This window comes from Battus philenor, unplaced genomic scaffold, assembly GCF_028537555.1.
Source record: "Battus philenor isolate CCGP_79_NKW_IND1 unplaced genomic scaffold, ilBatPhil1.0.hap1 SCAF_12, whole genome shotgun sequence".
In the NCBI taxonomy this organism is placed as follows: domain Eukaryota; kingdom Metazoa; phylum Arthropoda; class Insecta; order Lepidoptera; family Papilionidae; genus Battus; species Battus philenor.
This window is the reverse complement of record NW_027181674.1, coordinates 9927095-10041504: the sequence shown is the minus strand read 5'-3', so window position 1 is coordinate 10041504 and position 114410 is coordinate 9927095. Positions and strand designations below refer to the sequence as shown.

Here is a 114410-nt window from a genome sequence, read left to right as displayed (position 1 = left end):
CCGAGCTGCGGTGCAAAATCAGACCAGGCATTCTGCCCACTACCCTGTGATTTAAATACATTTTTCTTCTGTTGCCGAGTTGCTGTTTTCTTTTCATCAACTATCTACAGTCTTGATACGTCACACGAATATAACTCTTCAAATTTCATCAATTATCCTGTACGGAAGTGGGTCTCAGAATATAATTGACAGTATAATTATCATCATTTTAGCCGTAGGATTTGCTCTGCTGGATAAAGGTATCCCCTATAGATTTATAAGAAATGTTGGTAGTGGTCTGCATCAAGCATCTTCCAAATGCATTGATAAAGTTGTCGATTATGTGTAAGAATCTTTCTGCATATCTTTGAAAGGTCTATATTCAAAGGTACTTTTTCACAGCCAACGCGATACTCAATAACTTGATTATAATACTTCCAAAATACCACATCACTGTCGAGACAAATATATTCTTATTTCGTCGCTGTGAAGGATTAAAGTTGAATTGTGCAATACTTGCAGAAATACCAAATATTTCTATTTCTATCTATTTTTCTATCTATCTATTTTTTATACCAATGGTTAATTACAAATAATAAATATTCATTGTTATGTGGATAACAGTAACAGGGAATCTATATATACTTCACATGCAAATGTTATGGAAAGCATCAACAAGATCTAGAATGTACTTGCATGTGGTGGCGAAAATTATTAGATATACATTGAGAGGAGTCGAGTAAATCTGTCTATTGCGAGCCTAAACACGTTCACTGCGGCTTGAGGTCGATTCAGCCTCATGGTAAACTTTGCACTGGTGCGGCGTGTAAAACTCGTGTTTTCTCTCTAGTGCGGCGGCTGTTTACACTCAACCGTATGAGGTATGACAAAGACAAATATAGCTTTCTTTATGTCTGCGAAGCATTGACTCAATATTGTAAAAAAATATTGATGAACATGAGGCAGAAAAGGTCTCAACCGCACTACTAGGAAGTTCAGCTTGAGGCTGATTCGACCTCAGCCGCACCAGCTGAAAGTTCTTCAAAATTGGGCCCGCAGTGAACGTGTTAAAAGAAACACTTTAGCATGAGTATCATTGTATTTCAGTTGTATAAAGTAGTGCATTTGCTAATAACATTCCAGGAAGATACTAACTACTACTAATACTGTCTCATGTGCCACAGCGATGAATTAATATTTAGTTGTTTAAAAGATATGAAAAGTAAAAACTATAAATGTAAAAAATATACGCCATATTAAAAACTGTAACGGATAAATATATTTATAGTCTTCAGTAAAGTTTCCTTAAGTTTGTTGATTAACATAGTAGTATTATGTTTGCATATCTAAATGTTTCTCACACTCAGTGAATTCAGTTAAATATCGTACAACAGTCTACATACCACACAAATGTAAAATTTTATGCAAATGTAACTGAATACGTTGGGAGCTACGGAGGCTAATCACGGCTGAAACACAGTGGTTAGTCGGTAAATTCTCGACAAGAGCTACGAAAATTATTCTTTAAGCTTAAAATCATCATAATTAGTTCAAACGTTTATGTTAAATACTATAATGAAAACTATTCAAACTTTCTGGTACTGTTCGCCTAACATTTAAGTAGTTTCGGTGAGCAATAAAATAATTAATCATCATAATTTGATGACACATATCTTCTTATGTTTGTTACGCTGTTACTGTAATAACGTAGTTCATAAATAATCATACAACTGATGTTTGCACTGTCACGGAACAAACTTATCGAATTATATTACGACGAGATTTTGCTTTGTAATTCTAGAATGTCATTTATGGTACCGATGCTTTTGTTACAAAACGGTTAAAACTAATTTGCTCTGTTCTTTTGATATCAAATTTGTGACCTTTAACTTGTTTTTGTCCGAAAATAAATCAAAAAAATATCTATTTACTCTATTCAAATTTACTTTAGAAAACAAAAATTGTCTTTTTAAATTTCATTTTTATATAATAAACAAATATAATAATGTAGTACTTTATGGTATATGTACTTTAATTATTGATTTAATTTCTTAATGCAATGTCTACTTGCAATAAATAAATTTGCGATTTAGTGCACGAAAAAGCTTTTAGGATAATCGTGTCATCACTGCCATTTTTTACTGGAAAATTTAATATAATTTCCTTATTTTCAAAATAATTTATTTATTAAATTTCACTAAGCCGTTCACGTCTTATGAACATATTTGGTGATTCATTTTTATTTATAACAAATGTCTGCTTATTTATTTTTGTAAGTTCGGGTGTATTTAGTATACTAATAAAGCAAATATGTCGAATATAAAAAAAAAAACAATTTTGAATAATATTTTGTAACAAAGAACATGGTACAGGGTGTTTGAATATACTATAATACGTATATTAAATGTTTAGACTAGAAGGACGGGGTTATCGAGCTACATGACAAGACACCTAAAGACGTTGAAATACGAGCGCCAAGGATAATGGACTGACAACCGATCGTTTATTAAAAGTTGAAGCTGTTAGTCGATGTAATTTTCGTTAATTACATAAGCATTTGCTCGTGTGTTCGTGTTGGGTATTGTAATCAAGCTCTATACATAAAAGAAATTTATTATTTGCACTAAAAAAAACTATAGTATTGGTTTAAAAATAATAAAACCTATTTTTAAACACTGCAGATGGATTAGGTGTATTAAAAACTCAATCTATGCTGAAATATCCTATATTTTTAAAATATGAATGGTAGAAAACACTACGACTTATCAAATATATTAACCGTGAATTAATCCTTTCGGTGATTCCTTTATTACGATGATAATATTCCTGTCTACAAACCTCAATATTTTATATTTTCGTATCCTATGTGAACAACGTCTTTAGGTGCTTTGTCATGTAGCTCGATAACCTGAAAAATGTGAACAACGTTTTTTCCAAAATTTTTGACGAATGGTTAAATTAGGCGCGCAACAATCCACATCGTATGTCTCATACTAATTTGATTTTATGGTATGCCCGCAAACTGGCCATAGAAAAGACATATTGATTACAGTGCCGGCCAAACTAGCATTCATTATTAACCGGAAAATAAATTTGTGTAACTAATATTTATTTGGCGGGCTTGTTAAATTGCGTGGAACGGAATAGAGATTTACAATCTCACCACTTTGATTTAAAATGTCCCGAAATAAGAATTTCCTTGGATTCGCTGGTTTAGAAAACCCAGGTGAAAGATGAACATATAATTTAGATTTTATTTATTAATAAGGATTGGAATTTAATTTTATTTACAAATTTAAAACAACTTAAAATTTGTTCGTTTTTATTTTCTTTTTAATTTTTAAAACTATGATATAGCAAATCGAAGACTTTTCGTCAAAGATAAGTTACATCTTATAAGAGTGAGAAACTCAGTATTGTAATAAAGTTATTTTGTAATGGACAAGTTTTTTGCCTTTATTACATGTTGTATGTAGTAATGAAAATCATATGATTTTAGTTACAAATGAATTAAAATGTATAAAATCTTTTTTTTATACACCATCCTAATTAAAAAATAGATTTTTGGCCAGATACTTACTATGGTTACATTGTCTTAGATATCGCAACACTTTAAATTTTTGATAATTATCACAAAATGAGCACAGTGTCGCTTCGTTGCGGAAACCAGCTTGTTGAGACAAGACAAGGCATTATATAGGCAAATATAGCAGCTTAAATAAAAGGCAGAAGAACTGCTAGAAAAAGAAAGTTATTGTCGTAAAATATACGGAATTGCAGCCGCAACACATACTCTGATTTTTTTTCTTTTTTTTTCAGTCACGCAGATGATGTACTACATTTTTGAAGAATTCAGGTTAATATTTACGTTCCCTCATGAAGGCGCCTCTCAAAACGTGTCTCTTTTAGTAAAGGCCAAGTACATGTGTTGTCGTAGTAAACAAGGTTCACGTTTTAAAAATCGTCGGCGCAAATGAAATTATTGTGATAATCAATAATACCCTTAAGCATCTCAAGGACTGCAAAAATAGAATAACTAATAATTTACGTTTGTACTGAATCTTCAATCTCCAATTTAAGAAGTAAGGAACCTTGAACTGCTTAAGTATTAGGCCTTATAAATAATAACAATAAAACTCTTCGAGAAGCTGTTGACTATGTTTTATTATCCGTAAAATCAATTTAGCTCCTTCACATGAAAACTACGAGGTAGAAATTAATATCAGAAAGTTCTGATTGGTCTGGAACGTAAACAATGTACATTAACTGCTTCTAAGTAATGACATGAAAAAATGGAGGTCATTGTATGTACAAGCTGCTTGCTTATATAAGCAGACAAACAAAATGATAGATTGATAAGTCATATGTGTCTATTACAAAATTATATACAAGAGTATAATATTAATATATACGTAGGTGTATTAAATGGAACCTTCTTACATTACACTTCGAGCACAATCTCTTACACAAGAAGGCTAGTTTAACAGTAAGATATATATATAATATAGGTCCCCTGCTTTGCTATGAGGTAGGGACGTTCCTGTTAAAGTTAATTAGGGTTAAAATATATTTTTGTAATTTATATACATATATTTAATTATTCTCCTTTCTTTATCACAATTTCTTTTTCAGTCCTTTCTAATCTGCAATCTTGGTAACATTTGGTTTACAATTTTTAATACATCGTAATGGTAGTCTTTCTATGTTTTATTCATCTAGTCACCTTTAAATTGGTAAGATCATACGTGGAGCCAATTTCAAATTTATGTATTACATTATATTAAATTAAAATACACATTAAAATTTATTTTACCGCAAATAACTCTCAAAGCAGCTTACATGGAAATGAAAATGAATGTGGCGTGAAATGCTTGTGTCGGAGCCAAAATACGTCTCATGAATGTAGGCTACTTGAATTATTTTATATGAAATCAACACAATTTTAACACGTTCACTGTCTTTGATAGAAGTGGAAATATAAATGAAATATCTTAAAGAATTTTATATCTCACAACGTGATACCTTTGTCTGTTATTATAAAAGACTTACAAATATTTTCGGTACAGTTAACTTTCCCCGAGTATCAATTTTTCTTGATTAGTAAATAAAACACATTTTTCACGACCTCTATGTGCTCTATGTGCGTATATATATTTACTACAATGTTTTCGGTTACTTTGTTTGTTACAATCTTTTCTATTACGACCCCTCAAGTGCTTCACATTATATATTTGTTTGAGAAATAGATTTCTTGCCAGTTTCGTAGATATTCGATCAAGGCCATCTTCACCAACCCTCGGAATTACTACAAAAATTTCTGATTTTGTTAATGTCATTTAAACATCATAGTTTGACATAGAAATGTTTCTACTAACTCTAACTCTTGCTACAATTATGCTCATTTTCCATATGAATTATTTTTTAGGTTTACTAAGTTTTACCAAAGAAATTTATATTAATGCAAAGTTATTAATAATCGGATTGAACTATTATTTAGTGAATAATGCACAAAATGATTTTAATATAGTTTCGTAGCACTTGAAATTTATACACTGTACTTTTTTTAACGGTACATTTTTGTGCAGCCGCTGCTATAGCGCCTTTTATTGAATTTTCTTAGTTGGCTCCGTTCCAAGCTATCTCTTTTTTTTCAATAAATAACGCAACTTATCCATAGGAAACAAATGTGTATTAAATTAGTTCCAATGTTTTTGTTTTAAATTCTTGTACGTGATTTAATGTTTATTTTAAACATTAATCAATACACACGTTCGAATGAATTTTATGTTACAGAATGTTTAAACGAATTTTTGAAATAAATACAACCTAAAAAAATTATTTACTTTAGTTTCATTTCGTTTAGTGTACTGCATTTGTAATGATGTGTTCATATTTTTATTGTAATACTTTTGATATTTTTTTTGTTTCCCGTCAACAATAAAATATACTTTGTTGTTTGTACGAAAAAAGGAAAATGGTATTGGTAGGATTGGTAGATGAGGGCAATATGGGGAGACTATTGTTTAGGGAAGGGAACAGATGTGGGTGTCGTTAGGGACGTAAAGCAGGACAGCCCCGTACACCGTGAGAATACCTTACCTTTACTATGTTTTTATAATTTTTCTTGCGTTGTTTTTAGTCATGAAAAAATAGCCATTTGGTTGGGCAGATTTCAAGATTTGCGCTTAGCAACTTATATTTCAATTTTGTTATAACAGAAAACTTAAACGTTTGCAATAATTTGGGGCTATGTATATATAAATACATATCTTTACGTAAAAATTTTACAAATATTCACCGGAATTTTTAGATATAATAACAGATGTTATATTAGATTCACGGAAATTACACGTAAATTAAGAAGACGAGTGGTATTTGCAAGGAAATGAAAGAATATATAAATAAAAGAATATATAATTTAAGTAAAAAGCTTAAAATGATTAATCGGTTCTACTGCGGATTATACATTTAATTAGCTTAAGTTTCTCATTTTTATCTTATTAACTACTCTACATCATGAATTTTAAATACTATAATGACTTTAAAATTATAAAAAATTGTGACAATAAGGCCTTATCTGGTGTTAGCGTGCATTTTGCTATTGTACATAAAACCATTCGCTTTTATTGCCTGTATGGAAAGCTAAAACATTTCCAAAACTATTTGCATACACATACAAGATAATGTAAATAATGTTATTATGTTAATTTATAGGAAGTAGATGTTTTAGTACATGCAGCAATATGGTAATGTTTCCTACTTATTTTGTTACAAAGCAGATAACACTGTGTTCTTTTTACTGATGAGGATACTTATACCTATTTTTTATTTTTAAAAAAATTGCCATTAATTAAATTGCTTAATTTATCAAAAAGTTTACAGCTATTCAATTATTGGGTAAACAATCAGGAGTGACAAAACATTTAATATAAATTTCAAAATGTGGTCGTTATTAGAAATATAATCTCAAATCAGTATAAATAGAGCAAAACGTACTTACTCAAAGGGATTTTGTTATATATGTTTTCATTCCATTTTATGCATAAAATTGCAGAATATTTCTTGCAACTAAAAATATTTTAGATTAACTAAAGGTTTTCTATGTGATCATAATCATAACGACAGTTTTATTTACCCGCGTATGGCTACACGCATTGGTTATTATCTAACCCCTGAGCGTTATGGAACTGATTGTAATGATAGTTGGACATAAACAATGATGACCATAACGAACTTGCTCTGTGTGCAACTGTTCGCACTAAATATGAACGAATTGCTAGTTACTTTGTAATTATTCCGAAACGCTACACAAAGTAATAATAAATTGAAAACGTGTCTAAAACAAGCGAATCGTTTGTTACAAAAGATGTATACTTTACACACTGAATTCGCAAAATAAATTTTGTTTCAAAAAGCTTTATAGAATTTTACTAAGTATTTCTATTTAATTCTTGTTATAATATTTTAAGCATTTTGGCTGGCATTTCCTCTAATAAATCTCTTAAAAAGTTCTTTATATCCCAGCAGTGGATGGATTATAAATAAATATTCCATTTATATACATATTTTACAAAGGAAAGAAGGTTTAGATATCCCTTTTACTTTGGTACGTTTTGCTACAACTGAAGATCTCGTAAGAACTAAACGTGTGTTCACTGATCACTGGCATAAAAACAGTATTCTTGTACATCATTCATTAACTTTGTGATAATCAAATTTTGATTTGTATGTCTTATATAGTCACATATACAACAAGGTTACGAACCAAGCCAAAACAAACTATTTTCGATTATACGAAACTAAATTTTTTTATTAATGCTAATACAAATAATTAAATTTTAGTTTTTTAACCAATGTCACTGTTTTATATACAGGATATAGTGACAAAGTTTTAAAAGTCGAGGAATGTCTGAAATCTGCTTGCAAGCGAACTTATTTTAATACAACCGATCTGAAAATAGAAGGGCCTATATGGCAGGCGCTCGTAGTTGTAGATTTACGTTTTCAAACAAAAGTAAAAATGTATGTAATATTTGCCACAAAGTTTGAATAAAATTACTAAAAGATTAAATAGAAATGCAGATACATAAAAGAGTTTGTCATCCAAATATCTTCCGTGGTGTTGCACGCTCTCTTCAAAACGAGGCCCTGTAGTGAAGCCTCTCTGCGCTCCACGATTGTGTACACGTGGTCCAATTAGGCTGATTTTTCGACTTATAATATATTTTCTATTAAATTGACAAAAGTTCGGAAATTGTTATTGTAAACTATCATTTTAAGGTAGCCCTATAAAAAATTCATTGGAGATAAATCCGCTGACTTTGATCTCCACGGCATGTCCCGACAGTGATTAATCAGTTTCTAGGGGAAAGCTTCCCGATGCAAATTTATCGAATTAGTCGTGTATGCAGTCGCATAATATTGTTGGAACTACATGTGGGATGCGTATGATGAATGAATCATGCGCCGATAATTCTCACTATAGAGTCCTCTGGAGTAGAAAAAAATCAAATAAAAAAAAATGGCCTATTCGTGGAGGAGGGACATCAATAGTTACTTATCCAGGGCCAATGCTCTCTAGTTTTTAATGTTTCAATCGACGATTGTGTGTTCTTGGAAACGAGTAACGGTGGTTGTGCTTGTTGAATTGGCCGTTTGAAAAAAATGAACCACGTTTTACTAAAAAAAATAGTTTTACAGTACCAAAACGCTCCAATATAGTTTTACAACATTTTTTGCGTAAAAGTAAGTATTTTGTTTTACTTCTTGAACAATTTGAATTTCAAAAAGATGGATATTTAGATCATTTTTGAAAATTTATGAATAATCGCTCTCGGAATTCCCTGTTCTGCTGCTCCTTGCCGTATTGAAAGGCGTAGATTTCTAATTCAATGTTTTCGGAATTTTCATAGCGAAACAACAACGACTCCACGCAATAGTCTCTGGACCCAGGAACGAGTCATGCTCGGTCTATCACTTGTCCATCGAATAACGAAGTGTTAACAAAATTCTTGATAAGCAGTTACGTAAGAATCATTATTCTTAAAAAAGTTTTCGATGACGAACGCGCAATGTTCCCACGACCACGCAATGCCGCGACTAAGAAATCCGCACGGTTAGTGATTCCACCACCCTCCCCCACACCGTTTATTTAAAACATAAATCTGCCACCCGTTACTTTATCACTCATTAATTATGAAAGTTTAAACGTACAATATGTCACAGTGATTTAATCAGTGTATTAAATTCTTGAATATTCCCTTGATTTGCAAAACCATTTATATAACAAAAAAAAAGAACATTAAAGAAGAATTTACAACGCCAGATGATATTAACAGCATTTAAGATATAAGGTAAACTAATTATATTTGTTATTGTTATGAACTGAATATTTCCTAACAGGCGAATTTTACGCGTAGCGTGTACTGTTTGCCATAATCAGAATATACGGACTTTGTCAAGAAATAACTTTAAGTTTGCTGTCAACTCTAAAAGAAACCTTGATAATAAAATAGACTTTATTTATTTACGATTCTCGTTCATATATTTAAAATAGTTTTTTTTTTTATTAGGGTCATAGTTATCTGAATGGGATAAGGTTAGATACAGGAGATGTAGGTAACATTATAGTTAATCCTGGGATACATGCAGCGGTCTTTATGGACTAATTGGTGAGACGAAGTCGTATTTCCTTCGCTCCGTCCCTGAGCAGGCTGGGCAGATATGATTGCTACCTGCTATCATCGCAGATGTACACTCTTAGCTGTTTCGTGAATCGTTTGAGAGAATGCTTGCCTGATGGGTGATTAAGTGTCAAGGGATTTCCCTTGTTAGGATACCTGTTGCCCTCCTATTACGTTTAGGCTTTATTTGAGTAGGCCCTGTCCGGATACTCAGTTATTTATTTCCATTCGATCATTGCTTGTTGTTGTGTAATGTTCCTACAAGAGTAATAAATAAACATATCTATTATAACCGATACCTAGTCCGATATCAGTGGAATAACTATTGAGTAGCTGCCCGTCTTGTCACAGTATTGGTGGCATATATTCTTGATGCTGGGCCTGCATATGCGACCTTGTAAAGGTAGCGTTAAGTCAATAGCTCGTAATGGCGTGCTAACTAATTCTGTTCTATTAATGTGTGAGTGACTCCGACTGTACTATAAATTGTTTAGGCCAAAGAAGTTAAAACAATGATAGGATGTGAAAGCGTAGATTCAACAAAAGACATCAAAGAAGATGGTTTAAGTCGGGAGGAGTCCGGCAATCTTTCCGTTGTCAGGGTAGCGGAAGGGTATTCGATGAAGGATTTCTGGACGAATTAATAAGGATATTACAAAATGTTATCAAAATATGACAAATATACATGGAGCTGAACTCCAGCAAGCGTGATTAAAACGGCGCTCGTATTACTGTAACAATGATATTGATTATAGATAACAGTTATAGAGTTGTTTTACCTTTGTCCTCGAGCATAATAACTAAATGATTAATACTAAATGTAAGTATCGGGCCGTGCTTGCGTGGCTGTACTTACAATTATTCGGCTTAAATATTTATCGAATGATAGAACGTGAGCTTTGAGCTAGAATCAATTACGCACCATCAGACATAAGCTGGCAAGCCGATAATTTAAACAACTATGACGTTTCGTTTACTATACACAAGTAAAAACTTTTCTTTTGTATTGATTAAAATAAAACTGTTTCATAACCTATTTGTAGACGAGAAATATATTCGATAGCTAGAATACAAATGTTATCGCTTAAAGTTAACTTAAATTATAACATTATGAGAGATGATGATTGACCATTGACCTTTATGGTGGTTTTAAATAATCGAAGATTACTGGATGCTCTAAGTCAAGATCTAACTCGTTTGTGCGTGCCGAGGTTCCAAACAACAGGTTCAACAGCAAACAACCAGCGGCCGAGGTCTAGTCGAAAGGCAAGCACTAATGAAACTCGACAGCTTCAACGATAATCTACGCCAGTGAGTGCGTAAGATAATGAAGAATAAAAATTTCTGTTAGACAATGATTTCGTACATTAAACATTATCATTTGGAGTGACTAAGCCCATTTTATTTTAAAAGGAAGCATCAATAAACAAAATTGCCGTTATTGGTCTGGCCTCAAAGGACAAAATCCACCTTTGAAGCATTAGCAGACGCTTCGCAATACCAAAGTGATGGTCTGGTACGCTTTATCCAGCAGTATAATCATTGGGACATATTTTTTAGAAAACTGACTAGGGTTGACTATAAAACACCGGTCACTGTAATAACTGTGTTCGGTGTTTTTTATCGGCAAATGTTAAAAGATTATTTCATGTCATTATTAAAAAAACGTCCTGCCTTGAGTTCGCATTCGGAGTTTCAGCAACACAGTGCCACCCCCCACAGGGCTAGAGAAACCATGAGACACCGTATTTATAAAAAGAGTAAACCTGTACAATTCAGCACTTTTTAATTACTACGAGTATAATAGTTACACACAGGATTCGCAATTATGCATGACTGTTACCACCTAAACGAAAAGTATGAACTTGCCTATAATGCATGCTGTGCAGTCCAATTGCAAGACTTAACGAGAATTCGTGCCTACCAATGCTATGTACAATACCCTAGTCTGCCATGAATGTAGTGATAAATTCGAGTATATTGTATCTTGTAATTGCTTTGGGTAGTCTTCACTGCTATTTGCAACTTGTATTTGGAAATTTGGCGCACCACAGAGTTTCATTTCAAGTCGCAACCAGTTATACTTAACAGATATTTTGCTTCGGGTTGCACCAAGAAGATTTAAATATTACAATCTTGTTTGGACAAATTTGTATTTGTCTATATTACTATTTATTTCGTGTGATACATAATGGAAACTATAGATTTAATCAATGTCTAAGTTGTAAACACCCCCTCCCGATGCTTTATTCTTGGATGAAAGCGTTATGAAATAACAACACTACAACGAAGTGGTTGTTTTCGCTTTTCTTGACCTCAACACATTGTCTAATGGTTCTGATACACAAATACTACCTTAACGATGAGCTTGTTGTTTATAGTTTACAATTGCGATTAAAAATAATTACCAACAAAGAATATATTATCCGCCATAAATGTATAGCAATGCTTAGCTACACATTTTCGAAAATAATCAATTTGGAAAGGCTTAAAATATTAACAATAGACTGACAAGGATTTAAATAATATTAATACAGGTCACAAAGCAATCATAAAAATGTTCTCGCATAAATTTGAAAATTATGGTAAAAACTTTAACATAGCCACATAGAGAGATTAGAACTCTATTTTCCGCAAACTTATTTCTAACAATGCATTAAATGCCTGATATAGTATTATTTGTTGTATGAACAAAATTATTTTTTAGTAACGCCTTGTCAAATCTTGCAGAATAGTTTGTTGAAAGCACCTGGGATTATAATAAAATCTTTCCACGTTTCATTACATTAGCGGACAAGAAGGTACAGAAAACTTTTTGTTATCTTTTGTTATACTTAGTCTTTCTTTCTAACTCAAACAACATTATCAAAAATTTTCTCATTGCCATACGTTTTGCATAACTACAAGTTGCAACTTGAGGTCGTTTTAATGCAAAATTTTTAATTTAACTTGAGTAATATTTTTTAATATTCGTTTTATTAAAATGAAAGTTAATGTCACACGTGCACAAACATTTATTAGTGTATAAATGAATGTTAATGAATATATTTACGCCTGGTCTGGACGTATCGCAACGAGTGAATAAAACGTGGCCCAAGGAGCAAGAAGCTATAACATCTCAGGAAATCAAATAATTCAATTCCCTACTTCCACAGGTAGTGTCAAAGCAAACGTTTTTCTTAATCCACGTGGGCCAAGAGTTTTATGTACTGTCCGCTTTCATCAGACCAGGCACTGACGACTTAGGAACAGTATACCGCTCAAACTACTTTCTCGGCAGTAACGCAGAATCTCGCTGCGCCATTAGGGGTGACTGTGATGGATGGCATTCCTTATGAGGACCTTTGGTCCCGAAAAAATACAAATCATTACAATTGCCAAGAAATGCTCAATAACGATGGGCTAAACGTCTGCCATTTGTCCACGAGTTTAAATTCCTTGAAATCCCCATTGACGAAGAATTACTCTTCAACAAACGTGTACAGCATATCATGAAGGTAGTCTCGTGCATATCCAGACTTTGCCTTTTCTGTAGACCAACATGAGAGGCACATCGGACGATTTACATCAGTCTCATTAAGTCAATTGTGACATGCTGCTGATACATTGGGGCAAGTGGCGGCTATTGAGTATGCAACAAGTAAATCCATCAGGATCACACCGACGTTTAAGACCGTGTCCACCACAGCCGCTCTAGCACCCCTCTCTTTTTCGAATTCTGGGAGGTGCAACTTTGGAACTCGCAAGGCTCACTGGCGTGTTTTACCTTCTACCACGTGACATCGCTCTAAAATGCCCTACACCCCCCCAAAAATTATTGCAACCGCGAGTAGAGTACCTTTTCCAATCACGATTCCTCTGAAGATAGTAATAACACTCCGTCGTCTTCCCATAATGTAAACATTTACAGGCCGCTTACTCTTGCTCAGTCTTTCCAGCCGAGCTCCTCGCTATTTTAAAAGTTTGCTCTGGGATCTGTTCAACACATCCAAACGCATACACTCATTTACACTGACTCGCACTGAGGAGAAGAAATATTCGTACCAAATAGCGGCAATCCCTCTCTCCCAGCTGCCTGCGCTCAGTTAATGCAAGGATAAAAAACATTGTAAGCAAAAGACTCTAACAATGCAAACCAGAATTATAATACTATATTCATAAAATATCATCTTCTGAACCTTCGGGAGGATTAGTGTTATAACACATTCCGAATGAACGCCCCGATGCTCTATTTCTTTGCTCTTCAGCATTAACAACAACTCTTTCATTTAAAAGCGTAATAATGTATTCGTTTAAATAATGTTGTTATTAAAACAAATTGTCAAAGAACATACTATAAGCTTTCATTACAATATGGAATGTATTGGACTTCAGGCTATTTCAATATTAATTACATATGTGATTTTTTCAAAATAAATATGTGTATCTTCAAAGAATATGTTATGTGTATAATGTGTCACTTGTTATTTGAATAAAAAAAGGATATTGACTTACAACCGTATACCATTTTTATATATACTACCCAAAAGTTTCTAATTATGTTTCTATTCAATTTGTATTTTTATTATTATAGTTCTATTTGCTATTGTGTTCCTTCACTCTATTAAAGTTTATGTCAAATGCTGCAAAGTTTTATTAAAAGCTTACTGTTCCCGACTTTATTTGGAATTGTGAATGCACTATTAAATAAATTCAACTCCTTCATAGGGGAGTTATTTTTATTTCTACTTATTTCGTTCCATTTTCAGTTATCATGTTGTACGAAAAAGACTATTATATTATCATTGCCATTTATTAACATACTCAGTTAGTATTGCTGACAAAAGGTGACGTAAATGACATGATGTTAATTATTTAAAGTTGTGGAGATTGTGGAGTGCTCCAATTAATAATAATAACATTCGCAGAACACAATTAATTCGACCGATGCTTATTATGTCATTGTCGCACTGACGTTCTTATGTCATTCCTATGACTCATAAATTAAAATGACATTTGTGGGGTTGCCCACAAAGTAAATCCCGTGTTTGTTAAAAGCCATCAAGCCTTAACTTGTAAAAGAAACTTAATTAGTAAACTGAAACCTAATGTAATAAGTTACCCAATCCTTGTCGCTGATTAACTTGAAAATATTGACATAACAATTTTTTTGTAAACGTATTTAAGTGTATTTGGTAAAAAAAATATGCATTTCGAAATTTAAAGCTTGCACGAAACGATAGTGACCAATCTCTTTATGTTATAGACACTGATAGCATTTGAAACAAGACAGTTTAAAATAAATATTAAGACATTAATCGAAAATTTAAAAACGAACCTGGATAATGTTTTGAAGTACATTATTTTGAAGTACCTGTTATTTAAAACTTGAACGACAGTTAAAAAGTTACGTTTCAGCGTATTGTAGATTTACAATGTGTATGTTTTCGAACTACGTTTTTTTAAGGATTTATGGCATAAATCAGCAGTTAGTCAGACTTGAGTTATCTTTCGGTGATGAAGATTCGTCTCATTCTACTGTCTAATATCCGTTAAACGAGTTTCAGCAAGATGAACTACAATTACCAATCGCGTAAAGAAAGTCTTTAAACACCGCCCATAGCGTAGCTATAAAGAGTATTGGGAGTATTGAGGTTTTATATACTGGATTAAAAAATCGTAGAAATATTTGTATAACTTTTTTATTCACGAAAACGGAACGCTATTACGAAGTACTTCTATTAACAGAGTTACGTAACTAGTTATAACTAGCAGAAATAATATCATGAAGGATTCCTTCAGTCGCGCGGCGTATGAGTGGTTCGTTGTGGCGTAGTTCCTCTTTAGACATTAAAATCAGCCATAGTATGCCAATGTAGAATTTTTACATATTTCTCAGTCTTGACCTGCCGGTACGCGGTTCTATTTAATACCAAAAACAAAGAAAAATTCGATGCACTGTGGTTTCAAGATGCCAAATAATAAAATAATAATTTCTTATTTTCGTGTCCGTTTTGCTGTTGTGTCTGATGTCCAAGTTGAACAGGTTTTCAGTACTGTTATTTTAATAAAATTTTATTTAGATTTTACAATTCCGTGAATATAAAATTTCGTAATATTAGCGCAAGAGGCAATAACTAAATTATTGTTTACAAAAACAATATAATAAAGCTGACTTGTACATTTTAAGTAGTTATTGGAAATCTAACTATTTAAAACAATAACAATATAGTTTTTTTAACCAAAAGTTGAGGAACCCTAATTTGTTTTAGGAATTAGATTAAACTTTTGATAACAACTATGACATAATTTTAAATACAACATTTTTAACATGAAAAGCGATTAATTAATATAGTTTGTAACATTAAGTATTAGTAACATTTACCTTATGATTGTATAATTACATACAATTACATAAATCAATAAGTTTCAGCAATTAACTCCGGTATGGCCTTTTACGCAATCTTCTTTAGAATGAAAATGAAACCAGTGAGAAGTGTTCGAGTAATATGAATACTATTGAAAATTTTGTAAATATGACTGTTTGTGGCAGGAAACGATCGTATTTACAAAATATAAGCTGTCGTAACTGAGAAGAGCAGTGAGTTTATGCGGTGGGTAAAGTAGACGTTGAAATGGGGGTGTGAAGATTATATTGCATATTATAATTTTGATACGCTTCGTTATTTATTGTACAGCTACGATAGGTTTGATTTTTTAGCAGATATATAGGCCTGAATATTTTACTGTAATAAATAAGTTAGGTGAAATTGTCATTTGAAACTCCCGGGCATTAGGAATAAATTTTTTTCCTCGGTTGGTAGATCTGCCTATAACATGTGTCAGTTTTATTCGTCAAAAGGTTTAATTATACATGAGTTATACGTGTTTTTATTTTGATTGGTGTCAAAATCGCTAATTTTTTTTTAAAAAAAGCGACAAAACCCGACTTACATCGTTACGCAACCACCGAATTCGCCTGACTAGGCTGCTTACGACTTCTGGTTATTCAGCAAACTCATAAGGTCGATGTGAAGACGCCGTTTTGAAACGATTGAGGATATAAAAACTGAATCGAAGAAGACCTTGAAGGTTACACCGGGAAAAGACTATTACGATAATTTTGAGGACAATTTTGGACAATAAGCGTTGCCCAAAGTGCGTTTTATTTGACGGGTATTACTTTAAAGGGAATGAAATTGATTTGGAAGAATAAATAAAAATTTACATTATGTATACAAATGCTGTTCATTTTTTTGATCACAGTTTTATAAATTTTTAGAAAATTATACCACTTCTGTCACGGTCTTCAATTGGTCTTCTATGTGCTTTTTTAATTTTGCAGTAGTAAAATTTTTCAATTAGTAATTGGAACGATACATCACAATAATGGCGACCAGAGGCCTCTCTTTCAGTCGGGTGTAGCCGTAACGTCTGTTTCTGCTCTTAAAAAATAGAGAATAATTACAACTATTTTTGGTTTGGCGGGTATCGGAGTTAAATCATAATTAAGACGCTAATGAGAAGAATCGTTATATGCCGCAGGTTTTATACTTTAAAAGCCTGCGCATTATATAGTAAGGGTATCTTTGTTGATTTTAAAGGTAATGTGGCTTATGTTTCAAATAAATTTTTATAATTTTCTTTTTTCAATTCTCAAATAACGATTGCTGAAGAAAATAATATTATTCACAGAAGGAAACGGAGACGCTAACGTGTCTTATTACTCGTTCTCGTCGGTGCTTATTGCCTATTACAAGTCTCCTGGGAGAATTTATGGTTCAGCGTGTGTCAATATCGACACAAATTGTATTTTTCACGAAGTAGGTCTACTAAATCTGCTATATAAATATTATTCGGAAAAATGTTGAACAAGCTGCATAAGTAAACATAAAAACATAATTTACCTCAAGGTAAACATCTACAATAACTTTTATGATTTACTAAGTCTTCTCTGTTCTGCAGAAATCGCACAGGCTTCGAGTTGTTTTAACTACGGCTGTATATTAATGGGCCAGTATATAGGCCGGATATTGGCTCAACACCAGTATATTACAAGTTCAGTACAGCTTTTTCTTGCTAGTCATCTAGGTGAGCAACATCTCGGCATCTTTTCGCCGCCAAATAACAGCGCCTGCTTATTTAACAAAACTTATGTTTCAACAACGTATACAAATCTTTAGTATTTCTGGACTTAATATTTTGTTATATTCATATGTATTATCTATAAAACGTACCAATTTCGAGAAACTTATAAAATATTGTATAAATTTCTGGTATATAGGTAATTAACCAGAACTATTTAAAACTCATTAACTCAGTATTATTATTTGTCAGTCATTCAGAAGTTCATTTTTGAAGTTACTTCACTGTTTCTCGTCCCTTGTATTTTAAAGTAAAACATTTTTTAACATTTTATATTCAAAATTTTCACTTTTTACGGGTACCTCCCCGAGAATATATGTATATTTTAAGACGATTCAAATTTTTGTTTATTTTGCCTCAAGATAAATCATGCAGTTCTGTTAACTGAATATTTTTTATGACGTATCACAGTTCTCACAGTCTCTGCTTAGAGTTTTGTCAAAATGCAGAGTTATTGCAAACTTTGCATTCTGCGTGATAGTACTAAGTTGTAAATTATGAATTTGGTTACGTTGATAATTATATACTGTTTTCTATCAAAACACATATACTTCAAAAAATGTTTCTGCCCGGGATCGAACCGGGGACCTTGTGCGTGTGAAGCACACGTGATAACCGCTACACTACAGAAACTTCATGAACGACGTTAAAAAAACATAAAAAATTGAAGTGTGTGTCTACGTTAATGTTATGAAACATTATATTACAAGGCAATGTTTATGAAACAATAAAAGAATTGTATTACTATTTACGCTACTGCAAGACATCACACGCCATTGACACGTGAATAATAAGATAACAAAATAACTTTTAAATACGTGAATTCACTGAACTGGCTTGACTTCTAGTAAATATTTATCTGTTTCGATTCGCGATGTTTGTGGGATACCTGTACCTTGCAAAGGATTTCTATTTTCTGACATGCTTATGGTTATAATGATGGTTTTAAAATATATAATATTACATTGAAAAACGATCATGTTTAATTGTCCCAATTACTACAAAATCCTTATCTTAAGTTTTTAGTAGTAATGAACTAGTAAAAAAACTTCAGTTGATTTGTATGTGATACAAATTACCCTTAATCGGAACGATCAAATTTGGCTTTTGAATTATAAATTTTATATATGCGCTTTCCATTTGCACTCGTCATCATGGAAAGTTTTAAGCAATAGTGTCGAGATAGCAGCCGCGCATGCGCCGTCGAGGTTTACGTATTCCATGTTTGTCAATTAGTTAGTTGATGATATCTAATAATATAACGTCAGCAAAGGTCATCTACGTGATTTATTAGGCCATTAATATTTTCCGTGTTACACTGTTAAAATAAATAAACATTAACTTTATCATAGATACAATAATCTCTTATGAACTAACAATATTTCAACAATGTAATGAAACTTGAATAATGTGACGATCTGCTACAAGAAGCTGTATAAAAATTATTGTAACTAATACTAATTTATATTTTACATATCAATCTTACATTTTTGGTTTTACTTAAGAGCGTTTATAAGTTACGCAAGCCAATATAATTGTTTAAGGTTTATTAACATATAATAATTACATAGCCATTTTCTTGACTTTAGGTTGTAGTTAAGTAACTAGCTTTAAAAACCATGCTGTTGTCGTAAATTCCTTAACTTAATTCCGCTATTAACATTTATCTGCAACTCAGAAATGTGATTCACTCTCTTTAGCGATAATGATTTTCGTCCACGTAGCAAATTCTGAAATATATCAACAAATTAAGACAATTAGGCATAACAATCAATTAAACGTAGACTTTCCCTGCATACTAAAATTAAAAAAGTTAGCTCGACCTCACCGGCTACAAAATAGTACAAACATTTGTATTATCTTCATATTTGATTTTTCAAAATTTGAGTAAAGATGATCATGACGTTTACATGATAGAAATTGAACAATTCGCACATAAAAGTGCACTGCTACACAGTTTTGTAAGAAAATTCTACATGACATCAAGTTTGCGTTCGTCACCTTTGGACTATTAATGGTTCGTCTTACGAACTCTATTAGTAAATTTGCCATGACGTCACTTAACAGGTATGCAGTAAAGTAAGCATTACTGCATACCTGTTAAGTATTAGTATTATTGTTTGTAGGCCGATATTAATACCACGCTAGTACGCACGTATCTACGTAATTAGCAAGATTTGCCTGCTGTCGAAATGTCGAACGTTAAAAGCGCAGCTAAAATAAAAAAAAATCAAACAGCAACATGTAAATATATGGCGGTAAAGCCTTTATCCGTAGTAAGTATTCATTGAAACACGCTATCTCCTTGGCTCTATGAATTGAACTAATGAAACGTCATAAAATGATATTTAAGTCTCATTAAGAAAAAATGTAAAAAATTTAGGAAGTAAATTATTCCTTTCTTTTATAAATTACATAAATGGTATTTGGTTTTGACATATATTGATTATGCGTATTTGGTATTAATTTTCATCTGCTGGTAAATAACTTGCTAAATCAAATTTACCACATTTTACCTTCAATGTTTAATTGATACTTTAACATTAGATACCATATCATTGACCAAATAAGTTAACAGACTGAACTGGCAGCATTTCGCATAAGATTTACCTATATTAATAATTCTACTATATACATATATTTATAATTGTACGTTCAACTACAGTATACCTAAGCTTAAAAGATATTATTATTTATTATTTAAACTTACTTTAAAGGCTTGCCGAAACTTCCTTGACATGAGACTGTACAGAATGGGGTTGACAGAAGTTGACAAATAGCTGTTTACCAAGTTCATATACCCTAAAACTTGCCATACCTAAAATGCAAACAAACAATTATTTTCGTTACTACCAGTAAACGTATGAGTTAAAAATCCTCGAATGACTTACACTCGTACACACACACGTGTATATTCGTTTAAATAAATACAACAAAAACAAATGTTTTCAAAGCTATAAACTAAGACATCAGCCTCATTACATTTCAGCCGAAAAGCGTCTACTGCTGGACATAGATATCTCCCATATATTTCCAATAAGCTAGTATGGAAGCGGCCTGCATCCGGTGTCTTCTCATAACCATTACTAGTCCTCTGTTTATGTGAATGGACGTCCGATGCTACACTTGCTTGGCTGTGGTCTCCATTACAGAACTATGTGGATTTCTCACTACCTCCATCAACTCCATCGAATTTGCTACAACTACGACGTCGTCATCAAATCGCCGTTAACGTTGATGCAAAATCGTTTCGACACTTCAATTCCAAAACCAATTGTCCTGTAGGTAAGAAATCATCAACCTATATTCTAGGCCAATCACGATGATCCTTGAAAACAGTTTGTAAACGTAGCTCAGAAGCGTGATGATTTGATGAATTTGTGAATATTTGTCAATAATGTGTTCTTGGTGCTTTTGCAGCACCATTTAACCTCTGTCTTGTTTTGATCCCGTGCATAACATCATTGAAGACCATTTAAAGGACATTCAGTCAGGAAAGCAGGTAGTGTTCTACCTGCTTTCGGACGCTTTGTGTTATTTTTATCATCAGACATCATGATGTTTTTGAGCTGGTCAAGGCTATCCTAATCTGTAAGAGCAAAACACTAAAAGAAGCATTCCACTACTTTAAACAAAAAAAAAAAACAGACAAATGACTTAACAACACTTTCGAACTGTTTGTAACATAGTTCTTTCTTTATGTTAACCTGACACTGTCTAAAGAATTCTGGAGAGTCCAAAACAGGTGGTAATCCGAGTAATTCCGGCCTTTTTCTTACAAGCTCTTGAAATAATTTCATTAGCTGTTGGCTGAAATGGTCTAAATTGATAATTCTGCCCCGCGGTAAAAGCTAGTCTCACACCATCACCTGATAGCCCGTTATCCCGGATTTCGCCCATCTCTGAAACCTCGACCTTTTACGAACATTTTTGACGTAGGTGATCCACTTTTTATCACCAGTTATCAGTCTTTTCAATAGCATTTCTTTATCTACACCTTTCAATAAAGAAGTTTAGTCATATTACAATTCTTTAACTACTTTGTAACTACTGATACGCGAATCTTGATTCATATTTCAGAAATGGCGTCCATTTTAGCAGTAACTGGCCATGGAGTTACATCTTTGATAAGAAAATTCAGTGCTACACCATTATTCATTACAATTTCCTTATCACATTCGTGATGCAGTAATTTTAATAGAAAGAAAACAAATGAAAAATAGGTTGATGCTCACTTTTAACAACTGTTTTTTTTAACCAGCCAAAAACAAAGAGTATAGCTAATAAGTTTTTATTACAGTAGGTGTAAGATACTTTGTGCAAAAAGATATTTCCCCGGCCTAGTTTTTATTTCTTTTTTTTGAAAAAGGCACGCCAACAGTAATACATGGTATAAGTTTAAATAAGTTTGATTTAACACAAAATTAAGTATTGTATTGTCGCTATTGTGCACAGGCCATAATTATGCTATCTGATATCTTATCTTATACAACATTATTTAATGGTTTTTTCTGTTGTTTGGAATTAAATGAACACATTATTTTTAATTACAATATGATACGAGTTTGGGCAAAAAAAATTATTAATTAACTACGTATGTAAAAATTAATACAATTATATATAAGAATATATACAACAATTACTGCAGATACTTACTTTGTAATAATCAACTTGTCTGAGCCGAGGTATGATCATTAATAAACGTAAAACTGAGTAGGGAAACCAACAGAAAAAGAACGAACCGGCAACCGCAGCTGAAAAGATCACCAGAACATTAGAACGATTAAAATAATACTAACTATATAAGTATGGGAACATGATAAGTTTTACAATTTTAAAAGCAAAGGTTTACCATACAAATAAGAGAAGTGAAATTATAAAATCTTTACTTTTTCGGGATAATATCCTGCATTAATAAAACTATATCTTGAAACTCAGTGTATTCATTAATAAAAAGGTAACAGCTAATTAAATTATTTTAAAATAAACACAAAATTTCTGAATGTTACTAACCCAGCATCGTGATAGCTTTATCCCGGTTTTTCCTCCCATTAGCAGGACTGTTTTTCAAATTTTTATTCGTATACTTTAAATTAAAAGCTATCAATATATAAATTACGAAAATAACCGTCATGGGAAAACCAAAAAATATGAGAAGGTCAATAGTCATAATAATTAACATTCTATCAGTAATTTGAAGGAAACAGTAGAAACCTTTTTTATGTTCGAATAAGAAGACGTTAAAAACTTGCAACATGCAGAATAGACATGATAGCATCCAATTGAATGTGACAATTTTTATTACTCTTGAAGTTAGAGCAAGAGTCTGTCGGAGAAAAGGTTTTGTAATAACGATATATCTTTCTATGGTAAAAGCAAAGATAGTTAAAACACTGCAGTTGCTAAGACAATCCCAGATAACAAAGTGAATTCGACACCCCATTTCCCCGATCGGGAAGTAATCAGGCATCCAAATGATATAAATCTCAATAGGAATACATAGCGCAGTCAAGAGATCCGCAATAGCCAGATTGAACAAGTAACAGTTGGTGGGGGTTCTCATGGAGCGATTGCGAATTATAACTGCACACGTGCAGATATTACCCACCAAACTTAATATCAGTAACATTGTTAAAAATCCACTTAACAGAATCTTGGAACCGATGTCTTCTACGATGTTCAGATCGTCAATTTGCTTCATATTCGGGTAAAAGAAAAACGTATCGTTATATTTGCTACTATTTAAGAACACCATTTTATTAAGCAATGTCCAAACTGTGAAAAATAAATTATTCAGTCTTAATGACGTCCTATCCACACGCTCCGCGGAATGACGTTGGGGGAAGACTAACGTTGTACGTTTTTTTTTTACTTTCATATTACTACGTTGTATACAGGACGTTCAGTAATAATTTTTAGTAAAAAAATACAATTTATTTGTAATAAAATTTATTTTGTCGTTAGAAAACAATCGCTATCAGGAACAGTGCACTTTTTCAACTCCTGAAAAAACTATGTGCTACAAAAAATTGTTAAAAAATCAAAACCTAACAATTTACAATTTGGTTTTAATAAGTAAATCAAAAATGTATATGTCTCAATCTGTACTGAGTACGATAAACGTCAAGTAAAGAAATACCTTCGTAATGAATTAAAATGATTGAGTAATTTATTGGAGAAAATTTCAGTCTTATGATTAAGCTTTTTTAATTAAAATATTTTGTTATTTACAAGTTGGTTGGCTTTTAGCTTTTTTACTTCATTAAGAGTTTATTGCAGTTTTGGCGGCAGAAACTTATACGTAATAATCGTTTTCCGGATTCCATCTGATATTCTTCTTTAATGACATTATAATACATAACACTGCATTGTCTTGTTTTATAATTTTAGATACTAAATTTCATTATATACATACTTTTTTATTTATAATAATTTCTTTGAATTTGATTGTCGAAACTATAATTTCAGGTTTATAGGGTCTTTTCCTTTTATTTACTGAAATATAAATTCGAAATTCGATGAAAAATCGAAGTTTACCATTTAATTTTCTTGAAAAGATTTTTAGAATATGTAAATAAAATATCTTTTAGAAATATTTACTAGTGTAGGTAATGCCAGGTTTTAAATATGTCCCGCTAATAGTTTGTTGGTTTTGTCAATAGCCTCACGAATAGAAATTTTACAGATAAATATTCTTGATGCAAGAGCAATTGCTCTTGCTGTTGGCCTTGTCACTTTTAACAGTCGATCTATAGATGTAAAAAAGCCGATTTAAAACGTATAAAACCAAAAGTGGCGGTTTAAAACCCCAAATAAATCTTTTTAAACGGTTTAAAACTCGCCTACTAAAATATAAGAACAGTGTTTTTACACATCATTATCGACAATACTTGGTCTTGTGTTAGTTACCTATGCAGTTTATACCTATGTAGGTAAGTATATTACATATAAAGTACTATAATTATAAAGAAACAATATTACATACAATAGATTAAAATATGTACCTAAATCATAAAGAAATTGTGGATAGGAGTTTTGACCTTTATTTCCAAGTAGTTAAGGTCTACTCAAAGGTCCACACCTCAATTTCTGTTCAAAGAGTTTGCCGACAGAGAGCCACCGCCGACTGCTATGCACACACACACATACACACACACAATGAATGCCCTCTGTTTTACTTGCACATCAAAGAGACAACGTTAGGTATGGTATGTATGTATGTGCAAGTGTGTGAGTTTGGTTTTAAAGCGAATGAAACTGATTAATAAATCTTTTCAAAATAACCAATATAGTTAACTAGGTAATAGTTTTTCAACTTAGCTAGGTAATGTCTACGCTTGGAATAGATAATATGTTTATATTTAAGAAAAACATAGTCGTCAACACTAAACGTTTAAAATCGAAAAAAATGGTTTTTTTCGGTTTTAAACGGTTTTTTTCGTTTTAAACCGATTAGTTTAATTCGTTTTAAACCGGCCTTACATCTATAAGTCGATCTATCGACTGGCGTTTGGTGGTCATCATAAATAAATTTCAGTATTAAAGTGGGCTTGTGAAGGTTGACATGATTTTTCTATAATATTTGTGTATTAGTATTACAAAAGTATTTTTACATAAAATTTATATGTCATCGTTATTTTTAAAATATACATTAAAATAATGAAAGAAAATATGCCGTATTTAAGTTTTACGAACACCATTGATGTAAAAGTAATTGAGTGTAACCAAACAAGTGCTCAAATTGACAGCATCCATTGAGCGAGCAGGCTGGTAGCCCCTAATTGAAATTATGATCAAGTATAACCATGCCTGTAGGTTGTATTTCTTTTACATAAAAGGCTTCATAAATGACAAGCCTCTTTTTTATTGAAAAAATAATGACCATACTTACTACGAAATGGACTGTTGGCTACTGATGACGATATTTTTATTATTTCGTAGAAACATTTTTAATTTTTTAGTTCCAACTCGTGTTCAATAATTAGGTATTCTTATCCCGAACGAAAAAAAAAAAACAAATTATACACGCAAATAATTTCTCAATTACTTGACGTGGGAAGGAGAGAGGGGTACCGCTCAACCCTGGCGTGATAGCTGATGGATTCTTCGCTAATTCCTTGAGGCATAAAATGATACGTCTCGTTATCATATTACATTTCCGCGGCCACCTTTTAATCAAAATTGGTTTTTAATTTTGAATCGAATGAAAATATTCCTTATTCAAATAAGCTGTTACAAGCACTTTCGAATCTTTAGTCAGCATAAAATGTCGGTATTGTCAGCCCTACAAGAAGCTACCATCAGCTTGGAAGGCCGTTTCGCAAAGAAGAACCAACGACAAACTCAACAGTTGCTCTTCACTATATCTTTATAGTTTTACAAAGAATGCATGACAATAATTAGCTTCATGAGTAAGCTACAACATTTAGTTCCATATAATAACATCAGTATAGTATTCTTGGATAGAATAATATACTCTTTTCAATAATATACTTTTTATATTCATTTTAAATTTCAACAGTGGTGGATCGGAAATTGTTTGTGGAATTTTATTGTAAATGCGTAAACCTTGTGCCATAAATGATTTATTTATGTAAATGATTTTTAAAACCAAAACTAGGAAAAATCAGCTTATTTTTAATCCTTGTATTAACACCATATATTTTAAATTATATTATTTTAAAAATAATTTTGAATGTTTTTGAGGACAAACAAAACATTATTATAAATATATTAAGACGTAATCGTAAGAATACCAGTTTTATTAAATACTTCTTGCAAAGTATCCCGTGCTCCCATATAGTAAATAGCCAACACTGCATCTTTTTTAATTACAAATATTGATTCAATATTTGCAGCGTTGCCCTAGGATAAAACGCTATAAAAATCGCCAAAATAAACAAGTTTGGTTGTATTAGCGTTTGTGAGCTGTGTAAATTTTCGAATAGCATAAACAGCGGAGCTCAATCGACAGGCAAGAGAAGATAGATGGGTGACCCACTGAAGTTTCGAGCCTAAGGTTATTTCTGAATATACCGCGGAATCGGTAAATTTAATAGTTTCATTATTGAGAATAAGTGCAGTGTCTGTCTCTTTATATTTGGCATTGTAAATTCTACACATTTAGTTTTCTTTGCGTTTAAAACTAACATCTACTTCGTCGTAATTATACACTTAAATTATACAAATTTAAGAGAAGTATTATCAGCAAACTATACAATATCGCATAATATGTGTATGTAAATAGAAAGATCGTTTATATGTAATAGAAATAGGAAAGGCCCCAAAATCGATCCTTGCGGCACGGCACTTTCATCCGTAAATAGCATAGCAATAGTATGAATCCTTTCACTAAGGTACGAAGCAATGAAATTACAAACGATGCCGTGGACTCCGCAGTGAATAAATTTATGCAATAACGTATTACATCCTACGCATTCAAATGCCTTAGAAAATTCACAAAGTCCTAAGATTGCATTTTGCATATGTATTTATGGAGCGTTACTACTATTGTAGATCAGCCTCGAGTAAAACCATACTACATGCATTATAAAAAACTTAATTATCAGAAGACTTTGCTCAGTGATGGCAAACCAATACAGGAATGTAGTCTTTACTATTTTTCATAAGGTCGGAAATATCTTCATCAACACATCTATTGAATATAAATGCTCTAGTGCAATATTTAATATACTAGACTTCAGTACCTTTAAGATGTACCCCACAATTCACCAGTTTTTTTTACTTCAAGGTTATTAAAAATTTTGACAAATTCGTCGGGTGTCAAATAAGCAAAAGTGAAATTATTAATACCACGACTAGTATTGCTTTGCAAAAACTGAAATTCAACCGATAAAGATGTTTTTATTGCAGAAGTTATTTCAACCGGTATTAATGAAACGTAATTTTCAACTTCTAAATCTTAATATATTATCTTGTTACAAACTTTAGATCCCCCATTTTTACTAGTTACAATGTTCCAGTACAAGTAGTACTTAACTTTTTAACACAATTAAAAATTTACATATCTTGAAGAAAATACTGACTCGCTTCAGGAAGTTTGAATAACGATACCTCTGCCTCATATCATACAATTCATAAAATTTAAATTAATTTAAATAATAATAAACTAGGCAATTGTGGTAATATACGTCAGTAGAAATCTACTACCGTATATTCCCACAATTTCCTATTCGTTATTTTTAATCTTTTATATCAAATCTATGATTTAAATATTGCAATAAATCCTTTTCAAAGTAAATTAAATACATTTTCATATAACTTGATTTGTATTTATATACGAGTCTCTGTTTTAATTAATTACTTAATGTCATCACTAAATCTATTTAATCTAGCGACGACCGGCCTACACGTAAATTTATCCGCAATGATCCGAAATTAAATTGTTAATTATTTGTTAATCCTATATCTCAGTGATAGAAAACGATATTTACACAGGTTGTCGAGTTAATTGCTCCACCTAAACCTATTCGGTTTGCGAGAAATATTTATAACACTAAATAATTTATAAAGATTTGTAATGCAAATAAATAAATGAATTTATTGTCGTAATTATTAATCTAATGAAAAAGGTCGATACATTTTACTTAATACAATGTCGTGGTTTAAGCATTTTCAATCAAGGAATTTTGATATAAAAATGCACCTTGTTCTGGTCTGGTAAAAAAGACGCTGTTTTAGAAAATCTCAATTAATATCGGCACAATAATAGTTACTACATAGTTTAACAATTGAAAATTAAGAAAATTATTTTTATCCACTTGTCAATTGCAAAGTTAAAAGCAGCAGTTAGCATATAGGGGCATATTTAAAACATAAGATTGCCACAGCTCATAAACAAGTGTCTTAAGGTTGGACAATAGCGTCCTCTGCATAACATAAATTGCTGCGTTCGCCATCCTGCCTGCCAAGCGCGGCGATTATATTTGACCTCCCATAGATATCTTTGGGGGAGGCTTCTATGCCTTGCTGTTGGAGTCTATGAGCTGACAACGGCACCTTAAAAAACGCTGAGTAAACAAAAAACTCGATTTTTAAGTTTGGTATTCAAATAAAGAGCTCACTGAAAGGATTATGAACCGTCGGGCTTCATAGACTGATAAGACAGGAGTTAACTCGTCACAATATGATGATGATAGTATGGTGGGACTTAAACAAGCGTTAAAAGCGTTTTTTTCATTATGGGGTTTTAGCGTCGAGCAGAAACTAAAATTGGGATATTTACTGTCAACAACTGATATAATTAATGCAAGAATTTAGAAGAAAACGGCCGAAATTAATGAATAGAAGAGATTTGATCTTTCATTATGATAACGCTAGATCACAAAAATTTTTAGAAATAAAAAAATTTAGAAAGTTTAGCTAGTGGATATAATGCATCTGTTATACAGCTATGACCTTGCCTTGCTTTAAATTTAATTCTGTGGGCAGTGTTAAGTGAACATCAAGATCAATAATCCCAAAATGTCTATAGCAACGGTATCATGTCACTACCTCCAACATGCCAAAAGTTCATTTAATGAAATGGTATCTACATGCAATAGATAAACAGAAATATTATTTGAAAAAAGTATCTAGAATTTTCATAAAAAATGCGAATGAAATTTTTCCCAAAAATAATTTACTGGTAATGTGACATAACTTCAATCAAGTATGTCAAATGTTTCTTTTTCCTATTTTAGTATATTATTACCACAGAAACGCGAAAACACTGAAATCTTAGTCTAAGAATTCTTAAGAAAATTGCGGCATGACAAGTAGGTGAACTTTTCATGCGATTAATTGTTTTCTGTACTAATCACAAGCACATACTTGTGTTTACTTCAAATACTCATAAACAGATTTCATAAAAATGTTAATAATATTAATATTTATATTTTGATTAAATTTGATAATAAGGTTTGTTTAAATAAAAAGAAAATTACGGTACACCATTTATTGACGTAAACGTCTTCATAAATAACAAACAGAAAATAAAAATAATTTATACCTTAATCAACTACACGTTGGAAAACTTCCTACCGTCTACTACGATGGTTTATAATTATACAATATTTGGTAATTCAAATAAATAAATAATTACCTATTTATTATCTACGCTACTATATTTGTAAATAATTTATTTATGATCAATTGACTACCGACATTTATGATTAAATAAGACGTTTTTATTTAATTATCAAGTTTCGATGACAGATTTTCTTTTGACAATCAATTTTATCAACAGCGCATAAAAGTTTAAGGAACTAAAAAACGTTATATGAAATTAAACTCGTCCATGCTGTAAAATTAAAGCCCTTTATCGTATTTGTACAAAACTACATTATTCTATTTCTTATACAGAACATCATGGAATCCAAGTAAACTGATTCAGACATAAAATTTGACTTAATTGACTGTTATCACAAATTTGTAAGGAATATTCGTTAGAGGTAGTCTTACATAATTAGAAATAATTAAAACGACTACTGCCATTTACTGTTATACTGTGGCCAACCAAAACAGATCATGTAGTTTCATTCATCTTTTGGGTTTAAAATCTTTGCAACCTCCTTTTCTTCTGCTTGCACATCTTTATCGTCCCAACCCCAAACACTATGACTGCCATCGCCAGTTCTTTTCACTCTTTTCTCAATTACATCTTGTGATACAGTTTTTAAGTCATAAGCCCATCCAATTTTGGCCATAGTATCAATGAATAATTTAGTTAAATTAAGGGAATAGTCTCCCAGTTCAGCGGTTTTATAGTCCCACGGGAAGGTATGGTGATAATTATGAAAACCTTCTCCCAGCACAACCAGAGAAACAGGCTTAGTTTCAACAGGATTTATGTGCCTGTCATAAGGCTTTGATCCCCATAAGTGAGCGACAGAATTAACAAACCAAGTAACGTTCAAAACGTAGACATATCGAAATAGCGCACACACGTAAAATGAATTCCATAATGTCTCACCCCATAGTGTCGGAATATATGTTGGTAATATAAAACAACATAAAGGCATGAGATATAGATAGTACCTGAAAAAATAGTAAATTTTATTTTACATTTTATACAAATTTAGTACATTTAGTTTAAATTTAAAAATCGACTGCTTCTGGTAATAAACTTGTAGAATTAACTTGTGTTGTAAATGTGAAAAAACATTTCAATTTTTATCTGACTAAGAATAACGAAAGTAAAATCATCATCATTATTCAGACAATCTTGGTGTCATCGTGGAACTTAACAGGTAAATATTGTAAGAATTTATGTTAAGTATTTTAAATAAAATAAATAAATATTGCTGCAGTTGGTTATCTAAACTAAACCTGTGTTATTCTATCCGCACATCGGCACTTAATTTTTCTCGTAAAAAAGTTGATGGTGTTGCGATATACAAAATACATTAAATCTATTTCAAGCAATAAGTTTTAGTTTCTGTGACCGATCAGAGTAGAAATTGTTGAAATGATTATAGTAATTCACATATTGACAATAACATATTGCATAACACAAGCGATACGTATTTATAATCTTACTACTCGTACTCAAATCGACGATTGCCAGTAATGTATTCAACCTTGAGTTAATGTTACATTTTATATATTTGTTTTAATTTTTCACGTACACAAAAATAATTTATGTCAAATTTTAAAAATACACTTACTTTTTCTGGAAACGCAAGACAGGGTCTGCCCAAAGATCGCTCATGTCCAATGTCTTTCCCTTCGTCTTAATCTGAGGATGCTTCTTGACAAGTAGCCATCCTACGTGAGAGAAGAAAAAGCCACGAGTTGCATTGTGAGGATCGGCATCCGTTTCGGAGTATTTATGATGCATACGATGGTCTCGAGCCCAATCTATCACCGAGTCCTAAAAAGTTATTTCGTACAAAAGTATTGCTTCGATTGTTTATCTTAAATAAAAGGCGGAAAGTCGAAAATTTATTAAATTAAAAAAAAACAAAGTAAGTAAAATATTATATAAATAATTTCTGATGTAAATATAGATTATCTAAGATCCATCATCATAACTTCCCCTATACATAAGCCCCAAACATAAGACAACTTCTATTTCCTTACTCTTAAAGCGGTCTCAGTCTTATATTATGGGGCCTGCCCACTGGCACTTCAACTTGCCAATCAGCAAAATATATTTTGCCAGTTTAGATTATTCTGAGTGAAAATTCTTTCACGGCGAATATCTATAATTTATGTAAATTTTTAAAAATATACGCAGCTGCAATAATTAAACTTTTTTTTAAATTGTTTATAGCACTGTTATGAGAACATTTCTCACACAAATAAAGCTCTGGAACTTTCTATTAAGGACGCCATCTCTTACCAGTTAATAACGTGCTCTTATGTCATACAATGATAACCTGATCTGACCGTAATGTCGTTTGAAGGTCGTGGAAATTTCCTAATGCTTGGTAAAAATATTAAAGTTTACATTTATGACTATACATTGTGTTAAGATACAATGTGTTTATTATTGATAAATATACGTTTTTATTGGTAGTGTACCCCAAAAATCGCAAAAGGCAAAAGAGTTAACATGACAGGGTTTTTGTAAAAATATATGTTGAGTCAGTTAAAACTTGTTTTTGCCTAAAGTTTAAATAAAAAGTGACCTCGGTTAAATTCAATTCTTTATCTTCGTCAGAATTGCATATAGTTGCTGATGAAAATATAAATACAAATAAATATTTTATTAGTATGATTATCTTTATCGCGAGGGCAAGGTTAATAATTTTATGATAATAATGTCACAGGCCAGCGAAAAGCGCATGCTTCCCTCATGTTACATTAAAAAATAGTCAACAATATTTATTAACATTTCACGCTACATGTCACGCTTCAAAATATAGGCAATAAAATTGTAAAAGTGAGTTGTTTATGTATGGAAAGTTTTTCCTAGTTATTATAACCATTTATATATAGATAGGTATATATATATATATATCAAGTCGCGTGATATGGAACAGCGGTAGTGAATCATTAAATTTTTAGTCAACGCGTGATAGCACTCGGAAGGTTTTCATATTAAATTATTACATTTGATCTCTACATGTGATAGTTACTCTTATACATAACAATTTTTGTTATTTTTGGTGATCTTGACTTCTGTTAAGAGATTTAATCATAAACGAGGTCATGTTTTCTAAAAAGGAATTAATATTACTCATAGACACAAACTAATTAACCAAAAGTCTTCTCGGGTAGTAACCGCTTTCTTTATACTATCTATCGCCATTACGATTGCATTTTAAAACTCTAAATATAACTTACCTGAAATGCTATAGTATTGAAAAACGCTAGCATCATCCTCAGTGGAAGGCGAGCCTTGTAGGACTTGTGTGCCCACAGCCTGTGTGCGCCCGCCGTAACGCCGAATCCTGAGCACAGGTACAGTGCTATCGCTGAAAGATAGACGTATTCATAAACTGAATGTTATTAATAAGCGACAAAAGTCTAGCTGCGTTATTATCTTCACAAATAAAATTTAATCATTATTTGGATTTTTAGTGTCATCTCCAATTAAATAATATAATATTTATTCTGTTTATTATAAACATTAACGTAACATTGTTTTTGAAATTATAATATTTAAAAAAATTGATTGTCATCATTATCTTGCAGCACATTATAACCCCATAAATTATATTTGTTTAAAAAATGCATTAGATTTAAAAACACGGATATGCAAATTTAGCGGTTGCATGGATTACTTCGCCAGGAAATTTACATATGTAAAATTTTAGATCGAACCATATACCAATCATTCGTTATACGGCGATGGTGACCAATGACCCAAGTGCGTAGTCCAATATTTACGCGTACGTAAGTAAAATACATTAATTTTATCGTCGTACCGTAAATTAAACTGCGGGTGGCGTGTTATTTATAGAAGTAATTAAAATTAATTTATTATAATTTCTCAAAGACGAATACCTTTTTAATGATCATTTAGGTCATTTACTGGGAAAATTGTGCTGCGGGATTGGAGGTTATGTAATCCTGAACTGCAGTGTCCGTTTCTACAGCAAAGCAAACCAGCGGTTTCTCTGTGTTGTGCTTTAGTCAGAAATTACTATGATAACACGTAGATCTGGTACATTAAGTTCTTTATGTCAAAATTCTACCGGTTTCCGTATTTGAAATTCCAGGATTTTTTAAGTCTATGTTATGAGAAGGTATACTTTTCGCTTTTAATTAAGTGATTATTTTGGCGCTCAATGTAGCAATTAATTTAAATCCAACATTTGGAGGTTTACAGAAGACATTTGCTGTGTAGTATATACATGTATAAAGCATGAAAGTGAAATAGTTGCCCGCGTCAGGTTTTGATCAAATATAACATGACGACAGATTAAAGACCTACTAAGCTAGTGCGACTTACTGGGCTAATGAGTTTAACTAACAAAATGAGATGACAATCAAATTCCGTTCCCTTAACTTTTTATTTCCAAACTGGGCGTTGTTTTTTTTTCAAAAGAGTTATTAGTTAGCTTACCAAATAGATTTGTAGTCCACATAGACTTGAAGAAAAAGAGATATCCTCCGTAAACACCTGTTAAGTGTAAAACTGCAAACAATATAACATTTCTCCAGACTATCTCCCATTTCCTTTTCTCCGCGGATGGTGGGACTTGTGCATCATCGGTTTTGTTTGCATCAGCCTCAAATAACGCCCACGATTCTGCAGCCTGCTGTCCCTGTGGTGGCATCTTCGACTAGCTAAAACTAAATTAAAATAATTTGTGTAAGTGTTAGTACACACTCTAGTACAGTTTTTTTTAAAATATGGAAAGCTTAAGTTTTTTTTTTAACTGTGTTATAAAACTTCTTCAAAATATTTACATTTTAGATAAGAAAAAAAAAGATTCGTTACATTTGTATGTGTCATTTGCACACACGTATCACAGTAATGACTACATATCGTGCTCTGAACTTGTTAATAAATCTCGTAGACCTCAAAGATTTTTGAAGAAATTGAGTACTTCAGCGCATTGTGACTCATGTTTTTAGTTCTTATGTGTGGATAATCCACAATCTATTTATTTATGTGTAATTGCTGATGCTACCCATTAGGTATGCAAATGTCAAGATAGATGAGAAGAAATATAATTATCTACCCTTCAACTTCACTACAGCAATCAATTAATTATAAATAAAATTATTAGACTTCTGTACCGAATGCGAAACAGTGCGCTCAATAAACGATTTCAGATTATGTTTATCAAATTATTACGATTATTATTATTACGATACCAAATAAAGCCTAAATAGATGACCAGAAACACGGTATCTATAAGCAACTTTCGGAGCAAATGTGCCATTCATACAGTTTGAAAACTTATATTTGTCTAAAACGTAACGAACTCTTCTGGTCTCCATAAGAACGCTCTCGCAGTTTTAACATAAATTTTTATATATTATATACGTGTTCCTTCAACTATACATAAAAAAATGTTTTGGTACTCCAAGCTACGAAATACTTAACAATCCAGTGAATTTGCATTGCGGTCACACTGACAATTACATTTTATTTTATTATATCAAATTTTCATAATGCCAACAACCGATTGATTCCAAATAAAAGTGGGTTGTCTGGACACTTATATAACTTAACTTTTATAAGGACAACCATTGTTAACTTTTTGATTTTAGTTTTCGTTTACTTCCCGGTACCCGTTTTCGCTGGCCATCATTGATTTAAATTCTAAAACAACTTATACAATTTTTACTGCACAAATTGTTTTTGTTAAACAGTTTAAATGAAAATGAAATCATTTCAGACATTGTATGTAAAAAAAAGAACATGTATCATACTACTCGACATTTTAGTGACAACGTAATGAGGTTATAAAGAACTTACATTTAGGTAGATTGCAGCTTTTTCCCAAATTACAATCAATGAACGACTTATAATAACAACTTTCACATGAAATACTGCAGTGTGGTTTGCCCACTTTCTGTGTCAAGACACTATTTAAACACGAGTATTTTAGGAAGCAGTTTTTTTCATTAGGTAATGAATTTTACTTATAATATAATTTTAAGTTCTATTTAAAAAATGGTAATCACATTAATCATCAGTACTACATTAACATTAAAGGCATTTAGTTAGTTTTGCGTAACGGTCATTAAAGTGTATTTTGTCTATCTATCTATTTATATATATATATATATATATATATATAATATCATAAACATAGATATGTGTGTATGTGTGTTATTGCAGTCCACAAATATATTAAATAAAACTAATTGTATTCATAGTAATAAATTGATCGGACTCTTTTTGCTCGCGCAACTAAACGCGTCAATTGTGGTAATGACTAAACCTTTAATCTAAGAAAATTTTATCCTAAGTTGACAATGTATACGAAACAAAGTTAAAAAAGGAGCTGTTTGGAGCAACCGATGTTTTGTCAACGACAGACGTCAGAAATAGTTGATAAAAAAACATTTTTCTCTCTTTGTCACTTCAAATAAATGAAGGAAACTTTTTATTGTAATAAAAAATACGAACAATACATATTCAAATAAAAACACTAAAACATAAATATGTATGTCCCTTTATGTAGATAAAAAAGTAGAAGGTCGTATAGGTAAAAACAAGCCAATAATAATGAAGTTTTATGCGGATGAAACAAGTAATTGTGAGATGCTAAATGGAAAAACACACGAATTTACTTGTAAAAATTTAATTAATACAACTGCTTAACAAGTCTCTCTCCTATTCACAACAACAACCGTCATCTGTCTAAATTTACCAGAGGTCACAAGATTTTTTTTAAATGTCGCTGCTAAAACTAAACACTCCTACATACATTCCTTTTCCAAACACAAACTAAGTAAAATTATCTTAAGATTAAATTTAATACACGATGTTAATTTAACTTGTACAGCAAAGATATGGAAAACTTCACTATTTGGCGTGTCATCCTTGTGCAAGTGGCGTACTACTGAAGCAACTGGTGTTATCGTTACGATATTTTTCCAAATTAAATATTAACATACAATTGTTATGCCGATATTAATATATTACCAAAGTATTCAAAAGTTTACACGTACGTATTCACAGTACCGAATTCAATCAATACAAACGTATTAACTATCTTATATCAATTGCTTTCCTGGTTGATTCATGCTTTTAGTTCTACAATTGTTGCTAGAATAATTATTAAAAGAATCCTTTAAAAATTATAAAACCGTAATCATTGTAAGCCAGCGAAAATTGAAATTCGATCAAGTACACGCCACGTTCCTTAAGTCTTACAAGCTAATACACACAAGTAAAAATGAACAATATTTATTATTGCATTATTTTAATTGTGCTCCGTCTAATATTAAGAATGGTTCATGAGTTTTCTTAATTAAAATATCTTTAAACTATTTTAAACTATTTTATTTTTGATAATTAGTGCTTGTGTACGGTAATGTTTGCCTTTATAAAGGCGCTTCGTACTCGGGTGACAAAATTTAAATCACCATTATTTCCAATTTAGATTGTATTGCCTTCAAGTCTTGCATTTTTTTAAAATTCCAGGTACACAACATCACATTATATATGATCATTACTACATGTGTACCGCTGCCGGAAGGCACACAATTTTTTTATTTACTCACGTGTTCCTATATAAGTTAGAGAGGCACAATTACAGCGTTAATTGTACAGAATATATTCATAATAAACATTTTAACCGGGGATATATATAAAGCTGTACATCGCCAAAATTCCTAGTATTGGAACCCTAAGGAGACCTTTGGATGTTTAACGCTCAATGTTATAATAATATAACATAATTAACTGAAACATTTTATGAAATAAGTCTTGATTTTTTTTCATGCAAAACACGTAAATGAAACCATCATAGATAAAGATTTTTAGTGTCCCTACATTTACGCAAATGTACATTAATAACATACTAAAGAAATAGGTACACTATTAAAAAATACATTAAAATGTGCAAACATAATAAACGCGTGAAACATGTAATTACGGATATGTAGATAGTTGTTAATAGTTGTTTTGCATTGCTTAAATTGTGTGTGTAAAAGTGCTATAACGATAAAGCTGATTCATAAGTTTTTGATTATCAAATTTCCAAAAGGCAGGCTTTTTTATAAATAACTAGCTAGAGATAAAAAGACTATGACTTTTGAGTGTATAAATGTTTTCACACGGTCAGAGGAATTACCAATAGTTTTATATTAACTGAAATCACTAAGTAATAATTATTATAGCATTGTAAAGCTAATTGCTGTTTATTGCCCATCTAATTTGCTAATTAAATTAATTCTATACAATGAGAAAACAAATTTTATTAAGTTAAATTTTGTTTTTCCCGTTTTAGTTGTATATAACAATAGTTATGAATCTATGACGCCTGTGTAATTGGCAAAATAAACAAAAATGTTATTATAATTTTGTTGACACTGGCGTTGATAAGAAGTACTGTGGTTTTTGGAGAAAACTTTAAATAATATAACTGTATATTTAGGGATGTAATCAATAAAGTGAACCGATCAAATAAATTAGCTACAGAATCGTTTTGTAAACAATTTACGTTGTAGCGCAATCAGTGTTACGACCCAATGCACATTTAGTTATTTTCGCGGACAGATATCCGCTTGTTGACGCAACTTTGTTATATGTATATGCTTACTAGAGTAACACAAACTCGAGTTTGGTCTATACAAATAAATTACCACGGACCTCATTAAGAAACCGTGAACCATGACTGATCAACAAAAAATGTGTACGCGTGTTCTTATTTTCATATTCTTAATATTTCTAATTTAGTTAACTCATTATTCGAATGGTTACTTTATGACGCCTTATTATACTAAGACAAGATAGATCGATCAAAGGTTTAATTTATGTATTCATATAACTAAATTACGTACTAATGTCTTGTAATTGCATTCTCTGCAATAAGCGATGGATAATTAAATATATATTTTTTATTCACGTGTCTATATTTTGCTCTATGTTATATATTACTACGGTTGAAGTAAGTACCTTTACGTCGTGGCTGTTACAGCTCCAGATTACTCTATAACTCACGTTGTACTTATGTAATGTGAGTTATGAAATAATCTTTATGGTATTCGAAGTAATCTGAATCTAAAAGCAAGATTTTGAAGTAATTTTATCATAATTATCAGTTATGGTTTCAGCATGGTCTAGCAGAATTATCTTATAGGCAGAAAAAGTATTGTCTGTTGCAAATATAAGGACATTAGATAAACTAAATTTGTTTTCATAGCATTTTTTTAAATTGATATAATGTTCAAAAACTTCAACTCTATCCTTTTTTCTTGCCTTTTTGAGTGTGTTGCTAATTTTACAGAATTTTATTACAAGTAACTAATTGGAATAAGTGATGCATTTCATTACTATTTTAATCAATTTTTGAGGAGTGTTTGCTGTTTTAAATACAAGAGATGTACGCTAAAATTATTTCTTATTTGTTGTTTTTAAGCTTCTTTGCGGTTGACGGGCAGCTTCGTTACACACCCGTCTCTCTTTTAATTAGTAACTTAACATCATCCCTCTTTATCTAGTTGTCGATTGGATCAATTCTCTACGGAAATCAATTATCGGAAAGCACTAAAATAGAACTGCCGCATTTTGGTAATATTCTTTATAGACAATGTTACAAAGCGTTACTGAGCGTTTTTACCTAATCTTCGCTAGTAAGACGTTAGTAAGACTTATGATTGTACATCTCATGTCAAATAATTACGGACAATAATAATGGACATTCTACGCTGTGCGTGTCGATGTGTGTTGTCCACCACAGACCCTAAAAGCCTCCGTACCATCTGTTCTGCGCACTACGTGACTTATCGGGTAACACTTCAACTTGCTAATTCGTTGCGCTATATTGATAACTGTTGTTTGTCTACAGATTTCCTCTAAGCTGATTCGATCTCGTAGAGAAATTAAAAACATCGTCTTCTCCGGGGCCTCCCGTTGCCAATGAGGCACGGGTGAGAGATCAAATTTCTGTACTGCGAGGCATCACTAATCAGTTAAACATAAAGAATATCTCTAAAAAAACGGCTATTGAAAGAAGGAGACCGAACACCTCTATCAATACTCTCGCGCGGTGATAATTTAATGATAACTTTTGGCGGGAACAATTGACAATTGTGTCACTTGGAATTCACTAAGCGGCGCAAGTGGCGTGACACTGTTACGTCGCGGGACACAATCGAACGACGATCGCGATAAGTGAGGACGGGAGAACGAGTTCAAAGTTCTCTTTTATACGTTAATTTGTTTTCTGTATTATTATCTAATTGTTGTAAAGAATTGCGTTTTCATACATGCAATACATATTCAAATAATAGTTTTCGTTGAGAGGAGCTTATTTAAAATTTAAACAGTTTTAATTATAATTTACGTCAGATTAAATTAAATCCTAAATTTTGAATAGTACAATGTAACTTTATCCTTCAAAATTATTATCCGAATTACGATATGATGAGAAAAATTATTTGACAGAAAAAAATTGTTATTATGGTATAATAACCATGTATTAAAAATAATATTATAATATTTGAATGCTATAAAAATTGGCTGACAAATTTTTAATAAAAAATGCAGTAGTTTCATCAAAAACCATAACGATACAAAATTAAAACCAAAAACGGGCTACAAATTAAACCTATGTTATTGAAAAATTAGAACTGTACCTTATAATTATTTAAAACTGAACCATTAACTCTTGGCACTGAACTTGGAATTCAAAACGAAAATGATCACTACAAGTTGTAACCAGATTTAGATGTCGCGAAAGACTGCGAATGAAAATTCGTTTAAAGCGATTTTATACATTGCCATTATGCTATTACGGCTGTGTAGATGACCGGCGTAGACGTGTCGTCTCTCACGGTCCATTCGGAAAATAGGTGGCTCTGTGTCATGTGAATGATATAGGGAATAAATTTTCCTTATGTCATTCATATGATTATAATGTTAGTTTCTTTTCTTTACGGATATCTTTACGGATAAATGTAATATGACCTTTTATTGAGGTTTTGTCAACATTAACACTTCGAAATCGATCGAAAGAAATTTAAAAACAAAAACTGCTTGAACGAAAAAACTAATAGCCCTTCAATTGGTCTGAATCAAGCAAAATAATGAATAACTCAAACGAAGAAACAAGTCTCCAAGCTCTGCCATTAAAATTTTGCACAAGTTTTACTAGCGTCTGAAAAAAATTAAGATAGATGGGATAGTTGGGAGATACTAAAAAAAAACGCAATTCTATTTTCAAAAAATGACATTCATATTAATGTAAGTTACAACAAACAAAATATAAAAATCAATCATGTGTTCTAGTAACAATGAAAGGCGAGCAGACAGCTGCTATTCGAGCAGGCGAATTCCGGGAACCAAGTGCGTGCCTTATCGTTCATAAATCATGGTTTTACCTCAGGATTAACAGAATTGTTTTTCTTTCAATTTTTCTAACTAAATTCAGTGCCAGCTCAGTGGGCATAAACGATTAAAAGTCTTCTTTTGGCACTAAATCTATTAACTAGCTGTTATAAAACAAAATATGCCAGTATTTGAATGTCAAGGCTTGAGCTGTACCTCACAAGAATTGCCTGTTGCAATTGTTTCGCTACGGGGTGGTCAACCGTCATCCTGTTTTATAACAGAACAAGGTTATATTACAGAAATTTAATCACTTATACGTCTGTTATGTTAAAAAAAATCGCATGGCTGTTTCATATAAAAAGCTTTTACGAAATGTTTGTACTGAAAAAACCTTTTTATAAACCTTTGGGAATTGTACCATAAAGGGGGTTTTGATAGTTGCGCGCCATATCTAGTGGTACGCCGTATGCTGTAGTGTCGTTAGGCAACGTCGTGTCCTATTGCGGCGGCGTTACTCGTAATGCGTTGTCTGTCGCGGTGGCGTTTTTGAAGGCAGTTCGCATGTTAAAATGGTAGTTGTCTCTTTGCTCTAAGCGTGCTGTTGGTTGAGGCCAACAGGCTAACAGCAATGCGATTGTGTGTAACTTCTACGGTGCCAACTACAGTATTATTAAATTAAATTAGCCGACCTAAGAACGTTTGAATTACTTGTAATATTTTTTTAAACATTATAGTAAATTACCAATGGGAGGTCACTTGCCGACTCGTGCGTCGTTACGCAGAGTCATCAAGTACTCATGCAATATGTAATATATACTTTAAGTCATGTTTAATTTTTTTATATTTACATAATATAACCTTCTTTTCTATTCAGAAACAACATTCTGAGCGTCGTGCGAGTGAGAGCTTGACGTTTTAAGAAATAATTTTATGTGATATAACGAGTGTGTATAATGTTAATGGAAGGCATTTAATTTTGTAAAGTCTTCACCTCTTCGACCCACTCTCAGTTCTAAGTACGTTTTTTAGACGGATATATTACAAAGATTATAAACAAATGCGACATTATATATACTTCGGTAGCAATCATAAATTTTATATGTCGTTTAGAGAATAAAAGTATATTATTCATTATTCATTATTCAAGTGATTCAAGGTTTTTAACCATAGAACGATTTTTTATGATGAAACTTATTTATCTCTGGACTATTCAGAATTCAAATGTCATATAATTAATTTTTAAAGTTATATGGAATAAACAGTTTCACACAGGGATTAAACAAAATTATTGAAGTAACATCCGTTTATCTTAATCTATCTAAGATTTTAATGTGATTAGATGATTTTATTCTAGACAACTTTATTTTTTCCCCTTTTACACCAGATATGTTTACTATATTTACTGTAACTCTACTTTTTTCGACTTTTGTTTATCCCTCCATAGTCTTGTTTTAATATAACATAGGAGCGCCGTTCGTTAATATTGGTTATTATTTTCTATTTTATTATGAAACATTAAGTTTCCTTACAGCCTTTTCCATAGTCTTCAAAATCCATAGTTATAATTTTATAGCATGTAGGGGTGTCTATTTATTTATTTAGAATTTTATTAAGAAAAAGACGAGTAAATAACCTAACCAAACCTTATATATATATTATATATATATACATATATATAGAAACTATCCCTCTATTTCTTCACTGATTTTTCTACTTCTGTTCTTGTAGGACATAATAATAGCAGTTGTTTGGTGTCGATACTTGATTACTATCTTTAATCATATTATCATCGTTCCGAATTAATTTGTTTGCACGCATTGCATTTCCACTACAGAATCTCAGTGGTTCGAAGTGCAGTAAGTTTCTTGATTATAAAACCCATACAGAGAATGTTACAATTTCTCTAAGTAGATATACGCCAGGTCCTGGATATTTCTTAATAATTGACTTATTTTTCTAATATTTTAAGGTCATGAAGGTAGGAATACGATAAATACATGTAGTTGACGTAGACGTGTGCAACGAATGAACGACTGATGACTGGTGTAACAATTCTGTAAATAATAAATCTGGCTAATGTACTCACTTTTTTTTTTGACAAGCAAGTGTCATAAGTCAAAAATGTTTACAAGTGGTATATAATAAATATACACATTGAAAACCTTTGTTTATACAAGACAATAAGTTTATATTAATAAATCATGCAGGTGGAGTTAACCTCCGAATGGTTCATCTTGACTTCTAGGCTTATTTTGACGGCAACTTATCAAATCAGATAAAAAGGCAAATAATTCATATCCTAAAGCGAAGAAGACGAATATATTGTTTAAGCAAATGCAAAGAAGGTTCCACAAATTCTCACGAATTCTCTGTTATAATACTTATTTTATATCTGTGTAAGATTTAGAAAGAAAGAGTAAAAAAGATTTATCGCCGTGATCTCAGGTGCGTTTACTCAAAATCGGTTACGGCAGTACATAATAGATTCAATAACAGGTGTAGCGGTAATTAGATACTTTAGTAAAAGAAATTACTTGAAACCGCGTACTAATATTACACAAACGAATAAATACGATGATGTTTTACTAACAACGACTGCCCCGATACTTAAAACAAAGTGGGATTGCCGCCAAGAAATATATCAGTTGTGGGACGAGTAAAATATTTCACAGATGATAGATTATACGACTTTTCGATTACTGCAGCTACAGTATATAATATAAACATTGTGGCCAAAAAGTTCTTAAATGGCGAGCGAGCCAGTAGACGCGGCGTGGTTAGGCCCCCAGTAGGTGGACCGACGAACATAGTCAAGGTCGCGAGAAGTGGATGGATGCGGGCATTACACATGAACAATCTGGTGGCTCAAGCGGTCAACTATATACCAGAAAAGAACCCGACCATAAAAAAGCATAAGACACGCCACGCCTTTCCGCAATAAGGCGCAAAAAAATCAGTGAGGACATTCAAACAAGTGACTTACAAAGTGACTCGACGCCTAAGTAAGAAGGCCCACCGAAAAGAAGATACCAAGAAGAAGAACACCAGAACAAGTAACGGCGTACATAACTGGCGGTGAGGACGGCGGCAACGCACCGAGCACTAGGCAGCACGCCGTCGCGCCAGGAGGCGCACTTAGTTTTTAAGTAGCAATTTAAGGTTAATTGTAATAGCCTTGCATGGCTATCAATAGATTCAACGATTTTGAATAAATACGATGAAATCTTTGGCGAGATGATTATTATTAACAACACCACAAAGGTGCTCATTCCCTTACGATGTGACATTACTGTATCATAAGCCTATTAATTTGGCCAGAACACATGATTGCTCATGCGCTATTATTCGGCATCAGATATAGACGCCGCCAGTAAAACAGATTGTTGTAACTAATTTATCTATACAAATGTTTAATACTATTATGCATTATTGAACTTCCGGTATAGATATTTGTTTGTTGCCGACCTTGCAAAGCGATATGCTTTTTAAATATTAACTTATGGTACGAGTACGTAACTTAATATATCGCGTCTTTTTAACATTAGTTATTTGAACATGCGCGCAGAACATGATCGCCATCAGTTTACTAGTTGAAAATTCAAGCATCACTATTGCACACCATAGCGGTGGATTCAAAATATAAGCATATACTATGTTATTACCGTTGCCTCTTTTCTTTCAACTTGAATGTGTTTATATAAACACTAGCGTTAGCAAATCAGTAACAAGAACAAACATAGCTATATCGGGCGTCCAATGCTTATAATTATAAATTGTTATCACCAGTTTTTGTTTAACTGACGAAATTTACTTCTTTCTTTTATTAATAATTTTATATAGTGTTTAACTTTAAGTTAATAAAAATTAAAAACGATTTGCAAATTAGACAAGATATTAAGTTGGACCCGAATCAAATTTTTCGAAACATAAATTTTAATTACTGAAGTTTATGTTATTAATGATATCTCCCAGGTATATTATTCTGCAACATGGTCGCTGAAAAAACATTTATATTCAGTATTCTTTTCAGATCTTTTGAATATATCTATTGTGCAGGCTGGTTTTTTTATGTATAAATATTTTTAATTATAGTCAACTTATCTAATCGCAAAGAAAATATCTGTATGCCCAAAAGTTTTATTTAAAAAATTAATAAATAATTAAAAAATTACATTTAAAAACCGATTTTACAGAAGAGCCACGAAATATTAAGGGGCGGTAGAACCCTCAGGAAATTGTACGTAAATACTACTTATAGGTTGCCTACTTGTACGTTGTAATTTGTACTAATATCTTTCCATATTGGACATCGTTGTCCAGAAAACGAGAATATTCTTTCTTTCGCGTTAATATAATTTTAATTAAATTATTTTATGAATGGGTGTACGTACATCGAGGCTATTGTTTTTCTTATGATAAACAGCCACTCAAAACCCGAACACAGTCGTGGTGTGTTTGACCCGTAGATACAAAGGACCTTTTGAAAACAATGGATAACTGTTAAACGTCATTTATTTCTGAGTAAAAATAAATAAGAAAAATATGGAAAAAAAAAATAAGAAAATAGACCCCGATATCAAACCATTTACACACGATTATCGCACTTATGTGATTCCCAGTGAGTGACAGTTAAATTACCTATTTCGTCTTTGGTGCGTTTTTTATTAGCGGGTGGATGTATTTATAACAGGAATCTTTTTGCAGTTTAACACCGACGCATTTGTTTGTATCATCAAAGTGCAAAGGTACTAACTGGCTGAGTATTTATCTGTGTTGATATTTAGTTCGCTAATAAGTAATAACTTATGAGTTATATGCTTATACCTTATACCGTGTATATGCTTTTACCTTATCACACTTTTAATTGAAAGTAATTGGCATGGGAAAAGATATCCGTCATGATTTATAATAACAGCGTGCAGTTCCAATACAAAACTTATAAATTTCTTATTAAGTAGCAACTGGAGATCGGTTTCATTTTCAAATTAATTTATCGACTACTTTTATCTTGTATGTGGAATTAACCCTTTCACGACCACGGGGACGCCGGTGTCCCAAGCAAAAATCATGGATTAATTAAATATTTACGTAACCATTGTAAATTATTTTTTTGTTTTAATATTTCGGAAAGTACCTTTTTATTATTTTTTACTAGCAATATAGGATAACTAACACCGTTTGTTGTTTATCGTCATCGGAACGTTAGAGTTCTTTTGACGCGAATGATCTGCTGTTTGGAATAAATAATTGATATTGTAAAAGTGCTTTTCAAGTTTTTACAGTGACAAATTATCATTAACTGGTAAGTAAATCGTTATTTTAAATATTCAGTAGTAATGTATTTATGTTGTATTCTGTGATAAATCGTTATAAAGATTATGGGACACGGATGTCCCTGTCGGCGTAAAGGGATACTTTTTATACGGAATTTCTTAACTTTTGGCCGGGTGATATACCAAAATGCTATCATTCTCTTACTCATATTTTTCTCAGAATATGTTTCGTAAGGGACGTGGAGTTTTTGAACTTCGAAAAAATAAAATTCCTCAAATTTTTGTGGGCGACAATAGCGATGAGGAAGATGACTTAGTGCTTGATGACGAAGACCAAAGACTTCTAGTACAGGATGATGACCAAGGGGTATTTGATGACGAGGTTGAAGAGACGACGACTCTTCAACGGCAAGAATCACCTGAACCTTCAACGTCTCAAAAAAACAATCCATCTAATCACTAACCAATCATCTAACAACAGGAATTATTTCGCCATTTCGCCGTTTAATATAATAGGGCAAGTTATTTGTGGTACACAAATAACTTGCCCTATTATATTTATATTATTCATAAACAAGTAAAAAAAAGTACACTAAGTAACAAATGTACATTATTTACAACAAAACAGACTTACCAACAAGTAAACCAAAATTTAGAGTTTAAGTAGAAAGTAACCCTTCGCGACCATAGGGACATATTTGTCCCATAAATTTCCAAAAAAAATGTAAAACTTTTTTGAATTTTTAGTATAAATTATGTTTTTAGGATGCCTATTAATTCATTACATCTAGCTAAATTAATTAAATAAGGTACCGTAACCTTATGGTCCTGAAAGGGTTAAAAATCAAATCATTGGTCCAGAGATTAGTGACTAAAATATTTTGAAAAGACTTCACTGGTTCGCATTGCAGTGGTTTTTAATTTGTTTTTTCTATCAATAGTGTTTTTATTAGCACATTTAAATAATAATAGAGTTAATTATTAAAAATACTCTCACATCCTGCACACTGTGCAAGGGATTTCTCTTTATAAGCTTTAGTCGTTTTCGCAATTTACAAATTTAATATTTTCAAAATCTGTAAGACTACAGAAACCAGATGTTTTCGAACATAACCTGAGTTTAAGGACATAATATTAATCTCGAAATAAAGTGTGACGATCGCAATCTCGTCATATGGGTCCTGGAAAACATCGTTAAAAGAGGAGCCAAATTTTTTATTTTACCATGGTAATTGGCCCTTGCTGCAGCATTCACTTGGCCTACTTTAAAAAAAATATATTTTATTGTAACTATTGCATATTCGCTTAACGATAAAGCGTGAACATGAAAAATTTAACTCGTCACTACTATAAATTTTTATCATAATTTTATGATAACGAATAATATCATAGTGTTCAATTTATTAAATCCAAAAAACGTTATTTCTTTCTAAGGAAGTGTAAGAAAGTGATCGTAATTCTACCCACTTAAGCATGATAAATCCAGTTTTTGTTGTCATGAAGCCATTGACATTTATAGCGCCGCCGTTTTTGACGCGGTATAGCGCTAAAAAATTAACCAGAACCAAAAACTACTTGCAGTAAGTATGCTCGAAGGCTTCCTCGTGAACCTCAACTAGAGCTGTTACATTATTTATTACTCCGTATTGGAAGGCCGCCAAGCTCTTAGATCACTTAGGCAGACAAATTTATTAACTTAAACAAAAAGTAAAGCAAGATGTTAGCTTCATATAAAAAACAATTAAGGCCTCGTTAAACAGCACGTGTTAATTAAAATGCAACCATGTGACAGATATCTATCACGCGTAGATCACGTCGGGCGAGTTAGTATCGTGAGAACTGTTTACATCATGACTTACCCACTGACTTATCATCCGCTGTTCAAAGGTGGCTAAGTGTTACTCGGTACTTTCACGGTATTAAGTAATTGATATCATTAGTAATTACCTCGACATTTCCCGTTAATTTACAATAACAATAAAAAAATCCTTAACTATGATCTCCAACCAGTCGCAACTATAACTTAATATAAGATCCAATTAAATCGTTTGATTGCTAATGTAGAATTCATTACGTAAATAATAAATAAATAATTTGAATTCGATGCTTAAATTTGAATAATGCAAAATAAAATTTAGAAATACACATTGTTTTTCATGCTCATGCTAAAAACTACATAGCTAAAGACATGTTGCTTCAAAGGAGGAGTATTAAAATCTGCAATTATTTCATATTGTTATATGATATAATTGCAGATTTTAATACTGAAAAAAATGGACTTTGGAGTGAAATTAAATAAGAGGTACTTTAATTATACCAATGTACCAACTATTTACTATTATTAGTATCGTCTTCTGCGAATATGTCAAAGGATATAAAACAAACATTTTAATCGTAACACGATTAAAATTTTAAAGTGAAAATTGTGAACAAACGTACCAATGTAGAAGTGTAAAACATGGTTTTGCTTTTTTGTTCTCAAGAAAAATAGTTAAAGAGTACAAACACAAATATATACCTTCTTACTTCTACGCCGCACCCTCTTAAAGTGATTTAACAACACTGATCCGGGATCGGGAAATAAAAACTCACATGAAAGTTACGAAATTTTATATCGATTAGATATGTCTGCTTAATTTCCATCATTAAATGTTATCATATGTGTTATTATCTATGTGGTTTAACTAAATAGAAAAACTACAGAAGAAAGAACAAAATATCAAAGTCTCATTGGGGATATATATACCAGCTGTAGCCAAAATCCTTAATAATCCGAGACAATTTTCAACTTTTTTCTAGCGTTAACGGGTTACACGGGGTTTAAAAACGTATTTAAATGATATTAATAATTACTGAAATTTCATTATATATTTAATAAACGTACAAAATATATGCATTAACTTTAAATATCAACAATTAAATACATTAATTTCGCTTCTGTAGTTTTAATTAAAATTTAGCTAATAATTGGTGGCAGTATTAATTCTTTCAGATGCTGGTTAGTTAATACTGATCGGTCTTTTAAATTCAGATCAAAAGTTTTTTTTTTTTTTTTGAGTAGAATAACAAAAATGAAAAGGGAACTTGGGTACATTTAAGGTGAAACATATATAATCCTTTAAAGCGTCGCATGTGACTTGCGAGCCGCAGGATGCTCTCCTCTGGTACGAGTATATACAATAAAGCAGCAGTTTGACGCAAATTCTTGTAAGTACATTTTACATTTCATACCTCAATACACTTACTTTATCACTTCACTTAAAACACCTATATGTTATATAAAAATATTATTGAACTAGTTTTCGGCTTCGAAGCACGTGTGCATAAACATTTGGCAAAACAGGTACTCACCTGTCAGTCGATTAAAGTAAAAGAAAATAGTTAAACAACAATCAAGAGGCTGCGAGTGCAATGCTATCGGTAATATCAATTATATAACCGAGCTATTAAAAAAACTATAGAAGAAATAACCAACGCGAAGCGACCCTGCAATGATTCCTGAATATGATTCAAAATCACAAGTCCCGGCGGCTATCTAATTTCTTTTAACCCTATAATCTCGACGTAGTGATCGTCTCTAATATAACCAACCAATTTTTTTTTTTAGTACATAATAAAAAAACAAACCCCGGCTGTCACTTTCTAATTTCTGTATTTCAGATTTCTGATAGATGCGGAAAACTCCGCATACGGCATACGTTCGAAGTTAGTTAAGCTCACAAAGTTTTCGTGTTTGCGTTGATATACAGTTGATATACATTTTAGCCTTGAAACGAATAAGGTTCTACAATAAAAATACCTTTAACTCTGTTGTATTAAATCGACTTGGTACTTATTTTTGACTAGGTTTTGTAATCATATAGAGCTAATAAAATGTTATATAAAGAGATAAACTAATTGCTTATATAAAAAAATCTCATCTAAGCGTTTCCTTTTTTTATTACAGTAGTAAATAAGTTCATTAATTTTGTTATTCTCTTTCTTTCACTCCTTAAAAATTTCAATTAATTAGTTTAGTATAATTCATAGTCATTTCAGGCAATTTGTAAAAAGATTGACTTTAATTGTAGCCAAAAATAGCAATGCAGCGCATTAGATCCATAAACGTCACAAATTTTACAGCAGAGTGTACAGGACAAATGTATGATACATTGCGAAACTCCATCTCGACTCCTTGTAGGATAACATAGTAATACAAAAAAAAACTTTTTAACTATTTCTGGTCCCCCTTATTAGCCAATAGACAAGCAAGTGTTGACGCAAATGAATTTATAGAGATTTTTCGGAGGAACTACATCAACACGCCAGGAGTAATATTTTTTTTTTTCAAAAAACTAGCTATTGTTTAAAGTTCCCACGAAGGTAATTAACTCAATTTAATGATCTTATTTTTATTATGTTCAATGCTAATAATGGAGGCTAGTTTTAATGATTTAAATACTTTTTGTGTCTAAAAACTTTGATAAGTGATCAAAGAAAAAAATCTTCTTTTCTTCTTGGTATGAACAGAAGGGTTATTTTTTATCTTCTTATTCAAATGGAAATACGCACATGCAATGTAAGAACATCGAACAGTATTGGATTCTTTAATTTTTGTATTGATTTCTTTGCAACTAATTAGTAAGATCCATTCGTTCATGATCCTTGGAATATATTTTAAGCAACGACCAACAATTATTAAATAGCTCTTCTTGCACTTTCTTCAAACAGGTTTCACAGTAAAGACAAGGTTATTAAATATATTTGATAATTCTGATGAGGAAGACTGTAATATATTCTGTTTATGTTAATTAATTTAAATTTTACACTGCGCGATGGCCGTGGCGCCTTCGTATCTTAAAAAGAGATCGCTTTGAATTCGGCGCAGATATTTTGATATGAAATCAATTCAGTGAATCTGTTTCATTACCTTTAAAAGTTAAGTGTTAAAATTAATAACACTTTTGTATTTTATCACAAAAACATCTGTATGAATAACATTATATTAATGTCTTAGTGATTTGACCGTCATTCTATTTATTTGAATAGGAAGATTAAAATATCGCTTTTTATTGTTTCTTAAATTTACATAAGTTTTATTTAATTCGGTTGTTTTTTCATGGAAAAAGATTCCGCGGGTGCATAAGGTAGAAAACCATGAGCAATATACTACGCATAAAAACTCCACGAAGAAGATCGCAAATAGAATACTATTAAAAACGACTTAGATTTAGATCTAGATTTCAAGTAATACAGTCGACCCGAGCTCAAAACGCACGTGTCTTTTCTTTTGTGGTGAGCCGTACGTGTTCTACTTTACTGATACCTTAGCCAAAATACGACTTATAATGGACGCTCTAAATTTGAATACTTTATTTTCAGTCAACACTTCTGTCTACAAAAGATGAAAATATATTATTACCATTTAGACCTGTTCGTCACTATACTTTCTAATCTAATTAAATATATATCAGTTAATGAACATTACGCAGAGCATCTTCTACCTTAAGTTTAGTGTAAAAAATATTTTTTGAAAAAGATAGTAAATCAAAAGTTGAGAGGATTAAGATTTGGATGGCAAAAATTACCGGAGTCTCATAATTTTATCTTAGGCTTATTACAGTACATATTCAAATCACATTAAAATTAAAAAGTTATCTCTTTTTTTGTGATAATTAAATTACAAATGTAGACAATTTCAGCAGTTTGCCTGAACAGACATCAAAAGCTCAACCTACCAAGGTGTCAAAAAAATATCTTATCGAAATTATTTCCAACAGAAAAATAACGTAAGTGTAAAATAACCCGCCAAAACCAAACCACTAACGACACCTTAACAATCAGTACAACAGAGAGCAACAAAAACAAACGAATTATATAGTTTATAGCGAGGCATTCCTAAACTCGAACGCCCTGGAAGAAACGAATAAAAATCTAACAATTTTTTTTGAAACAAGTCGACCGGGAGAGAATTTAATTATTGTAAATTTTGAAAATGGGGGCAAGAAAATGGGAAAATAATGATCAAACTAGTATATGAACATAACCTCCTTCTTAAACAGTATCTATGAGAAAAAAGTCAACAATAAATGAACTTGGAGGTCACCTGCTGACCCTTTCAGTTGCGCTGTATAAAACTACTACTATCAAAACTCTGCGATGTGAAAATAATAAAAAAATAAAGTCAAGACTACAATTGTTGATAGGAATGACTAATCATTCCTGATTTTTAATTTTGTTACGAGCAACATGTCAAAATTAGTTTTTTTTTCTCTTTAATATTTTCTGAGAATTAGAGTTAAATGTATAAAAGATTTTTTGCCATGAAATAAAAACAAAAAAAAAAATACAAATCGTAATAAATAATTTTCCTATATCTTGTTTTCGTCGGCATTATTTTTATTATGTGTATTATAATAATAAGTTAAATTATTACATCTGAAAAACGTTATGATAATGATAATATTGTTATTATTTTAGAAAAATTGTACACATTTAAATAAAATTATTAAATATTAACAGAATTCTTAGAAAAAGTAATAATGACAGTTATGTTTTTTATAAATCACGAGTATTTGCATACGGCCTAATTTTAATATGTAATTAATTTCGACTCAAACTTATTTTTAACCGCTTACGATTGGTTTTGAAGGTAACATTGTAAGTTTAAAATTAAAGATTAATTCGTCAGTTATAAGTACTTCTTATAACATTGTGGATGCAATAACAGGCATCACAAGTACGTTACCCACTCAGAGGAAGCTTCTTGGTCACGGAAATCTCGATAGCGTAGTTCATCGAGATCTTAAACCCTCCCAACTAGATGGGCTGACGATATAGTCAAGATCGGGAAAACTTCCTTGTGTGCGGATAATGCAAACGCGGCAATTGTGGCGCTCTATAGCGGGGGCCTATGTCTTATAGTGGACCTCTATCAGCTGATGATGATGGGTTCACCGATGTGACTAGCCACAGTATTTATTTATTTGTAAAGATAAAAAAAAATAAACTTATTACCGTAACCTTTTCTCGATACTTACTAATCACCGTAAGAAAACTGGATGATTATAAGTAAAAGTGAATTTTACTATACACGTTGCTTCTATAAAATGTGACGAAAAAAAAATATGGAATCACATATAAACAAACTTCAGACGTTATAATTAAGGCGCCAATTTTTTTCTTGTTGTTACAATGTTTGTTGTCTTTACTACACGGAAAAGGTTGGCTGGGAACAATGCAAGCTGCATCTGTTGCAGATAGTTTCATGTAGCCATATTAGCTGATTTTTTTTATTTTTCCTTCTTTTAAAATTACATTAAGTGTAAATATTGATTACTACTGATAATTAAGCTCATTAATAAATTCGCAATAAATCTAGCAATTAGTTAATAATGTGGCCTCTTGGTTTTACGCTGTACGGCGTTTTTGACGTTGCTTCACGGCTCAAAGTACAAAATTAATTGTTAAAAACAAACTAAACATTAAGCACGTTTCATGTGTTATTGCGTTCGCATCTAAGTTCTTATTTTATGTCAAAAGATGGCTCCAGTAGTGTCGATAAATTTTGACATGACTAAAACGTCTTAAACCTAGCTAAATTAATATGGCAATGTTAGGAGTTTTTCGCCTAGCCATTTCTAAGTAGTTGCTCGCGTTGAGAATAATTCAAAAGCAAGTAATTTGGGTTCCTAATAAATTGATGGTAAGAGGCAATTCGATTTTCGCTTGTGAACATCTCCTCCGGCTACCAAAATTTTAGAATTTTCTTGAAAAAAAATATTTTAAAATTTTATTTGTGAATAGAGTGAAAGAGATATGTTAACGTATTAAACTATTAATTCAAATTTTCTACCTTTAGCTTTAACGCACGCTTTTAAACGGTCGGGCCATGCGTCGATGGATTTACAAACGGTTTTCATAAGAAACTTGGTCACTGCTGGCTCCAAAGATTTCTCGAGTGACTCAATATTTGGGTAACGCTTAGAGCAGACCATTTCCTCTAGCACAGACACAATTTATAGTCCAAAGGGTTTAAGTCTGAACTAGCCGAAGGCCAATCAACCGCCTTTATGAAGTCTGGAACATTGTGCACAAACCAAATTTGGGTGGTGCGCGCCCGGGGCTAAATCCTGCTGGAATGTTCACACTTAGTTATTGAATAAGGTGTTGTTGAGAAGTTTAAGTATCGCTTCTCACACGATATCTTGATACACTTTGGCTGCAGTTTTCACTCCTTTTTCGCAAAAATGGAGTTTTATATCCGCTTGGTAGGAGACACCAAACCATGACGTATGCTGGATAACTTTGCTGAACTTTGGTCACTACCTCGGAAGCTTCTTTAGAGCTGTGTGCATACACTCATTCATTTTATTTATTGTGGTGCTTCTCGATTGTAAAATTTTTTTCATCGGCTAACAGAGTCTTTCGTCCGCGTATCGAAGTAACAGCTGTTTTGATCTTTCAGGTCTTATGATTTTAGTACGTATCTATTACAATAATTATTATAAAGTATAGCCTATATTTTTAATATATGATACGAGTAGTGTATGGTAGTGTAAAGTATGGACTGTATTTTAGACGCAATGGAGTTATGTAATTTTTGTGATTATTTTTGGCGGTACGGCCAATGTTCTGCACACTATAATAATTCACATGTACACAAATTGACAATTACTGAGTTTATTATATATATGCATATGTTAAATCATCAGGATTACAATCTCAAACTCAAATTAACACATTCGAAACTTATTTGCGTTTGTGTTTTTCATCAATGTCCTCTATTGCAACTATATAAATATATTCATTTTGATACCCTGCACGCGACCTAAAATTCATTAGAACTAAAACTTTATTTTAGGTCTTTAAGCCAATTTACATAGGTCGTCTCATAAAAAAATACTTATCGTAACTATTTTCAAAAACGACAACAACTAAATATAACATATCAAAATGTGAGTATTTAACGAAACGCCAGAAAAAATACCGACAAATTTTAATCTTAATCCAGACTTTGACATATTTTTTAATATCCTTGCTCTTGGTGTTTTTATTACTTTTTAATATGCTTGGAAAACTTAAATTAAATGGTACTTATAACATTAAACTACTTAATCAAATTAAAACTAAAAATTGCATAAAAAAAATTATTGCATTTTTTTAATTGTACAAATCGTATCACTGGAAAGCCCCATGTCCAGCAGTGGCGTCCCACGGTTAAAATTAAATAATAACGATAATGACGTGTCTCTTAAACTTAAATATTAAATTACTATTAGTGGCAATGATGTCGCAATACATTAATAATCATTACGCAAAAAAACGATTAACAAATTACTGAAATAATATAGTGTCTGCGACATGAAAAACATTTAATTGCGCAGTACTCGGTACTTAATGATTAGAAAAAAATGAAGTGTACAACTCTCTTCATTTTCAATCAACTCCTAAACTTGTAACTACAGGACTAATGTATCTAAACTTCAAAATGAACCAAATTCATAAAGTACGTAGAGAAGGCATAAGGTTAAAGTATATGTACATATTTGAGATAAAGATGATTTAAATCACGAAATGTCAAAAATGCCAGTTTAGAATTATTATACAGTGTCTAATATTGTCTAACACGTTTACTTGTATCTAAAAAATAAAAAAATAAAAAATAAATCAGAAAGTAATGTATGGTTCTGGCTGTTTTCTGTTGGTGTTCATGTTGTTAGCCTTGCGGGCTTTCACAACTTCGCCGTTTACAGGGCTCGCGGGTCTTCGACCCGCGAGCTATTGTATGGTTCACAGACAAAAAACGCATTTTATCATTTATTATGTCACTGATGAGCAGATGGGTCATATACAAAGAATCTTCTTTATTAAAAAGATTAGGGCTTTCATGAAACTACAATTTTAAGTTTGCTACTCTGCTGCACTCACGAGATTCCTGAAACTCTAAATGACGAACCAAATAAGCCTTTATTTTTTTACGTAATTATTACATAAGTAAAAATTTAACTATATTATTTTATTAAGCGAATGATGACTTCTCATGATCCTATGTAATGATTTTTTTTCCAATAGGCAATAAAAAGAAGGCAACTTTTAGATCCGAACCGAATTAAAATCCAAAAGGACAATTTGGCAACTTTAGTATGCCACGGACTCAGAAAAGCCGGTCTAGTTATGGATTTAAATACGGGAGGAAAACACCAAGCAGCTAATATATTGACTGCAATTGTTGTAGTAGCTTATTTGATGCAACTGATAGAATTATTTGTTGCTAATGACGATCCACGACGTTTTCTTGAATGCTACAGCTTAATATGCTTTTTTAGCATGGCGCTGTGGAAACTGTTTTCCTTTCATTGTTATGGTAACCAGTGGCGAATATTACTGAATAAAACAATAGAAACAGAAATGGAAGAATTCGAAGAAGAAAATATCCAATACGATTTCAACTACGAATCAAAGCAATGCACCGTAAACGTATCTAAGCATATTGAAAAATACACAAATGCGTTCCAGTCAACATTTACGTTTATAGTAAGGATTTACAGCATACCGGCAATGATATTTATAATGTCTCCTTTTATTAAATACGCCTTAAAGAAGTATTATGATCAAGAGATGACCTCTGATTACCCTCATTTTTTACCGATATGGACACCGTTAGACGAGTCAGGGATGTTTGGATATTTGTTAACAGTTATGCTGGAGACTATAGCATCCATGTATACTGTAGGTGCACATATAGTTTTTGATTTAACTATAATTGGTGTTATGATGTTTTTACAAGGTCAATTCTATTTACTTCGTGATAAATGTGAACAAATTGCCGGAAGCAGGGAGATAAGCAAATTATCTACGGTTAGAGATAGCCAAGCACGAATAAATATCAAAAATTGTCATCGTATTCACGTTTCTCTAATACGGTTAGTTCATTTTTAAAGTGTAAACAAGTATAATACGAGTTCACAAACTGAATAAATACGAAAATTTGGGGTTAAACACTACAACGATTTGAATCATGTATATACAAATGTTTAAACTCATTTTTAAAACGTTATAAACAATTATTAAAATTCTAAAAATCTTCACACAAAGGATGTACAAAAATATTAACTAATTAATTTTTATATTTGTTTATTAACGAGTTTATGTCTGGCCTTCCAGCGTTTATAATTTAGATTTAAAGCTAAACATGATTTATTCACAGCATAGTCAAGCTACTCAATCATCTGACAAAAAATATTTTTGGCTTTTACTTCGCGATGGCTACAACAGCGTTGTGTTCTATTGCGGTTCAACTAAAATCGGTAAATAATCTAAAAATAATTTTCGAATACTGTAATACTGAGTAACATTGTCGAGAAAAAAATCGGACATAAACAAAGTAGCTCATAGATTTTCAAGATTTTTCGTAATTTTTTTCTAAATTTACAATCATAATTGTTTTTGAGTTATCATAGTAGTGACATTGAATTGGAAATTGTGAATAAAATGACGGATAATAAAGCAAGGTAGTTCAACGCCACTGAAGATTTTTTTACAGCAAATTATATACAGAAATTTCAGTCTTTCAATTACAATAGAGTTGTTTCAATCAATCGCAGAAATAAATAGGCTATTTTACTTAAGATCCCATTATTAGCTTTTGTTTTAAACCAAAATAACACATATCGCTATGACCTGCAATTACGGTGTAAAATGGTAGGAGTATTTCTGTCTTTGATGATGTCTAAAAACAAGCATGAACATTAAAACGCTAGCAAAATTAATGATTACGGGGTAAATTTTCAGAGGCCAGAGAATTACCTACATTAAATTGATAGGTACATTTTTTTATTGTCACGGATAGAGAAAAATTATTTCTGAACACATTAGCACATTCCAAATCGTAAATACCGTTGCATGAAGTACATGTTAAGTAATCCATAATTTAGACATTTTTTCTATACACCCTATGCATAAAGACGCCATGATCAGTCATTTTTTTGTTTAATTTTGTTTTAAGCCTGGTAGAGGTACGTTGCGAATTTTTTTTTATCGAATGGTTCGGAATAGGTAAAGTTGTGTCCCTATCGACAGCGCTAATAAATACTTTTTACAGACAAATCTAAAGCGCTTTTAAGTTTTTAAGTCTTACGTTGGCGATAGTCGTTCGGGCAAGTACGCATACTTATAGCTCGTCGACATAATTCGCCTATTGGTCACATGAAGTACGCATAATTTAAAATCGAGCCGCAAGTTCGTCAACCCGTCTCAACTCGCACGTTTGACTCTTGCTTTATCACCATATTATTTAAGTCTATGTAGCAGCTGCACATGTGACACGTTATGGATTATTTTAATTTGTCAACTTCTAAATATTATTAGAAATTTGCGTCAATCCCTTACTTTGTAATGGTTTTTAGTTTAAGTAAATCAATCCCTTTATCTTTCATGTAGATTTGTATCGCTGTTTCCTGTTTGCTTGTAGATTTCTTTACACTTCTTATTGAAAATTTTGAAATTGAAAAAAAGATCAATAAATTTAATTTATATGGCGTGATTTTATTAAACATTAAAGGAAAAACGCAAATAACAACAAAAGTACTAAGCAAAAATAATAGGCAAAATTATTATGTGTACTAAACTCGTAGGAATATGGAAAAATAATGAAATGCAAGTTCTAAATTTTATAGCAGTAATGAATTATATTTTCTGAAAACAAGGTCTCGGTTTTTGATATCGCAAAAGAGCCTAAGCAAGTCTGGCCGCGTGGAAGTCGAGCTGAGTAAGTCCGCGTACTTCAACATCGCGATGTTTATAAGCTCGAAGGTCTGTCACCGGGGTTATGTTTTAGTACAGTCCATGAAAAGAATAGAAGATTACAAAAGTCATTTATTAGAGTGCTTTTGTTTTTTGTTTGGTTGTAATTGGCTATTCCACATATAGCATTAATGATGTTTACAAAAATGTCACAGTTTCACCATGTTTTTGACAATCCTTTATAACTTTTAAGATAATTGATACAGTGAGGATATATCATCACTTTTGCGAATTATTTCCTGATTACTATTTTCATAACTACAAAAGGTTTGCTATTAACGTTTCTATTTTAGTAATTTAAATGGCATCGGTGCGAAAGAATTACTATTCCAGATTTGTCCTATTTGATGAAATTATAAGATAAAGGAATATAACTTAGAGACGTGTTAATCACAATTGTTCATATCATATTTTTAAACATTTTCTTACAGAATCTTCATATAACTGAAGTAATATCTCTGGTGCAATACCTAGGAGGTACGCTTACGCAACTCTTTATTCTTTGTTACTACGGCGACGCACTACTAAACGTGGTAACTACATCTTTTATTCACTCATATTTACGCTACAATTACTGAAGTGACTGGTACCATTTTTATTACATAACGTTGCATTGTGCCGCCCATATAGATATATAAGTAATCTTATAATAAATCATACTCTTAAAAAAAGTCACTGTCCAAAATTTAAGCAATTTCATAAAAGGATAGAAAACGGAGTTCAAACTTTAACAAATATTTCATTAAAAATCTATAGATAAGTAGTAAAGTAACTTGACTGATACAGCCGTGTTATTTGTAACATTTGCATTTAATAGGTACCAGAAAAGCTACACCTGTATAAAATAAAATAATAACACGAAAGTTTTTGTGGTGAAAACTTAAAATAATAATAGACATAAATATATTCTTGACTGTCCTCGTGTATAGAGTACAGATCCTTCTAATGTCCATACGAAATTCTTTTGTATGTAGATTTAAAGTATGTAAGCTTCCCGAAGGAATTTAATGAGCAATCTCAGTCACATCCTCAGTATTATTATAACAATGCGTATACATACGTAAGATAATACTAAATTTGTACCGTCTATCTGAATTAAACAGAGGTACTTTAACAACTAGGTACACCTGTTATATTTTAAATGAACTGTTCTGATCAACTTGTTTTCGATTTTGATGTCAATTATTTTTATCTCTGTATAAGTATTTATATAAGCGGGTAAAATCTATTTTCAAGTTATTTTTATGAGATATTGTAACAGTATTTTGTCTTATTTAAAAACATATTTGGGTTTATATATATTTGTTTTAATAGAGCGCGGTCAAGATGGGAAGCGGACCTCACGGCTCCGCGTGGTGGTCACTCAGTCCGCGTATTCGAAAAGAACTACTCCTATTAAACACAGGAATGTCGTTCACATATTATTTGGAAGCTGCGCCATTCTTCTCACTAAATTTGCCATCTTTTGTGCAGGTAAATAAAGAATTGGATATTTACATACTCAATTACTGACTTAATAATACTTTTACATCAAAAAATATTTTAAACATGTATCAATTTTTAAGTTTTTACTTCTTAATCACCTGCCACATCCAACAAGTGCATGCACACAAAGTTTTATACTGTTGAACCACTTTTTAGTCCGTTTGAACAAGTGTTTCAAAACATGTCGAAGGATTCTTTATTAAGCTCGTCGCGACGAGTCGACGTATGCCCGACAGTAAGCGATACAGCTCGCTGTAACGATACAGTGTCACACGAGATTTTATCGACAAGTGAACGCCGAAGCCGTGGTTCCTTCGAGGAGGCCCTTGAGCTACTACAGCCACTACAAAGAGCGTCCACCCAAACTACCTAAGAGCGCGGCGGCCTCCCAATCCGGTGAAATTGTAGTATGTCCTGAGCCAACACTCTTTCGTTACCTGTAGAGATTTTAGCCTAAGTGCCCTTATCGCCCTCCACCTGTACCCGCGGAATATCTTATGTCACTTTTGAAGCAGTGTAAGTTCGGTAAAAAAAACAAGATTTTGTCCTAAGACATCTTGCGCAATTTCATAAGTCACAGTCGACCCCGTAAAGTTCCTAATTACACACATTAACATTTCATTCCGCCTAATTATTTTTTTGCAGATCATCCGCACGGCTTACAGTTGTTACGCTGTCCTTAACCAAGTGTAATATTCGGGTAAAACCAGAGATCGGGCTTAAAGTACATTTTCGTTTTAAACAAACATATCAAATAGATTGAATTTATCACGTCGTATGTTTAGTAGATTATTTATTTTCACAATTTTTAATAAATGTCCTCACTTTTTGAAGTTTTTGTTTAATTAAATACATTTTTAATAGCTATATTTTTACAAGCTGATTATATTTACGTCAAAAATGATAACCAAATTTTTTTTTTATATTTCTAGTGTAAGATTATCATTAGAAGATTTTTTTATAATTTTCTAATAGTTTTCTTCTACATTGCATCTCATAGAAGTTATAGATAATTTTCACTACGGTGATAAAATAGATTTCTAGTTGTTCAAAAACCTTCTTGACGCGAGATTGTAGTTCTGGCGACGGTTTTCATCCGAAATTCCGTAGTTTTGTATAGATTATTTCTTTCTCTACTTTATAAAGTAATTTCTGTCTGCGCTTAGTAAACGCGAAAAAAATTGTAAACAAAACACTAGCGATACAAATTGTTATAGTTCCGTGAAACTATGCACTCACGATCGCCACCGGTTTTAAGTGAGAACGTGTGAGAACTTTATTATGGATGAATTTAGAGAAATAGATGAACTTGAAAATATAAACAAGCATGGATACATCCAGGGATGTGTTTGGAAATAGTAAGTCTTATATCAGTAGATTATCTGTTGTGAATAGATAAGAAGAAATCCAGGTAGTATTCAACCAAAAAGTGATAAAAGGATCGGAAGATACCTATTTTTGTATTTGTAAAAAAAAAATATTAATTGTCGGCCACTTTAATGCATACCACTTAAACTCGTCAAACAAAACGAATTGTAAAAAATATTTTTTTTAACAAATACAATATCACTTTAGATGATGGCAGATCGACATTTGTTAGATGGATAGACGGCAAGATATATCAATCAACCCCCAATTTAATAACAGCGTTTTCAGATATAGCAGTAAATTTTAAATAGGATACGTTCAACGAGACTTTGGGTAATTATGTAATAATCCGACTTTCAACGTTTATTTTACGTAATCCGCAAAAGTAGTTTATGAGAAATTACAACCCAGCTTATTGGGACGGTTACACACACTTTTTGGAAAGAATTTTCTGTATAAATATTCCCTCAAAAGTACCAAAAAACTTGTAACAAATTGGTAAAAGTAGCGCCTTTCAAATTTCTCCCCTAGTTAAGATCAATTTAAATCCTAACTTCTTAGATATTTTTCTTTCAATCTAAACCTTACTTGAATACTGCATTATCAAAATTAATAGCAGAACGAAGGTTAGCGCTAAAAAAGTTTTGAAGGAATCCCACGCCTTAAAATTTTGAAGCATTACGAGTTTATGAACAAAACTCATAACGAGCAAAAAGTAGTAGTTGGCAATCATTCTGTTCCTCATTAAATGATGTTACATAGCCATCTCAATAGAATTGTCATTTATAATAAAATGTCACTGGATAATCAAAAATTAGTTTTATTAACTGATTCGAAAGTAGGTTACGGTAGTTGTTACAATATTGTATTCTTAGTTTTAGAATTTGTCTAATTGCTTATGTCTTACTGGAAACAATTTCAAAGATTGTAAAACAACAAAGATATTGTTTTACAATGGGTTCAATCTCACATTGGGATTTCGACCTCAAATGATTTGATCGAAAATATCGAAAGGCATTTGGTACAGAACTGTCCAACCACATGTGCTTAGTATTTCCTAGTTTATGCAAGCGGAAATCTAGTCTAAGGTTTCGCTCGGGGCATTCTACTAGGTAAATTTACATACTTAATGGGAAAACCATTTGCAGCAAATTGGACATGCGAAGTGGTAGAAGATATATCAATATCCTCGTGGAATGTGTCGGAACCGAAGCGTTGATGAATTCTATCAACAAATATAACAATTTATCTTTAGATTTAGTAAACAGTATTCTAGTCTTCCCTATATTATTATTTATATTAAAAATCAAAAATCCATAATAGTAAATATTATATTTTGTATTTGTATTTTTAGTAATGGTCCTGTGAGAATGCCAGAAATATAATAAAAACCCTCATTATAAAAAAAGATTAAAAAATTATAGTAAATATATTAATAAAATCTTCAGTTCAGTGTTGAAAATTTACAAACTTTTATCACAAAATATTTTATCTTATTTAATAATTTTGATCTTACATAATAATAGTGATTTATTAATTTTAATTGACAAAAATTTACATTTTAATTTTGAACTTTTTATCAATATATTCCTTTCTTTAGTAAGAAAGAAAAAAATTTGCATTAAATTTATCTTCTTTAAAATGCAACGAAATGATTCAAAGTATATATGATATATATATGATACAGATAAATAATGTATATATAGTCGAAATTGGCTATGAGAATGATGTTAAGAATTATAGTTGAAAAATTAAATGGTTTGAATTAAATTTGATTTATACTGTCACGAATAATCCACAAACTCTTCAAATTTATTTTTTCTTCAAATTCCACAAACAAAATCTAACATGTTTTCAATTACATATAATCTTTGCAAACATTTATAAAAAAACTTGATATAATTAAAAAATTAGAGCGCCGAAAATTAAAAAACTCAATGTTATTGGACATTTTTTAATCTTACACTTCTTAGTTCATTATGTTTGCCTATTTTAAGTAAAAATGAATTGTCATATAATATTTATTAGATGTATGTTGATAATAATTTTCCTAAAATATTTTATAACGCATTCAGACTTCAATTCATTTGGATTAATTAACTTTCAAATTTGTTAGCCTCTTTTTGGAGGTTTAGCTTGCGCGAGTTTTCAGCCAAGCGACGACGGCCGGTTTTTGAGTTTCAGCCCATCGTACATTATTTCGTACAGTTTCCAGCGCACGTTTTCGTGCTGATTCACCCGCACCAGCCTCTGGATACTTACGGAACCAAGCTTCCATCTAAAATTACATAAATTATAATTATTTTAGTAAAAAAATACTTTGTATAGGATAACATTTACAACACGCTTCTCCTTATATTATAAATTAAATAAATTCATTGCTTTAAGTGATACACTGTAACACATTCATAAATTCGAAAGCCAGGAAATAAAGATTACCATAAACTAAGTTAGTTTTAAGCTTTGATAGATGTCTGATCTGTCTCGGTTTTAGGTCGACTTTTTAATACTAATTCATTTTATTATACGTTTAATATAAGAAAATTAGTCGAATTACGATATGTATATTTTCAACGTCTACTCCCACCATAAGTAAAAAAATGATTGTCTACGAAGTTTGACTTGTGGTAACTTTGGCAGATGTAATGGTAATTAATAAAACTTTATTTATCACTATCGAGTATTTACGATTATATTTCATAATTGTAATTATTACTAATAAGCCAAACAAACTGCTGACAGTTTTCTTACCTCTTGAAGCTTAAAGCTGGTGTCAAATGAGCTAGTGATGGCCGGTACCAGGTTGCCTAAATAGCGACTGTTAAGAGAGAACCTATCAACAAGTTGCGGCCACCGCGTTCGCAAGTCGTCCCACACGAGCGCCGTGCCTGACGGATTAGTACTTATGAAATAAACAACATTTAAGTAGTCTTGGCTGCGGATGTTTTTTTCGTCCCACGCCAATGCAAGGTATCTGGAAAATCATCAAGTTTTGTGTCACTAAAAATTAATTATAAATAAGAATCAATAAATGCTAATATGAGAGTACCAACAAGAAATAAATAAAACAAACAGAGTATAAAAAGATAAATAGATTAAAAACGTAAATAGAAACAAAACTGTGATAGAAATAATTATAGAATAAGTAATAATGTGTAAAAAAAAATGTAAAATAAAAATATAAATCAAAAAATGTAAAAAGGAAAAGGGAAGAATGATAGACGAACAGAGCAAAAGGGTAAGAAAGAAGAAATGTGGTATAAAAGAATGGAATGAAAGATCATATGAAGAATGGAAGCAGAGAACGGAAATAAAAAAAAAACTAAGTGAAAGAAATAAATTGCCCAAAAAAGACCCTGTCCCACCACAAGATAGGGGTACGAGAGGCCCCAATAGCGGGGGTCATTTAAAAAAAAAAGTACCAACAATGGCAACCCTTGCTCAAGCACATACTGTAAGCTTTAATTAACCTATACAACAGCGCCGATTTTCAGTAAAGGAACGAGTTATTTGTATTTTGGTATTTGAAAGTGGGATTTGATAATAAAATACATACAAAATAATATAAATTCATTTTCGACAATTAACCGAAGTTGAACAGTTGGTAACATTGAAGTATTCGGAAGAAAACTGGACGCTGTGTTAAGAGTATATTATTGCCTACTTAATAATCTAATACAACCAGATTCGTTTATTTTAGCTATTTTCATAGCATACTATCCTATGTCATATCACTTTGTCAAAGCTACAGATAGTAAGTCAATGTTTGTAATTCGAGAAAGAGCAGTACAGGTTATTTACGATATAGGAATTCGGGATTCTTTACAAGAAGTTTTTAATAAAGTATTTTATTTTTAATAGATATATTGTGACGTATTCTTACGATTACGTCACAATATATCTATAATAGTGTTTTGTTTGTCCGCAAAAACAAACAACACATGCAAATTATCTAATAGAATGGCGTTACTTCGCGGAAGTCGAAAGTCGAAGAAGAAAAATGTACATTATTCTATGCAAGAATTCTGTATTGATGTTAATATGTGGAATAAAATGTTTTGATGCTCACTCGAGAAGCTAATAATTGTCACAGACACATTGTAAAACTGTTTTTAAAAACAGCTTCTGTTAAGTAACTGCCGAGTTTCTCGCCAACACTCCTCAGCAGAACTACCTTCCGAGGCAGTGATAGCTTCTGGCAGAACTTATGATACTCCCATTTTATGTTAATTGAAGATTCTAAAGTGCTCATAACAGCCTATTTTAATAAAGATTGATTACATTAGATTTGTATGGATTAAGTGTACCTTTCAAGTATACTAGAGTTACGAGGAGCTGCCAATGCGTGTCTCAGCTTGGCAAGTTCTTGAACATCCTTTTCATTTAAATAAATTTGCCACAACTTTTCCCACTCTGATTCTGTGGCAGATTTCATACCTAGTAATAAAAGATTTTACATTACTTGCTAAGAAGCCCGCCTCCTCAAAAGAAACAAGTTAATAATTGTAAAGTATTGTCTACGAAAATAAATTTGAATATTATAGTTAATTATCTTAATATCCTGGACCTTTTTTTAAAGCGCAGGCCTATGCTTGGAAGCAGGTATAGACATAAATAGAAGTAATGCTAGCACTATAACCTACTAGAGTTTCCCAGAAATAACAAATAATAAAAAGACTTAAGATGGCTCAAGTACATTTTAAAAAATAATACAGTACAGCAGTAATAACTACACTATACTTTGAATAAATGTTATAAATATTTTACTACACAATCTTACTGACTAATAAAACATATTTTTAGAAAAAATAATTATTACAACAAAGACAAAACCGAACATACAAACTAAGTATTGAATGTATCTATAAGGAGTTGATAATACAATAAAATAAATATGGAAAGTAAAAATTAAGAACAAGGTGTAAACAACAGAATTATGTAATAATGAAAAAAAGCAAACTTACCGAAATAATAGACGATGTCCCGTAAGTCCGGTTCAATTACAATCGCTTCGGAGCTTCCGTGAGCGTTCAGCCAGTTCAAAAACAAACTTCTGACCTTGGCTTCTGCATCGGGTAAACGATACCCTATCGCCAATGATAGTATCCGAGTGCGCAGAAGTCTGAAACATTTCTCATTTAGACTATAATGCGTAATGCATTAAAGGAAAAAGATAATCCATAAAATCTTCCCAACGACAAAAAAAACTGATCAAAAATAATCAAAATGTGTTTAATCACCCATCGATAACGCTTAAGCGAGTGTTTTCCCAACTTTGCTGTAGATATAACGGCTCGACTAAATGCTGAATGTATTTCTGCAAAAAAAAAGTTATTTACTAAATATTGCATTACTATGAAACAAAAAATTTGCTTAATTTATCAATGTACCAGCCTTAATGAATTAGAGAGAGAGTTGTTTATTCCATTCGTTTATAAAAAAAGGTTTAATTTACCATCTTAAGTTATCATTAAGCCACATATAACTAAGTTGACGCAATATGTCATAAAAATACATTATGTACCTGTAGATCCACACTGGCGGCAGAATTTAACAACCGATCTGTCAATTGAGTGAAAATAGTGGCTGCGGTGTCCCAAGGCACAAAGTCTCTTTCCTTACTTAAGTAGGTAGTCAGGTTTAATGCTAACTCGTAGGGAACAATGCGCGCCTCTGCCAGTGCAAACGCATCGTTAAGTAAATGTGCTCTGTCGGAAATTGTTAGCTGAAATAACACATATTTTTTAATTCTTGATGCTCAGCGTGCCAGTGTGTTTAGTGTGATTTTGGGATATTGATATCTGTCACGATCTAAAATCCCACTTTATATGCATTCGTGCCAATATACTTATCACCTGAGGTTACAGTACCCGGCGATAAATATTGTACATCAACCTGGAACTTTGGAACGTCCCACAAAATACAACGACTGACAAAATGTCACATAAGTAGTGTGAAACAGAGATAGTGCTCTACGAAGCCAAAATTGGCCGATTGTCTCTTTCCAAAGGTCGATGTGCAAAATTTATCGTCGGGTACTGTACCTTCCGACAAAACAATTTTTTATATTCACACCATAAAGTAATAATTACTTTTTATTTTAAATACTTTTTATAGACTCAACAAGTTTTTCTTGCAGAAATCAAAGCACAATTACAACTTGATCATATTTTTATTTACCTGTTCAGACTTTGCGTTCAATTGCTGTATTAGAATCTCCCACATGTTCAACGGATAGTTCACTCTGTAATAGCCCGTTTGATTGTTATTGATCTTAAGAAAATTTTCTCCCTCATTTAGTGAAATTTTTACTAAAAAGAAAAAACAAATAATCAAAGCATTAAACCATCAAATTCTTTAAATATTTTTAAACACTGTTGGCCCATTAATACAAAGTCACTCAAGTTATGAAAAGAAAATTAAAAGAGTTTTCTTTATCTGTAGTCTCCAAGATTTTGAAAAACTAACTTTCAATGTTTTAATCGAAAAGTTAGTGCAACTGAATTGCTGATTTATAAAATATGGTTAATAAGTAATTTAGATAATTTATTTAAGAATTTCTTTATATAATATTGAAGTTATCGATGTTTTAATCACTATTTTTCTTTATGTATGTCTTTATACATAATTTTTTTTCTTCTTTTCAGCCGATATACGCCTACTGCAAGGCATACATAGACCAGACGATGACCGGTAATGCATCCAACGACTTTTCGCAACGGGAACCTTCCAACCCCAATGACCATCGATTCCGTGGGATGTGCCCCGCCCACTGTCACTTTAGATCAACAATTCTTAGATCTATGTCGGTGACCTCGGTTTTTCTACAGACCTGCTCATAGCTCTCTTCATTGCTCCCTGAGTGTTCGAAAGCCTACATGTATAAGGCTTACTATGTGCGACCACGACTCAGATCTGTAAGTTATCACCGGCAACACACGCTGGTCAAAGACCCAAATCTCAAACATTGCGGTTTTTTGGAGCAGAAGATGATTTGGAGCTTCCCGAACGCTGCCCATCCGAGTATGATTCGGCGAGTAAAGTTATTCTCGAAGTTGGACCTATACTATTTGTTCCAGGTAATATATATATTCAACAACTTCTGGGAGCAGCTCCTCTGACAACTACTTGAGTAGGCACAATTAGTAAAGTATGAATATAAAAATTACCACAGTCAGCTTTGTCATCAAACCATAAAACTTCTTGATATTGCTTCTTATTTGTTTTATATGTGACTGGCACAAACCATCTGTAACTAAAAGATGTTTCTTTAAACAGAATATTTAAAGTAAATATTTTTTAATTATGTATAAACAGGGCCTTGTTCAACTTATGAAGTCCAATTGGTCCAATCTTTCTAAAAGGATGTAACAGTAACATAGAGGTGAGGTAAATAATTATATATTATATAATATATATAATATTATATAATAATAGTATATACACAATATAATAAATACACAAACCTAATATTATATAATATTATATAATAATAGGTTTGTGTCTACAGGCTTTCCTTGTAAAAAAACATTTATACATACTTAAATTCTGAATCATTCTTTTGAGCAGCTTCAGAGTCGAGTAGAAATCGTGATTGAGTTATAATGTAAGTATTTGGCTCTTCACTCAATTTCACATTTAATACTGGATAACCCATTTGTTTAGTCCATGTATCCATAATATATCTGGGAAAGAAATTAAACAGGCTTAAATGTAAATAATAAATTTATTATTTATGATATAATAATAAATTTTCCATTAAACTAGCAAGTCTTGAAACAACAGCATAATAAAATAAAACATCACAAATAAACATTAAAGGGACAGACAATAATAAGAAAAATGTTTTGTTTCCTAACTCTCAACATAATAAAAATAAATCATTAGTGTCAATTACTTACGATAGGTTTAATTCTGGGTAGTCCTTCTTGAAGTAAGGTGCTAAAGAAGACAACAAATCCTGAGTCACAGTGTTACCAAACTTATATCTTTTCAGGTAATCTGACACACCACAACGGAAATTTTCTTCTCCAATAAAACCTTCCAACATGCGAAGTATGGATGCACCCTAATAAAATAATCAACGGTAATTAATGTACTACATTCACAGATACCATATTAGACTTCGAAATAAAATATTAAAAGCTTTTTCAGATCATTTCATAGGATGCGTTTGAAGTGTATACATGAAATGATTATTTAACTTGCTCACCTTGTTATATGAAATTGAATCAAAGATGGCAGTAATTTGATCAGGAGTGATGACAGTCTGTACAATAGGATGGCTTGAAAGTTTAGCATCGGTAACTAGCACTGAGTGCAAAGTTTTTGTCAAAAATTGATCCAGCTGAAAAACCATAAGTTTAGAATTATATAAAGATCAAAGATCTATTTAAAAACATATATTAATATAAAAATATGTAAATAGAAAGAATTTTTTTTTACCATGGTCCAAGATGGTTCAATAGCATTCAAAGCTTTTACTTGCATATATGAAGCAAATCCTTCATTGAGCCACACCTCATCCCACCATTTCATAGTAACTGCACATTAAAAACCATTATTATTAGTCAACTTTCTGACAAATCTATTCTACACTATTCAATTATTCATAAGTAGCCTTCAAGACAAAGAAATTTCCATTATTTTTCATATGGTCCGTACTTGAATTTTGTCATGTCATTAATTCCTACACACTGCTTTTCAATAACAAAATTCAACTTTGTAAACTGTTAAAAATAATATGTTTATTAATTAACTTTCTTTAACACCTAAATTCGGAAAATAATTTGTAATTATAAAATAAATTTGAAACGTGCAAGATATTACCCAAATTGCCAAACCACATATGGGCTAATTCATGGGCTATTGTGTTAGCCACACTGATTTTATTCTTGGAAGATGCGGTATTTTCATCTACAAGGAATGATGTTTCTCGGTATGTTATCAGGCCCCAGTGTTCAGTTGCACCAGATACATAGTCAGGAATAGCTATCATGTCTGTAATAAAAAATATAACTAATTAATGATTATATTGACATGAAATTGTGTACATTTAAAAAGACTTAACTATAAGTACCACAAAGTGTTTATAAAAATAATGTGCCCCTTGATAATTTTGATACATTAACATCTTACAATTTAACTTACTACAGTCCAAGTGATAGCATTACTTTTAACATTTCTATACCTACTAGGCAAAGTATATGCATAAAGAAAACTGTCCAGTAATAGTATAGATCATAGTAACTGCAATATGTGACAAATGTATAAATACCTTTACATCTAACAATGTTAAATTCATCTTTTAGTTCCTACAAACTATTGTTTTACATTTTAATTATACACTTACCCAGCTTTGGTAATGGGAAAGGCACATCATAGTATTTTATATAAAATTCTGTAGCTCTTTTACCAATATTTTGTGCAAAATCAATTTTATGGATTTCATCTTTTTGTGCGAAACTCCGGAGTTTGAAATTATTTCCAACACCATTAGCATTAATTTCGGTTTCCTTATAATCAAAGTTGCATACAACAAAGCAGGCCAAATATGTAGACATTGGAACACTAGTGGCAAAAGTCACTGCTTCTGTCTTATTATCTTCACATGTTGTTTTAGAAATTTCCTGTAACATTTATCAGACCACAAAATTTGATAAAGTAATCATTGAAAATAGTGGGTAATTATTGAGGAACATACAAAATGCAATTATGGTATAGTGTGATGAATAAAGTTTGGTTATTCAAACTGTTTTGGAAATAACCTCATTGGGCACAATAAGAAAATCTGCAGAAGAACCAAGGTCACCAACATAGCTTGAAAAATTGCCCATTTGAAGTGGTAGGGTTAACATTGCGTGCATAACTGATAGCTATAGAGACCAAAAGGTTCTCAAGTTGCAATCACAAACAGGTAGAGGCCTGCCTTGCAGTGGGCATCTATCAGCTGATATGATTATAATAAGAAACACAATCATGACGTTCTTTTTTTTTCTCATATATATATATATATATATATATATATATTAATACATTTTTTTTCAATTTTGATTTGCAGTTTACAAAATTCAGTTACTCACATTCATATTTGAGAGTGCTACATATGAAACTGGCTTAACCAAAGTAATATCATAAGTTGCTTTAAAGTCAGGTTCATCAAAACAAGGAAAAGCTTGTCGAGCATAGGTTGGTTGAAATTTGCTTGCCACCATAGTTCTGAAAAATTATAATTATCAATGCTTAACTAAAAACACAGTTTTTAACTAATGTTAAATTAACATTTGTATCCATATTGACATTAATAAATACAGTACACATGAACTTTCTGGTCTACCATAACTATCTATCATGTATAACACTTATAATAAAAGATGACCCCCAGATTTTTTGCATGTAAAACATATTTATAATCAACTAATGTTACTGTAACAAATGTTAGCCCAAAAATGTTACATTATATTCTAAAAAATTGTATCCTGTGTTTTCCTCGACTACAATTTCGAGTGGCATAAGCAATTAAATAATAAAGACAATATATTACCTTTTATCTTTCAAATGAGATAAATAAAAGCCCACAATATTATCTGTCAAGTTACCCGAGTAATTAATATGAATATTATAAATACCAGGACCAATAACATTTTTAAAAAGTATGATAAGTTGTTCTAGATCTTTGACTTCATGCCATTTATCTACGGACAATTCTTGGCCATTTTTATATACTTTAACTGATTCTATACTCAAAAAGTTAGTATGGAGATTTATATGAGTGTATTCATTCTTGACAATAACGTCGATTATCACTTTCCCTTTAAATATACCAGAGTCAAGATCTGGAGTAAGTTGTAACTTATAATGAGATGGACGGACAAATGGCGACAATCTCTCAGTAACAGCCACATTAGGGAAATTTTCCATTACTTTTGTATTACTATAGTTTCTTAAAATGTAGAACGACGTACGGTGTATCTTGTAAAGTGATTGAACTATAAAATGTCTTGGTAACATTTAATTACATAAAGACCAGTCAAAAAACACTATGAGTTAAAAATTTTAGCCATTGTTCTGAAAATTTGAACAAGAAATAATAGAAAAGATATGGTCACTAATATTAATTTTTCATATTATACTTGTTTGTAATAATGTTTACAGTAAAAAACTGACAGTTCATTATTTGACAGTTCCATAAATAATTCCATGTAATTATCAAGATGATATTATATTTTTTTTTATTTTACGTAAATGACAAGATTGGTATAGGTAAATAACTTGTAACATAATTATAGCCAAGATAGTCTTTGTGCTTACATTGACTGGTTCATTTTTAAACCAGTTTATTTAAAAAATTATTTTAAATTAAAAAAATATTTAAGCTTCAAGAATTTTTATAACAAACGTTAAAAATTTTATTTGAATTTTTTAAGCTCTATCTTCGATTAAACTGTAAAGTTTTTAATTTAAGCAATTAAAGAGTTAAGGTTTAAAAAGTAATAAATGGCATGCATAAATAATCACGATATTAATAACAAGATTCATAAAAAATGATAATAAAAGCTAGAGTTAAGGTAATTTGATAGAGTAATTAGGAAATTAAGAAAGAAAAAAAACTTTAAATGAGATAGTATAAGTTCTTTGCCGTTTTAGGGTAAAGGTGTATGGTGGCCTAAAATAAAAAAAAATACTACCAAACATCACCAAATACATTGTGTAAAAATTTTACATTCAGACAACCGGATTTTTTTTTGTAAATATTTGGGGATGTTTATACTTACTTGCCATTTTTGAGGGTACTCGCATAGAAGCCTATAATTTTTTTATCCATTCTTCCGGAAAATTTAATAGATAAGATTACTTCTTTGAAATGTATTGTATTTATAAATCTAATAAATAACAATTCATGGTTTATTCCAAATTGAGGCAAATTATTAGTAAGCACATTTTTTGCATTTTTTAAGTGTACTGATTTGATCGTCAAGTCTTTTGTATGCATAATTATAGTGTTGGTAGGTTCTAAAATTTGTAACAGAATGTCTACACTCCCTTCGAATGTTTTCTTATCAATATCTGGTATTAAACTTAATTTATAATTTATTGGCTTGATGTTTTTTGGAAGTCTGTGATGAGTACCCTGTAAAAATTTTAGTTTAATATGATTATATTTATTGGTGGTTCATTTAATTTGTTAATACATGCCATACTTACAAAACTAATTTAAATCATATTTATAGTTTATTTATAAAACATTCTTTGCTTTAAGATAAGAGATGATTTTAAAAACAACTAACGAAGATTGTTTAATCGTTGTCGAATCTTACCTGTTTACGTTAACGTTAAATATACTTTACTCATGATATATTCAGCAAAAATGAACCTAAAAATGAAATTGAACTTCCGCATACACATGAGCCATTTCACAAAACAAGTCACGGTCTCTTATTTTCTACTGCAAATTATCACTACCCTACTACCATTACTTGTCAGCTTGAGGCCAAAAAACATCAAAACAAAATTTATCATTCTCCCAAAGTAATTTAACTAATGATTATAATACATATAATTTTAATTATAATTATACTACGACAAACAGTAACAGTAACTTGTTTTCTTTTACTTATTCTTGCAGTCCTTACTAACATTTTTTACCATCAATCCATGTGATATTCTTGTAATATTTACTATCAGATAAAATTGTAAATCTTTTAAGCATGGAAAATAGTATTGATTTTTTTTTCTGGTAACTATATAAGTAGTAATTTATGTGTAGTATAGTAATTTTATTTTGCAGTTTTATACAAATATTCAACTGAACTTACGAATTAAATCCGGTTTAGCTTAACAATATTTTTAAATATCTACCGGTCGATGTGAGAGGTATTGCTATTTGTTACTTTATGACATCGTAGATCGAGTGTACACTAAAAGATCACAATTTTTGAATTTTTCTTAAATAAAATATTAAAATATAAACTTTATGTGATGTAATGTGTGCGATTAGCACAGACCAGTACTGTCAGATTGACCTGATAATAATCGTTTTTTTCTTGTTGTTTATATGTATTTAATGCGAAAACTTACATTAAGGAGCACACACTCCTGCGATGTTAATCCTTTACCGTCCAACATACCGTCATTTACATTATATTGTTCCTTATGGGTTTCATTTTGACTGTTGTTTGAAGCAAGTGCCACCGAAACGAATAAGCACATAGTTGTCACGGCTAACATGGCTAAAAGTTTATTATGGCACGTCCTCGTTGTGTCATACGTTTTCATCTAAAAATATTTTGCTGTTTCATACATAAATAAATTAAAAATGTTTAGTGGTAAAAGGTGTTTATTACAAGGCATTCTAGCCTTGAGTTGAACCACAGAACTTATTTATGCTACCGAAGTACATAAAAATATTATTAAATAAAAAAAAAGAATTTTTTTCCGTACCTTAAATAATAACAAATAAACACAACATTCACAATCTTTTCTCGTCACTGTATCACAACGTTTAATGAGTGCACCCACCACGTGAAAGCTGAATGACGATTGAGACTAGAAGAGGTTAATATTTTCTTCATCTACCTTACAGTTTTTATTGCGAACTGCGAATCTGTTAGCTAACAAAGAAACGGTTACCTTGTGTTACGACATATTTCGTCGTTTCACTGCTTGGACGTGATTGTGCGACCAGTGACCACGAAACTTAGAGGAAAAAGTCCGGTTACTACTAATCTCTTCGACTAGCAATTTAAAAGCAAATATATTATTATAAATACATGACCCCGGTTTACAACAGCAAAACGTAAACCGTGGAAAATATCTATTTTACGAGAGGACAATATAATTTGATTGTATCGAATAGCATTAATTGTGTCATTTACTCGGTTGATGTTAGCGTTAATTAATTAAAACAAGTAATGAACATACACGAGAAATAAAGCGCTGTAATATGACATAAGGAGAAAATTTATATGAATATGTATTTTAATAAATGTATTATTAAGAACATTTTATTGATAGTAATATACATATTGAAAATGCAAGAATGACTAATTTTGTTTGCTGATCTTAGTGTATTGATATTTAAATAGAATAACCACAAAATTACACAATAATGTCCAGCATAATATTATTAAGTAAAGTATTGTTAAGAATACTCCAAAAAAGTTTTTTATTTTTAACATTATACTTTAGATATAAAGCCGCTTAATCAGCTTTGACCGATGTTTCTTATTTCGATTATATAATTATTTAATATTCTATTAAAAAACTTTAAGAGTATGTATGTATGTAGTGTGATGTAATTTAACTGTAATTAAAGATGATTTCAAATTCTTAAATTCAAAATCTTATATTTAAATGGTATTCAATTACAAACTTATTATGTATATATTATTTATTTACTTATTACATTATTGGGTTAATGTATATGATATAGAGATCGCGCAGAGATAAATTCTCTTATGTATTTCGTAAATAAAATTTTTCAATAAAGAACGTTCTGTATACAGCATGGTCACTATATAGTTAATCATATTGCAAAACATTTCAATTGTTATGCTTTATAGTAAGTATAGCGTATTGATTTAAATAAAGTCGCAACTACTGACGCTTTTTGTTTTAATAGATTCTTTAATATTCATTAAGATATAGACATCAAGATTATTTAAATTAGGGATTGGTTTGATGTTTCGTAAATTGAAGTTAAAACTCTTTGAGAAATAATTTTAATTAGCGATCATATAACACATTGATGCAGTAACTAATGCGAGACATTAGTGTTTGATAAAGTGAAGTAAAGTAACTTATTACACGTTGTTTTTGACCACGACAAGAGGTCATCATAATTTATGTGAATAATTTAGTAATTGTTCGAAGTTCACTTTAAAATGTTTTATCCTCATAATATTGCCATTTATCAGTGAAACAGGCTATATAGAACACAGAATAGATTACCAGGACCTTAAGTTCCTGAAGTGGAAGACCACGGATCGGCAAGTGGAGCGTAGGACTTTCACTCAAAAGGTAGATAATAGAAACTTGTATGCAGGCCGTTTCCAACCAGTCCTATTAAAAATTAATGAAAGAAGCCTTTTGTCCAACAGTGGTCATCCTTTCGTTGCAATGATGTTCAGTAAAATAATCCTAATAATAAATAATCCAATTCCTCTTTCTATAATGTAAATTATTATTATTTAGAATTGATTCTTAATCTTTGTCTTCCGTTTTACTATATTTCATTTTTTTTTCTTTACGCATTTCCAGTTCTTTTGCAACGATGCCCATTATTAATTTATTCTCAGTAATAAGTTAGAAATTGTGTGTCAATTTTGAATTATTAGTATGATTTAAAATAGTCAGCATCTACGATCATTGGTCTGCTATTATGGTTGTAGATTCCATTATAATAGATGTGCAATCGGATAACCAGTTAATAAACCATGCTTTCAAACTCGTCTGTACCTGTTATATCGACGCTTTCAAATAACTTCTTGCTCTATACTCACATATATTACAGCACCGAATGAAATCTTAATTTTTTTAAAGTACATCGCCATGTTTAACACGATTGGAGGGTGTGTTACGTTAATAAATAAAAACAGAGATGGGCTATCAAAATAAAATAATTACTCGTGAACGTTATCGATAACGAATTGTCCATAAAATTAAAAAAATCATGCATAATACAACTTATTATATTTGAATGTATGTAGATCTAGTTAGGTGTAAATTGTAAAGGACAATTTAGTATATATTTACATATATATGTATTTATTTATGTGTATACACACATATAACACAATACGTGGATTTTTTATAAAGGAAAAAAGCATTAATAAAATGAAATGCAATTTGTCAATAAAACTTTTTATTACCTACAAAAGTTAACAATACATCGTATTTTATTTACATTACTTATAATTTACAAATATAATAGATTAAAGTCTACATAGCAGACATAATAGAGTTGTAGACAAAGCGGTGAAAGTAAATTGAATTAAAAACAAATGACAACCATTGCATTACTATCCTATGAAAAAATTATCTTTGTAGCTTCGCGGTAAAACATTAGTGATTTATATCGTCACTTTATACGAGTATACAGAACTACAAAGCCAGCTTAATTAATATTTTACGAGAGGTTACGTTGCGTACGTTTCTCTCAAGTCTGAGGTGTTATTTCTATTTAACCACCACTATTTTAGCTTTTGAAATAAATATTGTAAGTCATTTGAATTTTCTTTCATTAAATGAAGTACCACTTCGTTATTATAAAATAATATATGCTATTCACGTATAACAAACCAAAAATATTAAATATTATATAGTAAAGAGTGACAACAAAATTTCTAAAGCGCGCAATTTCAAAAAAATTTTAAATTCATAAATATACGAAAGAAATGTAAATTGGCGAAATAGTGTTTTGACTTCTTTAATTGTTATTAAAAAATAAGTAACTTTCACCTGTTCGTAATTAGCGCTTAAAAACCATGTAAATACCATAAATTCTCGCTAACACTATAAAGACTCATTTACGACTAATAAAATAAATAGGACTAAATATTAATGACTTTATGCACTTATTATTTTATCTAAAACTTTTTAATTAACATATGCTCCGTATTCGTGCATACCGTTGCCATGATAGCCATAATGTACATTGGCAATCTCTGCATCTCGCCCTTTGAAGGTGTTACTATTTTTAAAAGCATTGAGGATAATAAGTCCCAATGCCAGTTTTCCGACCATCATGGATTTAAATAACATGAACTTGAGCATACTGAGAAACAATGGCACGATCGCAGATTGAATGAGGAAAGGCATAATAAACATTGGTAATAACTTTTCCAGTAGTTTCTTTGATTTCTTACCCCGTCCTGTAACATAAAACGTTAAAATTTAATGAAATTGAAATAATTCATCAAATATATTGCTATGCGCAAAACTCCGGAACGGTATATCTCCCCATAAATGTATTTGGGGAGGCCTATATCTTGCAGTGGATGTTTATGGGTTGGAACGACGGCGATAACCATTGTAAGAAATACGAAACTTGTTTATAAAGGTAATAAATGAAAGATAGTAATGCCTAAATAAACTGTCAGTAATTTTTTAAAAAAAGTTTATTTCTCTGTTTATTGGATTCCATAGCCAGTAACTTTTGACAGAAGCCTGTCGAATGTTTAATAAATGTAATAAATTACACTTAAGTATAATGTTTATATTACAACACTATATTATAGTATTTTATGTTTTATATTATAAAACTAGATTAAAACCAAAAAGATGTTGTATTATAATTATGTCATATTTGTAACACAGCACCTCACAACTTTTCACATCGTCAATAATTTTTAATTTTAACTAAAATTTTTGTTTAATTAGAGATATTCATACACGTAAAACGACAATTATAGGATAATTAAATGTAAAACGAATTCATTCCACTCACGAAATGCAAGCGTGTAAAGAAAAGAGATATTTTCTTTGAATAGTACTGCACGCAATAAGTATAAAGCGTGAATAAAATGGTTATAACATGAAAACTGCTATGTATTAAAAATTTCGCGCACAGGTGTGAAAGTTACCTAAAAGTATTAACTTTGATTTATTTCTTTTATGATGTCAAATGTTCCTTGAAATGAAACCATATTGACAACAATAAATCTTTTAAAAAAATATCTGTCCGATGTTTTCTCTCCTTTTATTTATAAAGCACAAAAAAATTAGATTTTAAATTATCTTTGGCCCAGAAATTATCTATAATTCATTTAAAAGTTTTTATTATCTTGGTGTGCAATAAAGTTTAAAAAAAATAGATAATTTATCAATAATACTTAAATTGTTGTATGTAAATTGGAAACTATCCGTATATTTTTATTTTCTGGTGTTTTACAGAATTGTCGATAACGGTAGGAACTATTTTACACTTTTATTATGTACAGTCATATGAAATTCCAGTATAGTTATTAGTAAAAAAAAAAAATAAAACAGTGGAGATTGATCGACATGTTCTCCAATAGTTGACCGTCATTTAGGTTTGAAGACCGCGTTCACTTTCTACTGATTTACTTAGTCGATGTAACGAGCGTTATTGAGGCCGTTAAGCCTCAGTAACCATAACACCAGGCGGTAGCTGGTTAACTCGCCAACAAAATTCTTACAGAAAAGCACAAACACATTGAAAATTCTGCGAATTTCGTTTTAAATTCATTTAATTAAATATCGTTATTGACCGCATTCACTAACACCTTTGTTCCAAAATTTTGTATTTAAGATGCTTATAAAACTTTTCAATTGAGTTATTCGGAAATTATTGATAAAATTAATGTTTCTGAATTATTATAAGAACTTAAATGTTTTTTTTTTTCAATTAATACATATTTATAAAAAAATGAATTATTATTGTCAGCATATGGTAATAATTGCAACCAATACTTTTAGTCCTGTGATAGAAAAATAAATATAAATCTTGACATCGACATACTAAATGCTGCAATCTGGTCTTAGATACTTTGTGAGAAATAATCATCAATACAGAAACAGTTTACAATACAAACGTTGGAAAAAACTATTAATTTTACATGTGTATTAGACGATAAATTTAAAGAAATTAATAAAAATTTTAACAATGTTCTTACCATTGCGATATTGACTAACCTGATTCTTTAACAGAATTCTTCTCCGTTTGAATTTCAAATGACAGTAATGTTCCCGTGTCGTTCCCTGGCGGAACTGTCACATATACACCATCGTACACTTCTAGTTTCCGCACTGGTAAATCTTCTTGCAGGCCAGGTTTACTTTCCTGCGAAACAGTAGCAGTACAACATCGTAATAATGAAAATATAAAAAATAAAGTCAAAAGGCGGCACGAAAACAGAGACTCGTGCGTTGTGTTCATTTTGCCCGTTACTTTGAAAATGTACGCAGTTCTCGATCTCCCTATCCCCTCTGCATCTAGTTTACCACGTTTCGAATCTAGTTTTGTATTATTTAACATTAATGAATGTTGTAGTTTGTAGTAACATCCATTGACCAATTATAGTTCCGAATAAACTTCTTTGGAATATAAGCTGTAGTCATTCAAACGTTCGCATTTAGTGAACTGTTCATTAATAAATTAATAGAGAATTGAAATAGTAAACGAAAATCTTAATTAATTGGAAGTTTATTAATTTTAAAACACCAATTAATAATATATACAAACTAAAATGAATATTATGGCTATCGATTTGTTAAAACTCGAAGGATCTGATGACTTTAAAGTTAGAATAATAGATGGTATACCTAATATTATAATAACCAAATTGTTTTTTAGAAGTCTATGTCGTATTTATGTTATTTCTATACCAAGGCGCAATAATTTTAATATTTACTTTATTAAGTCACATTGAGAAGAGATTAAACATTAAACAAATTATTATTATAATAGCGTTTACAGTTTTCGGTTTTTTTTTAAATAAACTTCGTATTATTTATTGCTATCCATTATTTTAAGATAAAGATAACGTATGTGGCATTAGAGGACTATAAGGAATAAGTTTTAACAGGTTAGATAACCTATTGAACGCAGCCCAGTCAATGTTACAAAGCTTTCTCTCTCGCTTCGGATATAACACACCTAGGAGTGATTTAATTTTCTTGTTATAAGTTAACGGTGTTTATTTGTAAAAGTTTTTAAGCTTGCACTTGGAGTGATCTAGATCTGTAATTGAAACGTGGGAGCAAGTTATAGAGTAGACGAACCAGAGCATGGTAAAAGTATTTTTGCGGATGGTTATATTGTGTACTGTTCGTTGTTTGTTTCACATGTGTATGTATCCGTTTACTTATAGAGGTTATATGTGTATTGTACAGTTACACTATATTGCTGATACTTATACTTTAATGCTCTTAATAATGTGAAAAAATACATATCGTTTATTGTAAGAAACATTACAATATTTTAATCATAATAGACTTGGAAACAAATAGGCATCTAGTACAAATTGTAATTATTTAAAATTCTAAATACTTTTTTTTATAAATCACAGTTAGACAATATTGCAATGACAGCAATTTCAAAATTATGATGTAACTACATGATATCGGGTACTGCATAATATTAACAATAAAATGAACATTGGGGAAATCAATAATGGACAATTTATAATTTATTTTATGACGAAGCTATGCAAATGATTTCGTGTATGATTGATGGCAACTTATTTGCATGTGAATATTATTAAAATATTTCCATGCTACGTTAATAACGTAACTAAGTTCGTTGATCGTAGAAAGTGAATCTGGAGAGGTTTATCCAAACTAAACCGTCCAAATGCAATTCGCGATGCAGTTACTTTTCTCTGGAATGAAGTGAAGTTAATAAAGCAACTTTGAAATATGCTTCTCTACGAAAACGTTGAACTTTCTCACTTGATTTCTTTTATATTCTTTAATAACTAATCTTATAGTAATGGAAGAAAATTATTTGTAATTGGAGTTTTCTGTTTTCTAATTTGTAGTTGTATACACAAGTGAAATTATGTAGTTTACGTTCTTTTTGGCATTTAAAGTCTTTGCCTCCTTTTAGATTTAATAGAACCTAAAACTTATTAAAATTCTTAATTATTATAATTACTGTGCTAAAACAAAAAATAGTGGCCAAATTTACGAATCATGGCGCCGAAAAAAATTTCTGATAAAATATTAACGTCCTATGTACCATTTAATTTTTATTTTCTTATAGCCTGCAAACATTACTTTCAATCTTTATTCGAACTTATTTTCTCATGGCCTCGTGAAACTATTTAGGCGGTATACTTTTTCCATACTCCCGGTACAGATTGATTGGCTAAACCCAGAACGACAGCATATGATTACAAAGTATTTTTATTGCAGTAAAATAAATCTGAATAATAATTATTTTATACTATTATTTGTTTCAGAGTATTGGATGTTATTCAACAACATAATTATTAACAAACAACAAGTTCTTAAAGAGTATTATTTGGGCAAGTAGTTTAGGTAGTTTTATGACTTTATAATTATTTATAAGGTGATATCCCAAAAATAAATAGTAATTAAAGTGTTTAAAAAAATTCATAATTATTCCTTCCTTTAAATATGAGGCAAAAAAATTAAAAATCTAGAATAAAATATTGTTTTTCTTTAAAAGTAAATTTTATTGGTACAATTATAATTAACAGGTTACACACCGTCGTCTATCTTTCACAAAATCGCGTTTTGCGTGAGACAGACGAAGTTTTTACACGTAACAAACACATAAATATCTTATATAAAACATCTCAATTTCTTAAAAAAAAACAACTTTCGAAGCGATTTAAGAGGAAACGTTTCAATGAAATTATTAGTTATTCAGTCGGAAATGGTTGCGTCATTATCTGATCGTGCCCAGGGTGAGAGAAGTGGTCCAGAAGCGGGCCACGGTGCCGGTGCTGGTAAAAGCTCAGCTCTGGGATGTAAGTGGACTAGAGGTGATCCAGAAGTCGCTGCGGAAAACAACCTTGTCACCGCCTAAAAAGTAAAATGTAAATTTTAATGGCATCTATATATAAAGGCAAATTAGACAGAGTTAATATAAATACTATGGTATAAATTTAACGTTTAAAAATATAGAAAGTTTTAATGTGCAGTTAACTTTCTCCATAGCCCTAATCTAATTCTAAGATAGTTTAAATATTTGTTCTGTTGAGTTACAGTCGTAGAATAACGTCCCGACGTAAGTTATATCCACAATTTTGTAATCAATAGGTTGGTAATATCTATCTATAATGGGCTTATATTAATAACCGTATAATTTTATTAATTTAATAAAAATGCTCCTTTCACATAACATCTCGAAGCTGCTTTAAAAGCAATTTAATAACAAATCACACATTGCTAATGGCAGTCAGTGTTCTCAAAAAATATAATTAATAGAAAAAATACCATTAGAAGTTTTTACTTAAAGGTCGTTGTTAAAAAGACTAATATAACATTTTTGTGAAAAGCCATCTAGATAGTTCAAGCATTATCACAACTATTGCGACTCAAGTGAAATAATAATGAAATAAAAGTCTTAAAGTTTTTAGAACTTATTCATGTCTTAAAGTGTGTTTTTCCAAATGTGACATTACATTCATGTAGTTTTCACTCTTTTACTAGCAGGTTAACGCGCAACGTGTAATTTCATTTTATCGTATGCCAAAGATAGGACGGACAATGGACTTTTGTAAATATATTCTTTTTGTATAAACAGGCTCACTTCTCACTGCTTTTTAATATTATTATTATTAATAATACAGTTATGCAATTACCAGAAAAACATGTCATATTGCTTGGACTTTAAGTGAGAGAGAGATACATTATATTTAATACCATCTCTTATGAAGATTACCTGACAACCTAATAAAAGTATTTTAAAAACTCGTACATTTTGAGTATGAGAAATTGTTAAATTTGATTTGCTATTGTTTTTCAAAATATTTTTACTATACTTAATTTTTGTCCTGAGAAAATACATTTTGTAAAAGCCTGCTATAAAAACTTAAGTAACAAAAATAACGTTAAATAAAATTTAAGATTACCTGACTGATTGCTACGATAAGCAGGACGACTCCAATGGCAAGGTTCTTCACTGAGATGACGGCAAGTGCAAATAACAGTGTGGAGATAACGCCCAATGTGAACATCACCGGTAGAAAGATGAAAGATAGCCTTCTCAGAGCAAACCGACCAAAAGTGCGGCCATCGCCAATGTCTACAACAGAAAACGGTGTTTAAAGGCGCTGTCACACTTAAACAACATTTTTATTTCGTTACTCTGTTTATTGCCTGTAAATTTATATAAACGTCAACATAGAGTCGTATTTTTCTTTTGTTTATTAATCTATAACTTAAACAGAAAACATTAAAGTACGTGGTACATGAAAAGATAATTATACAGGGTCTAGTTTAGTCAAAGGACAGTAGTGGATCCAGTGCCAATGGGGCCGGTATTATTTTTACTTAAGTTATTTTACTTGCCATTATCTTAATTTTTTTACGTAATTTAAATTTAATTCTGAAGTTATTATTCTGAAATCCCGTCGATTTAAAGCATTTTCCTCATGTTTTAACCCTTTTTTTATTGTAAAATACCTCGAGCAACAGTTAGTAAACTTTGGATTAATTAATATATAATACTAATAAATATTATAAACAAATGCGCTACAAAACAATTTCTCACGGATTTTTGTTAGTTGACCTAAAATGCCAACGGCTGTCGTCTTAGTTTCACATATAAAATTTGGTGGTCTTAGTAAAGAAACGTTACTGTAACATTTTACAATATTGCTATAACATAAATGTATTTGTAATTTGTTCATAAAATATTTGTATTATGCACTTGATAATGATTTTTTTGGAACTTTGAAAAATACTTAAAATAGTTCCATATAACTTATTGCAGTAACTTGAGTTACGACATATCGTTACTATTTTTACACGATAGGAAGTTATTATAACTAAGTGAATTAAAACAAATTTATTTATATTCAAGATAGTAAGTATCACAACACATGCTAATAATCTGAAGCACTTTAGGAAATTTTTGGATGTAATATTACCCTTGCTCAAGTAATCTGTCAATCCTGGAGCTGACGCGCCTTCGTCACATTGCACCACAGTGATAAAGATAGCCACGTAGGCTAACGATAAGACACCGAACATACGACACATTGTGCTGATATATTGTATCGAATATCGAGGACCGATGATGACCAGACGATCGCCTGACGATAACTGATGTGCAATATGATCGAATGGCAGGATATAAAGTGTCCTACGGAAAACAATTGTCGGCGAGACCAAATAAAAACGTCAAAAGAAAGTGCAGGACAACGTGATCGTGGCGTAGAAATTCCGACCTCGATATTGATACCGCTTTAGGACCAATGTCGAATCATTAACGGGCACCACGCTCCTGAATGATATTAGTTAGTCTTCTGATAACAATCAAACACAGTGTAACTGTCAACGAAAGTGAACCACTGGGTCTGTTTCATCCAACCTTTACATTTAGGCTCATATTTATTGAATCGTCATAACATTACTTCATACTTTAATTTTATATGATTTGATTCATTAATACATACTTCATACTATAATTTTACAGAAAATTATATCGATATATTTTCCCTAAAATGAAAGTAATAACATATTTCATATGGAACTAGATCTAAATATCATAACGATTGAAAGAAAGTAAATTACCATTGTGCGTTTGTGAAGTTATTGGACGTCCGTAGTGGACATCCTACGGCTGAAACGGTGACGATAAGTGAATAGTAGTAACTGAAGCTGCATCTACTCTTATTTCACAGCTGCTGGTGTACCATATAACTAACATGAGTGTTTGCTCAGTTATAACAATATATTAGATCGGAGAAAAAGTCTTTCCGCAAATCGTATGTATTAACTTCTTACAAAGTGTTTACTGTCTAGTTTTGCTGATATTAGATTAGCAAAACTTCTTTTCGAGCTATTTTTGATTTCTTTTTCTATCTGCCACAATAAAGGAATCTTATGAAGAAATTCGGTACATTTTAAAATTTTATTTCAAAAAAGAAAAAAAAAATGCAAAAACAAGCTGCGAAAATTATTTTTGACGTTTATGGACCTAATGAAGTGTCAGTAAAAGTAGCACAAAATTAGTTTAGGTATTTTTATGTCAAACATGCACATAGCTCTGATCGCATAAAATGAACGCCATTTATGACAAAATGGATAAAGATAGGAATAACAGTATTTTCGACAAAGCCAAAGATTTGAAAATTGAGCTAAAAACAGATTTAATCCTTTTAAAAAAGGGTATACAAAAAATCTCGATATTTCGGTACCAGGCGAGCTCATGTAAGACTAAAAATAAAATTGATTCCATTTGCAATTAGTGATTGAGACGTAATGAAACCGAACTGATTTCGAAGAGATTGTTATTAAAGCCTGGTGATGAAAAGTGGATTACGTATGACAAGAACATGCGAGATAAGCCGCGGTCGAAATCCTATCAGGCTTCACAGACTGTGTTGACTCGCTATAAGGTGTTGCTGTGTCTACGGTAAGCTTATAAGGCCTTTGTTTATAATGAACTTTTAAAGCGGGCAGAACCAAAAATTCAGATTTTTATTGCCATTTACTAATGAGAACGGTGCAAATTAAGAAACAGTCGGAATTAATCAATAGAAGTGGTATGGTGGTCTTTTATCATGATAATGCTAGACTACACACATTTTTAGCCAAACAGCAAAAAATATGAGTTTGGCTGGGAGGTGATACTCCATCTATCATATAGCTTTGGCCTTGCACCTTAAGATGTCCACCTGTATCTTCTAATTAGATACTAATAAACCATTTAAGAAGTGGCACTAATGTGTGTTAGTCAAATGTAAATAAACGTTGAAAAAATATATTTTTATATGAAATGCAAAGAAACTTTTATTAATATAGAACATAGGGAAATAAAATCGGTTTACATCGATTATATATTTCATAATAATAAAGTCAAATTAAAAATATAGTTATAAAAAAATCCTCGCTAATAATTTCAAATCAAGTGTCCATTATATCTATTCTAAATCTATAGCGCTTTGCCAGAAAATGTCACGATCAATACTACAACCGCGTTAGTTTCTGTCGGAAAATAATAGTGCAGTACCCGTAATTTGATTTGTCATCTCAAAAACATGTTTCCACGAAAATTTAGCCTTTAAAAACAATCTGCTTTAACTAATACAAGCACACAAAGTTATTGTAACACTGTGCTATAAAGACAACTGAAAAATCATATTTAGCTTGTTTATGCCGTAAATTTTGTCCTTTGGTCCAATGTACAACATAAAAAGCCGTGTAATACAAGAGGATTTTATTATTTTCTTTTTAAACACTGTAACTAGTTTCAAACTACCAAAGAATAAATTAGTGGCACAGGAATGTTTCTCTTATTCATAATATTCGAAGAATATATTATTCGACAATTTTACACTCAAATTAATTAATTATTTTTAATATGTAATGACAAAAAGACCAAGATAACATTTTGCTTTACTTTTTATAAATACACAATCGTCTTCGTAGGATAATATCATCCCATGCTTGTTATTCATTCCGTTCCCGAGTTCAGGAAACAAATATAGAAAACACAATGTTAAATAAACTTAACGAGAAATTTACAAATATTTATGTTTCTTCATCGAAGGCCACCATAAAACTTTAGTCGTGTCTACATTAAGCTGATTTGTTTAAAGAGCTATAGAAGTATTGCCAGAAATTTCAATAAAATAGTCAGCAATTTGCAGAAAATGGAATCTCATTATATATTCTGCTTATATTTAGTATAGATTCTACCCAATAAATTTATTGGATTTTCCGAAACAAAAAAATGATAATAAAAAACTATTTAAATTTTTAATAGATAACAGACAAAAATGTTGCTGATCTGTCAAAAAATAATGCCTATAACTGTGAATGTTGGACATTCTTATCTCATAAAAATAGATTTACAGATACAATCAACATCGACATCAAAATATAACTCCTGTCCAGATCTAGTGACATATATATCTTTGCAGACACTAGAACGTGTTCTAATTTTTTTTTAATTATTTTGTTCCTGGTAGAGGCGCGAACCGTCAGCCATATTACATTCCAAGAATTACTCCGTATAACATATTTTTATTCTTGTGCTTGCCGTGATTGCCTTGATTGTTGGTAACATTTATAGTAATATTATTATGTATCCATAATATACTTAAAAAAATAATATAAAAAAATATCTCTTAAATTTAAATTTAATTACAGACAAATATAAAACAAAATAAAATGCTTCTTGCATTTACGTTTGTTTTTCACTGTAAGTAAAGTAAACACTGGCTCAAAATATTGTATTGTACTCATTTTTTTTCTTGTATTTACGTAAAAAAATCTTTAGCAGTAAATAACAGAAAAAGTATAAAATCCGATAAGTTTGATATATCAAATAAATTCGCATTCTAATACTGATTTCATTTAATAATGCTGTATAGAGTAAAATATTTAAGGAATATATGTTCGGTTCTCGTAAAAAATATAAAAAGGAAAGCTTGCGAAAAATTAGTAAAGTGTATAAAAGACGCACTTCATAACTTTAATATACAATTTACTGCTAATTAAAGTCTTTTTTAATGTTAATTGCATGGAGAAATTATTTCAGCATTTGGTAGATGCACTGACGCCAATGACAAATGGTAAACTTAACATAAATACATTCTATTAAATTTTATTTAACTTCTTGATTTTATAAATGCAAAACATAACAGATACTTTAGCCACATGCAGGTAGGTGTTACGTGATTTACTTAATTATATCGCTATTGCTTTATTGAACGTAACTACTTTTTTTTGTTTTTTTTTGCAGCTAATAAAATCGTGGCACACGCCGAGGAATAATTAGTGAAATCTTAAAAACAAATGCGGGCGGCACAAATGTAGTCGAACATGTCCGAAGTCTCTGCACGTAACGCGGTGAAACTATTCGAGGCGCGAGGACGTCGACCGTGGCCGTGCTGTGTCTATGCTAATCATGGGCTGCATTCGGCAATATAGGCCATTTCCTTCCAAATTCAAATTCAGACAAAACTTTCGCTCGATTTTTTACATTGTATTCCGAAAATCGGTTAAAATGCATCGCGGATTGCACAAATTTCACGGCGTGTATAGTGTTACTTGCAAATGCAGTAAATGTACTTTAAATTTGGGTCTTAAATTTTCGTGATGGTATTTGATTCAGTTTATATGTTAGTTAATTTAAATATAATGTTCAATTTTAAAACGGCCCTCGTCATGTTTTTTTTTTAAGATTGTGTAGTTCAAAAATGAAGCGCTTTCTAAATTCTAATATATACATATACCTTGTGGTCATTGGTGTCGGTTTTAATAAAAAAAAATTCTGCAATGGACATTTCTTTACTTAGATCATAATTTATTTGATTTTTAAAGTAATAAAATGTTTAGATACTTAATTTACAATAGTGTATGTTACCGGCTATTACATTATGTTGTCAAGGAAATGAATAATTTACAAATCCAGTAGCGAATTGCGCTTAAAATGTTAGCGAAAGTAAAAGTTATGAAAAAATTAACATTTAGACACCAGACTAAAATTTTGATTAATTTATGAAACATTTTATAATTGTACTTTTACCGGTCGACAGGTGTTCTAAAAAAAAACCAACGTATTTCGCTTTCGTTTGTGATAATATCAAGAAATTATAGCAACACACTTCCCTTCTATTTTCTAGTCACAAGGTGGTGTGGGTAAGGTGTGCTCAGTTTGATCGCAGCGATGCGCGCGCGCGCCGCTACCATCGCATTCGCGCTCTGTTTTTGTATTTCGAACGCGTTGGAACCTACGCACTTTTTTTCCACAAACCATAAAATATCAAATCTGCTGACATGCAGCCAGTCACTAGGCCCCTCAAAATGTTTAACGGCGTTCAGTTCATGGCGCGCTCAAAAAGCCATCAATTTGATTCTGAACAGTCAAACAACGTTTGATCTGAATGATGATCTGGAACAATTTCCCTGGAAGCGATACGCCAATGAAACAGAGGACCAACTGTATACCAATCTGTGTAATGGAACGGAAAGGTTACTCCAATTTCGTCAACTAGATCTCAATTTAAACGAAGACTACACTTTGCGTTTGGGGAGTAAAGGCAACGGAAACTTAAACGTCGATGTAATAAAAAGTAAATAATTTTCATTATTAACATTAAAATAAGGAAAGATTTAAAGGAATAGGTTTTAATTTAATTAGCCAAATTTTTATGTTAATCTTATTTGTTATTGTTAACACGTGTGCATCTCGTGGGCATACGTTATTGTATCGTCTGAGATTGTTATTGTTGTGATTGATTATAGGTGTAAAAGCTTTAGAGGGGTTAATGCACAGCTCATTTTAAAGCTTTTACTGCTATAACCAATCACACTGTTTGCATATGTACGTTTCCAAATCCTTAGTAGAACCATTTGTCACTCAAATGTTAAAATGCTTAAAGTTCTTGTTTTTGATTTATGTTTTAAAAAAAATTTCGATTACACTACACTCACATATACAATACCATGAATACTATTTTACGTGCAATGTCTCGCTGATTAACTACGAAGAGAACCTTGTTATTAAGTTCAACAGAATAATAGTCGACTCCATTGAAATTAAACATTAGCAGAACTTTTTGGAACATAATATTTAAACACCATGTAGAATCTAAGTTTATCGTATTAAATACACTAGCTCCTAGAAAAATAGAACTGCTTATTAATATTATGCTAGTTATTTTTATCAGCCTTACCAATGTTACCAAAGTCTGTTAAAGCTAGAGAGGTAAAAAAAGCCTCTGTAGACTATAGGGATCCAGTGAGAGATTTTACGTTTTTAATAATACGAGATCACATTTAAGATGTAGCTTTATGTATTCTCTTAATAATTTGAACATATAAACACATCCACATCATATCAAAATAACACACATGCAAAATAAAACAGTGCGTTAAATACCATAACACTTATAGTGTTATGTTATTGGTATGTTACAGAACAGTCTTTATTTTTAAAGCTTTCTAAATCATATTAGTACCATTAGTACAATAATTAATTAATTTTCTTTCCCCATTTCTTTCATTGTTTTATTTCATTTACTGTTGTTAAAAAATTAATGAAACATATTCAATAAACATAATTTGATGTTTCCTACAATTCAGAGATAAATGATCCGATGGAAAGAAATGAAGAAAAATATTTGCTTGGATGGCTTATTTACCAAGATTAATCGAATTAATTAGAGTTACTGTAGATCGCGTCCTCCATATCGTTGCCCACACCGAATAAACGCGAATTATGCTATTGCGGGCTTGTTTTGTTTCTGTCAAATTCGGCTTCTACAAGTAGTTTATTTTTAGGATTTTTCCTAATGTAATATGAAAAATATTTTTATACCAGATTATTCCACCGTTAACGTTTTCCACGAAAAAAGCAGTAATACTTTTTTGCGAATAATTTAATGAAGCTCGAACGGTAAACCATTATTACGATATAATTCGGGAATGAAATTCTCACAAGCAGAATCTTAAGAGCGATTCCATATTATTCGCGGGAAAACTGTTGGATAAGCTTCCAGTATTGGGTATTACTTGTGTACGTACATATGAATATATTTATGATAACATCTTATTACCATAATTTATTTCAAAGAATCGATCACAAACTAAACAATCGTGATTCGAAAAAAACTAAAAAGCTTTTGCGGTGAAAGAGTTGGCAGAATATACACATGAATAATATTGTATTGCAACCTTACTGATTACGGCTAGTATAAAATTTCACACAAATAACATCGTAAAGGACATTACTCTCAAACACGTTTAAATTTAATTCCCGTAAAATCTAACATATTTTCCGTAATAACTCAGATAATTTCCAGAATATATGAACAGAAATTAAATACATGGATGCAGAAGAAATGCCTTGATTTCGTATATTATTTATATACCCTTGTAGGTTGAATATAATGGAAGTAATTAAAGAATTCAGATTTTTGTTTCCCCTGTTAAATTCGATTTTTGCGATTACGGGTTTATTCAGTGGGGGCGACGATATTACGTAACTAGAAATATAATTTTTGGATGGTATATAATAAATAAACCTCACAACTTGGTAATCAAGTTGTTCGTCGTATAATAAGCATTAGTTTAAAATAAATTACCATATTAAAATGTTTTCTGAGTCATAATTTTACATAATCTACGACCACAAACATTATTTATGTGTTACTAATCTATGAATTTCTAATTCTTACGTAAAAGCAAAATATGAATTATTAAATTTTATATATTCTTAAAGCATTTCAATATAAATAATTTTACAATTTTATTTTTAAAGGAAATTTTGAATATGCAAATATTAAAAAATATAATTAGTTATAAGAATATTATGCATCGTGATGCAAACCAATTAGATTTTTTTCAGTTTTATATCTGTAATTAAAATTTTTAATGCTTAGTTGTGTAATTAAATATTAAAAATTAAGTACCATTTTCATAATCTTCTTTACTTAGTATGTTTATTGATCTATAGTTTCATATGATAAAAGCATATTAATTTGATGTAAACAATAAAACATTCTTGTTTCCTAATTACAGATACCGGCAATACTGGGAGAGGTTACATGAAGAAATGGCGCAAAAAGTTCTTCAACATCATACCGTTACTGTTAGTCCCTGGACTTATCATGTCTGCTATTTTGCCTTTCGTCTTGCCAGCTCTAAAAATGATGGTGATAGCAGTGGGTATGCTAAACAATATGGCGCTGTCCGGTGCTGTCTTTACACTGTTAAGAAATAACGCTTTCAATGAAGCAAACCAACACAGAATCATATACGTAAACGAAGGATATCACAATGAAAAACATTATCCCTTACCTAATAATCTACATCATTACTCAACGTCAAACGAAGAAGTTTTTGGTGATCCGCCTCAACGAAATGCAGAAAATGTTTTCTTAAGTGGAAATACTGAAGTTAATGACGTGGCGTTACATGCAAACTTGCCTTGGACTCAAAACGATGGTATAACAAGTCACTTAATATATGCAGATACCAAAATAAGACGCAATGGTGAAAGCGTTGAAAACAAAACTGCGTACTAGAATATTTGTACTTTTATTTTATAGTCTCATCTAATTTATAATATTTAAGTAGAAATGAAATAAAAAAACAATTCAAATTTAAACGGTCTTAAACTTTTTTTTTAAATGTTTCTATATGAGTAACAAAAAAAACTATTCCTATAAAAGTAACAAAACTGTAATGAAATTAATGCTATGTCTATCGAATGTTTTTGTGAAAAAAGCAACTTCAAAACGTCAATTTTTCAGCAGCACACTGATAATATACTGAGAACTTTATTACTTGTGTAAAGATTGTAACCAAGTGCCGCCCTATACTACATGAAGAGAGCATAGAACTTCTTTAGAGTAACGTCGAAGGTAAAAGGCTCCCTCCGAAGCCTTAGTTCAAGCGGTTACATTATATAATGCACCGGTTAGGGAGGACGCTATATTCTTGAGTAACTAAATTTTTAGCCTTATTATAAATTACAACATGAAACTCTTTGGTCACATGGGCAGACGCTGCTTGGTTTAATTCTGTTAATAATGAACATGGACCCGATCGGTTACTGTTATTGGTCACGATTGTGTCGGTCTTAATTATTATTAATTCTCTTAAAATAAAAAAATGGCTTTGTTCATTTCAAGCTGTAGTACCTAAGAACCGCAAAAATATTTGAAAACACTGAAAGTCTGATTATAAAAATGCAATTTTTTCGTAACTATTCATGTATTGTATGCTGATCAAATTACTTTTAGGCCCACACTCTTAAACTAAAAGTAATTGAAGCGTAAATTATTGTTTTATATCACTGCATTATAATAATCAAATCAAGGGGAATAAATAACGGTAATAAAAAAACAAAAAATATATATATAAAATATATATAAATAAAAATATAAAAATAAAAAATAAAGGTAATATGAATATCCATATTTTTTACTAAATAAATACACAACATTAGTCGCAAGAACATTGTTATTGAGAACATATTAACAGTTGTAATAGATATACGTGGCAAAGTAGTCATTTGAAATTATCACAAAAATAAAGTAGTAACAATTATTTTTCTAAAGCTATTATCCGAGAGCACCATAATAAGTTATTCATAAAACACTTCAAACTATTTTATAATTAGAATAGAACCACTAATCACATGTATCGAGTGTAAAAACAATACGGTCCGGCCGGATTGCTTAAAATTGCATTACAAAGTAAAACCTTTTACCTTTTTTAAATATTAATTTTAAAATGTGAATAAGAAAGAAATAGCATTTATACAACACATTTTTTTAAATTTTGTCCGAAAATCTGTTAAGTTATCAATTTCCAATTTTATCTAAACATATGCTCAATGTTTATTTAGTGTTTTCATTGTAACAATGTAAAACTATTAATCGTTGGTATAATATTATTATCTTAATATATAAAATACATACCCATATCAGTTATTAAAAAATTTAAGATATTGAATAACATACAGCAATCGGATTTTAAACATTTCACTGACATTTGCTGCAAAATGAAATTCAATTAATTAAACTCGAAAAAAAATCATATCTTTTAAAGCTTTTAATAAAACAACTTTAGTCAACAAAATAACTTTACTTTTAGTTATTAAAGTTGACAGTTAAATGTTGTCAACAGTATTTATCGAAATTGAAATTTAGGGTCGACGAATAATTCAGTAGTCAAACGCAATAATCATTTTTAGGAAATTAATCAGCAACAAATTTTGTATTTATTAGCAATTACTTGGCAATGACCTTTTAATACTCAAAACACCTTTCCTTAAATATTTAGTCAGATTTAATAAAGGAAAACCGAAGGTGGCAATTCGCAGTTAAAATAAATTACCGAATGCATGTAAATAAAAAATATTTGTTTTTTTTTTTTATCACTGCTATCTATATACTAAAGTTCGTAGAGATAGACATGCAATATAAATCAAGCCATAAACCCGTAACCTAGCTAAATAGCTACTCTGATCGGATCAATAAAATCAGGCTCAAATTCAAACGGAATTAACTTCTACTACCCAGATATCTAAAACAAATGGTATGAAACGCACTTAATGCTACACATTGGCTAGCAGTACAATGTATTTTATACAGATTTTTTGTTCGATATTTCTACTAATTTTCGATCTTCTTCTGGCATGTCTTCATCACCCCAACCCCACACCGGATTCTCTGGATGGTGATGATCTTCGTGCAAAGTTTCATTCCCATTGCTATATGGGTGCGAACCATCACCCGTCCTGTTCACTCTTTTGCGGATCATTTCTGCTGAAACTGTTTTTAAATCATACGCTAATCCTGAAAATACAAAAAAGTTTATTGAAGAAGAAAAGTTTTTCACTAAATGCTCTAAACGTAATTGACAGCTGACTGTCACACGTAATGCATATTTACTTTATATTTATTCTACCGACACCACAAATAGTCAATTTAAATTATCATTCAGCTATGTTTTCAACTGCTAAATGCTTTTTAAATAAGATCAAATAGACCAGCAAGTTGACCAGCTTTCGAAACGAACCAATTTAACCTTTTTTTTAAATAGAAATCGGTAGTTCACTATTAAAATAATAAGTTTAACTCCAGCTTATAAACAAAGTCGGAAAAACAGTCTTTACGCAAATAGGATGTGTAAACTAGTGATAAATTCTCTTTGTTTGTACTATAAGTGCTTGGTTCATTTTGATTAAATTGAAAAGGTTACATTTTAACAAACAAACAGCTTGGTAAAATCTCGTTTTAACCTTTTATTTTTTTTTTCTTTAGTGAAAAAATTACTACAACTTATATGGACCTAGTTTAAACCTTTTCAAACCGGCAATTTTAATGCCAAACATGCACTTTGCTCTGAGCGCCAAGTAAATGATCAAATAGACGTCATTTTCCTAAAAATTTTGATCAAAATTCATATTAATACTCACGACGTAGCTGAATAATTGAAAATTTATCACAAAACAGTTTTGATCCAACCCGGTATTTAAGTACCTCACGAACTTACTGAAAGTGTCGTAACAAACCGGTATACTCATTTGTGATTTTTATTGAGACAAAATAAGCGAACTGTTTTACTGATGAGGAAATGTAGATTGTGTAAGAAAAGAACGTGAGAAAAAGGTCGTGATTGATGATTGGTTGAGCTTTACCAAGGGTTAACTCCAGATTGACACGCAAAGTGATACTGTGTCTATGGTAGAATTGAAAGGGCATTATTTATAATAAGCTTTTATCACCAAGCTGAACAGTCGATTCGGGTCTCAGCTGCCAACAACCGATGAGATTAGAACAATAAATTGTGAGAAAACGACCAAAATTAATTAATTGAAGAGGATCTTTAATCATGACATCGTTTGGTCTAGCGACACACATATTCGGTTGGGAATTGATTATGTGTCTACCATATAGCCCTGACTTTGCACCTTTATATTTTCACCAGTTTCGGTTTCTAAAAATTTCTCGAAATACTATGGGCAGTCTCAGGTTAAAATTAACAGCGGACTGAAACCTTTCCCACAGTCAAAAGTAAAGTAATCGATCTCAAATTTCTACAGCAAAGACATTATGTCACTGCCTACAAAAGATACCAAAAAGTTATGGAACAAAAACGCAAAGATTCAAGTTTAGACTACATACATCCATGAATTTTTCAAATAAAATGCTAAGTAACACTTTCCCCGTCTTATAATAACACTAAACAAATGCTGACTGATTGATACAACTGTTACGTACTTGTAATACCAGCACGCATACATTATACATATACAGAACATATTTCTGCTATTGCTCATCTAATAAAAAAGAAAAATTATGGATTCTTTAACAGTCATTAAAAATTTACCGTGTTTTGCCGCCCAATCAATTAAAGCTGTTGAAAAATTTGTACTGTAGTGACCGAGTTCCGCTGCTTTGTAGTCCCAGGGGAACACATGGTGATAGTTGTGCCAACCCTCGCCAAAGGCACATATTGCGACTGTCTTGTTATCTGTAGCGCCTATGTATCTGAAATAGCAACGAATAGTCTTTCGTAGAATTAGTTTAGATAAAGAGTAGTAGATAGGTGCCCTGTCTTTTTTGAAAAAATAGGTATTTAAGTGTAAAATAAACTCCATGACTATACGCAATACCTGTATTTGTCAAATTTACATGGCTATTTGTATACCGACGGGAGTAAAATTACAGAAATTCTCAACAGTCGCGCGACGCATAAGTTATCGTTCTATTGCACTTAAGCCGTTGCTCGAAGTCAATAGGACAATTATTTGGGCGCCGGTCGATAAAATGTGAAGGTTCAAGTGGCAGTTACATTAGTCAAAGTAATAAATTACAACTTTAATATTCGTATTATAATCAACAAAACTAAAAATCATATCCCTAACAAACAAAACGCCATTAAATTTGTGGACGAAGTTCTGTTATTATAACTTTTGCGCCAATTGGAAATTTAATTATGTTGTGATTTTATTGTTTTGTGAAAAACTGCTTTAAATAGTCAATAATAAAAAATTTATATTTCAATAACAATCACTTCTGATAAATAAACAGTGTCTCTGAGTTTTAACTGTTGAAAAATTTTCGCAATATACATCTAATTTGTAATTGGACAGTTCTATTAGACTACTACAAGTTGAGAACAGAACTAATAACAAAAATAGTCGTTGATAATAAGGCAAAAACACCGCGTTTCGCCAAAATCATTTCTTTGGAATTTTTCCCCTGGGACATTTTATTCAATTAACCTTTTAGGTACAGACAACCTTTAAGAATGAAGAAAACCTTTAGCACTTTATGTTGGCAATAAATAGATTACACAACGACTTTTATTTTACACTTATTTTATGAATATTAAACAAAAGCTTGATACGTATGTTTAGTTGTAGGTTAATTGAGATTATTTTATATCCATTGCATAATAATAGTTTTGAAAACTAAATTAATAAATTATATATTAATACTTTAAAAAATAGCTCACTGTTATTTTACAGTCATAACGTTTTCACCACCACATTTTATGAAAGTTGTGCGTAAATGTCAATTTTAATAAATGGCTTACTTGTCGTATGGCTTGTTGCCCCACATGTGAGCGGCTGAGTTTACCAACCACGTAAAATGTAGCGATAATGTGTACCGGAACATGGCTGCCACGTACCAGGAATGCCACGGGTTCTCGTCCCATAACGCGACAGGAATCCACGCGGGAAGAACAAAACACAGGATCGGCATTATCACGAGATACGTTCTGAAAAATAGTATTTAGACGTGCTTTTAATTTATTATAATACATGATATGGTACATTATTTCGTGAGGATAATAAAAACAAAATTATTTTAAGCTTAATTCTAAAGCTTTTGTTAGATAAATCTAACACTTAAAAGACTAGACATTCTGTTAAGTAGTTTTGCTTAAAAGGATTGAACAGGTGATTACTTACTTCTTTTGAAACATGACTATTGGATCTTTCTCCAAATCGGACATGTCAATAGCAGCCCCTTTTTCAAACACATCCTTATGTTTCCTCACCATTAGCCATCCAATGTGGGAGAAGAAAAATCCACGGCGTGCGTTGTGCGGATCTGCGTCGGTCTCCGTGAACTTATGATGCACTCTGTAACAAATATTCGCTTATCTTAGCCGCAATGTTTTAACATGGTAACAAACTTTGGCATAGTCGTCATGTTATAATATATATAAATACAGTTACGTTGGTTTTCTTTTCTTAACCATTAATGACATCAGTATCATGTCTGTTTATATCGATGTAATTAATGCTATTTAATCAGCAGTTTGACAAGAACTTTTTTATTTGTATTAGGCCTGGCAAAAACTAAAAGCTATGATAGTAATAACATAATATATGAATAATAAGTTCAAAAATTCGAAACCGAATTCTTAGAAATAATATTCCATTTTTTTTGTTTAAGTCGTGAGAAACATCAAATCCTATTTAACTGAACCTTTTATTCAGCGTATTATTAATATAAATATTGATTATTTTTGAAACAAAACAAATAAAGGAAATTCACAGCTGTAAAATATGTCCCTGCTAAAAATAATCTTGTGAATTTCACAAATAATATTGGCGGTGCAGTTTATAAAACTGGAACAGTTGATGTATAATGTTTCAAACGAGCCTATCCATATTAGATATCGTTTGCATGCTATCTTCTCCATAGTTTTACTGACAACAATTTTATTGCAGTTATATTAACCATTAGGCGCATGTTCTTTATGCGTTGATGCTTTATGTTATAAGATAAAAAAAACACGTCTACGTGTCAATTTTAATCAATACCGAGCCAGTATTGTGTGATAAAAACTTTCTATTTGCAGACTGGATCCGTAATATAATAACCCACTTCGTAGGTCAAAGACACGGTCACCGATAGGGGTGGATAATGAAATATAGTGTCATTTCGCAAAAAATATTGTTTTTATGTGAAAGTAAAGTTAATGGTAGACAAATGTATAGCAAATATCCTTTATAATAAATATTTTATTCCCAATACTCAATCAAGCTATAAACTGAATTCACCAAAGCGTTTGTGGTTAATTATTATGGTATATTAAGTAGTACTACGAAAATTAATGTGTTTTATAATTCCTATTGAATTTTAAGATATTTTAGCAGTGTTTCATTTTACTACTGATTACTATAGTTATCTACTCTTAACTGGTAGTAAAATACGCAAAAGAAACTATTGGCCATAATTTTGTAACATATTTCAGAAGTTACGATTTAACTACGAATTAAGTTCAATCGAATTTTAATATCTGTTAGAAAGTACAAGAATTGTTAAAGTTTTTTTTTTATAAAATAGGTCTAAACATGTTTAACTTTTAGATCCATGTATCTTAACGGTGTACAAGTACATATCTTTTATATATACAATACCTACATAGGGTATTCATTTTGTGAACAAAAGGAAGCGGAATGAACATTTTATTTTTTGCTTATCCACAGTTTGTAAGCCAATACATCATATAAATACCTATGATCTCTAACCCACTCATAAATGTGGTTTTGGAAAGCCATAGTTTGCATAACAGCCAGAAATAGTCTGAGCGGCCAACGCGCTTTGTACGCTCTGTGTGCCCACAGCCTGTGAGCGCCCGCTGTCACGCCCGTCGCTGACAATGATGCGAAGGTAATAGCTGAGAAAATACAAACAATCCTTTTAATTATACTAATACATTCTCTTAAGGCAGTAATAAATGGAAACGGGAAAGAAATATTGTTCATACTGTAAGTGGAAAATATGCATTTTAAAATTATATCGAACAGTGAAATTTCAGTTTTGGACAAAGCTGTACTCACCGAATAATAGCGTCATTATCTTCGATTTAACAGTCAGTATGAGGTAAATACCATACAGCGAGGCAGTGTGTAAATAAATGAAAGCCAACACGTTTCTCCATACTATTTGCCATCTGAAAATAAATAAGTACTTAGTCAACCGTCTCATTAGTAACAAAGTCTTAGAGTGTTTACTTAAGTTTATTCGTATATGTTTTGTAATAAACAAAGTATTAATCGAAGGTGTAATATAATAACAAGATCTCTATAGGTCTTGTAAGTAGATAACTTTGAGATTTTTTTCGGACGCTCAATTTTATTTATGACATATTAATGTCATTAATTTTTGTCAAATCTTTTTAAAGAAATTTATTTAAAATAAATTCATGTAACGTGAAAAAGGTGATTACTGTCACTTTAAGTAAAATTTATACTGTATTTTTCAAATAATATACATTACAGCTATAACAATTACCATTTATGGGAAAGCTAATTATCACACAAATTTTACATTAATGATTTATTGCTGCAATATAGTCACGTCAAAATGTCTTCCAAAATTTAATAATTTATTATCACTACATAAACTAACAATAATCTTTTAAAAGGAAACACATTATTTTCTAGCATAATACTCACTCGTAATCTCTCCTTTTAGTGTATGATATGTCTCCTGTTTCAACGCGTTTCTCCTGCATCGTGGTAAAATCTTGAAATTGTGTCATTCTTGTTTTTATCTGGATTAAATACAAAAGTACCAAACATAAACATCTATTTTATATTTTTTACAAAAATATGTGTCAAAAAGGGTTTAGTAATGTTAATATTAACATATTATTATTTATGTATTAGTACGATAACAATAATGTTTCAAATAAAATTAAACTACTTATGTAACCGCTCGTTTTTATTTTCAATGTCTTTATAAGTTATTAATTAATATCCCCATAGTCTATCCACGAGACAAACTCTTTCTGTTAATGGAAAATTTTTGAGCATTTTTATAATGCTGTTTATTATGTTTTTTAATAATATGTTAAAAACATTGTAATACAAAACAAATAATTTGATAAAATATTTTTATTAAAATATATTATATGTATCTATATTAAACATCAATTTTTATGTTATTTTTTACGGATTTGAATATTCCATCTATGTTTGAATAGCTAATTACTTCACAACCTTTAAACGACCGAGGTTGGGTAATTATAGTAATTAGTCAAACATAAAGCTACTTCTAAGCAAAACTTCACGCGAGATGCACTTCGAATACAAACATTAGATATGAAATGTACGAACATCTATTTTTTCCTATGGAACGGGATTATTTCCGTTTTACTTTTCGAAAAAAATTGTTGCTGTTCAATATGAACAACTTTACTGATGACTGGAAAACTATTCAAAAACACTAATGAGGTAGTCGCGTGATGGCACTTACATTACTCATAAAATTATTATATACGGTTCAACTATACGGTTTAATACATTTTACATAACTTTAGTTTTACTAACTTCTTGACCCATAACGATAACCGTGCCACTAACATCAATAACAATTTAAAAAATGTAATGATGACTAACTAAACCAAGTTTTGTTTATAGCAAATGATTCAGAGCTTTCATATGATAATTACTAAATGTATAAATGCGGGTGCGATTCTTGTAGGATAAACAGTTTTCGAGAAGTCAAGCATTTTTTTAATGACGAAATTCTAAGCCGACATCATAACCTTTATAAGACTCAATAACTTTACTTGAAATATAAATTATTTTATTTATCAGAAAATTTACAATAAAAATATCTTTATATTTTCCCTTTTCACAAGTTATTTTAGTCATATCAAAATCTGAGTGTAGAACTTGTACGGACACTATAATTAAAGTATTGAGAAAGTTTGATAATAACATTTAGTTATCACTGTTTTATGCAGCTCTAGCTGTCAGTAACGCTGAATAGAAAGTACCGTTTCGTTTCGCTGCCATTGTCATGCCTTGGTGTATCACATGTATCAATACTACTTGATATCTTAAGGTTTATTTATTGTGCCAGAATAATAAGTTTTACGAAAGCGTAAGGGACAGATAAAAAATTGGAAAGTCTATCTTTTTCCCTTTTATATCTAATTGAACAAAATACCTTTCTAAAGTTAATGGTGTAATTTATAAATTTCCCCAATTTAACAACTTGGTTATTTGAATTCTTATTAAAGTTAGTTGAAAAGATTTTTTTAATATACAGGTCAAACGAAGGTCGAAGCTATTTAATAAATATCTTTATCTTAGTAGACTTCCTATGTTTATGTTTAGTGTATCTGCAAAATAGTATCTTTATAAAATTTCACTTAGCTGCGATGTAACAGCTGTGTTAAAATAGGTTGAAAACATAAGGCCTAATTCGCAGGATGCTCGTTTTGAACGTCCTAAGTTCAAATTCAAACTTACTTTTGTATCTCTGTTACTCACTGTATTTTCAACTTTGTCAAAGTAATGTTGTTATTGCAAGTAAAATGACTCAATTAGCACCACATGCCATTTACACTCATGCGGCAATGCTACGCTGCTCTGGACTTAACATCTCAAAAATCTAAGGAGAATTAAATATTTATGATTTAGACATTTATGTTCAAAAGATGGTCTACGCGTCCCGCCGCTTAATATGAATTTTTTTTCTGTACATCGAAATACCAGTTACATTTATCGTAAGGGAGTAAACATGCATGTTATAGCCTATTCGTAAACACCATATCTAGAGAGACGATCGTCTAGCAACTCAACAATAGTAATTTACGCTTCAATTTCCCTGTTTGACCTTGAGTTGAATCATTAAAATCGTTTCACTCACAAACATATCAGTCGCTTAAGCTCAAAGTGGATATCAGTTTTAGGGGATCTGAAGATACAGATCGGAATAACCCAAGTAGAAGAGTGTTTAAAACCAAAAAGTATTACAAGTGCTGCTTTATTACATATTGTAGTGGCTGAGAATATGTGACGATTATTGAAATGGACAGTAACACTTCTTCTAAGATAAATACCTTATCACAAAATTATTTAAAAACCGGGGATTGAAACATGTGTCTTTTATCCTTTTATTTAATAGTGACAAAAAAAGGCAATCTGATATGCGCCTCTGATTGTGGTTTCTTAATCAACAGCAACAATTAAGAATAAGTCGTATAGTAGGGCTACATTGATTAGGAATATTAACTAAGATATATTAACATTTAATAACAATTACCATGTATTGCATGGTTTCAAGAGCACGCCATACGAAAACTATTACAAAAACGTTGTCTTGTAGCTGCGTACATATATATAGAATAAATGATTTATTTTCATTTATTTCACTGTGTTGTTATCCATCATATGATAGAAAACTATGGTCACATAAAACCTTTTTTAAAATATACAAGCTTAGGATGTAACTAACGTAAAATATTAGCAGATGTGCTTTAGAAAAAAAGTGTTAGCCTAGTGGTTCGCCCCTGCGTCTTACTGAAAACGTGCACAACGTATGAAATTTATGTGATATATCTACCGGTCACAAATACTCAATGAGAATGAGTCACAAAAAAACTGCCTCATCTTCAAAATAAAAATAAAAACATATGGAATACCCACTAATCATCAGTGTGAAGAAGTGGGGTAACGACCTCTGATATGATAATAGCTGTCGCAAAACGACATGGGTAATAGTACAAAAAGTATAAGCTAAAAAATTTAACAAGTGTATGGAATGAATTTTCTTTCGAAAAGTAAAGAGACCAGTAGCACTAATATTAATGACTGGGCATTCTTTTAAATAATTCTGAATATTTTTTTAAAAATATATTTTTAATATTGTTAAAAGTATTTTGAGATTACTTTCGATTTTTAAGCAGTAAAAGTACCCATGAGATAAGGTGTAACTAAAAACGACACTAAGCTTCTAATGATTTTTAATTTTAAACTTTCTCTTTACATTTGTGAGAGATAGTAGAGCGATGTACCATAATAACAATTAACACCCACGACTGTCAAAAACATATGTGTTAAGGGTCCTTAGTATTGGCATGTTTGCCCGAAGCTTTTACTTCCTCTGAAAGAAATGTAAATAATAGACGCAAAACCTGTTCCTTGACCCCGAGACTGTGTAACATTGGTAAGTTTAGCGAAATCCAATGCCACTTTCTCCGGCTGCGTGCGCCTCCGTCGAGCGCGCTTCAGAGATCGCGCGGACTATTTACCGTTAACGACTCTTGATATTATGATTAAACGTTATTGCAAAGTACTCACTTTAAACAAACGAAATGCTCACCTCAATTTAAAATTTATCACCCGACAATTTCTTAGCTTTTAAGATATTTTTAATGCATTACGGTCGGTCAGTAGTTCTGTAACTTGACCGTCAAGATATAAAATTCGTTCTTTAAATAGTTTATTAATAAAGAGATTATTAAATAATATAATGATTATACGTAATATTTATTAATAAAGATTCGAGCAGAGTTGCCCAGCAGTAGTGTAATGAAAATTGCGGTTGCGATTCCCAGAACAATCTTAAATAGTGCACACTTTGTGCATTAATCATATAGGATTGTCACTATTCACAAATACGTTTCCAAGGATGTCAGCAGCATCCTCTGCATACCATAACGCCGTACTGCGATTGCGCAACTTGCTTGCTAAGCGTGAGGAATATATCCCACATAAATATTTTTCCGGAAGGCCTATGCCTTGCAGTGGGCGTCTATGCGTTGAAACATTGAATATAGATAATTTGTTAAAGTAATCGTATAATAAATAAATAGTTACAAATTTTGGGTATATTAGATATTTCCATCGATATTATTGCCTATATATGCCGTCGATTTTACTGTGTATAAATGTTATATAATACAGCTTAACAATTAAATCTTACCGCGTGAAGATTGTATGAGTAGACGTACTATACGTAAATTTTCAAAAATGGCTAATCTAGTTTTAAAACACAATCTCTTTTTCGTCAGGTCTGTTATTTAAGATCTACTGATAGATTCGGATATATATACATACGCCATAAAATATAAAAATACTGTTTCCTACTTGTCCGTTGCTAAGAGTCTTGTAATAAACATTACTGTCTTTCCTTATTCATTTTGCAACTTTCTGGTAATAAAAAAAAAACAATAAACCTCTGACTAATCACTCGTGTCATACAAGCTGTTCTTCGGTTTTATCCAATTTACATATTTATAATAATACAATCCAAATAAAACAAAACTATATTAGTCGTTATTAATTTTTGTGCATTCATAATGGTCATATATTTATGACCTAATTTTATTCATAACAATTGGAGACATTCCAGTCCTAAATTCAGTTTTACTCTTAAAATTTATTTACAGCCTTTATTTACCACGTGATTTTCTTTAAATATGTTAGTGTTTTTATAACATGAATAATATTTGTAAACCAGTAATAACAGAGAATCGAAATGCTGTTGAAAATCATACGCGAATGCGTACGGAGAAATATTTATTATTCGTTATTAACTGTTCCTAGCATTTGATTTACGTTTTATTCAATGGACCAATTGTTGAACTATTGGAACCGTTCATAATTTACCTTTGTTTTCGGATATTTTATAGTTCTCTTGTCGGTATGTCGTAACCGTCGTTCGTAAGTCGTAAAATTCTGCACAGCTATGGCGTCTCCAATGTACTCAAATTGTTAAGCAACGCTTATGTCATTTTAATCTTAAATACATAAATATGTTATTTATTTTAAGAAGTACTAAAACATTATATTTAGAGAAAAAATGTCATAACATATAGACAAATGTCTATAAAATGTGCACTGATAAATTTGCCGTGAAATCTGGATAACTTGTACTTCCAAAATAATTATCGCTTTAGAATGTATCCTGTAGACGGACACTAGTTTGTCATAAATCATTCGCTCATTTTTATAATACAACACAAAAACAAAGGAATGCGTTTTACATGGCATTAAACTATTTATCAACCCATACCCAAAATGATCATACATCTTGTGGAATAAATATTCGCACTGAAATGTATAATCTCGTTGTCCTCAACACGTGAGAGCTTGGCTATCTACCCCGCTTAAATTTCTGTGTATTCGATAACCTACGCTATGTGTCATAAATCAAAGTAGACGTATAAGTCAGTAAAATCTACCGCCTTATAATTGATGTATATTTCTAAGATAAATCGTACCTAATGTTACCGATTTTAGAATAATTTGGCAAACAATTACATTGGACTTACTTGTTTCTATTATACAGCATAGTTCTGTTACAACGTTTATTTTTTCAGTTATTGTCTAAATAGGGTAATGTTCCTCTATAACTATTAGCGACACCGTAACCCGTGTAGTCTATATAATTCTACACAAAGTTTTACATTACACTGACACAGATGAGAATTTAACGAGTATGAAGTTTGTAGTATAATTATTTTTTGTGTTCGCATTGGATACCTTTCCCAAACTTTCTACAATTTTGTCCGTTCCTTGTCATTAAATGCTTTATACTTCATTTTGGCGTTAAAAACATAAAATCAAATACGCCTACTATCACATTTTATTTTTTTATAAAGGGCTGTATAGTCTTCGAATTGAATACTATATAAATGAAAAGAAAATCTACAGAATATTATACAATGAAAATAATTATCAACGTATCATGATAACATAATACATTGAAGGATCAATTAAATCAGTGATTCAGTTTCATAACCGTGAACTTAGTACAAAATTATGAACCATATTTATCTATATATTATGTATAAGAATTACACAAAAAGCCTCTACACTAGGTAGCGAAGGTAAAGATAAATAACGATAATCTATCAAGGAACCTTTAATGTATTTTGCCTTAATACCTTTGAATCAATTTATTAAAATAAAATTGATTATTTGAATAGCTAAACGACTAAAGAGGTTTTGTAAAAATTATATTATTTATTGCTCGTACTTCGTTACTTAAGAAAGTAGAAAAAAATTATTTATAATAAATTCCCAAAGTTTGTTGTTAATACTGTCACTAAACTGCTTTCACTTGTCGACGTGTCATGAAATTGATGTCGAAGCTTTATCATTTATCATATAACTTTAGAAGTAACAGATCAGCAGCACATTTACATGAACATATAATTCTGTCAAACTGTATATGCTTTTTGTTATTACTTTAATAATATAAAAAACTTTGAGAAAAATAACACTAAATGTATGGTTAATTATTTATACATAATTAACCGAGACGTGACAAAAAAGCTCATGAGAACTGTGCAAACAAAATATCCACATACACAGCGAAATGTTTTTTGTTAATTATCATTTTCATTCATTGTTACTTAGAAACATTTACGTGTTTTTGCTGTGTAATAATTGTTTTATTACGTAATTTTTACCACCAATTAGATACAAAATAATTTTTATATTTATTTATTACATCAATAAAACTAAGGTGCAATATAATAAGAAAAAAGAAACACGTGTACTTTAAAAGACAATTTTCACAATTATTAAATAAATATATTTGATGTGGTGTATACGTTGTCGATAAGCCACGGAACACTAGTTTCGGAACTCTCGAATAAAAATAAAAAATTCACTTTTTTTAGTGATTCATGATAGTTTAAACCATACAAAATAAATACTCATCCTCTATTACCACCCAATTAAAAGTTCTGTGATACAAACCAGGTAATCATATTAGCGTTGAAAAACAAACACTGAAGTCAAAAAATTATTATTGTGTGGTATCCCTTTACATGACATCTGGGGTGTAGTTTTAGTTAAGATAATACAGTACAACAAATGATATAAAACATATTAATAATTATTTAGAAAAATCTAGAAGTATTTCTCGCGTTATGGCTAAGGTACTATAGTTAGAATTTGCGGTCGACAATGGAAGGACGCAGGCGTCGTAACGTTTGTGTATTTGAATGGACGCGTACGTAAGGGCGCGACAAGTTGTGTTTGTTGTGTACTTATCTTAGACGTTGCCTACTCAGATATGCTTTCTTAATTTGAAATAGTACAGATAAACCTTTTCATCTGTTAAATTTGTGTTAGCTCATGCTTTACAATGTACTAAAAAAAATTCTTAATGTTAATTACGAAAAGACGTTTAATTTATTATTTTGTTCAAACAATCAATAAATTTGCAAAAAAAATTAAAAAGTTATCGCTAGCGTTATTACGAGAAGATCAGAATTAGATACGTTAAAAATATTTAATTATGAGAAAAACCTATTTTAATAGTTGACGAATTTTGAAAATCTTGATTAGTAGAAGGTATTATTTTCCGCAGACTGTCGCATCTTGTTGGATACCACTTGTACTAAATTATGATTTCAAAATAAAATTAAAATATTATCACTCTGTACTAAAGGTTGTGCCCCCAAGAAGACGAGAAGAAAACAATTTATAAACCCTGAGTAGCATCAAATGTTATGCGTCTCATTCGGCTTAACCAGTGTCGTTAAGATATTAATAACATTAAAGTTACTTGTTAACAACAGCAAAATCCTGTGTAAAATCTTTTTCGTTAACAGACTTATTTTTTAATGTGATATTTATATCTGCTGCGTATTTTTCGTAGTGGTCTATTGCTTGTTAAGCTCGTAAAAATAAAATCAAAATAGGAAACTAAACATGTTTTTAACTTAAATTTAATTGTAAAAAAAAAACTTAATTTTTACTGGCCCTTTTTCCAAAACGGAAATAACAGTAATTAATATTAAAACAACTTTAATCGATTTTGATTCAATTTCAATTAAACGATAATTTAGATTTAGTTATCTTTGTTATCGTTGCTAATGATTATTACTTTTTCTGGCTAGTTTCATTGCGTAATTTTGTAATTATGTCATAGTTGACAAAATTTGACACTATTTATTTGAAATTTTTAAAACTATCTATTTTGTAAATTGAAAATTCAAGGTAAGTTATATTAATGTTCTGTAATACAATGCAAATAATTTTTCAACTATATTTTAATACAAATATATTAGTGTTTTAAATGTAATAGCTCTAAAATATTTCAAGTTTTGTTTACGTTCAAATACAATAGAATAACGTGAAAACTTTTTATTGAATAAAAATTTTTTGAATAAATGAATTAGTAAAAATCTTAAGCAAATTATTGAAATGAGATAAGTTTTATAATTTAAGCTGTTTGGCAGACTCCTTACCTGCATAAAAACTTATACACAAATTGGGGAAACACAAACATAGGCACAATACTAAATCGCCGTTGCACTTGTACAGGGTTCTTTATATCAATTACGTACGTATAAGCGGCCGCAAGAAGAGGCTTTGAGCGCCGCCATCTTTTCCCCTTACTTATAGCTTCACGGACAAGGTGTAACACTTTCCCCACCCATTCATCTCTTCATGCGCTTCTTTCAATTTCACTTTTGTATTCGAAAATTATTTTTGTACACCCGAAGTACATTCGACACCGTATCAATAAAAATATATTAATTATTTACGAATTTACAGTGGGAGCTTAACCATTTAAGTTCTTAAAGTATGCTTATTTGCTAAATAATACTAAATGTCTTAATTTGTGATACGTTTTTAAATAATTTCTAGATTTCAAGTAACATTTGATTTTTAAAAAATGAACTCAATAATATTATTTATTTATTACATTACAATAGCACGTAACGAACTGAAATAACTGTTAAATATATTAAATAAAAATAGCAGTGATTTTCCGTCGTAAAATATTTGCCAAAACATTTTTCAAAAATAATTAAATCTCGTTATCTGAGGTAAAAACTGAACACGGAAAATTACCTTTAACACATTGTTTTCAATGCAAAATTAGTCACACGGATTTAACTAAAATCCAATTATTATTTGAATACCCGGTTCACACATTAAATTATGAAGATATAGTAACCACACGAAGATATAGTAACAACACAACACCAATACAAAAAAATTTTTTTACAGTCATTCAATCAACTTAAGCCGCTGATTTTTAATATAATGATTAAATAAATGCTCTAAACATTAATCTTAAATATAAAACTATAAACGCACTAAATTTGACATATTAACATATATATGCCAAATTATATACTCTTTCAATGTATATAAAATATCCTTAACGACATAGAAAGTGATGGGAAATAGGTGTAAGAGCTCTAAAGGGAACATTGTATAGCTGTTTACTCTATTAATGTATAATACATCATATTTAAAAATCAATGGACTACGAAAATAAAAACACAAATAAAAAAATAGCATTTTATGCCTTTACCACGTAAGATCTGTTTTACAGTAGTTTGAAAAGTAAGGCCTGAAACACAGTTTGCAATAAAAAAACACAAAATTTTCAAAAAAGGCAAAAGTTTTCAGGCCGTATTGCCTTTTCCCCATAAAAGGAGTTTTTATCTAAGAGCACTGATTTCTGGATAGTCTGTGAATGAATTGAGCCATTTATTTCCAAATCTTTAATAAATTACATTTACAGTTAATTTAATGTTTAATGTTAAAATTACATTTAATGTTTGTACTATTAGTAATTTATTTTTCTTTGATTTGTTCCTCTGTTTGGGCGCAGGCCTCCTTCAGCGTCCTTCCCTGTCTTTAACCTTGTTCACCCAGTCGCTCCCTGCGATTTCCAAAATATCGTTTCTCAATTTTTAGTATAGCTCACCAATTTTTCTTTTTTCATTTAGACTTTTCTATTTCGTTGACAACAGTGTCCACCTTTTATCTTTCATCATCAGCCCTTCGCCACTTTGAATAACACACTAGGTGTGAGCATCATAAACGTGGGCACTGAGTCTTATACCAAGGCATGTGATTTTTTGGGCTTTTATTTCGAATATGTTCCGCTCTGTGGACCTTCACGTGGTTTTTATTCTGCTTTTAACTTTATCGAGAAAAGTCAATGTTTGGCTGCCATAGAGTACACTAGGTAACACATACGTGTCATAATTACTTCAGAAAATATTAAATATAAGCATCGAAATATACCTGTTGAAAAACGGTTAGCGTATACCATAAATTAATAGACACCACATGAGCTATGAAAGCTCTTGCCATCTATTTCCAAAACTATTAAAGTGATTCTCGCCTAATAGGGAAAATATTGCAAAGTACGTCACAATATCTTATATATTAGGCTAAAATCTTTAACAATTGCATAAAGTACTTTTTTCTCATTGATCTTTTTATAGGTTTTTTTCATTTCGTGTAGTAAAAATATGTCTAATTAAAACCGAAAAATTCAAAAAACAACCACTTCGATACACAAAAAACTACCTGTTGGAATTCAGGAAAAATAGTTTTTTGTCGATAAATGTCATCAGTTTCATACACTCTCAAGCAATTATCATGTTATTGTCAAGTAACGATTGACATACTTTTTAACCTGTTCAACATTATCCAACATTGAGGATAGCTACTGGAGATTATAACTATACATATAATAATAATTTCTATAATTTCTCTTACTTGCATTAGAGATGAATAACTTCTCATTATTCAAGAATCCTTGGCAATGATATCTTTGGTTAAATTGTTTTAATTTAGGCTATATCTGACAGAAAGTGAGAACTTTAAAAAATATATATTGTTGTAGTGTCTTTTTGCTTCTTCTCCACAACTATATTCTTTGAAAAGCAGAAAAGAATCAAAAATAAAGATGATTTTTAAAAAAGTGGACGATCAACAAGTCTTGTCAAAAGTTTCAATGTTAAATAAATGAAAAATGTAGCAGAGCGTAGAGCAACGTCGGAATCCAAAGAATATGAACCGCAGTAAGAGCAGCGTAAAACTAGTTTTATTTTGATAAGGAATATTCGCTTAAGTCTAAGAAATCATTATATATAATTATCGATATCATAATAAAAATGTTTATTTGAAACCGATATGGGATTTTTTAAATATTTGAACAATACTGCACTGTTTCGCTTAAGTCTTGTCCCTTACAATTACATAAACACATTGCTTACCACATTACAACACCTTTACTTTAAAACAAATTATAACTCTGTAACCTTTGTCTACATATACAGGCAGAAATTAATTATGTTTATTTTTATTTATTACCAAAGTTTAAGAATAAAACGCAGCTAAAGTTTGTGCGACTGAACTCTATGTGATTAAAGTCACTATAAATAACCGCTCTCTGCTGTATCTATCGATAACAACTTCTACAGTAAGGCTACCTTTAAAAAAAATTAATAACAAAGCTATAAGACGAGCTAATATTACTGAAGCTGCTAAAGCATTTGTTATCTTATTATGTTCCACGAATAGGACTGGAAAGTTACCTTTTAAATAATAAATTCGTTGTCATTGTATATTCCTGGTAGACATACGCTTATGGGATGCGCCATGTTTGTCTTCAAAAAATATTAGTCAAAGCACTTCCTTATTTAAACATTCGGAATAAACACCACTGACAATCCCTCGTTGAGTAAAACTCGTCAAATTTTTTAAATATAAATTTTAATAGATTGTGAATGTACAGATATGAACGTTATGTACCAAGCTAAAGGCATTTGAAAGTAAAAAATCTTAAAAGATAAACCTTTCAGTTGTGGCGAAATCTCTGATTTTGTACATTGAAAACCTTGAAAAGGGTGGCAAAAGTGCATCACGAATTAAAATAAGTAAAATAAAAGGTGCTCTAAATGAAATGAATTTCCGGGATTAGTTCGGTCGCTTTAAAACGGTGTTTTCGATGCAAACCACTGTCCGCAGGACTGAAAGCCAAAACATTAGAGAACGTTGTATACTATACTCAATGTCTCCAGACATTGAGTATCCATGCTAAACATAAGAACCGCTTGCTTCAGTATTAGGAGTTACTTGCAAAGACATCTCTATTCATGCGTTAAGAGTGGAAAGCAGGTTTTATTTACTAGGGTACTTTAGGCTAAAGAACAGGTGCGATGTTTTTATAAGGGTCTTTTTTTCGGGGTAAAAATTTTGGGTCACTCAAAACTATATAATTTTAATTAAAATTATATTGAGAGTTACCCAGAATTAGGCGTTAGACAAAACTATAATCATTATATATGAAAGATGTTTATTACTACATTTTATGACATTCATACAATGTCATAACAAATAATGTATAAAAATATAATGTATTAAACGCCTACTAAAGACAAGAATATTCAATTTTACTTTATCTTTTGCCAGGCGCTGATTTTATCTTTGGCTTTAACTTAATTAACATCGTTTTTTTAAAGATAAATCAGATGCCAGGAAATGCATAGTACACAATTTAGACAAGAGTAAAATTATGCGTATTAAAAATAAATCAATTCATTTATTTATTATTTCTACTTTTTTACAACCTGTGATATACT

The 114410-nt window shown here is 31.0% G+C and overlaps 8 protein-coding genes, 1 non-coding gene and 1 pseudogene across 12 annotated transcripts; 2 read left to right on the top strand and 8 right to left on the bottom strand.

Moving 5' to 3' along the window:
- Positions 1-18346: 18346 nt before the first annotated feature.
- TRNAV-CAC (transfer RNA valine (anticodon CAC)) lies at positions 18347-18419 on the bottom strand. The gene has a single exon. It is a non-coding gene; the product is annotated as a tRNA-Val (tRNA).
- Positions 18420-19396: 977 nt separating this feature from the next.
- On the bottom strand, positions 19397-23487 carry LOC137932885 (pyrokinin-1 receptor-like). Its single transcript, XM_068776572.1, has 4 exons — positions 22800-23487; positions 22443-22540; positions 20497-20604; positions 19397-19516 (listed from the first exon to the last, which is right to left on the bottom strand). The coding sequence occupies exons 1-4, from the start codon at positions 23485-23487 to the stop codon at positions 19397-19399; spliced, it is 1014 nt and encodes a 337-aa protein (XP_068632673.1).
- A 6240-nt stretch (positions 23488-29727) lies between these two features.
- On the bottom strand, positions 29728-40623 carry LOC137933050 (acyl-CoA Delta-9 desaturase-like). Its single transcript, XM_068776785.1, has 5 exons — positions 40503-40623; positions 34303-34532; positions 33078-33208; positions 31454-31659; positions 29728-30824 (listed from the first exon to the last, which is right to left on the bottom strand). Exons 2-5 carry the CDS (start codon positions 34514-34516, stop codon positions 30323-30325), a joined length of 1053 nt encoding a protein of 350 aa, XP_068632886.1. The 5' UTR covers positions 34517-34532; positions 40503-40623; the 3' UTR covers positions 29728-30322.
- LOC137933107 (U6 spliceosomal RNA) lies at positions 36705-36826 on the bottom strand (annotated as a pseudogene).
- A 16073-nt stretch (positions 40624-56696) lies between the features above and the next one.
- Positions 56697-61478, top strand: LOC137933064 (putative odorant receptor 92a). The gene is made up of 5 exons (XM_068776805.1): positions 56697-57373; positions 57658-57757; positions 59684-59785; positions 60567-60725; positions 61383-61478. Exons 1-5 carry the CDS (start codon positions 56697-56699, stop codon positions 61428-61430), a joined length of 1086 nt encoding a protein of 361 aa, XP_068632906.1. The 3' UTR covers positions 61431-61478.
- Positions 61479-64007: 2529 nt separating this feature from the next.
- Positions 64008-75721, bottom strand: LOC137933062 (aminopeptidase A-like). Of its 4 annotated transcripts, none has more exons than XM_068776800.1 (18): positions 75546-75721; positions 75183-75380; positions 73880-74235; positions 72188-72323; positions 71458-71734; positions 70935-71105; positions 70551-70648; positions 70318-70452; positions 70007-70173; positions 69647-69790; positions 69275-69360; positions 68286-68416; positions 67630-67830; positions 67346-67422; positions 67070-67227; positions 66413-66542; positions 64857-65079; positions 64008-64383 (listed from the first exon to the last, which is right to left on the bottom strand). In XM_068776800.1, the coding sequence occupies exons 2-18, from the start codon at positions 75378-75380 to the stop codon at positions 64237-64239; spliced, it is 2835 nt and encodes a 944-aa protein (XP_068632901.1). In that variant the 5' UTR covers positions 75546-75721; the 3' UTR covers positions 64008-64236. The 4 variants fall into 4 exon arrangements, with proteins under 4 accessions (XP_068632901.1, XP_068632902.1, XP_068632903.1 ...); XM_068776801.1 differs by having other exon boundaries at positions 69275-69354; XM_068776802.1 differs by lacking the exons at positions 73880-74235; positions 75183-75380; positions 75546-75721 and adding an exon at positions 72649-73170 and having other exon boundaries at positions 64009-64383.
- Positions 75722-78701: 2980 nt separating this feature from the next.
- On the bottom strand, positions 78702-81003 carry Osi22 (Osiris 22). The gene is made up of 2 exons (XM_068776806.1): positions 80760-81003; positions 78702-78976 (listed from the first exon to the last, which is right to left on the bottom strand). The coding sequence occupies exons 1-2, from the start codon at positions 81001-81003 to the stop codon at positions 78702-78704; spliced, it is 519 nt and encodes a 172-aa protein (XP_068632907.1).
- Positions 81004-83459: 2456 nt separating this feature from the next.
- Positions 83460-85802, bottom strand: apn (apnoia). The gene is made up of 3 exons (XM_068776796.1): positions 85691-85802; positions 84671-84843; positions 83460-83618 (listed from the first exon to the last, which is right to left on the bottom strand). The coding sequence occupies exons 1-3, from the start codon at positions 85800-85802 to the stop codon at positions 83460-83462; spliced, it is 444 nt and encodes a 147-aa protein (XP_068632897.1).
- Positions 85803-90441: 4639 nt separating this feature from the next.
- LOC137932884 (uncharacterized) lies at positions 90442-93802 on the top strand. Its single transcript, XM_068776570.1, has 2 exons — positions 90442-90847; positions 93297-93802. The coding sequence occupies exons 1-2, from the start codon at positions 90442-90444 to the stop codon at positions 93800-93802; spliced, it is 912 nt and encodes a 303-aa protein (XP_068632671.1).
- Positions 93803-95198: 1396 nt separating this feature from the next.
- LOC137933049 (acyl-CoA Delta-9 desaturase-like) lies at positions 95199-110365 on the bottom strand. Its single transcript, XM_068776784.1, has 8 exons — positions 110262-110365; positions 101713-101810; positions 101095-101207; positions 100769-100931; positions 99211-99384; positions 98832-99017; positions 97620-97780; positions 95199-96082 (listed from the first exon to the last, which is right to left on the bottom strand). Exons 1-8 carry the CDS (start codon positions 110265-110267, stop codon positions 95871-95873), a joined length of 1113 nt encoding a protein of 370 aa, XP_068632885.1. The 5' UTR covers positions 110268-110365; the 3' UTR covers positions 95199-95870.
- Between the last annotated feature and the right edge of the window lie 4045 nt (positions 110366-114410).

What these genes read in the sequence shown, in the direction of transcription:
- LOC137932885 (XM_068776572.1), bottom strand. Translation starts at nt 23,487, where the DNA reads ATGAAGCAAATTGACGATCTGAACATCGTAGAAGACATCGGTTCCAAG. An exon ending in TAAAGCTATCACGATGCTGG is followed by an intron (nt 22,541 to 22,799) that starts GTTAGTAACATT and finishes TGATCTTTTCAG; the next exon opens with CTGCGGTTGCCGGTTCGTTC. An exon ending in AGTTTCGGCAAGCCTTTAAA is followed by an intron (nt 19,517 to 20,496) that starts GTAAGTTTAAAT and finishes GATATATTTCAG; the next exon opens with AATTTGCTACGTGGACGAAA.
- LOC137933050 (XM_068776785.1), bottom strand. Translation starts at nt 34,516, where the DNA reads ATGCCACCACAGGGACAGCAGGCTGCAGAATCGTGGGCGTTATTTGAG. An exon ending in GTGGACTACAAATCTATTTG is followed by an intron (nt 33,209 to 34,302) that starts GTAAGCTAACTA and finishes TCTATCTTTCAG; the next exon opens with CGATAGCACTGTACCTGTGC. An exon ending in TCAATACTATAGCATTTCAG is followed by an intron (nt 31,660 to 33,077) that starts GTAAGTTATATT and finishes ATAACTTTTTAG; the next exon opens with GACTCGGTGATAGATTGGGC.
- LOC137933064 (XM_068776805.1), top strand. Translation starts at nt 56,697, where the DNA reads ATGCAACTGATAGAATTATTTGTTGCTAATGACGATCCACGACGTTTT. An exon ending in ATTCACGTTTCTCTAATACG is followed by an intron (nt 57,374 to 57,657) that starts GTTAGTTCATTT and finishes ATTTATTCACAG; the next exon opens with CATAGTCAAGCTACTCAATC. An exon ending in ATTTGCCATCTTTTGTGCAG is followed by an intron (nt 60,726 to 61,382) that starts GTAAATAAAGAA and finishes ATTTTTTTGCAG; the next exon opens with ATCATCCGCACGGCTTACAG.
- LOC137933062 (XM_068776800.1), bottom strand. Translation starts at nt 75,380, where the DNA reads ATGAAAACGTATGACACAACGAGGACGTGCCATAATAAACTTTTAGCC. An exon ending in TACCCAGAATTAAACCTATC is followed by an intron (nt 69,791 to 70,006) that starts GTAAGTAATTGA and finishes TTTCTTTCCCAG; the next exon opens with ATATATTATGGATACATGGA. An exon ending in AACTCTAGTATACTTGAAAG is followed by an intron (nt 65,080 to 66,412) that starts GTACACTTAATC and finishes ATGATTTTCCAG; the next exon opens with ATACCTTGCATTGGCGTGGG.
- Osi22 (XM_068776806.1), bottom strand. Translation starts at nt 81,003, where the DNA reads ATGAACACAACGCACGAGTCTCTGTTTTCGTGCCGCCTTTTGACTTTA. An exon ending in GAATTCTGTTAAAGAATCAG is followed by an intron (nt 78,977 to 80,759) that starts GTTAGTCAATAT and finishes TTTATGTTACAG; the next exon opens with GACGGGGTAAGAAATCAAAG.
- apn (XM_068776796.1), bottom strand. Translation starts at nt 85,802, where the DNA reads ATGTGTCGTATGTTCGGTGTCTTATCGTTAGCCTACGTGGCTATCTTT. An exon ending in GACAGATTACTTGAGCAAGG is followed by an intron (nt 84,844 to 85,690) that starts GTAATATTACAT and finishes TTTCTGTTGTAG; the next exon opens with ACATTGGCGATGGCCGCACT. An exon ending in TTATCGTAGCAATCAGTCAG is followed by an intron (nt 83,619 to 84,670) that starts GTAATCTTAAAT and finishes TTTACTTTTTAG; the next exon opens with GCGGTGACAAGGTTGTTTTC.
- LOC137932884 (XM_068776570.1), top strand. Translation starts at nt 90,442, where the DNA reads ATGCGCGCGCGCGCCGCTACCATCGCATTCGCGCTCTGTTTTTGTATT. An exon ending in AAACGTCGATGTAATAAAAA is followed by an intron (nt 90,848 to 93,296) that starts GTAAATAATTTT and finishes TCCTAATTACAG; the next exon opens with ATACCGGCAATACTGGGAGA.
- LOC137933049 (XM_068776784.1), bottom strand. An exon ending in ACTAAAAGGAGAGATTACGA is followed by an intron (nt 101,208 to 101,712) that starts GTGAGTATTATG and finishes ATTTATTTTCAG; the next exon opens with ATGGCAAATAGTATGGAGAA. An exon ending in GATAATGACGCTATTATTCG is followed by an intron (nt 100,932 to 101,094) that starts GTGAGTACAGCT and finishes GTATTTTCTCAG; the next exon opens with CTATTACCTTCGCATCATTG.